General features: G+C 41.3%; 2 protein-coding genes across 5 annotated transcripts; both read left to right on the top strand.

Annotated features, from left to right (window-relative positions):
- The first annotated feature begins 64,348 nt into the window (after positions 1 to 64,348).
- On the top strand, positions 64,349 to 127,564 carry LOC118770519 (carbohydrate sulfotransferase 9-like). The gene is made up of 5 exons (XM_036518248.1): positions 64,349 to 64,370; positions 70,441 to 70,605; positions 123,068 to 123,105; positions 124,885 to 125,945; positions 127,555 to 127,564. The coding sequence occupies exons 2-5, from the start codon at positions 70,512 to 70,514 to the stop codon at positions 127,562 to 127,564; spliced, it is 1,203 nt and encodes a 400-aa protein (XP_036374141.1). The 5' UTR covers positions 64,349 to 64,370; positions 70,441 to 70,511.
- Positions 127,565 to 128,349: 785 nt separating this feature from the next.
- Positions 128,350 to 137,954, top strand: aqp4 (aquaporin 4). 4 transcript variants are annotated; one of them, XM_036521066.1, is made up of 6 exons: positions 128,350 to 128,369; positions 129,975 to 130,042; positions 130,983 to 131,400; positions 132,495 to 132,659; positions 133,610 to 133,690; positions 135,193 to 137,954. In XM_036521066.1, the coding sequence occupies exons 2-6, from the start codon at positions 129,984 to 129,986 to the stop codon at positions 135,463 to 135,465; spliced, it is 996 nt and encodes a 331-aa protein (XP_036376959.1). In that variant the 5' UTR covers positions 128,350 to 128,369; positions 129,975 to 129,983; the 3' UTR covers positions 135,466 to 137,954. The 4 variants fall into 4 exon arrangements, with proteins under 4 accessions (XP_036376959.1, XP_036376961.1, XP_036376962.1 ...); XM_036521067.1 differs by lacking the exon at positions 128,350 to 128,369 and adding an exon at positions 129,679 to 129,751; XM_036521068.1 differs by lacking the exon at positions 129,975 to 130,042.
- The last annotated feature ends 6,225 nt before the right edge of the window (positions 137,955 to 144,179 follow it).

Genomic DNA, 144,179 nt, shown 5'->3' with positions numbered 1-144,179 from the left:
AGTGGTATAAAGAACAAATTATGGGCTGCAATCTGGGAGAAAGGCCAACAGATCCATCAGATGCAATTATACAGAACGGAGAAAATAACTTTCCCATTTGCACCAACACAGGCCTCATCCACTCATCCTTCTGTCTTCAGTTTAACGCTGCCATTGTGGAAAAAAGATCTGGATTGATGGTGCTTAAAACTGAACCACTGCCCAGCGCCACAGACGAGGCAAAGCCGTGCTTCTGTACTTAATTGCTCCCCAAACCTGCCGTCGCCGGGGCCCGTGAGTTATGATTCCCGGGAGGAAATATTGCCAGACCACTCTGCTCCTAATCTGGCCATTGATCTCATTTCATAGAGTGCATATATTTCATGGAGAGCGGCTCGAACATTTCCAGTTGTGGTCTCGTTGTAACCACTCCCATCTGCTGTCTTGAACCCAGGCCCCTGGCCCCTGGCTCAAGAGGTGACTCATTAAACACCCATTGGGTTTGCAGGAGTCATCTTACATTCACTGCGGTGCTGTCTTGATTTTTTCACCTCAGTTTTGAACACAATGATGTACCGTTTTGTCATGAATGGGTGGATTGTCTGTTCGGGGCACTCTAATGCTCTAACGATCTAATACTTTAACTGGTGAGCAGCTAAGAAGAGAAGTCCACAAATCTTCTCAGTCAGATATCCAGAAGGCATGTTCAGTGTTCATTTAGTGTCATAAGACATGCTGGGCTATTCAGCACCGTGGAAAGGGTGATTGCTGAGCAGACGTCTCAGGCTGCTGGTCATCTTACTCCCAATATAAGCTACATGGAAGCTCAGTGAAAACAATTTTGTCACACCGTGAAATGTGCAGACAGCTCATTCAGACAGTTCTGCATTCGCGTTAGCAGTTTATTTAGAAAAATGTCTTTCATTTTTGATCTGATTGTTGACCACTGGATGTTACTGAAACGCCCGTGTTTTCAAACGAGAAAGTGATAAATGACAGTTTGTTTCATTAAAAGCAGACAGCAAATCACAGAGTCTGATGTTTATACAACAGACAGTTTTCCCTCATCTGCAGACCTGCTGTTTTCTTTTTTTCTGTAGCATGTCTGCTTGCATCTGTGATGTCTCATGTAATGTGACACCCTCGGCAGTGAGTGGGCTCAAATGGGTTGAGCACTGACAAGATTCGTCTCTTTGTTGTGTGTGTAAACCCTGCTGTGAGCATGATCATTTACTCTATAGCTTGTTCTTTGCATGGCATGTGTTACTGTACCATCATACCCTTGAGAGAGAGAAGCACAGTTATGTAAAAATCCTATGTACTGTGCAAAAGAGGGGGGAGTCTGAACTTTATCTGACGCGCTCAGCAACCACACACACTCCTGTTTCCACCATTTGCATAGGTTACAAACAGTCTGACATTGCAATCTCAGCATTGTACCGTTGTTTCGATTTTATGGAAAATCCCTAATACATCCCGTTTTAAAGATGTATCATTACCAGCGGAGACAAGATGGATAGCCACTGACGCCCGAGCTGCTGTGTAATGTGATCTGTAGCCTCTCACCGGGAAGGCTCCAGGACCACACCTCTCCCCTGTCTGTATCCTGCGGCAAAAACCCATGCCGGAGAGCACATTATGCATGCCTCCAGGTCTGGAGTAACAGAACCTGAAAAAAAAAAACTAAATCAGCCATCACTTTCACAGGCACAGGACTAAGTTTTGCATTTTCTGAAACGAGCGATACAACGAGTCAGCGAGGGAACTCAACCGTTACTTTACACAACAGAGGTGGGCGGGGGGGGGGGGGGGGGGGGGGCGGTGGGGTAGAGGGGGTGCATCTGGATATTATTTTGCGGGCGCAATGTGCAGAACAACGTAACGCCATCGCCTGTCTGTCAGGGGATTATTGGCATTTGCCATCCACACTGAGCCATGGAGGACTCCTGTTGCCAGCAACAGCCACTTATCTCCAGCGCGCAGGTGTGAAGCTCGCCTCGCTTCCTTGTGGCAGAGCCTGGAAGACGAGGCCAGGGGAGGAGGGAGAAAGTTTCCCCTCTCTGCAGTCAAGCGGTCAGTCCTCCTTTCTTCCTTTCAGAGCTTAACTGCAGATTTACATTTTAAATAAGTCCAACCTCATCTGGAGAGTGAATCTAAACCCACTTTCTTCTTCTTTTTTTTTTAATCTCAGAGCATCCTCGGAACACCAGTAACCATAACGTTCTATTGTCCATGTCCCCTTTGTCCCCCCGTATGTGTGTGTGTGTGTGTGTGGTTGTGTATGTGTGTGTGTGTGTGTGTGTGTGTGTGTGTGTGTGTGTGAGGGAGAGAGAGGGGACAGAGCAACAAAACGGCTTCTCTGAGGTCAAGTCCACATACGCTGTGACTCACGTGCCTGATACAAAGCTATCCATTTCAACATCCATTCCAGCACAGTCCATGTGAGTCACTTGGTCGCCCCATATCCTTGTGTTAGAAAGCGCTGGAAAAGTGTGTGTGGATGTGTCAATAATGGGGAGCTCCCATGTGCTCTGTTCCTCTGACTTATCCTATCTCTCTCTCTCTCTCTCTCTCTGCCTTTCTACTACATCCTCAGGGTCCCTGTGGCCTTTCGTTTCCTTTTATCGAAATTAAGCTTTAATATGAAGATAAGGCTTCAACCATAGGGAAATGTATTCCTATATTTTACAGGAGCTGTCTAGAGGCAGGCAGAGTTCAGGCCATGGGGAAAGCTATGCTCATTAGCATTGGTTCTTAACACTTTGCTTACTCAACAATGCCTGCGATGTCAGCACCTCTTGAGTGATGAAGCGATGTAGCCTTAGGTAATATTTTGCCCCGTGAAGCAATGGACACATGGATCTTAATGCCCACATCCTTATCCAGCATGTGTGGAGACCAGTAATGTCACATCTATTACTGGATGTTACACATGTATTGTGCTTTATGTCTGCAGAGTTAGTGTTTGAGTCAGTCATGAATGACTATGAGGAATCAAAAAGATTTTTCAACATCTCTTGTGTTAATAAAAAAAAAACATATCAAGGTGGGAAATTATGAAGGCATTCAGTTCCTATCTCAATCAGAATGCAAGCGCAACCTTTCAATCACAGACATTCACTTTAAAATTCTCAAGCTGCGTGTGTCATACTTTCCTGATGTTGTAAATGCAATTCAGATTAAAACAGCCTTTGTACTCCTAAACATTTTTTTCAAGATCAAAACTGACTATGCATGCCTTTAAGCAGTGCAACAGTCAAATAGAATTTAATTTTTTTTTGTTTTCCTCCAACAAGATCCCCTTAGACAAATAACAAACACTCATAAAAATTAAAAACTTTTCAACTCAACCAGTAATGGATTGTGTCCTTGTTTTTAAAGTCATCATTTTTCCAAGGAAAAACAGAAAAAGGTGTTTGCTTGCAAAACTAAGGGCATGTCAAATTCAATTTTCACACAACAACCTGGAGATTTTATATTGAGTGAAGCGTCAGTTGATCTGCTTAAGGGATGACAAATATACTCCTTATGTGACACCATCTGACACTCAGTGTAGCGTGGCTGGCATATCTGTGAAATCAATGCCCATTTCCACAGCATGCCCTAGTGCGGCAGAATTGACACAGTGTAAATCCACTGGGGTTGCAGGGACACAAGCCGTTCGCAAATGGCAGGGTTCACTGCAAGCGTCTGAGTTGTTCTCTGTTCGCAGTTTTCTCCTTGTCAGATGACTTCTCGCACAAAACGCTGATCACCATGTGGCTGGTGCTGCACAACACAGGCAGACTCTCCGGGGGGTAAAGATTCTGCAGGGAGAGATGCTGTGAACAACACCTCTGAGAGTAGGATTGATCTCTGGTATCTGCAAGGGCCAGGTATGGCAGCTTCTCTCTGATTGCGGCGCTAATTTTCATGCGCCTTTGATTAAAACGGACGGTGATGCTTCAGGAGGCCCTCTGGTAAAATCTTGTTAACCACCGTGATTGAGAAGGACAGAAGCATTTTCTGTGATTTCGGAGACATTTTTTGGATGAGCATGGTATGCCTATGCAGGCAGATGTGCATGAGAGTAACAGGTACCTAAAAGAATTATACATGCCATCTCCTTTTTTTCCTGGATACATGAAGCATTATGAACATGTGTTCACAGCATAGGGGTGTTTAAAGCAGTGCCAATGCCAAAACTCTCTAATACAGCCCTCAAACGGTGGGCAAACAGGTGATGCACCAGACATGCTGGATGTCTGGCAATGATAGCACTAAAAGTATGGAAATCTGACACATGGCATTACTGTGTACTGGAACTGAACATGGAATTTAACATTAAATCTAACTATTTTTATAATCTATTTTCTATTGATTTAACAGTCTCAGAAACAGCCACAGTAATTCCTGGAAGGATGGACTGGTGTCACAAAAGCGCTATAGAATTCTGTGTGAGGTGTTTGTGGAATGACGTTCCAGGCCACTTCATCCTGTGACGAAAAAAGGAACTGGCTTGATGGGGAACTGATGCAATGAGCACAGGGTGGCATAGGGTACAAATGACCTCATCCGCTGTCACATAAAGAGTGCTATTTAAGTCCCTGCCAATCTCGATCTGTCAAGCCGGGACGGATTCATCTTAGCCCACAGCCTTGCCTGGCTCTGACCCGCATTACAGTAACGTGCAGATGAAAATCCCTGAAAGTACAGCTTTGTCCTTATGAATAAAAAAAGGGGTGGTGGACTATAATCAGCCGAGCCCTTAACTGACAGCTCTGTTCAGACCCAGCCGGAGCTGCAGATGAGGTCACGGGGTCATTCTCAGAATGGACTGTTCGCTAATTAAAACTTGGAACTGCCCCTCCAGAGTTTCTAATTAGCTCAGAAAGCCTCACAAAACCAAATACCTGAACAACATTAATCATCACGGGTGACTTGCCACTCTTTTGATGTAGAGCATTTTCCATTACCGTGTCACCATAATTAAGTTTCGTATGATCAAACTCACTGGTACTTTAATGTCATCCGAATGCGGGAAAAGGTCGGCAGTCACAATGGTTTAGGAGCCCCCGGTTCATCGTGCCGTCCAGATTGGGCTCTGCATGCTGTGGCGAGTGTCACCATGGGTGACCACTTCTTCTCCACATGAAATACTGTTTACTGTTTGCAAACAGTCACATGGCGCTGATTCACGGCACATTGATAAGACGCAGCATGGGGCCGGGACACAGCACACATCACTTAAAAGTCGTACTAACCAGAATGCCAGTGCCTTATAGCGAAAGGGATACTCTACTCCTGTATAGTCTGTAGTTTAAACAAAGCCAGGGCCTAATTCCCACAACGTATATAAAGTTTATTTTATATTATTTTTATTATTTGATACCATTTCAACCTCAAGCAAACACTGTGTGCATGCTATGAATCCATGTTGTATAGTTACAAGCAGGGATATGGCTGTGATCATTTTTAGGTATTGTGTTTGGGTTGAGTTGAAGTTATGGTTCAGAGGGAGAACAGAAAGTCTGGGAGACTGGGGCTAGCAATAGGGCAAGGGTTATTCAGATACTATGTACAATTACATAACCAAACATTTGTTTTACATTAATTGCTTTGCAACAAGAAGCTGTTAATTATTTTTAATAATGATATTAATTGCACAGTAGTAACAAAGTAATTACATATATAATTGCCTACTGAACGTGACATATTGTTGATGATGTGGCTTTCCCTGTATATAAAAGCAGCTGGCGTCACTTCCACGGATGTTCGATAATCCTTCGATCGATACCTGCTGAGTTAGCACCCCGGCTGTAGACATCCCTCTTCCACATCAAATCCCCAACCTGGCAAACCAAGAAGAATTGTTTCGACACCCTGTTTGAGCTTGGATGGCCCTCGCAGGGCTGGAATCGTCCAGATCTCTCCGGGTGTGAGGCGGTGTACAATAAAGTCCGTCACAGGGCAATTTCCCTGTCCTTCTCTGTGTCGCTGTGTAGCAAGCAGAGTGGTAATGGCTCCCAATTTTCAATGCCTTTGTATGACATGGTTGGATATGACCCTCTGGTGTCTGGGCAGGCACTCAAATCACATGGTCACGGAGCTCTTTGTTGCAAATGTCCACTTCTCGCTTGAAATATCTGCCAGGCAGACAAAGAAAGGGAGCTTACCACAAACTGCTCGCAGCTTGGTGTCACTCACAACATGTATGTAACAATTTTGGTAGCACCTCATATTAATTACGGAATTATTATTAGTGAAATTATTGATTTATTGATATCCCGTTAAAAAACAACCCCCCAAAATCATCAAATATTACTGTTTATTGTTAATTGACTAATTCTTTAAAATTTTACATCACAGTTTGTTAAATGTATGTCACAATGCAACAAGAGTGGTGTGACATTTTGAAGTTGACAGTTACATTAGCTCCTTGTATTTCAAGTGCAATTTAATGGTCAAAGGATTCTCCAGACTCTCTGTGGCTAAACCGTAAGTAACCGTCCAATAAAATTGTGCGTTAAATAGGCAAGGTTGTGGGCCATCTGAAGGTGATTTCCCAAGGGATTGCCCATTTCCATTTTAAACTGGAAGAGCCTTCAAACGCCTTCTTCAGTGCCTCAGTTGACTTCCGTAGCATTTCACACATCTCTTCTTTTTCACGGGCCAGCAATTGCTCCGGGATAGAGGGGGGCAAATGATCTGAAATCTGTCACTGGTAAACCAGAGCAAGACTTTTTGAATGGTATAAATGCAGTTATTTCTGTCCAGCGGAGGTTTTCACAATTTGCTCTTCGTTTGACTTGAAGGTTGTCTGGATCAAACCGGTCGTCAGAATTTTGTCGGCTCATGACAGATCTCATTTGGGGTGTGTTGTGTCGACTGTTGACTGTATCCTGGTCAACCAGCTTGTTTCAGTTAACCTTTTCAGCAGTATTGTTTAAGATACGCTTCAACATACTTGCCTCCCTCTGTCTGTAAAGTCATATTTAATGGCAGAGATTATCATATTTAAGAAAGGCATTCTCACCTTATTTGAATATAGAACTTTGCAGCTAGAAAAGTGTTCTCCACAATCCTAAATGTTTCATATCATTTCAAATTCATATCTTGAATTATTGCCAGAATCTACAGCTGTGCACAGAAACATAAATGCCATGTAATGCCACGGTAGTTATGAAGCAATGCTTTCGACTTGCTGTGCTGCATATTGTAAGAGGCCTGCATGATATGTTATCTTGTTTATTAAATTAGCAGCTTGCCTGGCTAGAAGCGTGGGATGACCCATTAATGACTTCCGTGCAACAGCCTTGCATCTGCTCCAGAGTATAGGTTGTTTTTAAAAGGCAAAAGGTACTTAGAACTAGTAGGGTTGCATGAATGGCATTGATTAGAACCCGAAGAGACATGAATGCATTTGCATTCAAAAACATACACATATGACACATTCTCTTGCATGATTTTTACAAGGGACAATGCGTGGCTACTTACAGAGAATGTCGAAGACACATTGCACCAGGATTTCAGATGAAGATTGCATGATGCATTCAAATTAGATTGAATTGTAGATCGTATGTTCTCCACCCACATTGGTGCATAGTGTCGATAAAAGTGACCGAAAAAATTACAATTTCCAAAACAAGCCGTCATTGTCATGGAAACGTGGCTTCCCTAGAGGGAGGGTGATTCAAGCACTTGGGTCAGGAAGGAGGAGTAGGGTGTTGAGTCACGGGGGTGGGGGGTGGGGGGCACATCCAAGGAAGCATGTTTATGGCTTATGGATAATTAAGCTATTAACGAGCGGTTGAGCAATGTGGACGGAGAGATGGCCTCTCTCTCGCCTGGAGTCTCTCCTGATCTTACAAGGGAGCAGGGAATTGTAAAAGATGATGGAAATGGGTTGGCCTGATCAATACCATTCTATTAACCCTCAGGGATGGAGGTATTGCGCCACCATAAAGTAATTAACTGTTTGTTGTGCTGTACATGCAGCACCTGGGTGCAACTAAGATTTGAGTTTCTCAAAAGAATATTGAATGTGGGTGAGGCCATTTTAATGTGCTTTTTTACAGTTCAGTACTGTACACTGCAGGTTTTCTATAAAAATACTGAATCCAATTAAGTTAGAAAATACCACAATGGGTTTTCTGGCAAAATGCTGCATCTGCAAGACCAACACCATTCATAAAACCGAAAAATATCAAAGTTGCATATGTGTACTCTTCTGTTTTTAGATTCAGCTTCTGAAGAACATAAACTACTGAGCTATGGATCTCTAAAACATGCGACTTATGAGTCACAGATTCAATGATACCCCCCCCCCACAAAAAAAACAACCCTGATATTCCACATGTCTGTTTTAAGGTTTATTCATTCCCTTGCCAGATTTGATCACATGCCCACGTGTCAAAGCCGTATGAAGTATGCATGCATCTCAGATCCCTGCTGCTGAGCAGATGCTGAAATGTGCCTTCTGTTTCCTGGCCAAGCAGCCTCCCTGCTACAGTGGCTCAGGAGCCGGGGGAGACGAGGATGAGCACGCTGAGAGAATGCCGGCGGGACTGTCGTAAAGATCGCAGTGTATTGACCTGTATTGGGCTTCACCGCATTGTGTTTGCAGACCATGAGCACATGGGGGGAAAAAACGCAAAATAGAATTAATCAATATCATTGATAAGCACTGCCGTGTAGAAGCCATTTTTTTTTTTATGAAAGGTTAAACAATATGTTTTATTATGCTGCATTCTCCACCTACAGTAAATATGCAAGAATAGATCAGAACAGTAGAATAGAAGAACAGTTTCAAGTCACTTTTAGAAGTCAGTTAAAAGACACAAATAAATGCAATGGTCAATAATTTCATTTTAAAAATTAACAGTTTTTTTCACTTGTCTTCTCCCTCACACACAGGCATAAGCACATGCAAGCACATGGTATGCACACAGATACTCAGACAAATACACTCACACACACACATGCAGTCACACAAAATCTCTGCAACACAAGTATGGTTAATATGTTCATCACTCAGTGCAAGGTTTGCCTGGCACACGCTATTTGATGTGGGTATGAGAATGCTTAATATTCCCCTCATCGTGTGGAGCATTTACGAGGCAGGCAATGTCAAAACATTAAGTGGGAGGGGAAGATGAAACAGCTCTGCCAACTGATCAAAAGCACTGACTATTCAATTGAGCGTTGCTCGGTAATTGTGCATTCTCCCATGTAGTACTCCTCTGCTTCCCTAGAGGGCAGCACAATACAAACAATAATACAATTAAGGACCAATTTGTACATAGTCAAAATGGCATTGTATTTTTTTGTGTTTCTTTGGCTGAAACCTCACATGCACATTTTAATTAAATTGTACTGATATATGATGTATAGAATAAATAAACAGCTTCAGCTTTGTTTTTCCTAAACATTTCCTTTTTTGAGTCTGAGTTGAACACATCCTGGTAAAAAAACAAGATCTGAAAACCATGCTTTCGTTTTATAGACTAACATTGCAATTAGCAGACAAGGTGCAATTAACGTGCAAGCCAGCTCATTAAATGCATACGCCGAGCTGTGTAAACAAGTTGAACAATCGGAAATAAAACTGTACAGAGTAATATTGTGTAGTAATATTGTAATAAAATGGTGTCAGTCATCTAAAAGGATTCCACTGTGACTCTGCAACACAGGAATCTGCTAAAATGAAATCCCACGTAACATAGAGCTTTTGAGCTTAATGTGGATGCAACACTTTCCAAGTAGAGTTAAAATGGCTGCATTTTTCAAACTGGCTTTTCTCAACATTTTGTTGGTGTTATTTTATGTGTTGACTCATCCTTGCACAGTTAAATTTACAAGTCATCTGATTTTGACAACATAATCTTCAGAGGGGCATAATAAAATCTCTCAATATAGCAATCAGGATGGGAGGTTTATTTCTACAGGCATATTCTGTTTTTTATTAAATTTATATTATAAATATATAAAATGTATTTGTGCTCATTATGGAAAGGCTGACATTTTACCATAACTAGGCACTCTCTGACCCATTGAATTCAGGTAAAAGGCAATGACACAGTGGCTTTCAAGTGGCTCATTCAGCAAGGCTCTTGTTTTGAGAGCAGAGTGAGCAGCACAGCCTGGTTTCAATCGCAGCCATGTCATCAGCCAGCACTACAATCCCACAGTAGTGGAACATACTGGCTTGTGTCCATCATGACAGGGTTAGGTTTGCCGGCAGGGTCTCCTAGTCTCATTATTCTCAGGCACCCTGTGAGTCATCAGGCACCTGCAGGTTGCTTAGCTCCAGTTGCTCTGAGAAATTGCACTGCAAAATGATATGATGAGGCAATGGTATTTAATTAATTAATTGGTTGATTATTCCATTAGTGGTTTCTTCCACAGAACAGTCTTGACTGTCTTCAGTCATTGTAATATATGTTGTGTCCTGGACAGAACAGTCACTGTTGTAATTTAGCTACTTTGCTATATTCTGCAGGGTGAAAGAAACATCCTCCTCCTTGCTATAATTTGTATTCATTCCTGCTATCCTGATATCTGTATGTCTGTATGTAAAATGGTCGAATGAGAGAAGACAGGTAACTAACTACGATAAACGTATGATGTGTGTGTGTGTGTGTGTGTGTGTGTGTGTGTGTGTGTGTGTGTAAAACTAGAGAAACAACTCGATTTTCAAGGGTGGGGGGTGCAAATTATATTTTTCTTAGAGAGTGAAATGGCTAGGTCAGGCCCTAAGGATATTAAAGTGATCTCTGTTCTCTCTGTTGGTGAAGACAGAGTTGAACCACTTAGACGTGGATTATCGTATATTTTATAGACACCAGACCTTTCTCATCACGGGTTAAGCCCCCCCATAAATCTGTAAAATGCAGACCCTCAGGTGTTAAGTGTTTTTAATTTTCTCTGACCTGGGAACCCTCCCTGTTTCTTAACAAACCGACAGCACTCTAAGAACGCTGCACTCCTGCAATCTGACAGGAAGGTGACATGCTGCTATGTGATGCCCATACAAAAAGAAGCTCGGCCAGGGGAGAGGCTTTCGCAATAGACCTGTACACCCAAAGATTTTATCCATGGGCCCCAGTCTTCCCCCCAACACCACAGCACCCAGTGCCTACCCCAACTTTCAGCGGTGTTGTCTACTCACAGCAGCATTGAAAAAGGTGCCAGTGGTGCACCCAGGAGGTATCCAAAACAATTTTGAATCAGCACATTTATACACAGATTCAAATTAGTTCTACTGTCTTCAGCATAATTTTCAACATCTTACAACATACCACATTCTTCCAACACTTGCTGTCTACTTCCTCACTCTGAAATGTAGGAGGAGAGAGTACAATAAACTACTGATTGCATCCAGTGGATTGTTACATGTACTTCTCATGGAGCTGAATTGCAGCCCCACGGCAGCGGTGTGATGGAGTAGGTAGGAACCTGTGTTGATGTCCACAATGTTGCAGGTTCCAGCACAAAGGTAGGAGTTGTAGGGGTGGGGGGCACTGGTGTTATACCCCTAAGCAAGCTCTCCAATAAGAGAGCAGCTGTATCAATATATACTATGCAAAATTATGAGCCTTGGCCTGGATAAAGGTGTCTTGCTGAGCTGAAGTAAATAAGGAGTGCCCATGCTGCAGTTGTGAATGGAAAAAAATGAACTCTGCCTCTGAAAAATGACTTGTGAATTTACATGAACTATATCATCACAGCAAGGTTTTTCTCTATATGCACTAGTCAGCAATATCTTGTTTGTGTATTAGTTGTCTTGAAGCCTGTTATCTTGCATATTCAGTCAGGCCAGACAAGTTTCCATGGATACTAACGGGTTTGTTTCAGCAGCAGTGAGAAGGAGTGAAGTGTTTGGAACAGCAACACTGCTGAGGATGAAACAGAACCAATTCTCACATGCTGTGGAAATCATCAGGTGTTAGAGTCAATCTGATAAAGAGGCAGAGAGAGTGACACAAACAAAGAATGCACGCACACATGCACATGCCCACAAACGGGCACACACGTGAACACACACACATGTGCATGCCCCGCCCAAAGCGATCACAAACTGTGCACGTGTGCACACACACACACACATACACACATACACACACCACACACAAGTATCTGCTTGCTCACTCGTGCACATATGCACATCACACACATACACACACCACACAAGCACACATACACACCACACACAAACATGCGCACACTCACACATACACATATGCACACCAGACAAGCATGCACGCACGCCATACATGCACAGGCAAACACACAAGTACATACAAACACATACGCATAAACACAGTACACGTCACACAAGCATGCATGCATACACACAAAGCACAAAAATACACACACACATTCATCCAGATCCACCTGCAGAGCAATTTCAGATATAGATTGGATGCAGTGCAAAATGCAGAATACAAGAATGCATGCAGCTCATAAAAGCATATTTTAATATTACTGTCATACTAAAACTAAATATGCTAAACTGCTGGTGTACGTCCCACCAAACAGTGCCTATCCTCCATGAAACTGTTCATTATAGGTGATACAGTTTGTAGGTCTAAGTCCAGTGCTTTAGCCTCAGGATAGAAATAATATATGGGGCCCAGGTTGCACTGGACAAGGTGAGCTTGCTGGAATGTGATGGTGAGCGGTGAGGGATATCGCAGGCAGTGTGCCAGGACCAGAGTTCTGAAACAGATGCGGATGGCAGGCTACAGCCAGTGGACAGAGGTGTGGAGAGAGGCAGAAGTAGGAGGACAGCATGAAAAACCAGCCAGGAAGAAGAGCTCTGAATTACTGCAGGTGGAGGGTCACATAGTGCTGGCCTGGTGGAAACTCAGGAAACGTTGTTGTGCTCTGAGCATGAGAGGCCTTGACGGATGTAGGAGTGAGGTGTGAAGCTGTGTGTGTGTGTGTGTGTGTGTGTGTGTGTGTGTGCGTATATGAGAGTGTGCATCCACACGTGTTTGTGTTTCTGTGTATGTCTGTGTTCTTGTACACATTAATTAAAGCATATTTTACACAGAACATACACAACTTTGTTATGACTAACAAATATATACAGTATGTTATAATATTTTCACATGGGTCTACAGGGAGGATAAACCTCTTGAGATTATCATTTGAATTATATAAGGGAACACTCGTACAGTCATCATCGCACTGCTGTGATATCAGTAGCCTCTGGAAAGGCCATGATAAGAAGCAAGAAGTAAAACACTGCTGATCACATATGTGTGATAAATTTGAAAAAATATCAAAATATGAATGATGCCAAAAAGACTCAAGCCCGTAATCAGCTCCTTTCAAAAAGTGAATACGTATTTTCGGTGGATCAGGCAGCACCCGGCTGGTCGTTTTTCTAGCACGGGGCCTGTATTGACTCGAGTGTTTGTTGCCCAGAGTCTCTTATTGAGTAATAAGAAATTCAGCCTTCTGATCATTTGTCAGTACAGTGGCTGAAAATTACTTCATGAAAAATATAAGAAATTGATCTACAGAGTGTAGCGCAATTTGTCAAGGGCTCCTCTCAAATTACGGGGCTCAGGGCCAGCCTGAATGCCTGGGAGAGGCCAGGGATGTGCAGCCAGTGGCCCACACGTACATCACCTGGCTGAGAGGTCAAGGCCACTGCTGATATTTGTCTTCCATGCAGCTGAAGATTTGTGACAGTTTTATGTTTTTCCACTGCAGACGTAAACAAGGGGCCAGGAGAGAATCATTGTATAAAAAAAATGTCATGCTTTATGTAAAAAAAAAATACAGAGGCTTAAAAAACCAACGGTTTATTTGAAATCTAGATAAGCATGGCTGACGAGGCTTACAAATGGCAGATCTGCGCCTTCTGAACACCTAACGACAGACTTCATCAGCCTCTTTATTCATACGGCGGTTAATAGTCTGGGCCCTGACATTTAAGCAAAAATATTTGGTCATTTCTTTAAAGGGCACCTCAATTCGGAATAGATTAAAGGCTATGAGATAAGACAAACAGTGCAAAACGCGGCCAGAGAATGGAAACAAGTCTCATGGTTCTCAGTTTAGTCATGCGTTTGCATCGTAATATACCCTTTACGGGAGACAGGAGAAAAGAGGCAGAAATCATTGGGTGATCTGATTTCATCATTCCCTGTCACTCCAGATATGGTCAATTCCCTTCACGCGCCGAATACAAAATATGTGAATACACTGGGAAAAAAAATAAATAAATCTCATATAATACAGTATATTGTGCGCACATTGGTCTTAAGTCAGTTGAGATTAGTGTTTATAACAGACGGAGAGAGGCTCAAACGGCAGGCATAAATCAGAATGCTTCGATCAGGTTTTGGCGTTTTAATACGCGGGTTTCGAGAGCAATCAGCACAAGGCCCGCTCATCATCTCTTCTTCTAATTTCTGAGAACGAGTCAATAAAGAGCCGTGATGACAATTCAGCAATCAGAAATTGCAATCAATTATGCATTGACGAGAAACACAAGGGGAAGTGGATCTCTTGGTACCGCTAATTGCAGGGGTAATGTGATGAAGGCAGCTTCACAAATTAAGGGGGGTATGGCCCTCTCCCCTTGACACAGAGATCATTGTAGCATTATAATAAAAAAAAAACATTAACATAAAGAGGTCAAAATGATCCTCTCAGTCATGTAGAATTAAGATGAATTGCTGGGCATTGGGCGGGTGTGGGGAGGGGGTTTGGGTCACTCAGTGGGGTCAAATTGTGCATCAGAATGAGAACAGTGTCCAGCCTTTTCAAGACGTGGATTATATACAGAAGCAACACCTGCATCTAAACCTTTTCCCAATGTCAGACATTACCCCACCTTAAACACCTAAATCCCACATGACAGTATCTACCCATTAGCCCGTGCTAATGCTTTTCCATTTGAACTGAACATAGTTTAATCACCAGGGCTATGCTAATTAAAGTTTAATGCCCTTCACTTGAAAAAGGAAACAGAAAAAGGAAAGTTTTGAATAAGAAGTGGGTGGATGATAAGATTGCTATGTGACTCTGACACACAACACACACACACACACACACACACACACACAACACACACATATGTAATATGATGTCTGTATATGTGCATCATCCTTCTTTTGATGTTCAAACTGCTGCTCACAACTTGCTGTTAATCCATGCAGAATAAAGAAGGCAGTGGTGTTTTGCCCCCCACCCCCATATTCCATTAGCTCTTTTCATCACGTCTGCTGTTAAAATAGCAATAAAGCAACATTCTGGCAGGCACGTCAATTAGCAGGTACTAAACAAGGCACTTATCAGGTAATTTCTACTTCTGTACACAATATTTTTTCATATTTTAAGGAGGTATGCATAAGTGTGAAATAACACAGACCACATACATACATTTTCAGTTCATCAGCATGCCGTTCTGCCTCCACAAAGTAAAAATGGATCACATGTGATGAGTCCAATGAAATGCATGCCACATTTGGTCCCGGTGCTGAGGCATAGAGATTGGAAAGGATAGCACATGATAGCACTCTAATGAAGTTACAACTCAATACACTATTAGAGGGAACATGTCACTGATAGACGTTGCCGAAGAGCGGTAATCTGTAGCCATTGATCCTAAACAGGGATGATAAATTCTGGAAGAGCTCCAAGAAGCATCTCTGATATACCCAGATGTTCTCCGGTACCGAATTTAATGTTTGATTAATGAATCAATTAATCACCCATTTTTATTTGACATAACACTATATTTTCTAGGGGGATTTTTTTTTAATATCAGCAAAAAATATTAATCTGTATTGAAATTTAGGTTTAGGGTCTTAGAGTCAGACTCAATATTGCAGGATACTACAATGGCAAAGTAATTAACACATCAACACACAAAACACAAGAATATTCTATACAATAAACAGTAAACGTAGTTCCAAGCTGGATGGCTTTGGTAGAGAACATGCACAAAACATCACAACTGCACGGTGAGCATAGATAGAGTGAAAATTACAAGAAAACCACACTGAAAAGTTCTCACTTTTTACCCTGCGGCAATAGGTTGATTTCTGTACCTCTATTTAGAAAAAAAACTGATAGTTCTAATCACAAGGCTTGTGAGGGTAACTTTTGCCAATTAGTGAAATGACTCCCTGGCAAATGTAATGTAAACTTTCAGTTTAATTCAGTAAGGCTAGTGCTGTAAAATTGATCAGTTCTCTCTTTTATTTAAGGTTAAGGGCAGATTTGCAAAAGCTACCATTTGACTGGATTTCAGTCATACTAGTGGTTTGTTCTGAAAAAATATGTTGAAGCTCAGCTTCTCAAAGACTAAAGATAATTCATAATTAAATGTTTGTCCTACATTACCAGTGCACATAGAGGCTGATCAGTAGTGTAGTTGTAGCTTTGGTCAACCTCTTTATACTTTTTTCACACAAAAATACAACAAATATATTGCTAATGCTGGGGATTATAACATAACTACAGTAAAGTAATCTTACTTTATTGTACAGGATTCAGGGTTAGTCTGTGTCTGTTTGTGTGTGTGTGTGTGTGTGTTTTCGATCTCTATTTAATACTAGGATAGGAAAGCATATAACAGTATCAGAGTAACAGAGTATTACAATCAAGTAAAGAGCTCTTTGTTTGGCTAGTTGATTTGTGCATTCACACTCCCAATGTAGGTTCCTGTCAGTAGATTCAATCAAGACAAATGATAATCCCATGATACATTTTAAGATAGATTCTCCAGTCTCCCTCTTCCTGTGTTACCTGCACCACTGCAGATACTATCTACCATTTCAGGAAGGGAGTCCTTGGTACAATACCAACATATGGTTACCTACCACTTGCTGTTGCCCCACTACACTGACATCACTGGGAATATCTTTCGCGGCAGCCAAGTTCTGAATTGAAAGATTCAATGCACCCAAATGGGTGCCGGTTTGTAACATGTGATATTTTTCATGAGTTCAATAATTCAGTTTTTCTTTATATCATTTAAATGGCACGATGAAAACACCAGGGAGATGGAGCATGGTGCAGTAAAAAAGATGTATTAACTGAAATGACATTCCAGTGCTTGCTTTTTTGGAGCTGAAAACACTGAATAGTTTCACCAAAAAATAGCATTCAGTAATACAGGGAAGCAGTACAGTAGTATAGGAAAAGTAGAAGTAGAAGTAGCTTTATTTGTCACATGCATGTCGTACAGAGTACCTCAGCAGTGAAATGTAATTGCAACACTCCAACTGTGCAAATACGTGACACACAACACACCAGTTGACAGATAAATAAAAATAGATGAAATATAAAAATATAAAATAGAAGAAAGTATGAAAGAATAAGGAATATACACTATTTACACAACAGATACTGATACTATGTACAGAGCTGATGAAGTGTCCTGAGGACATAATGTGACATTCATGTTTTCTGCAATATTATATGATATTGTACATGTCCAAACAATAGCACTTCAGTAAAACAGGAACCCGCTCTGCTGCTGGACGCTCTGGTGACAGAGCTCAGTCTTGCAGTCATATCTCCTTGCAGGAGTCTGTCTGAATCCTCGCGTGCTGCTGTACAGTGAACAGTTCTGTGCAGCTGCCTCTTGCGGGTGAAAAGATCTCCGCTGTAACAGCCCATTTCTTCAGCTTCACTGGACAAAGACTCACTTCATGGATGGGAGTTCCTCTCCCCTGACCCTCTGACCTGCCCATGGTCTGACATCCAACACGCTCCAATTCAGAGTTCAGACTTTTACACTGGGTACACAACAGGAGGCACTCTGCTTCTCTGGTATTTCCTAACTGTTTAATTATGCTGACTCAATCTTAGTCTTCATGTACTATTATCAGAAACATCAATTTTTTCCATGCAATTAAGCATTAAAAGCTGTTTATTATCAGCAATTCATATACTATGATATAGATTATATATAACATCTATTATGTCGCTATAGCATCTATTGTGTCCATATAACATCTACATCATAGACATGAATGGCTGATGTGTGTATGTCCAATGTTGTACCTGTCACTACAGCTTCTCTTATCTGCTTTTACAGACTGTATGCCAATTTCATAGTCATACCACAGCACAATGACAAGTAAGATTAAACAACAAGAGGAAGCTTAGAGTAAGCTGAATACAAAGAGCACGCCCAATTGCAGAGAAGCCACAGAAAATTCAATATGAGGAATATTCTGGAGTTAATAACCACTGAACATTTTCTGCATTGTTTTTCATGAGCAAAGTAACCTTGTGATGATGTCCCTTGCTCCAACAGTTTGATGGAGTTAACAGTTTTTATTAACAGACAAAAGGGGAGGAGGACAACCTGACACAATGACTATCTGCTTCAAAGAAAAAAAATGTGCAGTATGCTTTGTCTTACTCCAGAGGGAATCTGTTCTTGTTTTTCAGTATTTCAATGTAGCACTACTTTATACAGTTTAAAAGAGCTCTGGCTGTTACCTTCCTACAATAGATCATTTTGAATAGCTGTCTGAGAGTAAACATTTCATAGACCATATATAATACCTGCTAGTATTTTATCTTGTGATGTATTTGTTAGTGTATTTGTCTCAGTGAGATTATTTACAGTATGTGTAAATGACACAAAACCTGTTGGCTCCTCAAGGTCAATAATCAACTAGCTGAACTATAATTAATAACATTTCTTATAAATTTGCTGGGGTAATCTGGGGATTCCAGTGCCCTTCATTTTCATCAATATAAATCAGAGAAAGGTCATAGAAGAAGAATAAAAAAAATTGTGGTAAATCAATGCAGTGACCTTTCATTTTGGTTACGTTGAGTCTGGCTGTAGGCCTCAGTCAAACAGACTCTTTATGATCCGAGGAGTACAGAGTTACACTGTAAATACTGCTGCAGAGGGGTCAGATAATTTATTGGAAACTGTGACATTTAAGGGGCCACAAGTATAATTTCAAGCAGACTTTCACAGATGAAGGTGAAGTTTTCCAAAACCCAGAATTAAATCCAGAATAAATACAGAATTTCCAAAAAAAAAAAAATCACACACACTAATACCACATACATAAATACATGGAGCTTTCTGAGCAATAAACGTAGGAAGGAACTTCACATTCTCATCAAGTAACCATTAATATTTTAACCTAATGCAGTCTGCAGTTACAGTATGAAACCCCTACAGCACTGCATGATCATGCAGGCCAGAACCTCTGTAGCTGCATACTCTTCAGAGCTGATCTAATGGACACAGCACATTAAAGTTGTGTCCAGATTCTCATTTTTTAATGTTGTTATTATGTTGCACATTAGTGTATGGACTCTTCGATCAGTGTATGGTCTCAGTTCTTTTTGAGGGATAAAGCACATTACAGCAGTGTGCGAATTTTACACTTTTGATGGGATATGGCACATTATAGCATGTGGACTATCAGCAGTGCGTACAGACTTCTCCTAAGGGATATGTCACATTGGGGTAAAGCACAGGCCGTAACTCCTCAGAGATATGGCATCGCTCTCAGGTCCGCTCGGAAGCGACTGCCATCACTGACAACAAAACCAGTGGGGATACAGCTCTGAGCTGGGGGGCGGGGGAGGTCCAGATCCCGAGGCGGGGGCAAGGCATGTTTGAGAGCGCCCATGCGGCAGCTGGCGTGGCTGGCGAAAAGGCTCCAAGGGCTTTGCAGAGCCGGGAGCAACTGAGGTCTGGGAGTGCTTCGAGAGATAGAGAACTTACACTTACGGGCTGAAGTGCTTGCTATGACTTGACTTGGCAGAGCACAATAAGAGCGACGTAATTCCCCCTTTTCCACTGTGCTCACATCACAGTCATTAGAGTGAAGAATCAACAGTGGCACCACGTCTTCTGCTGTGCCGCTGCAGTGTGTGTGGAGGGAGCCTGGACGGAGAGAAAGAGAGGAGAGAGAAGGGGAGAGAGAGGATAGAAACATCAGACGGATCTCCAACGGCCAAGTGGATCGATTATGCCTAACAAACAAATACGCCTGAGCTCTGCTTGTTTATTCATCTTGGCCGGCACCATGTTTAACATGTTTCAGTGCTGGAGGACCGGGGTGTTGTTGTCAAGGTTACGGGCTGACACAGTGAGCAGGGCAGTTTGACACCAGGCAGAATCATTCAATATTCATTCCTGGTGTCAATGCGCCATCCAGATAACGCTCCAGGTGAGTGTACGTGGTGTCATGCAGAAATGTCAAAATGCACAAGCTCACGGTTCTGGTCGCAGCCCATAATGCTCTCCTTCCTAAGGTTACGAAGGCCAGTTTAGTGGCCTTGTGGGTAGAGTTCTGACCAGTCGCTGAGAGGTTGTGGGTGCCAATTCCTGGTGGAATCATTACGACAGAAGACTTCACAGGTCTTACTCAGTGCCTCGTATTTGGTGTTCTGCATGGCAGGGATAAAATGGGATAAAAGCTTTGGTCTAATGCTCTGTCAGAGGTATATATACCGATCTCAGGACACTCCATGCCAGGAGGAATGGCGACCCCTTTGTGCAATGTTGGGTAAATGAGCGCAGATGAGCATGACTTAAATAGAGTAGTACAATACATGTGACGCAAGGGCGCATCCCTCCTTATGTACAGGAACTTGAAGCCAATAATGGCAGCCCCTACCAGGAGGGGTGAAGCCTGACTGACACCTCAGATATCTTCCTGATGGACGTCTCTACCGCATCCCCTGCTTACCTTACCCTTAGAAGAGCTGCATTGAACCACATGAAACGGACAGCATGCTAAGTATTGATTCTGGTAGTAATGAATTCTAAGGGGATATGTGATTTTGTGTGTGTGTGTGTGTGTGTATGTATAGATCTGTAGGCTGAATATACTTGATTAATGATGAAATCAAAAGGTTTTGCAAAGGCAGAAGCAATCAAATGTTCTTACAGTTGAATAAATATTGATTACATCTGTACTTTTGTATAAACAACTCTTATGTTCAGGCAATTATTATTATTTCTGCAGATGCCTATCCTGGGCAACATTCAAGACCTTCATGACAAGATGCGTAGAGAGCATGATATGGTCAAGAATACTAAGCAAGACATTGGATATAAAGTGTCTAGCTGAAAAGCAGTGCTAAGGTACAAGCATATAATGTAAACATTTTGTTGTACGCAGAGCTCAAAAATAAGTGTCATTACTTTATCTCATTGCATAGACATGGTGCGTCAGAAGATCAACATGGCCTAACATTAGAGCGATGTGTACATATAATGTTTTTAGGTGGCGAGCCTGACTCCAAGACCCAATGTAATCTGAACAGATGGGTTTTGAGTCCACGCTGGAGGATGGTGAGTGATGCTCTGATGATTGCAGGTAGCTTGTTCTGCCACTAGGGGGGCAAGGATGAAAAGAGGCAATTTTATGTGGCCACAGTGGAGAGAAATTGCCAGGTGACCCAAGATTGCAGAGCAAAAAGCTCATACGGGGGTTGGTGGTGGGGGTTGGGAAGGGGGGGGGGTTGTATTGTCTGATCATGAATGGTAGAGAGGAACTATGCCCAGTAGGCTAGCACCAGGAGCTGGCTTTGATGTGAATTGCAATCGATACCTATACACGTTTATTAATAATAAATCTATTTGTTGACACTGCATTATTGCATTCAAAATCAAAACTGGAATTTAATACTTTAATAAAAGCTTCATCCATAATACAATATAAGTATGTACAAGACCAGGTGCAGCCAGAAACTGAAGTTTGACATTGGTTACTTAACATACAGACATAACTGGATAGGAAGATAATTTCAGAAATACATGTTATTTGTCATAATTGTGTACCTTATTCAGTGCAATTAAAGTCCCAACTGAATATGCATCTGATAGAGCTCTGTATTCACATGTTACGGTGAGTAGGACTCATGGTCTAATTATTCTTCTTCAGATCTAATGTGCATCCTAATTTATGAATTCTATGGTGCTGCACATGCTAATGTAGAGCCCGCTAATGGATAATGGTAATGATGTGTCTCGATAGCTTTCAGGTGCTCCAAGCAAGACAGTAGTATTTTCAAAGATGGACCTTACAGCTCAAAGGTTACAGTCATTAGCAAATTTGGTTAAATCTTCGCCTAATTAATAAAAAATACATTAATGCTGAATATCAATTTAATGTACTGTACATTACAATTCAGTGTGCAATACAATTCAGTATGCACATTTAACGACAAAATTACTCGTTGGTTACATTTAATGTTCTTTCGCAGAGTTTATGGGATCAAGATATTGTTTACAGTACATAGCCTGTCAGCATACTTGGATCAACTGACTGACAAAATCATAAGGCACAATACATATGTTTGTCAAATCTAGGAGATTCCGGTCGGTAACAGGAGGTTCCAGCGTTGTCTGTGTCACGCTGTCTGAGTCAGGTACGCTTGTGTTTTAGACTGCGCCCTTCAAATGTGTCTGCTTACACCTTCAGTAATGGGAGAAATTGAATTTTCAATGTGAGGCATGAAGAGTTGGTTATACAATATCTGTGGTGATACAGCAATAAAGAAGAAGACCAACTCTGCTCCAAGGTTCTTAAAAACCAGGGAGGGAGTTTCAGTAAACAAAGATAAACAACCTTTAAGGGGAGCAAATTGCCTGCATTTATTTGATGAGGATTGTGTGCCATGGTCACACAGAATGCTGCTTTAAGTAAACCTCGATTGCACACTCATTGTAATCTCAAAAAAAAAAAAACAAAGACAGTGACAGACTCGTGTACAACGCTCTGATATTTTATTTCAATTCTGATCATCAGGAGGGTTTTTTTTATTATGGGCGGCAGTGTAGCATAGTGGTAAACGAGCAGGGCTAAGCGAAAGGTTGCCGGTTCAATTCCCCACTGGGGCACTGCCATTGTACCCTTGGGCAAGGCATGTAACCCAAACTTGCCTCAGTAAATATCCAGCTGTATAAATGGATAAACACGTGAAACTGTAAGTTGCTCTGGATAAGAGTGTCTGGTAAATGACAATTACAATGGTCTTTACTGTCATTATACTCAGGTACAATGAAACAAATAAATACAACAAATAAATAAATAAAAGCAGTGCCAGAAAGACAGCAGTAGGAGCAGCAAGACAGCAGTAATAGCAGCAGAATTTACACATACACAGAGTTGCAGAGAATTGTGTCTGTGTGGTAGCAGTTCTGGGGGTGGGGATGGGTGTGTGTGCATGCGTGTGTGTAATAATGTAACATTAATGTAAACAACAATGTAATGGAATGTAGACGTGGATATCTGACATGAAAACGCAAGCTGAATTCTCCTCCTCTTGCTTTACAGTTTGCTCTTTATACAGGAAGCCGACCTTACGCCACGAGCACCTGCGGAGGCGAGGATCCGGTGCGCATGGTGTTAAAACCCCGGAGCCTTCTGGGAGATGGGTTAAAATGAGGGCTGCTCTCCTAGTCCCTGCCTGCGGAGCAAGCTCTTTACAAGGGCATCGTACAGTCTCTCTATTCAATTATTCAATTAGCGCAGCGGCAGAAGCAGAAATTATCCCATCTAATCTGAATATTAATAGGGAAATAGAGTGGTTAGTGTTCCTATTTAAAATGTATATTTCATGAAATACTACTCAAGGAACCTTCAGAAGGAAAGTTCCTTTGAATTCACTTGAATAAGGCTTGTCAAAAGTTTTGACTGAAAATATTAATGCACATCTTTTGTGAACTCATATCACCGATGATGGCAGCATCAGTGTGATTATGTGTGGCACACTGCGGTGATCTTTTTTTATTATTCAACTAAGAGTTCTAATCAGAAGGTAAATAATAAGTGACATTAAGGCTTTTTAATGGAGTTGTTCACATAATGTCATCTGGAAAGAGGTGCTGGTGATGTCTCTCTATGCTAAAGAAGATGTACACAGGACTATTCTTCAAACAAGTATAGGCACTATCACCTTGGTGTTAGCTGCTGAAATTAATTTCTTGTTCATATCATACAGAGTGCCAGGGGAACAACTGCTTATGAAAAATAAGCATGGAAATAAACATGTAATTTTTTTGTTTGTAACTTTCAGTAACTAGACACTGAGTGTGTCTGTGTTTGTGTGTGTGCACACATGTACTAGTGTGTGTATGTTTGTGTATGCATATGTGTGTGTGCATGTGTGTGTTTCAGTTTGTGTGTGTGTATGTATGTGTGTGTGTGTGTGTGCGTGCATACATGTGTGAACATATGTGTTTGTGACTGTGCAGACATGCAAACAGGTCATGGATTGTCACACAGCGAGAGGATGAAATGTAGGAAACAGTATCCTCCAGTCTGTGGAGTAGGGTCCCATGAATGCTCAGTTTCTATCATTGATCAGAATCTGCAGATAGCATTATCATAATAATATTTTCTCAGTGGATCAGCAGGCAAATTGCTGCAATAACATTTGTTCAAAGAGCAGGGAACAATCTGGTCCCCGCCATGAGTGGGTGGTATCATAGCTTGATTTACCTAACTAGTTGCTCATCTCCTCTTTGCAGCATTCTAATGTATGATATGATAATTTCATTAATGAATTTTTAATGTTTTTTTTCAAGACTAACTGTGTCTTTCAAAATGGAGTATGACAAAAGTAACCACAGGGAAAATACATTTTATTACCATTGATAGACAACGTGTGAAAACAGAAGGAATAAATAACCACAGGAAATGAAGATGCTTTGAATGCAAGCTGAGCTCTTAGGCGCAGGTTCGATCCCAGCCGTGTCATTTCCTGACAATGACCAGGAGCCCACAACGGCAGAACAAATTGGTCTCATTCCGCCAGGGATAGGGGTGGGTAGGTCAGCCAGGGTTCCCTCATATCACAGCACTCAGCCACCCTGTGATTTGTCAGGGCTCTGCAGGTTACTCAGATGATGTCATTTGAGTAGCAACCTGTAGCGGAGCGAGCGGTAGGGCAGAGGGTGCGGCTGCCCCGGGCCCACAGTTCTTCCAGTTACAAAGGGGCCCACCTTGGGCCCAATCTGCCTGACTAAACATGATTTTTTGTTGTTTAGTTGAATATTTTGATTAAAGATTGTTTGTGTGTCTTGATCGCAGCAAAAAAAAATAAAAAGTCAGACTGAGAGCGTAATGCTTTCTACCGACCACCTAGCTAAGTTTCTCACCGCGATATTTATTTTGAATGAACAGAGACACAACAGAGTTACAGAAAACTTTATTCGCTGTCTAGTATCCTTGTGTAAGTGTACAAACAGAAAGATTACACCCTCTGTCCGAGTCCCAAAGTATAGGAACTAGGCAATCGTCGGCTTGTCACTGCTGATGGAGCTGCGGTATTTAAAAATGGTCTCATTACACCTCATTATAATCTGCATTTCTCTGCATTCCGCCCTTCCGTCTCCGTAAGTTTCCCCTTGGATCTGTCTTGCATCTCCACACAGCCTATAATAGGCTATACAAGGGCCCGCTACAGGTCCTCGCCCCCTCTGCAATGAGCCATCGGCTCCACCCCTGGTAGCACCTGTCCTCCAAAGAGCACTCACTCTACTGTAGTGGACTGTGTGCCATTGGCTCCACGAGAATGTATCAGAGGACTTCATTCATGTCACTACGGTACTCCTGAATAAATACAATGGTTGTCACTGCGAGATGAACCTAATGTACAATTGGCAACCGAATAAAGTGTCAAAGGCAAAAAAAAATGGGGATATTGAAAGGAAGTGAAGAAGATTCATAATGGCGAATGTGCAGGTCAGCCTGCTGCACTGCTCTTTGTTTTCATTGGTGTGTTTTCAGCACATTGTGTCAGTTTGACCCTAACAGCTGCAAGAAGTATTTTCAGTAAAACAGGATGATGAAGTCAGTTACCTGCAAATCAATGCAATATTCTGACTTGCCTTTTTTCCATCACACAACAAAAGGTTGCCTACATTCAAGCCCTTCATTAGGCTGTTTAAACTCATATAAAAAATAAATTACTGGCCAGCACTGCCCCATTCATGCAAAAAACTAGACTCCATCTTGACCAACTGACCCTTGCTCTACAGCCTCAGTCCACACAAAATAACCAAGACGTGTCACTTTATCTCCCAGTCAGTAAACAGCATATATTCAGGACATTTTCACAATACACAATAGACTATAAGTCTGAACCCTTGATTGCTGTATGTTTTTATCTCCGGAGCCACAATGCAGTAAACTTCGTGGCATTCATGAATCCACATTCAATCACAAAATAGCCTGTTAACCATATTGCTACTCTATGAAATCATATTATCTTTGGGAAAAATCTTAAATTTTTGCAGTCAATATTGATTTTTGTTTCCATTGTAATTCTTTCTGAGGGAATTCTCAAACATTCTAGAATGAGCACCAACACCTGATGTAGTATATCAAACACACATAAAATTACTAGATGAAAAGTGACAGAAAGTTTTATTTGTGGAAATACGTCATGAATAAGTATTAGTAGTATTAGTAGTATTTCCATACTACCTTCTACTGTAGATGGAGAATGGGATCAGAATTTCATCAGTTTCTAAAACGTCTGCATAAAATGCGGTAGTTCTTACCTCTGTTGCTATTAAGTACAATTTTGCATTTTATTTGTTCCCCTGTGGCATAGCAGTTTAAGCTTAATGTTTTATGGAGGCACCAACAAGTTATGTCTCCTGAGCAGCCCAGTGGTTATGTGTTCACTTTGAGCACAAGATCGGATCTATAGCCTGAGTTTGATGAACCACAGAGATGAAACAAACTGACTTTGTTCTGGCAGAGATAGGGATGAGTATGGCTGTAGGGGCTGCTCGTCTTACTGGTCTTGGGCACCCTGCGATTTGTCAGGCACCTGCGAGTTACTCAGATGACATCAGCGGAGAAGCACCTCTCCTCCAATGAGTGCCCACTCCAGTGTAGTGCATCGTGTGATTCGCTGGGTAAAAAATAGCCGCTGGCCATTCGCGAGTGTATTGGGGGGATTCAGTGCTCCTGCATGACAGCACAGGTATTAGCAGTGAGACGAGCCTACAACTGCATGCAACTGCCGATTGCTGATTGGGTTGCGTAAAAGGGGAGAAAAGCACAAAGTAGGAAACAGTTTCCTCAGTACGGGGTTTTACACATTTTATATTTCAGTATACACTCTCGCACACACACACGAAAGCACAGATATATGCATGTACACAGGCACATAAACTACTCTATGTCCACTCAATGTATAAACATGCTAGGTTCGGGTCAGGGCAGAAAAAATTACTGCATGCATACATATATATCCAGTAAGGAATCTTTTTCTCTGTTCAATAAATCAATATACTTGGCCTGAATCATCATGTTTGCCTGAGCAACCAGCCTATTGCTCAGAGAACACATACATTCAGTTCCCCTGGACAAGCCCCCTTCACCAGCCTCCTTTCAGAAAACACAGCCTTTCCCTAATGTCCCAATGAATCATAGAGAAAGAAGAGGTCTTTCTGCTTTAATGAAACAATTTTTCTTCTCGAACATCACTCTTCCTCTCTAAAACTTTTATTGCAGCAGTTTTCTGTCTTCTTCTTTTTCCTCCAAAGGAGTAAACAGGGACAAGATGCTGAGAAATGGCACCGAAAACATGAAAAGAATTTAATACTTTATTCTCATGTGGAGTCTTTTCTCTGCATGGAGACATTAATAGTAGATAAATGCTCACATATTACATTTGAATAGCATCCTAACAACATTTCTATCTATTGTTAGCAGTCAGAAGTTGAAGGCAAGGCATGGGAATTTCACAGCGGTATGCTGTAGCAGAAATGATCACTTCTCTGAAGGAATCGGCACGTTTTTTGCCCCTTCCTGCTTCACTGTTGAACACGTCTCCTTTGAAGTAATTATCAAAGACATCTCCATTCTTCTGACATGCTCTGTAAAGATATGTATAGAAATTGGAAGCTTGTTTGGAGTTACAAGAGACCGTTTATCATGAACCACACCAACAGATCTTCTGAATGTCACAACAGGATGGATCCCACCAGGTTTTCTTGTTAAATGAGTTTCATTCCTCTCTCTCTCTCTCTCTGAGCATCTGTTGCCACATTGGAGATTCAACCCAATTTCTGTGGTGTGAAGCCACTTCATGTGCTAGTAGCCCCCCCTCTCGCCACCCACCCTAGGAAGGCATGTCATTTTGGTCCCAATTATTCAGATCAATATCTGGTATTCAAAGTATCAAGCTAAAAAGGTAATTGATGCCACTTTAAAAGTCAATGACTCAGCTGGTGATTGAACTTACAACCTTCCTGAGTCTTTACAACACAGCCCACAGGGCCGATGACCTTATTGGTGAACGCAAAATGTGTGTAATTGTAAAGCCTCAAGCAGGGTTAATTTGGGGTCTGACTGTGTGTCACAATGCTGTGCATTGTGTGCCAAAATTCGACCTGTGGGTAGGCTGACCTTCGTTAATGACTCTGGAGGGGAAAGCCAAAGTTAGGTTAGGGCTTTCACTCTGGTTCCCTAAACTGCCATCCCCCAGCTTCCACCGAGGGTGACTTTTGGCAGCTTTACAACATCTTGTGTGCAAATCAGGCTGGGTGTGCCTTGCTGGCTTTAATGATGCTCAGAATGATGTGGTAGTTTCATAACTTCATAACTAACTGGTAAAGTGAAAGTGACTGGTACATCTGAGAAAATCTGTAAATGCTTTGCACATTCTTTACATTCTTACAGACAATGGGGTGCTAGTTTCTGTCACAGTGTCCCATATGAGACTTGAAATCTCAATACTAAACTTACACTTCAATAGCCCTAGTCATTATCTTTTTTATCCTGAGGCCACCAAATGGCAATAATGGAGAATAAAGAATAGATTCAGATTTCAGATTTTCCTTTATTGTCACTTTGTCATGCACTTGCGTACAATCAAGAGTGAAATGCCGTTTCTCCTATACCAACAATTCACATAAATTAAGAAAGAGAATTAAAACAACATACATCTATATACAATGCATAAACATTTGGAGGGGAATAGCAGCATGTCTCCATGGTATATTTTGAGGGGAATAGCAGCATTTACTGTCAATAAATTATGTTTTTTTTTCTGTGCAAAAAGTACCAGGTACAGCGTGAAAAGGATTGTACTAGTGGAGAGAAGTGTCTGTCTGGTCTTATGGGGGGGCTAATGGTTCAGTGAGGGGTGGGAGCAAGAGTGTTTATGATCCTCACAGCCTGGGGTATAAAGCTGTTTAGAAGCCTGGTGGTCCTGGTAAGGATACTTCTGTACCACTCCCCCAGTGGCAGGAGGGAAAACAGGTTGTGGGAGGGGTGGTTCAGGGTCCAAAATGATGCTAGAGTCTCTGCGGGCGCAGCACTGGTTGAAGATCTCCAGCAGGGATGGGAGAGGGGCACCAATGACCTTTAAGGCGGGCCTAAATGTGTTGCAAGACCAGTTTCTCAAAACACTTCATCGCTATCAGAGTGAGAGCCATGGGACGGAAGTCGTTTATGTAGACTGGGTTGGGTTTCTTGGGCACAGGTATGACGGTTGCACTCTTGAGGCAGGTGGGCACTACTGCTTGGCTATGGGAGATATTAAAGATGTCTGTGAAGACATCCTTCAGCTGTTCTGCACAGTCCTTGAGAACACATCCAGGTATGTTATCTAGACCAGCAGCCTTTGGGGGATTAACATTAGAGAAGGCTCTCTTCACCCTGGCTGGAGACGGTTGTAATACCTGTTCACTGGTTGCTGGTGTCAATTTCTGCGCTGCGGTGTTATTGTGTCTGTCAGGAAAGGAGGGGTCACTGTGGCATGTTTGAGGGGCAGGCTTGTAGTCTGTTATGATCCGGAAACCTTGCCACAAGCAGTGTGGGTGTCCTTATTGTCTCTGAAGTGACTGTTGAGGTTCTGCCCATACTTCCTCTTTGCCTCTCTGATACCCCGGGACAGATTATTTTGGCCAGTCTGTACGCTGTAGTGTCTCCGGATCTGAAAGCAACATTTTGGATCTTCAGTAGCGAGTGGACTTCCCCAGTCAGCCAGGGTTTCTGGTTGGCATGCGTCTTGATGGTTTTCACAGCAGTCACATCCTCGATACACTTGTTATTGTAACCAATGACATACTCTGTGTCTTTTCTCCAAGTCAGTGCTGTTGTCGTGTGTGGCAGCCTCTGTGAACACGTCCCACTGTGTGGTTTCAAAACAGTCCTGCAGTGCGGGGATGGCACTCTGTGGCCACACTCTTACTTCCCTAAGAACCGGTTTTGCCTGTTTCACCCGTGGTTTGTATGCAGGACTTAACATAACAGTTAGGTGGTGAGAATTGCCTATGTGGGGGAGGGGTGTTGCCTTGTAGGAGTTCTTTATGTTAGTGTAAATTAAATCCAGTGCGTTATTTTCCCTTGTTGCAAAATTCACGTGCTGATAGAACATCAGTAAGACAGACTTGAGACTTGCCTGGTTAAAATATCCAGCAATGATGAAGAATGCATCGGGGTGGGCCGTCTGTTGCTCGCTGATTGCATTGTAGAGGTCGCACATAGCCTCCTTCATGTCGCCACTACATAGACTGCTGTTATAACAATCGCTGTCAATTCCCGTGGCAAGTAGAAGGGTCGGCATTTCACAGTCATGAGCTCAACATGTGGTGAACAAAGCTGGGAAACTACCTGAGTGTCCTGGCACCACGATTTGTTTACATACACAGCCAGACCGCCTCCCCGTAGCTTACCAGATAGGGTGGTTACTCTGTCCGCTCTCGGTAGTGTTAGCCCGTCCAGCTGGATCGCGGTATCCGTGATGTTTCCATTCAGGTATGTCTCGGTGAACACATAAACACAGCAATCTACTTGCAAGACCGTGGTGTTCGCTGAGTAGACTCAGTTCTCCCAGCCAGCATTTCTCGTAGTAGTGGTTCTTGTTGCTGATGTCCAGGAGGAACTGATGGTCGTATACGTATTTCCCCTGCATATGGGGATTAATTCCACACGAAAGCGAAGAAGTAGACGTAGACACAGCCGAGTAAAACAAAGCACTGTTGTTTCGGTACTAGGAGAGGCCTCCGCAAGCATTGATCACGCTGCCATCTTGCTTATATATCATTAAATAATGCTCATAATATGCACTAAAAATGAGTGTGATACATATGGATGTGCTTTGCATACTTTATGTCCTTAACCAGATAAACCAAATAGTCACCAAAGCAATAGACTAGCAACAGCTAAGCCTTGCCCCCTGAATAACGATTGTCCAATCCTATGTTAACAATGATTTCTACCCACCATTTTTAGAACAAACAGTATAAGAATTTACTGGTGTAATACTCATCACTATCTAGCAAGCAGATAAAGTAAATTAAACATTATAGTTCAATGGTGGTCCTTAGGCACCTGTAACAGTGACTCCAGGTACCAGAGAGGTTGCAAGGACCAGTATTGTTCCATATCCAAAATCCAGAGCTAACATGGAGAAACATATGCTTTGGACTAGCTACTTAATGTCTTGATGCCACCATTTCATGTGGCCCTATATACATAGCATATAATACTAAAATATGTACATAACTATAGTGGTTGGGGTTTAAGATTGTCTGTTTTGGGGAGAGCTTTTTAACATAGCTACACTCTCCATCATTTTGTTGCAGCGCAGGGTTTGTATAGTTTGTCCTGTTTAGCAACAGTAACTAAGGAGGGGGCAGGGCTTAGCAAAGGGTCTGTTCGGATAATGCATGTTGATCATATGGCATAGTAATAGCAGTCCATTGACTAATACTAGTCCACACAGAACTGGAATGCACAACCTTCTCTAACAAATACACCACAGAGTTACCAAACCAGACCATGCAACAGTGCCCTTCCCAAAAAAAGAAAACATACCCATTACAGTCCTGTGTCACTGTCTGGTGTACCATTTAAATATTTCTGCCAGATCTACATAAATTCATATTTAATGCATGTAAAGTTAGAGACATTTACGGTTTCATCATCTTTAGGATTATCTGATGAAATAAGTGAACGACATCCATTCCTCATTGTGGACAGTCAGTTTTCAAAGTTAAAAATAGCGGAATGGTGCAGTTGTGAATAATGCATTTTTTTGGTAGCAGATCAAAATGCATTTAGCTTCAAGGGTTCCAAAACACAATAAAAAATGCCATAGGGAGTTAGAGATAATGGATGTTTATATATTGAGGGAGATAAGGACGAATAATGATTCATGGAATATGATTAAAAGCAATATGACATAAAAGCATTGCAGTCTGACATGTGTCCTCTTTGATAAAGAGATATTGCTGGCTGCTCTAATTCGTCCCGTGAAGGTGACTCCAGAGCCGTGTGCATTAAGCAGCGGGCTATTTTTGTACATTTAATGACGGAAATGCTATTCGATATTCATATGCTGCGTCTGTGCCTCCCTGTTCCAAACCTATATTTGTGTTGTGATATATCATTATGGAGATTGCAAGTCTCACCAATTGTTTTGAAATTGATTAATCACGGAGGCTCTCTGTCAACAGAAGTAGGGCAGAGACCTAATTGAGCAAACTCTTTCTTTGTCTATCCACGCCGAACGTCGCCTCATTCATTTTTCGAGCTTTTATTCACACTTCTCCGTGCGCGATGAATGTGGCAATGATTATAGGGAGGCTTTCAGGATGACCTTCATAGGCCTTGTTCTGGTCAGGCAGGCACCAAAGGGACCTAATGAAAAGGCTGATCTTTCTCATTTCCTTCAACGGGGAGGGGGTGGTGGGGGGAACGACGGCTCTGATGTCAAGATTGCAAAGCATTTTTCATCTTTTCTCATTTATGCGTTGACCCATCCATTCTTCGAGCAATATAAAACAATATTAGTCTGTCCAGTTCATTTTTAATCCCCTAGAGAAAACGTGCATATTTATCTTGGCATACATAAACTCGCAAAAACTTTGCCTTCGGAAAGAAAAAACAGAAAAGATAACAATGATTTCAAGGAGGAAATAAAGGTATTTCAAGCTTCAAAAGCACAACAGGATTCTTTTCCCACCAGTAATTAAGATGGATGCTCTAAGTGTAATTTATTATCATCTGCTTATTTCATTTATCTTTTAAAATTAATTTGCTAAAAGCTTGTCTTTCATCCCTAATTCCACAGTGTAACTTGTCACATTAAGATGCACTCCAAACAGCGTTTCATGTAAATCCTGACATGCTTGTCTGTTGCTTGTTTTCAGTATTTCAACAGCTTGGAGGCAAAGAGTGGTTTGTGTGTAGTGCCAGCAATACAAACCCATACAGCATTAAGTCATCGCCAAAGAAGCCTCCGTATTTCACTCCACTGAACAGAATAACCAGCTGGCAAGCATGTTTTTTTCTTTAGCAACTGGTATCTGAAAGTTTTGGGAGTTGGGTGATCAATTGTCAAAATACTAGTTGCAATTGGGTTTAGACACCCTAATTATCTCAAAATTGGTCATTAAGAGGTGGGTGGAAATACAGACTTATTTCCAACCCAGGATTGATTTTGATACTGAAACATTTAAAGCGCCTCAAGAGTGCTGGAGTTAGATTCAAATGTGAATCCACTGGTGGTGGTTATTTTTCTCTTCATTACAGATTCTATTTTTTCTGTAAGGTGCCTTACTTATTCTTTGTGAAGTCTTTGGAAGTTGTGGCTTCAGTTTTTTTGCCAAGCCTGCAGCCTACCCACTGACTAAAGCCAATGCACCTAACTAACTAAACACTTAATGTCAGTTTTTTGCTTTTGAATAGCGCATTTGCAACCGCTGAGAAAGAGTGATAACTACCTATTAGGGCATATGTCTTTAGAATTATTGTGACTAATGTGTAGCAAATGTGATTGGTGTTTTATTCTTGTGGAGGTCGGTTTGCCATTTGTTAAGGTGTTCCCTTGGGTTGTGGGGGCCCACGGGCAGTAACTATACATAAGATCTCTCACTTTCCAGCCCTGGGAATTGCAAAGGATGGAAAGCAATCCCACCGGGATATTGATAAAATCCTTGCGCTCATTAATTTCTTATAGACTCTGCCTGCATTACCCTAAGAAGCACCATGCTGGCAGAATGTTACTGACATATGTGGAAGTGGCTTCTCCTCGCCCGTGGGAATTACAGCCCATACTTCATGCAACAAATTAAAGGAGATGTGTGTAGCTGTGGGCTTATTTCCTGTGAGCTTGCAGGATGCTATTTCAATATCACAGGGGAAATCTTCAGCGCTGAAACTTTTGTTCTTACAAGAATAACTGTCATCAAAGCCTTAGGTATTGACATACCACATGAAGGCATGCATGTGTATGAAGCCAGCATCTTAGATTCCTTGTATATTGAAGTTGGACTTGCGTGCATAAATCACTGAGTGGGTGTTAAGGTTGTGTGTGTGTGTGTGTGTGTGTGTGTGTGTGTGTGTGTGTGTGTGTGTGTGTGCGCGTGTGTATGTGTGTGCATGTGTGCACGGGCACAATGCCTCATACAGTGCCCGCGATTCTCCTCTCATGTACATCTGTTTTCTTTTTTAAAACGGTTTTCTATGAATAAATAACAGCAGGACGGCAGCAAACTTCCGTGAATGCCAATGAGCCAAATCACACAGAAGGCAGGTCCTTTTTTTCTATCAGTAAAATGAGTGATGAATGAAGGGACCTATTGATGTGCCGTACACCTGTGCGGTCTCGGCTTTCGCCTGAAAAGCGCAGAGAGACGGGGAGCTATGCTCGTTGGACCGTGACATGTATCTGACTTGTCACACAATAAGGGCTTTCTTTAACTGAACTACACCCTAATTAAATTCCAGCACCATCTCCTTGTGTCCTGAGATATACACGAATGAGCTGTGTGTTCCTTCTCTTTAGATGGCGCACTAAGAGGCTTGTGGTGGGGTGACACCAAACAAATCAATGTGTGAATGACTTGCAATTACTCTAATAACAAATTGAATTGTGATCAGTTTGTATTATGACCGAGAGAAATTATGCGCTCTCTGTGTGTTTGTGTCTATGTACACAAGCGCATCTGCATGTTCTGCAGTATTAAAAAGAAGCATCTAGACATGTTTTACTGAAACACAGAGAAGAGTTTTTTGGGGGAGCTGAATGTATTTTTTAGTCAGTCTTTTAAGTATTTGCTTGACTGGGTTGTAATCGCACAAGTGAGTAATCCTGTAAAGCAATGTAGAATATAGCGGAATTTATATTTGGCCCTTTTACCACCTCACTACCTAGCAACTGCTAGCAAATGATCTTAGTAAATGAGGTTAGCTAGCCGACTCAAAATAATCAAATGCAGTTTGTTCTTTAGATGCACCTGTGTGTGGTGGCACCACAGACCCACAGGTTAACATGACTTATGGAAATGAGCTATCTGACCACAACTGATTTTGCCAACTGAGTACAAATCTTTACATGTAACAAACTAAACTATTTGACAGCAAAATGCCCTAGGAATTCAGACAATTGTCCTGTTTGCCTGAGCCGATGGGCCAGCCCCATCAACAAGGAAAGAACCTGCTCAAACCTGTTTTTTTCTTTACAAAGTTAAAGATAGTATGTTTGCTAACAATCAACATGTACTTTACCAATGTGTAAAGGATCAAACATGTAAAAAGGGGACTAATAACCCTTCCAGAATATACAGGACATTTTTCAGGAACCAGAGCAATAATTATACACAATCAGTCATGTGCAATCATAATTTGCTTACCTAGAGCAAAATGAAAACTCAAGACCTTGAATAACTTTGCTGAAATGCAAGTGCCTCAAAAAATTTATGATTATACTCAAGGTAGGAGAACATGTAATGAATTTCACATTTTTTGGCAAAGTATCACCTCAGGGTTTATGGACCAGTCATACAGTAATGGTAAACCATCCGGAAGTAAAGTACTTCTTCAAATAATAAGCCATAGCTCATATTACAGCATGTGAAGATTGATTGACTTAGATACTATTTAAGTCAGTCAATATGCATACAAATCATATAAATGTGGCATTGAGCAGAGTAAGATAACTTTATCTGGTTTTATTCAGAGAACGGCTTTGCTGCAGTCGTATTCACAACTCCCACCCTGATGCCAGTCTGCAAGTGAAAAGGGGACCATCTTTGACACAAATACTAGAGTAATGAAACAAGATCAAACTGTCAATTACAGTGACTGTTAGTATGTTTTAATGAACCGCACGCACTATTCCAATATTTTTTCTTTGTCAGGTGCATGTGTTGTGAAAAGTTTCCTGAAGCCCAGAGAGCCACTTTTCGGTGATCCGGCAGCTGTTATGTTTGTATGGAGGCTTTCTTTTCGGATCTCATGACAAATGGGAGGGCAATCTGCATAGCTTTATTGTGCTGCTGTTCTTTTTACCCAAAGAAAACCTGGTGACAAAAGTGATGAGAAACTAAAAAACAAGCAAGAGGTTCTGGTCTGGGTACTCTTGAAATCCATACAACCATGAAATGTATTTTTAGCTGTCTTGCTTGACTCTGTACACCTGCAGTGCACTGTCCAGTGCTATCCATTATAGAGGAAATGGTAAAGTGTTTGTTTCATCCTGTAACTATAGTATACTCAGTGTTTGTTCCTTATCAGTTTATTAGAAACATGCTCCTTTATTACCTCAAAGCAGTGTTCATTATACTTGTTATATGTAAGTACTATAAATGTGTCACCATTTTTCTCGAGTAATGTTGTTATTTTCGTACTTGCTTTTATATGCCAACCTCAAAGTCAAAATTTTACATCAAGTACTTTCTTGGTGTCATTCTCATGCACATCATGCCTGTGACATATTTAGGGGAATCAAAAAATATTTGAGGGAAATATTTGTTGCATGTTGATCTTGGCTTTCATTACAATAATAGCATAGGTCGTACTACTATACTGGCCAAGCGTACAGTACTTTATGTGAAAGAATTTCAGAATGTTTAGTGTGAATGGCTGAGGTTGCAATAAGATGAATATAAAAATGTGACAGAAACATAATATGTGAGTGATTGCAGTTGTTCTTGGTGCATTAATGCCAATCCATTTAGGCTGTCATTAGATGCTAACAGTCAGACCACAAAGGGTGGTCTACGGTAAGTATTTAGAACTATGGATTACTTCTCTCTTTGTCCTGACAAAGGTCCTTCAGGATAGAAAAGGCATGCAAATAAAGAACTCCGTTGGTAGATCAACAAAACTATGCAAGTTATATTCTCATATTTTAATATCAAGATACAAATCACAGGATATTGCATACAAACAAGACAGAAAGTGCTGGGTAGTACTGCTTAAGATTTGTGTGTGAGTGACTCTGGTCTCTTCGTTAGTCATGTGATGACATCCAAGATGTCCGTGTAGTCTCTACCAGCCATGATTAGATCACTCCACACTTCTCCATGAGAATTTCAACATATTCATCAGAACATATTCTTTGTTATTGGTCTTCAATTTTTTTCTGTTCTGCTGGCTTTAATTTCTCAGCGTTAAGTATGACCTATTTTCTTCTGCCTTTATGCATATATAAAGTATCATTATTTTCCCACCGTGACTGTCATTTTGTTTATTTTTAAATAGCCAATTTACACTACTAGGATACAACTGGCTGTCCCATGAGAACATTCAGAGAGTGACAGCAAGCAGAAGCAAACTACAAGGGCAACTTGGAAACACTTTCATCCCGAGTTTTAATTTAGAATTCAATCCTAGCTTTTGCAGAAGAGTTGTTTTTTTCTTACAGTTGATAATCTTGTTTTTTTCATGACTTTCTCTCAGTGCTGTGGAAATTAGAATTTTATTTGTGGTGTTCATAAGGCTGGTAATGAAAAAAGTAAATAAGGGTTTTGGTTTTGAATAACCCACATCATCATGTATGTCTTGGAAAACTAACATTCTTTAGAAGTAGTTCATAGCACTGGAAAACAGTTGATATGGCATTACACAAGTCAATACTTGCTTTTTAACCTAAGATTGTTTTCTTTCTTTGCAATATGTTTAGAAACTAAATGCATAAAATGGAATTAATTTCTTAGTAGTTCAGCCAATTAAACTGGTTTTCCTTGTCACATAAATGTGGCTCGAATCAATAGTCACACTGATCTAAAGTATTGAGGGCCTGTAGTTACAGCTGGACTGTATATTGTATATTGGGCTGTATATTGTATATTGGGCTGTATATTGTTTATTGTCTTTTTCATTTGTACATAGAGTACAGAGTACAGAGTTCATTTGTACATAGAGTATAGAGTACATACAGTAAGTTTGATTTTTATGCTATTTCTCAAAAGTGACATATGCACAAGACACAAAACATAAAGCAGTACAACACGGCTCAGGTGGGTTTCAGGCACTAAACCTGTGATCCTGTGATTTTTGCATCCATTTCATGTAAAACAGATCTACAGTATTCTACCAACAAGGAACATTACACTGAAATATGTCAGAACAATGACAAATGGTTTACCACAGTGGGATGAGTACCCAAAGGGATATGGGGACTCATACCAATATGTGAAGGGTTTGCTTGATGACCACATTGAGAAAAATATGGAATATAATATGGAATATGTGGATATGGAATAAGGAAATAAAACTATAACACTACCCATACTCTGAGTGATAAGTGCTCCTTGTATACAAACTGAAAGCCACAACCTTGGTTTAACATCACATCCAAAATGAGGTCAATTGAGCGAATGTTCTGTAATTGAACCAATAAAGTCAATCAACTAATCTGCGTGTTGTGTGTTGCAAAGAGCAGTTATCACACACCTCAAGGCCTCACTCTCTACTCTCAGAATGTGCAACAGTGTTATTGTCATAAATCATCATGGATTATTTGCTTCAGAGCAATCATATGCACCTCATTTCCAATGCACTGATTGTGCAGTATTGAGCATCTCATAAAGCACGTGAATGCTAATAAATGAATCATGCTAATCATATATTCCCCCAAACAATCCACGTTCACTCAATCAGAATCTTTTTAGTATGGATTTTCTCATGAATCTTGAGGAATGCTTCTCAAATTACTTTATTAACAGTGAGAAAAATGAATTGTATGCAACTGCAATTAAATGCTTATTGCTGTTTCTTTGTGGAAAATATGAATATGTATATTTTGGACTAACGTAACAAGAAACCAAATACACAAGCCATTCCAAACATGGAAGAATAGTGTAAATAAAGCATATTACTTGAACTTTACAGTGTATCCAAGGAGTACTATCCAGGAGAATTATAAATCAATAAAAATTTTATATAACACATTAAAAATGGCCAGAGTAGAGAAAAAAGTTGACTGTTACCATGAAGTTATTTATTGTATTCCTTATAAGCCATTTGTTTTCATTCTATGCATTATTCATGTTTTACGTAGGTCACCCATTGGAGGTCAGGCTGAAATCTAATCAGTCTATGGGTGGAATGTTTTTGGTGTTGTCAAAGGTCTTGGCAGTGCTGTGAGGTAGCCCACAGATGCCATTACAATGCAATCCTTCAATGTGCTCCATATATAACAACCCATATTAAAACCACCCACATGTTCAAAGGTGAGTATTTGATTGATCAGACTTCTTAAAAACTTCACAAGTTATGCACAAATCCAACATTAATTTTCAGAACAAATAGCTGAGCGCTAAGATATATGTGTCCATTTCTTTAATACACTGACCTCTATAAAATCCCAAATCCAATACAACCTGAGTAGTCGTACAATGTGCTTAACATTGCTGGTTCTGCTTACTATAAAAAGCATTCACAGGCAGCATGTTTCAGTACAGAAATTTTAAGTCTAGCCAGTCATCAATAAAATTTTACATGCTGTTCTCAGTTCATCTGCAGAAGGACCTAACAAGAAACATTAACATCCTGTTGCTTGGCAGATGCTGTCAGACAGACGGAGTCTTCCAAAGCAGTGGTACAGAAGTTCATATAATGAGGATCCATATGAATAAATGTACAAACAGGAAATGACAGAACACATCTGAACATGTCAATCCAACATACAGTGTATTAGTAACAAGTGTCTGAGCACAGGATAAGAGTTACAATAGAATGTTTCCACAACTAGTGCAAAAATACCCTGCAGGAATATGCGAGAAAAGATGTAAGCTTTATAAGCTGTGTAATGTGAAAGATACAGTCTGCAGAGTTGCACCTTCTGTCGGCTGTGGAACATAGCTATGGACAGTGACTGAAGATGCAACTGCTTTGGGAAGCTTCTGAAAAAACAAACAATAAATAGCTATGATTAACTATCCCTAGTATATCCACACACATACCCCTTACATCAAGTATCCACCAATAATAATTCAGATCCCTGAGGATTCAAGCCACATCTTTCAGGCAGTTTTCAGGCTGCAGACCACATTCTGCATTTGGGGTTCTGCACATTTAAATTGCAGGCCTGAGAGGAAATCATGCACAGACTAATTTCCTCACGTCTGCAACATTTCTTCATAATAGACAGCAACAGAACCAGTCTAATGCCGATAGAGTCATCGCAGTTCATGTGTTCCAGAGCCCTTTCATCCTACCTGTGCTGTTCTTGTGGTCCAGTAACGGTCTCCTTAGCTTCCCAGAGGCAGATAGTACCTTGATAATGAATCTTATTTGGGAAAAAAGAAAGAAAGAAAGAGTTTAGATCTGTAACAGAAATGAAATGGATAGCTGGTTGAAAATTCTGTCTTGGAGGCATAATATCAGAAACGTTTTTTGACTTACTTACACAAACGGCAGGAGTCTTTAAGTCAGTGCAGTAGGAGTCTGTTGTTGTGTCTGATAACAGCTGACCATCTTACTGGGAATCACAGACAATTGGGGAGGAGAAAAGTATTTGAGTTTGTTGCATTTCCTTGGGAGACGAAGAAGTGGACGTGTTGCTTATTTTGTGAATTGTTTCAATGCAATGAGAGTTACAGATTACACACACACATTTTTCTCCATATTTTCGCATTATTCTGGAGGTGCTAAAGTTAACATAAAAGGTTGAGTAAAAATGATTAAAAACAAAAACACCAGCTTGCGTTTGACCAGAATGAAGGCATTGCTGTTACCGTTGCTGTCCCACGCTTCATTAGGAGACCTGATATGGGTGAAAGTTTTTCCATTCATGTCCATCTCATATGTATGTACATTGCTGTGCAACATCCATGTAAAGAACATCTCCAGATCTTGTCTCAGATACTGTAGCCATTTATTGTCTCTTCCTGTGCTCAGAATTTCACATTTTACTGTTTCAGGGCCAGGTTTAAAATAGAAAAATATTCTTCCATTTCAGCATGGTGGATGAAAGTATGTCAGTGGGGCCGAAAGAGTTAAATTATCCAAGTTTGCTGTGCCAGTCAGTTGGCTAATCTTAACAAGCAAAGAGAGACAGCTGAAGTCAGTGACAGTTAGCTCCATACACAACTTTTTTTGTTTATCCCAGGCCTGCAGCTGTTTCAATTTGCCTGGCAAGGCAAGTTCAAATAGCTCAGGGTATATGCTTTTCGAGTTGTTCCAGTAAGTGCCCAGATCAATTCCCCCAAGTTTTATGGTTTTGAATAAATTGATTCAATTTGAATAACAGATGTACATAACTTTTTTTTTTGTTTTGTTTTACTGCATCATATTGAGAGGACAGTAGGGCCAAACTAAATTTTAAAATTTAAAAAATCTAAATCAGCAATGTAAATTTCCCTTGCAGAAATTAAAATGTTGAGGACAAACCACAGAGTGGGTAGAGATTCATATGAAAACAAATGCCACTCCTTCCTTGCACGTTGTCTATCTTTAACATGTAAATTGAAACATTTGCCACAAAAATGAGATGGTTCATCTGGTATGATGTCTATTGTATATCAAATGTTATTTAAAATGAAGGTGGATGTGTTGTGGTTTTTTCCCCCACGTCAGTCAGTATTTTTAACTGACTTGTAGTGTCATACATTTCCCTTCTTCTTTCCCCTTTTCTGTGGAAAAAACATAGGTACATACCTGGACCTTCATTTTTCAAAGGAATGCAAGGCGGTGGTATACGGTCTATTGATTTTCTTTTGCACACATACCTCTACCTCAAATCAATTCTTTGGAATTGCCTTTCCACCAGAAAATGTCAGTTGCTAACTAGCAGCGCATGAAAAAGGATTCTGACCACTTTCAAGAGTTTTGTTCTGTCAAGTGGGCATGTGCGAAGCGTTTACTGCAGACTTGAGGCGCCCTGTATTGACAACTCCAAATTCCCCCCCCCCCCCCCCCCCCAAGCATCAAGAACAAAGAACTCTCACCTAATTCTGAGTTGTTGAAAGTCAAAATGTCACAAGGGCCCGTGTTGTTTGATGAAGAGGGCAAATAAGAGAACCCATTCATCTCAAGGAAAAGTATGAGATAAAAGCATCTGTGGATTAACCTCTCAGGACTACAGAAGGTCACAGTATCTCTATGATACATTTTTTTTTCCTTTTTAAGACTAAGCGAAGCCATTTTTATTTTGAGCATTTTTTCCCCCCTTGGAACACTCTGAGTCATGTGATAACAGAACCATCATAGATGATGGTGTGAGAGTGCCTTCAAGACACTTGAGTGCTTTTCTCCCTCATTCTAACACATGGATGTTTTCCTCTCATGGAAGCAAGGAAGTGCTGATATCGCATTCCTATTGAAAGCTGCAGGTGTTTACAGTGTATAACGCCAAAATGAGTCTCACCCTCAAAAAACACAATGCGCTGGTTTATACAGTCAAGTTTATAAAGTTCATTTTGACATATTATTATTAGTAGTATCAGTAGTGGTAGGTACTGTAGTAGTAGTAGCAGTGTTTGTGTTGTCGTTGTTGTTGTTATAGTGCTGGCAGTAGCAGTATAATTTTCCGAAGGCACAGATTTATGCAAATTTATGTAGTTGTAGCTCTCACATTATGAAGGATTTACCATCTGTAGCGGAGTGCTGGAGTCAGAAAGAACACAAATGGCGCTTCAGAATTCTCCTTCTCTTGACCGATTAGCATTCAGAAACCAGGAGCCGAGCTGGCTGACAATACAGCTTGATAGTGATGAGATTTGGCTGTTGTGTTGTCATTGTGAGTGCTGTCAGAGGATCTGTGTATGTGTGTGTGTGTGTGTGTGTGTGCGTGGAACATGACGCAGGACAGATTGTCCTTTACCCGTCGCTCTTGAAAAACAAAGGCACGCAAACAATCCCGCTAAATAATCCCAATAACGATTTCATTTTTTTCTGCCCAGTGATGAATAGAGAAAGACAGCGGATTCACCAGCAGTATAGAAGCAGGGGGAGAAAAGACAAGAGAGGAAAAAGAGAGGAAGAGAGGGAAAGGGAGAGCGAGAGAATAATTTGCCCTTGGTAAGAAGCAGGGCATTTCTCCTTACAACCCGTACCGCTGATTAAACATGACAATCTGAGAGGGTTGAATGGAGCTGTTATAAATTATGGCTAAAACTGCAGAGGGGGTGCAGCCTGTGGACTTTAATTGTTTTCAAAGCTTGCATTCTGATTGCAGTTTCTAATAGGTTTAATTAAGAATGGAATTTCTGGGCAAATGCCTATCTGGTCTCTGTAGAGTTTTAGAGCAGGGGATTAAAAAACCGATTCTGACCAAACAATCAAGGGCAGTCAAATGATGAATAACAAAAGCACTCTGAAATCATTGCAACCATTTCAAGTGCTAGTGGTACACTGAGCATCAAAGTGCACTTATTTCCGTTTATAGAGGTGCATGCTGTTTCACCTACTGTGGAGAAAACAAGGGCCTGAACTGGAAGCCAGTCAAATTGCTGCATGCCAACAGGCTGTATTCTGTGCTTCAAGTTCCTGTAAATCACAATGCATTGTGTTATTGGCACACATGTGATGGGGTGACATGTTGTTTATAAACGACATACCTCTTCATCTGGAGAGAGTGCTTATGGCCTTGGGGGTGGTGCAGCCATAAAAATACTTTTTGCCTTATTTTGAAAGTGTTAAATTTACCAAGAATTCCACAAAGCAGTGTGAACTAAAAGGCATAATTAAGAGGTGTCCGTGCAGCCAAATCATGTTTCTGGCTAAAATGGTAATAAAATTTGTGAAAAGAAACTGAAGGTGGAGTTTTGCTGGGTACCTCCTGTTTGGCTGTTTGCTGGCCTCATTTTGAAAGTGGCAGTAAAAAGTATGTTTCATCTCAAGGTTCCAGTTTCTTGTGAAAACAGATTATGCTTCTGTTAAATCATGTACTTATGTAGAGCATGTATCCCGGGGCATGTCTTGGCTGAATTCAAGGTATGCATTGCATGTCTGACATGTTTCTTTTTTTTTTTTTTTTTTAAAAAGAGTAATATGAAGTACACTGTCATACACTGTACAAGCTTCGGATCACTGCACTTCAGTAATCAATATGCAATAAAAGTGCAGCATTTTAAAATGTAAATGGTAAATTTAAATCTGCTTTTTTACAGTAAAAGAATGCTGCCGCTATCGCACGAGTTGTACAGTCTCAGTACAATAAAACAAACCAATGTAGTTATAGAACAGACAATAGAACAGTCACAAGATCACTTGTACGAGTAGCAAGTAGCATCGCTTTCATGAATTAAAGATTACTAACAATGGTCCCCACAGCATGTCCTGATGATGTAATGTCTTCTGGTGTGCACAGCCTGCGAAGTGTGGATGCGGACAGTCCAGCACTGCCCAGGGGGCGTGCCCACAGTCGATGACACTCATAAGCTGTTTTTGCCTCTCCCCGGGGCCGACTCAGAGCGTGCAAAGAAGGAGGCTTTGTCTTGTATCTCTCTCTCCACTGTACCACGCATCTTGGAAGTATGGGCGCAGGACCAGTTGAACTGCCCCACAGGCTGTTTGAGATTCCCCACACAGTCATTTACTGCTGGAGCAATCAGGCCTGCTTGTTCAGAGGCTGTCCACAAAGAGAGGCTTTCACTGGGAGTCGTAATGAAATCTACCCTTTTGTGTGGAGTTTTAGAAGTGGGCAAGCCTCGAAGGGAGGCTGTGAAAGGTTGACAGACGCGGACCCCACTGTGGAGGGTCGGGGAGCTCTGAGAGAGAATAAGCCAAATGAAACAACTGCAATTTTGGTGTGGGAAGAGCAGGGCCTGGCTTGCATACAAGGAGCAAACAGCACCCTGTCTGTCTGATGCTGCGTTGAGTGTAGTTATTGTTCTCTACTGTATCAATTTATGTCTTCTAAGGCTACTCTTTGTGCCCATATGAAAGAAAAACCTGTCTTAAAGTACGTTTGCACAATGAAACCCCTACATAATCTCTCCACAGTCAATCAGCTCTACTTCATGTTGTGTATCTGGTAAATTGCTGTGTATGTCCTTTGTATTATTGTTTATGCTATTTTTAACAACACATGGAAATTAGAAGCATAAGCCTTTTCGATAGGATTTATTAATTTGTCAAAAGCCTGAATTACCTAGATCAAGACACAGAAACCTTGTTAGTTTTATTGTCGTTTTGTTGTTCTGGTTTGCTTTGTTCTTTTGTATTTTGTGCCTGTGATTTGTTTAGCAGTTGTATTTGATTTGTCCACATTGGCTGATGAAATACCGCATCATATCTAGGAGCTCTTAAAGCTTTTAAGATGACAAAGAGTTTTAATAATGAAGAAGGAGAAAGGAGAAGCATTATGCTCCTTCATTAATAAAACATCTGGAGATGTTTTAACAGTATATGCATGTGTACATGTGTCCATTATCACCTGCAATTTTAAAAGTAAGAACAGCTAGCTATATTTAGCTGATTTTATTAAGACAAGATACAAGGAGGTACCTTGGGAAGTGTGTTTAAATTGATTCAGTAGATATAAATGTCCATATAATTATGTGTGAAGGTTGTGTTTTATATGGATATGCTGATATTTTTATTTGGCTTGGAGTCTGACAAAGAGAATGCACCTGGCAGTAGGCTGAGGTTGTTAGCCTCCATGTGGAAATCATAAATAGGTTATAGAAATGGGAGAGATGAGGAAGGGGGGAAAACAGCTAATGTGACAAGAGAGTGGTAAGTTTAATAATAATACTTATATTCTAAGTTTAGTTACTTGCGTAGGGATTTTCTGGATTGTAAATTCTCCTGTTGAGTTTGTTCAGAACTCAAATTAAATGTCTATTTCGACATATTGTAAAGACATGATTGGATGTAGCACAATGCCCACCATGATCTTTGTTGGTAAGCGATTACAGTCATGACTCTCTTCATTAAAATACAGTTTGTAAAACTTAAAAGAAAATAATAGTTTGCATAAATATTATGCACACTTCTGGGATTTGTTATGTTCAGTGCCACTTTAATTAAAGCATTTTCCTGTGTCATTGAAGATGAAAGCAAATGTCTCATAACACCTGTTGTTTCAAGTCAAACTGGAACAAAATATTCATGTTTATCCTTGCTCCTGATTCTGGCATCTGCTTCCACTGAGCTCTTTTGCCCTAAATTGATCTCTCCATCTCTACCGGCCATTTTATGCTCACTGCTTCAGCAACTCCTGCTAACATTTAACAAGGGCATTGCATGTTCATTTGACACTGTTGCTGATGTTCAGATGAACTTCATGCAGTTTGCTGATAATACAAAGCAAACTTTTCAGCCCAAAGTAATCACCAAAACACATTTTCTGTCTACACTGTCTCTGGTGAAAAAGGTACACTTTATGTATTCAGACCATGAAGTGTGACTGTATGAATTCTAATGTACCGTATGATATATGATATCTTAGGGTAGTGTGTCTGACCATACATCTGTTCCATCATGTGTAATTCATAAGTTCTGATGAAGACACTTTTTTATCTTGTTTAATGGTGAGAGAATCCCCTTTGTTAGCTCTTTGTCATAAATACACTGTATACACTAAAAATATAGATTATGTCTATACTATACTACTATCTATACTACTGTATATACACTATATTTTAGTAAATATTATATATTTATGAGATATGGGGTAACTTACTTTTAATAACCCGTGTAGACAATAACAGTGTGTGAGGCATATGGACAGTATGTTCTAAGCACTCAAGTGGTCTTTGGTGAGGTCTTCCCCCTTGCCCTGAGCTCACTGGGGTGGAATGGTCTTGCCCTGAGCATGTGGTCCTCACTGCAAAGGTGGCCCACAGGATGACCTCCAGCTGCATTTAACCTGTTTTTGTAGAGCTGCCAGCAATGTTATATCTGTGTGTTTAGCCAGGTCCATTGAAGAATGCAGTTCCATTCACAGAGGTCATTGTCATGATAGCCATGTCCACAAATCAATGAGTCCATATGTTGTTCTTAAGCAGTATAATCATTAACCAATCAGGGATTTAATGAAAGGGAGCAGCAGCTACCCACCTGACAATTAACTTGTTTATCCAACATACTCTCCGCCTGAGTCAGAGTCAGGTTCCCACACCCTTCACAGCTCACATTGTCCATGTCAGAAATGTAACCAATAACTCATCCTAAGACAATATGAAATATGAAACCGATGTATGCATCTTGAACATATTTTCTATGTTGAACGGCAGTGTAGTGTAGTAGTAAGGCACAAGACTTCCGCTGGGCACTGCTGCTGTATTATCCCAGCATTGCCTCAGTAAATATCCAGCTGTATAAATGGGTAACATGTAGAAAAATTGTAACCTATGTAAGATGGTCTGGATCAGAGCATCTGCTAAATGCCAATAACGTAATGTATTTGAGATCCCCCCTTCTTTGCGTGGCTGTCTGGTCATGGTCTGTGTAAACCCTCTTTAAAGAAATTTCCCTTTTAAAAATTGAAAATATAATATATTTCAGTACTGCATTAGTGTGTGTTGAGAATCAAGCAACAGTGGTTCAAGGAAAGACCCTAAGCTGCTTGAAACCAATCTCACTTTCATTTTAACCCTCGTGTGAGCTCCATGACACAACTGCATAAAACCCAGCACAATCTACCTGCCGCAACAATGACAGCATTATGAAATCAACATCTGAGGGGCAGCAGTACAATATTACAGTTAATAAATGAGATTCATAGGTCAAAGAGTTAATAGAGTAATTACCGTATACGTGTAATGTTGTGAACAGCTTTCCTCCTGATACAACAAGTCAGAGCTTGACTGGGTGGTAGAAAGTAAAATATTGAGATGCTATTCAGTCTACATCTGCATTATTCAGAACTGAAATATGAAGCAGCCAGTGCAGTACATTACAGAAGCTTAAGAATGAATAGTAGTGGAATCAGAAAATTACCATGTCAGTTATTCTGTCTATTTCAATAGCTCTCAGGTAAGTGTGTGTATTTGTCTGGTTAGAGTGTAAGCTCCTACAGTTCACTTTAATTCTAGTCAGTGAAATGTTATTTTATTTGTTGCAACCCCGATCAGCTGAACGAAGCTGATGATCTTTGAGTAATCCGCATTACTTCTTGAGCATTGAGCCTCAATGAAGCTTATTATGTATGTTTATGCATGTAGAAAATCCTGCCCGCCCTCTACAAATGTTATGGGGGGGAGAGGAGAGACCATGGAGGTCACACAAACATCCATTTAAACACCACTGTTGTTAATTTTATTTTACTTGACAGATTTCAAGCAATTAAAACACTTTTAAACCAAGATTTAAACCACCTGTAACTGCGAAAGGCGAGCAGAATGAGGGAACAGCTCACCACTGTTCTCATTAAGGCCAATTTGCTGCCTCATTTACAATTTGATTCATTAATGGTAATACTTGCTGTGTTAACAGCAATTTTGAGATGTATGATTTCTGTGTGGTCTTTGGATCCAATCAGATGAAATTGTGTATGTCTCTTCTATGGGTCATGGTCAGTTTCTCAAACTTGATTAAAATATTTTCAACAGGTTTCAAGTTGTACAGAGTTACCAAAAACTGGAAAAAAATTGACATAAAACATATCATATAACTCATTTTTGACTTCGTCATTTTATAACTTCCAAAAGTCCAAAGTTAAATTGAAGTTGAAAGTCATTACTTCCAAAACTTTACAGGCTCTTGTGTGTGTGTGTATATATATATGGACAAAATTATTTGGCCACACCTGTTTTTCAGGGTTTGGGCTAGGCCCCTTATCTCCAGTGAAGGGCAATCTTAATGCTTCAGCATACCAAGAAATTTCGGACAATGCTATGCTTCCAACTTTGTGGCAACAGTTTGGGGAAGGCCCTTTTCTATTCCAACATGACTGTGCCCCAGTGCACAAAGCAAGGACTACAAAGACATGGTTTGATGAGTTCGGTGTGGAAGAACTTGACTGGCCCGCACAGAGCCCTGACCTCAACCCCATCGAGCACCTTTGGGATGAACTGGAATGGAGATTGCGAGCCAGGCCTTCTCGTCCAACATCAGTGCCTGACCTCATAAATGCTCTACAGAATGAATGGGCACAAATTCCCACAGAAACACTCCGCAATCTTGTGGAAAGCCTTCCAAGAAGAGTGGAAGCTGTTATAGCTGCAAAAGGGGGACCAACTCCATATTAAAGTATATGTATTTGAATACAATGTCATTACAATGTAATGGTCAGGTGTCCGAATACTTTCGTCCATATATATGCCCCTTATGTCTCCCATTTTTTATGATTTTTTTTCTCTCTTTCATTATGCAACCCTGTTTTGGAATCACCAGTTATGCATTAGCCTTATCTCACGCCACGACTGCTACAGTTGTGCAGGACCGCTGAAGTGAGATAAATACAATCCTCCAATACACTCACACACAGCCAACAGCTATTCTTAGACAGAGTGCACCAACGTTAAGTGGGCACCAAGTGAAGGACAGGCACCATTGTCTGCCAACAGTGCAGTACTTACACTGATCTGTATAACAGTTTGCAAAAAACTCACAGTAAGCATAAAAAGTAATTCAGCCTCAATATGGTCTAAAGATACATAGATACTGATGGTATTTCACCTGTATACAGTAAATAGCAAATTCCTTCTTCTTCTGACTCAGCAGAAGGTGATATGATATAAGCTAAAACCACAGCCGGTCTTTGAACTTGCCTCACATTTGGTAGTATAATGACTGGTTTCCATATGGCACACAGTAATAGTCTTTTTGAGCATACACGTGGATGTACACTACTGTATATGTCCAGTAGACCACACTCAAACAAATCCTTCAAGGTCTCCATTATGGTGTCTGAATCATTGGTTGCAAAATAGATACAGAAAAAGTCACAGTGAATGAGAATTATACACCTTCATACATCTTTTCAGGCAATCCTAACTATCAATTAAGAAAAAACACTTGAATTCTGGAGTCCCCCTCCATGCAATGATTTGGCTAATACAGCCACAGACATTATTTTTTAACAATTCATCAGATCTCCCATACCATTAATTATACAGACTGTTGGTGGGGTAAGTCACCAGACTTGCAGTTAAAGATGCATGCCTGGTGAGCAAGGCTATCTAACACAAAACCCCTTACTAACTTAAATGAGGTCCATACAGTAATTTGTGGCAAGTCAGGCCAGATATGTTAAAGTAAAGTTGTTTAACACACATTAGTTGAATGCACATTGTTAAGAATAAGTAATGTGATATTCTCAATTACAAACTATGTATCTTATAGCCATGATAGAGTCTACAGATTTGGCTACAGGCATATGCTACAGCTAGGGCCCCTGAGTCAAATACAGGGAGTCAAGAATGTAATACCTGTCTATGTGCAGCAAGCTAAACTATCTACATTCCTGATCTTTTACCTTTCCTGCTGTGCATGTATGTTCTGGGTTTTCTGCACATTATGCACATTGTTGATATGAATGCCATGTCATACAAATACACAAAAACAAATCAATAATTATCTTTTTCAAAGGATTAAACCTAGATGGGAACATTCAGATACATGTGTTTCTATGGCGACACACAGCTGGAAAATGTGTCATTCATTCAGCAAAATTAACAGACAATTAGATGAAGAAGTCACCAGGCGTGACATACGATGACAAATTATTAGATTCTTTAGCTCACCATTGGCAGAGAGGAAATGTGAAACTGTAAAAGTTTGCAGGTTTATCAGTATCTGCATACCAATAAGATGTATCATATGTTTAAAAAAAGAGGATCTCATATTTTTCAAGGCATATATGCAGCACAGTCAACTTTGCGGACTACTGTTGGCATTTGCAACTAAATTGGAACGGAGAGAGATTAAATCAGAATGAATAATATAAAAATCTGCAGTAGTTAATGCAGGCAGAAATAAGTTTTATCTTTGGGAGTTGTTTAAACATAGCTGATGTATATATAGCATGCTGTTTTTTACAGCATGATAAACAGCACATTCAAGTTATCAACATAAACAGTGTTTGCTCTGTGGAAGTAAATTTAAAAGACTTTATGGCATTGTGCAGCTTGATTACTACACCGACAATGTCTACATTGCACGTATGCTATATAATGCATGTGCCGTGGTCTCACTTTGCTTTGCATTCACAGTGAGATCCATATTAGTTTTGCATCATCATTTTTTCAGAACGTAGCGAAGTAGGGCAGTGGGTGGCTGAAGCATTGGATATTCTGCACTTCCTACAGCTTTCTCCATTGTGTATGTTGACATTTTTTGTGACAGCGCCGCACACACACACTGCATATGTTGTTCCGGAATTTCCCAATGACGTTTTCTGTCATCAAAGTGTAAAGAAAATTCTTCTTCACTGTGGCTTAACAGCTGTTGAATTAAAGTCAACTTATCGCACAGAGGCTTCATTTTAAGGAGACTGTGGCATGACTGCCTGAATCTGACCATGGAAGACATGGACAGCGAAACGTTGTTTAATTCTTACTGTCATTTTCACCTCAGCTTCCTTCAAATGTATCTGTATGGTTTGGATAGTTTTTCACCCGTACCAAGCTCAGACAGTACACACGTGCAAGAGGAAATGAGTCTTTTGTGACATTGTCAGCATGAGTTTTTCCATTAGTATTCCAGTGCACTCATGCGAATGTCATATAAGTCCATAGACTTGATAACACATTTGTGATGATAACTTTCCATTTTGATAATGTCCTCTAAAAATGGGGACAATTTAATTCATGTTTGTTTGTATTTTAGGCAAATCAAAATATAGTTAATTAAAAATGAACAAGTTTGAAAATTATATATAACACCTTGTCTCCAATTAAATTTTCTCATTCAAAAAATTACATATTATGGATAGCATTTCAATTAACTTGTGACCTGACTTGCTTCTTTAAATCCTATAACCAAATGAGGAGCCATTTTGCTACAACTAATCCAATTTTTTGTAACTTCACTTTTTCTAGCACGCCTAAAAAATAAGCAACTTGTCAGTAGTTTTACAGGATTAGCACAGGAAGGTCCGTCCCCTAACCTTGACGTATTTTTCATTGCAAACAAAGTGGAGTGGGTACACAGCTGAGGTTCATCCCCTGGAAGTAAAAAAAAAAAACACAACTCTCAGAGCCCCATCTTAGCCTGTATCTGCACAACTACAGTAGAGTCTATACCTGAGGCAAGTTACTTGTTCACAGGGACCAATTACCACCTGCAGACTTTTATGTGATGAAAGACACTTTCTCCTTTTGGCCTTATATATTAGATAAAGGCAGCACTGCACCAAATCCAAACTGAATATATAATCATAATTGTTAAGTTATTTATAGCCAAAATACTTCCATCAACCAGTATGGCTGGACAGGAAGATGTAAAAAAATAAATGACTTTCAGTCAATACTTGTCAGGCACAAAGAAATCAACAACAGTACATGCATAGCTGTCTAAGGAGAAACTGAATTTATAAATATTCTTTAACTAGATTCTATTGTTGGAAAATGTATCCCGCAATGTGATCATTTTTAAATGATGCATCCAGCAACACACTTCTAGGCATTAACATAGACACACGCACACACTTTTTGCGCAGTTAATACTGCTTGTTGGAAGTTGGCTATGTCAGAGAGGGATTTTCTTGGCAGATCACTTGACAGAGAGAGGGAGGGAAAAAATACAAATGATGTTGGCACTGGAAGCCATCAGGAAGTTGCCCGGCATCTTATGAAAATTTGAGTAATGCAGATTACACTTGTCACCGAGTCATTTTTATGCAGGGCAATGATGATCAGTAGCCGGAAAGCGCCCCGTAGCTTTTCACCCTCATTCTTTAATTGCCAACTGCCACTTACCAGAATCAAAGAGTCCCCTACTGAGAAAGGATGTAAAAAGGACCTCCCATCTCTTCACTTCAAGGTCTGCTCTGCTCCCTCAGATTTTACTTTAATTAAATTGGGATTCATTTCGACTCCAGAGATGGCAAAGGAGGCCAATTAATTTTAAGAATACATGTGTGCTGTCATTACTGAAAAAAATAATAAATAAAACAAAGACAGTCTGTTTTATATATATATGCACACTGTTTTTACAGGTCCAGCATCAAAGTGTTCCCAAAGGTAACACAAATTCACCATTACAGCTGTTAGTGTCAAAAGTCATGTTTTAAAGTTCCCTTATAACAAGAGGTTATGCGTGTTTCAGAATTAGAAAGAGGCTTGTCTATACCGCCCAAGAACAGAAAGGTCAGGTCCTGCTCTGCCCCTCTTTGGTTGGTTTTGGCCACGGTTTGTATTTGCTTCAGTGCAAATAGTCAATGAGTATGCACAAACACCCATACTTAGGCTGCATGAGGCCAAAGTGAACCTGTGTCACTCCATGGGTTATATGAATTCGTGGGACAATCCACTTCATGGAGGCTGGCTTTTATACCTTAGGAATGCTGGAGCCACTCCCAGGCAAAACCATCCTTACCCCTGAAATAAAGTATTTAATGGTTTTATTACAGCAAACTGCTTCCCTGTTATATTATAACAGTCACACATATCAGCAGCTACCATGAACACAATAAGCAAGCACTGTATCAATGGTACAATACAATAAGCAAGCACCAATATGAAATACATATTTTTGCCGGAGAAACACATTCCCCACCTCGAGGTATTTTCAGTGCGTGCGCTCTCTGTGCTTAAAGCAGCTCGGGAGTCGGGTGCGTGCTCCCTTTGAAGACTCCACGCTGCTAAATGCACCAGAGGTAAGAAGCCAGTTCCTCCTTGGCTATGAGTTGTAATGCCCGAAAAGCTGAAATGGGGAAACCAAGGTTACATGAGGAAAACAAGGTTACTGGTCATAGTTAATGGTTGCGTTCTCACTGACAAGATTGCATAACTTGCGGTGGCTAATTAAGAAGCGGTTCCGCGATTCGCAGCCGATGCGTTCGCTCATCGACTCCAAATTGGAAACAACTCATCAACATTTTACAGCACAACAGAATGCTGTAACAGCTAAAGGACAAGTTGGGGAAACGGGTTTGTTTATTTTTTTGTGAATCCCGCACATCTGCAAAAGGCAATTAAATATATTTGTCCCAATTTGCCGCCGCCATCGGAATATATCGTAACTGCTAGAATTACCGCAGTTATAAAGTGCCTTTGTCTTGCTCCGATTTTCGCTGATGCGTCTGCTTAGGACTCTACACACTCTACATGCCTAAGAGAGACCACATGGCCATTTGTTGAAATAAACCACATGTGCACTGGTGCAGGAAATGACTGCTCATATGTTCAATTCTCTACCAGTGTGTGGGTTATTGCATTTCCCACACTTATACGCGAAGGAGCATTGAGTACATGAAGAGCATGCCATCCGTTAAAATCGAATGCCCCGTCGGGAAGGTACCTTTCTAGTCTGGAGGCACTGGAGTCGGGAGCGTTAATGCTGTTCAGAAAATAACTCGCCCTTACCAGGGAGGAGAGCTCATGATCGCCGCGAATGAAGAAGGTAGGCCTCTGCGAGGCGAGCGCGGCGTCCTCAACAGTTTGCGTCAACGCCATCTGTCTCCCCAAACTCACCTGTCTACTTTAATAACCCACACTGCGCTCTCACCTGTGTGTGGACTCACCATGATCATATGTGGTGGGACTACCCCCGCGGTCCGCAGCTGATTCGCTTTCACACCACCACGCAGCGGTAATTAGGAGGGGGGAAAGTGTTGTGTGCATGCTGATAAATGATAAATGATGTTGGAGCAGCAGAGAGAAATCTGCCTTCGCTGCCATCTCTGGATGGCTGTTCCAGGGAGACCAGGCCAATGAAATGTACCAACCAATTTAATAAAAAATTGGTCGGTCTCAACGGAAAAAAAGGTTAAATCGATTTTAAACATAAAATTCTAGATGCTGAAGGGTTGTGATCTTCAGTAAACGTGGAAATGGGCTCAGACGTTTGGGTTTGAGTGTTCTTTTTCTCTCTCCAAACAAAGACATCATTTCTAAATGTCATTTGTTACATTTGGATTCAGATTTGTAAATTATTCTGCCTTATCTGTAGTCCTTGATTATCATGTCGGTTCATTTCTGTAAAAAAAAAAAAAAAAAACTGAGATATACTGTACAGTGCATTGAATTCAAAGTAACAGTGTTCATGGAGAATCATTCAGTCTTGTTACTGAAACCTTCCTTTTATGTAATATGATCACACATGTAAGTTAGTTGCAGTACTGATGTTGCAGTAAATAGACTTTCTGTAAAAAGGAAACAAATAATGCTAGAACACATGCGCGCACACACACACACACCCATGTACTCTGAATCAGAATTGATATGCCAGTGAGGGCATTATCCATTTTTCATTTTGAGGAGAAAAGTACTTTGTGTTATATCCTACAGTAGATCAGCCATTACACTCCAGCCCGGCACTGTAATTGAGCCACGAGTCTTTTAAATCTATTTTTCAAAAGTCCCCTGGATGAAACGCAGTGTGTTGCTCTCAAGTTCAGCACACATTTACTTCAGTTTTCCTTTGTGATTTTTCTCCCCCCTCCCCCTTCCCCCACCCCATAATAAGTCAGGGGAAAATCAGATCGTAGGGGAATGTACAAAAGCACATCCATGTTATCCGTTAGAGAGCCCAGAGGGAGCCCTAGGGCATAACAGGCATTCCTCAAATCTGCAGGGAGAGGGTGCATACTGTATTAAAGGGTTTAAAGAGGAAAAACTTCTCTTAACTTTACTTTGCTTGAAGAGTTACGCAGTCGCCAACCTGACTTGAGCTGCACTACTAGCCTGGATAAGGCAAGTTTAAGAATTCATCATTGAGCAATCACTGGCACACCCCGTGCATTGCCTTCCCATGCGCGTTACACGCTATCACTGTGAGCAACTAACGACAGAACCAAAGAAAGAGTGGAGGAAAAGGTGTTCATTGGTGTTCATGGTTCATCAATAAACAACAGGGTCTGTGCCAGAGTATAGAAGTTTCAGGCTTCACCCCTGGCTTTGGCAGAGAACAGATAAATAAATCCTGACCTGAAAGTAAAGTGAAGTCTCATTAATCTTGAACTTACATTCAGTAAATGCTTTTTCTGCAGAATTAAATACAATTATTACATTACATTATTGTCATTCAGTTGAAGCTCTTATCCAGAGCATCTTACACGGGTTACAGTTTTTACATGTTATCCATTCATGCAGCTGGAGGTTACAGCAGCACTACCCCGGTGGAGAATTGAGTCAGTAACCTTTCGGTTATGCAACCTTTCAGTAACCTTACTTTACATAGGTCAACGGTATTAGCATCAATAACAACCACTATCTTGCACATAAAATAGGTAGTCTACATTGTGTATGCTGGTATTATAAGCTGTTGATATTGTTTAGCAGCACCCTGTACTTCATTAACATGACATCACAATTTGACAATTAAGAGATGTTTATGGGTTTGACTCTATGTATATTGTTCTCCCAAACCTATCTTGCTCTCACAAGTCTTTAATATCCTCACCAGTTTTGTTGGCTAAATCATGTAAGTGCTCAGCTCCCAATTTGCAGCTGTGCTTGTATTCCTGCTGTCTGTGCCAAATGGGGAACTTAATAAGCTGCAGTGTTACAATTAGGGGGCGATACCTAGGTCCTCTTATTGGCAGTAATTGGTCTATCATATCCACGCTCAGGCAGTTTTGCCTCGATCTCGTCCAATGGAGACTTCCTCTGAACTCCAGCTCCCTCAGCATTAAACATTAGTCATGGATGAAAGGAGAAGCTACACCAAGAAAAGGCATGGGATAATGGTTTGATTGTGCAATCCTGAGCTCTCAATAAATGCCGTAGCGCTCTGTTTAATGCGAAATTCAGAGGGATTAGGCAGCACTGTTAGCAATATCACAACATATTAATGAATGTGAGTGTGTTGCGTGTTGTTTCCAGAGGTGTGTGAGGAAAAGGAGGCCAGAGAATGGCAGATTCTGAACCACTCTAAATACCCTATTTGTTCTCTACAACAAAACAACAGCGGGCTCCACACTCTTTATGTCTTAGTAGCAACACGCCCTCTTGCACTCCTGGGCTCCCAGGGTTTTCCTGTGCTGAATGAGCGGCATCCATTTTACAGCGTGTCCGGGGGTGGGGGCAGGGTCGTATGGGGCTCTCTGAATGTCACTGCGCCTAAACCCCCTTCTCTTTGATGTGTCAGCACCGCTCTTATTTACAGCGGGAAGGACGCCAGAGCGGCCCACTCATGTTTCCTTTGCAGGTTCTGCTTTCATAATGAATTAAAAGTCTTTAGTAATGAGGCTATTATAAACTCCAGGCTCCCAGGTGACGCGCAGATTAGCTACCGTAGCAGCTGAATGTCTCAGCAGCTATAAAAAAGTATTCCTGGCAAGTAAGACAGAAATACATTCCCACATGTAACCTGTGATGCTCACGCAATAGGGCTATGTTACAGTATCCTTGCTATGTTTACTTGAAACAGGAAATGTTTCCTGGATGTATGAATTTAAGACTTCAGGCTTTGTAAATGGAGAGAAGAGACATAACTTTCCTCTCACTGTGTTCACCAGTTTTTGGTTTTTTTGTTTTTCACAAACTGCTCAGTGAGCTGACAAGTAAAGAGCTCAGAGTTGCATTGTCATAGATTAGAACAACTTGAAATCAAATGATTGAATCACTAAAAAGACATTATATAAGAAGTAAGCTGCCTCCAGATGAAAATTTGAAACCAAACCATCCCCTTTATATATATATATATGCAGATATGCATGCATTTAATACAACATTACCTTATATATTAGGCTACATAAATGACTTTTCTGTAATAATATGAAAATATCACTGTGACATTTCAATCACAGGCCAGAAATACCTTTTGATGGACAACATACTGTTAACAGTGAGAAAAGGACAAACTGTGACATGAGTTATTTTTTAAAAGAAGGAAAATGCAATTTTCTCCCTGAAGCATTTACTTTAAGGTCACATTTTAAGATTCTCTTTAATCAAAATAGCTTTTCTCGATAGAAGTATAAATTCTGTCTAGGGGATTCTTATTTTTTAAATACCTTTACAGTGTATTTTGAAATATTCATGAACACATCTAAAACAATTGACATCAGTATCTGGGCCCCTGGCTGAGTTACAGTTAATCCAATATCTTAAACCTCTTTTAAACTCAGCGATAGCTAAAGGCACAGTACTGCTGAGGTAGAGCCGAGAGGCATTTGTGTGGGGAAAAAAAGTGAAACAAAAGTGAGACAAAACGTTACTTGAAGTCATGTGGATGGCAGATAGCAAAATTCTTACTCAAATTCATATTTTATTTCTTTCCCCTGAAGTGCGGACAGCACGCCTGTCACCGCAAGGGTAAAGGTCCATTCATAGTGTTTGACCACAGTGGCAGGACAAGAAAAGCATTGACAAATGTCATGCTTTTATGCAGTTTATAGCTTGTAGCTACCAACAGCTGCCCTGCTCCCACTCAGAACAGCAATTGTTTCTGTAAAGCCCTCAGCCAAATGAACTTTCACCTGGTCACTGACACCATTGCCAGAGAACAGAACAGGAGAAAATAGACTGGGCAGGTGTACCTGATGTCATCCTGGGTATGCCACAACAATGCTGAGGTACAATAATACATGAAAATTGTGTATATGAACTGTCAAAACTTAATTGAGAATTGATACAAGATCTGAGACTGATCTGTGTGGAATCTACAGTTTTCTCAATAGACGATTATGGAAACATCACATTATTATCATTTAGCAGACACTCTTAGCCAGAGTGACTTACATAGGTTACACGTTTTACATGTTACCCATTAATACAGCTGTATATTTACTGAGGAAATTGTGGGTTAAGTACCTTGCCCAAGGGTACTGTCCCAGTGCCCCAGCAGGGAATTGAACCAGCAACCTTTTGGTTTTGAGCCCTACTCCTTACCACTATTCTATACTGCTGCCCCAACCAGAACACCAAAACAGACAAACAGCTAAAGATTAAAATGAAAATATATCATAACACACATTAGACAGACAATATAGATTAGACTGTTAAAGCAACAAGGCAGGAAATTTACATTTGGTTTACTCTACTTTCTTCTGATATCCCCAGTGTAAGATGTGGATATATATTGTGATTATTATGCCTGTTTTCAGCAACATTGGTACTTACTGCTAGACTGATGAATGAAAACATCGATCATGGATTTGGTGAGCTACTACTCAACATCCCTGTCACTGGGATTTCAATTGAATGATAAATCGAAACGGCCCTTAAATGGTTACAGACTGGGAATAACCATAACAAGGATGGAGGCTAGGAATACTGCTTACACATATATCTGCTCATTTGTTCTTCAGTGAACCTTGGGGTGTGCTGTATGTGTATTGTTCCTTGACTTTCAGTACTTCAGTGGCACAGGTCACATGATACAGATTCATCATGTGACCATCTGATTCTGTTGAGGATCCACGGGCAGGAACATCTCGCCTCAAACTCTAAGATGAACTGACACATAATGGGTTTGATTTGGTTGCACTATCACCTACACACAGCAGCTGGCATAATCCCAGGTGAGCATAACTCACCCCAAAGCAGTAGAAGCCCTGATTACTGTACTCACCTGCCAGATCTTGCCCCGCCCTGAGTCACTCTCTGTCTTTCTGTCTTCCTGTGTTTTTCTCTCTCTATCTCTCCACTCTCTATTTATGTCAATCTCTTCCCTCTCTGTCCCCACCCTCTCTATCTCTCTCTCTCTCTGTTGCAACCTGTGTATTCCATGCTGTCCTGTCAGATCAGTGTTGTGCGGTGAGTGAATAAAGTGAATTATTGATAGAAATTTGTTTGTTTTGCAAAACTACCCATCTACTAGTTTTGTGCCGCAACTTCAGTCAGCCAAACACACTGAAATACATACATAGAATGTTCGATCATGTGCTTTCTAAAGCACACACCGCTTGCAATACATTTTCAGAGGATTGTGCTACAGTGCCAATGTTCAAATATACAGCTGACAACAGTTGCACTCAAAGCACTGAAATAACTCAAGGCTACACAAGCTCTCCTTCACCCTTGACAACATGACTGTGGTTTTACCCTAGAGTGCCAGGAACCTGGGGGTAGTTCTAGATACAAGCCTGTTTTTCACAGACAGTATAACAGCAGTGACAAGGAGCTGCAGACTCCTGCACTACAACATCCAAACAAATCCACCGATTTCCTACTAGCAACTCAGTATGGCTCTTGGTTCAAGCATCGGTGCCCTCCACACTATACCACTGGAACTCTCTTCTGTCCAGTCTCCTGACAAGTGCCATCAGATCTCTCCAGATTAATCAGAATATAGCTACCCGACTGAGCTACAACCAACCAAAAAATACTGCCATGTTATAACTCTCCTCATCTCTCTACGCCAGCCGTCTGTTATGGTGTGCAGAAAATTCAGACCGGTTTTAGCCTACCAAGCAGTAACAAAATCCAATACTTACAATCTATTGTAATATTTGTTGTTGTGGGTTGGTTTTGTTGGTGAGATGGTGCTACACCAAATAAACCTTCGGGGAGACTGTATTTGTTTCAGTAGTTTACTTGCCTCAAGCACACAGGACATACAGAACCACCATTACAGATCTCCCCCCCCCCCTCCCCGACTACTCTCTAGACAGATTTCAACTATTGCCAAATATCAACATCAAGGCAAAACTAATCAACAGCTTCCCTTCAGGATAACAGCTCTTCGCAGGTTTAACAAGAGAATGCGTGATAGTGTTTACTCTTACACTATCATCACACCGTACCCTCCTGTCTGACCACTTCACTCCACTACCTCTGCTTGCCGAGTGTTCTCTTACTGTTGCTCATCTCATTCATGGCCCTTTTGTGGCCTTGGCCCAAGTGGTGGAATCACCCCACAACTGCCATTTTCCAGCAGAGACTCAAACGCCACATATTCAGACACCATCTTGGCTCTCTGAACTCCCCATCCAAACACTGTGATAAAATTAAGTAATCGTAAAACATATCACCATTTAAGTCTAGGAGATAAAAGCCTGGTGGCACTTCAAGCTATCGCAGTGCAAAAGCTCAGTGGTAAATGCTTTGGGGGCAATATAAACCTGTGGGGTAAAAACCCAATGGCTGAAAATACGCAGTGATGGTTTAAAGTTGTGCGTCCTATGACAGCACTTATTTCCCTTCCCACAATGGCACTACATTTCAAGGATAGCACTAATGATTCGGTATCTCTGTGGCTAATTGTCTAACACTAATTGAATGCCCTCCTTTACGTCTCACTCAGCGTCTGTCAAATGAACAAATGTGAATGTAGTTTCATCACGCATAATGCATGAACCAACCGCGACATTCAAGGTTCTGCTCTACCCTCAGACTGCTGTGAATTCAGTTTCTCACTATACCTTACGCAGACCTCAGCACTTAGAAACAGAGCATGAAAAATCTGCATGTTGCTCCTGCGGTGCACACATATGTATTCATTTAGAGTACACAGGTCTGACTTATGCATGCATGTCGTTATGCATGTGCTGCACACGTACAGACACCTCACGCTTTTAATCCCTTTGATAGATCTTCACCGGCTGAGCTCAAGCATCAATTAACACTAAAACTGGGAGCTGAAAAGCCCAAGATGAAAGTATATAAACCTATGTTTGGCGGCCCCCATAATTTTTTTTTTCCTTAGCTGTAATGGTCATGTCAAGAGCAGCAATTAGGAAGCGGCAGGTTGGTGAGGAGATGAAGATGATCACTAGGACTGGGTGACAGATATCTCCCCAGAGAGTGGTGAAGAGGGACAATTATGAGCTAAGGGTTTGCCTTGGCATGGCTGAGGTTCAATAAAACCAACACCAAAGGTATCAGGGCAAATATTAACACAAAATAGCCAATGACTAAAGGTACTGTACTGTGCTTTTCTTTTGATTTACCCTCTATATATTTTCTTGGTGGGTTCTTGGGTACTTGTGATTCTCGGTTGTAACATTGCTGCCAACACCCACTGAAAGAAATTACTAAAGAAGCAATTATTAAATGGGTTACAAAAATATCCACTGATTATATCCAGTGCAATAGTCTTTAAAATGATAACGAGTGACCCATTTTTATAAAGCATCTAAAGTCATAGAATGAGGTAATTAAACCCAGGGAAAGTGTTTGGTTGGACGTTGGATGTATAAAGCATTAAAGAATCTGAACTGCGATACCCTCCTGACTTCTTGTGAGCTTAAAAATTCTTCCTAAAGTTCCTTTCAAATGAGTATTGACTTTTACCAAAAAAAAAAAAAAAAACTGTATGAATTACATTAAGAAATAATTACATAAATCTTATTAATGGATGACTCACCCAAAGATGAAACATTTTCAAAAATGTGATATTGATATTATTTGTGACTAATCTGAGTTACAACACCTAAGAGACAGGACCAGTGTGGCTTTATGGTCACATTTGCATTTCTCCACATTACAGGGCACTAGTTCATGCGATTCATAAGCACTGAAAAAATGGTAAAAATGATAATTTATTTTTCCTTCTTACAGCAAATCACAGCCATTAACAACAATCAAGAAACTGAAAGCAAATGGGCACATTTTCCGGACTAGAAATTATCAAGTGGCAACATGCTGCTAATGCTAGCAATCGGTTATTTCTTTATGTTCATAAGCTGTTTGGGGACTGCCAGCAATTGATAAATAATGGCTGTTTTATGCTGAAATGTTCAGACACAAACTGTAATTATGTCTGTGTAATTACGTTAACCATGTGGTGGCATGCTGTGTATAAAGTGGCATATAAAACCTCTTATTTGTGTTTAAGAGATTGTTTTGGACTGGTTGATATTTGCATTTTTATTTTCTGAGCTCAAAGTCTGCGTCACTAAGGGTTAAATGGGTCATTTTGATTTTCTTAAACTGCTTTCAGTCCTTGTGTGAAATGTCTTCTGTGTACCACGTGCAGGGACATTGTGCTTGTGTACACTTACAAGTGCCTTTTAGACAATGAGCCTAATAAAATATTCAGCCTGGGGGTCACAGTTTCATCACAAGCACAGACTCAGTTTGGAATATGGATTTATGCACCACATTGTTTGATGTGCTGAAAGATATATAGACGTTATAATCTCGCTGGCCGCTGTCTGCCCAGGTTGCGGAAGGAGGACGTCAAATGGTATGAATTCTGACTGAGCGCAAACCAGAGGGTCAGACTAAAGACGCTAGTGATCACAATTGTTTCTCTTCCGCCGGCTCACATGCGGAACAGCTGTCGTGGAAGTTAGGTGTCTTAAACAAAGAAGGAGAGTTTCTGAAAATAAAATGAAACTGCATATCCACAGTATGCAACTAATATGCAACACATAGACAATAGAAAAGTACAGAGGTTGAATGTCTAACTCCTGCCGAATGATGACATCGATGAAAACGCGATCAAGCGGAGATGCGTGCTACTTGACATGGACGTTTGTGGCAGCTGTCCGCTAGCGAGGCATTTGGGTTCACAGTCAGGTCACGATCCAAGTTAAGCTGCGCAGTCCACTTAAGAGTAACAGGGCTGCCAACTTTGGTTACCGTCCCAGCGGAGTCATATAAATAACCTTAAGTGTGTTCGCGCACAGAATTCAGAATGTATCTGTTCGCGTTCATTCTGCGCCTCTAATGATTTCTGAACAAACCAAAGTGTGAGAGCTAACAGCTCATTAATTTATGTCTGACAAAATATTACGACAACATATTATGTGTACCAAAATATTTGATTAAATATAAAGGACGTAATGGCAATGTCCCATTCAGGACGAAAAATAAATTGTTGTCTAATTAGTTCAGGAGTAAATTAATAACCTGGGAAACAAATTTAGGTGTTTCGACTTTTACTTTTTATGTAACCACAAAGTCTGCTAACTTAGGGGGTATCTACCCATGTCGTGTGTTTATTTTACTTAAGTGAAAATACCTATTTAACGCACTTTATAAAACCGCGATTGATCTATGTGCTGGCCTGCGAATAAACCGCAAACAAAACAAAACAGCATTTAACTTCATTGTTTTGCTTGTAAATCGCTTCCCTACCGCAGCGCCTGTCAGGTTAGCGCACGGGAGGGAGAATCCTTTATATAAAAGCTTGCCATTTGGTGTGGTGGGAGTGTCCTCCGGCAGGGCCATATAGTTTTCCCCCTAGAAGAGAGGCCACTGCACTAGGAAGTAACACTGGATTGTCGTTAACCGATAGGTAACGTATCACCGATTGGTTGATTGTTATTATGTATTATCTTATCAGTTTGAATGCCTTACTTGTTGTTCACTAGGATGTCACATACGAGCAACTCTGAACTTTATTAATGGTCGAAACCGAGAGGAACAAACTTTCTGTCATAGCAGTGTGTGTAGTTCGAAAACACATGCACCTTACGTCTCCTGCAGTCTTGCTTTAGTTCCTTCACTGTTTTGTGCTGTGGTAGCCTACACGTTTTTGGGGCGATCGTAACAGTTAAGTTTTCACAGTATTTCTGTCTGATTCTGAAATATTTGAAGGAGTTCACTCGCTGGGAAATGTAGGCGCTTACTTTAGTGGTAGTACACTTTTCGCGTTTTTCTGTAACTGCAGTGTGTAATATTCAGTACAGCTAATAGCTCCTTTAGCTGCATTGGTCACACTTTGGAGAGCTAGTTTGGACTTAAAAAAAATAAATGCCCTTTCTCTACTTATACGTAGTTTAGGAGCATGTGATGACATTACTGGTTATAGCTTTCTTCTCCAGTCACTATAAAAACAACTGCGCCTTTTCTTCACATTTTATTTTAGGATATGTTTTGGCAATGCAAGATCAGTAATATCATTACGACTGTATCATTATGCCGGTACATTGTACCCACATGACATAACGATATTGCCAGCTATAGACAATGCTTTATTCTGTCTTTAATTGTGTTACATTATAATGATCATTGCCAGCCGTGTGCTATGCCAAGTGTAGAATATGTAGCATTATTGGTCTATAAACTTGAAGTGTTTGGGGGGACCACTGTGCATTTGTTAGGAAACCCATTTCACAGAATGTCACTCCACCTGCCTGCAGCCAACAGCCAAAGCATGCCGAGGAGTCCCTCTTGGCTGGGGTTAATTTAAACGTGTTTAGTTCTTTGGCTACGATACTGTTCTTTCCAGCGGCATTTTTATTAATTCCTTCAAGGCTTGCAGAATAATTGGCCAAGGAACAATATTCTAGCAAGATAATGAGGCTGCCTACACTATACATTTCAGCAACAGAACACCCTAGTGGATTAGGGCAATATATTATCCGTCTCATGCCACACAAGAATTATAAGGAAACACAGACAATAATTTCTTATTGCATTTTTCTTTTTTGTATCATTATATTGTTTTCTCTTCCAAATAATCAAGTGAGGTTGGAGCTTGTGAAGTTTTTCCAGAGTATTGTTTAAAAGATACTGAGACATATGAGATGGGATGGGAATCAAATAATACTTTGATTGTCCTTGCTAAGTTTTGCTCTTATTATTTGATTGCCCTTAGTGCAGATGTGTGGATTGTCGAGGCCTTCACTCAAAGTATTTCCAAAGGGATACAACTTAGGGAAAGTGAGAAGAACTAGAAGAGATGTTTTAATGAATGCTTCAGACAGAGATGTAGATGGAAGAGTGTTGTACATACATGCTTAAGAAAGTATGAAGCTGAAAATTAGACAGGCCACAGAGCCTCTTGTGTCTAGAAATATATGTTTGTATTATTTACAAAGAGAGTCAGAATGTAACAGATAATACATACCCCAGTTAGAATGGAGAGGCAAAGCTCTGGGACTTATGAGAACCAAAAATAGCTGCCAAAAATAAAAAAGACGCCTGAAAATCATTTGGATATGAATTGCAATAAGTCTCTATTTATTTATTCATGACTATTTTTGACCAGTTGATGTCATTTTAAGAATCCTCAGTGCTCATGAATAGGCTTCCATGTTTTCATGATCATATTTATTTATTCGTTTGACTGTGAATAACATTTCTGGTAGTGTGGGCATCTCGTAGTAATTGCACTGCACTATAAAGTTGAACAGTTAATAAATATTGGGAATAGAGATTGTTGTTAGCAACATTATGGGAGTAAAGAAAACATAGGCTCGTGTGGCCGGCAAACACCACCGTATGCTCCTGAGAACAACTGACAGAGTAGCTCCAGAACCCTCCACTTTTGTCAAGGGTTAGGATGAATCTCAAGCAAACATGAATATATCCCCACACAGCTTATCAAACAGAAATACACAGAAATGTTAGGTATCTGCTATGGCTATATAATATTATCTGATATTATGGTCTACTGAAAGAAATGCCAAGGTACGATGCAGGAAACAAACAGACGCAACATTTACAGTATGTTATGGGTAATAGAAATGATTTAGGACCATATACTGACTGAAGACTTGAGCCCAAACATTAAGGAAAAAGTCAAACTTCTTGCTTGTTTGTGTTCTGCCAAATAACTCATGTCTTTTTAACAGATGTCACAAAGCCTTTTTGCATAGTAGCTTGAAAGAGGCAAATCCCTTCATTCTAAGAAGTGGTTGTCCTCATTGCTAGGTACCTATCTAGCCAACTAGGTTTCATGCGACACTGATTTCTGGACTCAAGGAGCTGTGGATTGTCACAAGGATCATAAAATAAAAGTGGGAAGTCACAAACTCTCTTTTTCTGCTTTTGCTGTCCTTTTCCTTTCTCCATTACAAAGGCATGTTTGATGCCTAAACATTGGTCTTAATGAAAACAGGCAGAGAAAAGTGTGTGAAACCACATTTTATTGTTTTGTTGCTTTGAATTGTGTCCCACTGGTCAGCACTTAAAATTCTCATACTCATTATCTGCAGGGGTGATGGCCGGCAAGCTGGAGAGCATAAAACACTGACACTGTGCCCCGACCATAATAGCCTCCATGCACCGGCTAGTCCTCATGGCATAGTCTACAATAAGAAAAGTGTGCAAAATGCTGACTAGAACATGCAGCCCACATCAGATCAGTGTAGAAACTGCATCGAGGCACTGTGCTGATTTTTATTAAATTAGGGCTCACAGGAGATGGATTTTACCCCGTGAAGAATTTTAATGTAGTGCCAGAAGACAGTATGTACAAGCTAATGTCTGATGAGCTGTAATTGCACATCTGTGTATACTGGCCGATAAAGAAAAAATTGAAGTTAATTAGGAGTTAACAAATGAATTCTGAGCTCTGTCTAAGTGACCTGCTTGTGCTTGAAGGTTGTGCAGTGTAATAATTTGTTTATAATTTTGATGCTTCCCAGAACTCAATAACTAAAAGGCAGTGTCTCATGCTCAATCAGTCCAGTGTCAATATATACAGCTCATTGAAATTTTTTTGGACTTTTAAACAGCTTTTGTTTTCTATTAGTCTATCACATCTAAACTCTCCTGCTGAACACAGGCAATGCTGCATTTAACTCAAAAACCATACAACCTCAGTTTATGGAGAAATATGATAGCTATTTATGTAATATAATTAGTCTTAATGGAAACACAATTTCATTGAAGTCACACAGGGAAGCACCCTTGTCATATTTGTGTGAAAATTTGATGTTTGGAAATGTGATGAACATTGATGTTACCCTGCACTCTCTCTTTATGTACACCATTTAAAACATTGCTTTGACTGAACCTTCAGTCAATGAATTATTGGTCTGTTTAGACAACATGCTGTGGCATTGTGACAATGTCATTTGTACTTGCCTCCTCATACAGTAGCCTTATAATGTTAGTGATGAGAAGTAATTGATTTCATTTGGGAATTTCAACGTGCAACTTCACTTAATAACCGCACAAGACTAATCTACTTGCCATCTCATGTTCCCACAATCTTTTTTCATTGTTGTTGTTGCTTCCTTGGCGTTGATTTCAGGACATTGTTGCCCAATGGAATTAGGATCTAATGTGGCGCTAAAGACGCTGAACCAAAAATGTCAGCGGTCAAAGGCAACTGATTACATTTCCTATCACTGATCTCTAATCCTCACGTCCTCCACACACCTGGAAAATCCACTCTCCACCAGCCGCACTTTCAAAGGCCACTCTCAGCAGCTTAGCCCAGATCATATCTTTTTGTCCAACTTCACTCCCTAATACTTTTCAAACTCATCCGTCTCTCAGAAACTCAAGGGCTGCTGCAGTCATTTCTTTTACCCCAGAATATATATAAGCTATATTACTTTTATGCGGCGGGAATCAAAGGATTCCATCTAGTCAAAAGAAGCAGGCGTACATGCACATTCTATCAGTCAGCTGAAAAAGGCACATTACATGTAAATGTCCTTTTGTTTCCAGCATCGGTTGAGGACTTTGCTGGTTTGATGTTTTTTTTTTTTTTCCCCCTTCAGTTTTCAAGAGGCAGTCTCATGTAGCTGCCTATTGATCATGGCATTCAGATGAATAGAGCATATTTTGTTGAGTGTAGTTAGCAGCATGAATGAATACAAAATGTATTCATGTCTTTTTTGTTGTTGTTGTTTAGATAATTTTGACAACGCAGTAGTTACTTGTACTTGTTTTGGTCAGTATTGTCCTTTCCAGGGATGGTTTAGTGATGAGCTAAATTGCAGCAGCCATTCCATCTCCGTGTCAGTTTTCCACTGACAGCTTGTGTATTTTCTTCCTGGTAACAATTTTTTGAACAGAAATTGAGTATGTGTTATGCAAACAGAAATGTGTCAAAAATCAACATTATTCAATTTAATTCTGTAATTGTTGATATTTATGCAGACATTCACCTGTGAAGATTGGTATGCTCAGGTCACCAAATTTGATAACTGTAATTATTTAATGCCTTATGAATGTTGTAGTCTTCCATTAAGGCTTACATTTTGCTCAGCTGAATCAAGGGAAAGATTTTTCCTTTGGGCATCATGAGGCAAAAGGCAAATAAAAACATGTATGGAACTATATCCTGAAACCAACATTTGCCTCAACTTTGAGTCGAAAATAAATGCTAAAAAAAAAGTGTTACTGTTTTTCTTCACAAACAGTTTTGTAAGTTCAGAAATCACCAGTATTAACAACACACGTGTTTACATTGAAAAAATAACACTTATTATGATTATTATAATTGTCAGTCAATGTTATGGCCAGTATTGGTATAAATAAACATATGTGTCAGTCTATGTAAAATGCAATTTAAATGCAAATTAAAACAGGCCATTTGGATTTTGTTTAAAGTTGCCATATTTTGTTTTGTTGAAGGTTCCTTGAGACAAAATTTCACTGTAGTATTTTATATCATTTATATATCACGTATTGTACATAACATATATCATACATAATCATATCATATGTAATCATCATAAAACATATATAGAAACAATATGTTGACATTGCAGTATGTGACCGCTTTTGCCTTCATTTAAGGAAGTAAAGAAACTATTCAGCTACATATAATGCGCTGTGTTAGTATCCCTGGATAAGAGCTATTATAGTGGTTACCTTCAAATTTTAAGATTGTTTTTGTTTGTTTTCTGTTATAAGAACACAGCAAAATGTGATCTCTTGCAATTTTTCAAGAATGACTCATTGTTTCATTTACTTTTCTTTTCTCTTGGATTTTCTTTTTGGTAATACCTGCATGTAGCCCATTTACTGGATCAGTCTATTAGTGCTACAAGAGAGACAAGCATAAATTAGACTGGAAAGATGTGTCTGTATCATGTGAAAATAAAAACATTTTTATGTCTCTAAAGGAGATCTTTCTCTCTGAATCCATTAGTTAAGCAGTTAAGCACATCTCAGTCTTCTTATAATGATGAAATGACTTTGATGACCTTGATGTGGGGAACATGCTCTATGTGCTGAGAAAATCTGAGCTGGGAGTGAGAGAAAGCGTGTTCCTTTCCCCTGGAATGGCCATCATGTATTGGCTAAATACTGATGCAGAGCCATGAGGAACCAGCCTCTAGCTCTACAGCGATTTATGCTGCTGATTTAGTTAATTAAATATTCATATTCAAACAGCAATGGCCACAGTTTGACCTGGTGGCTGTGCCACCATCATCATAACCCACCACCGCCACCGTGTGAAGATGAAGAGTGCGCTGAAATTTTTGTTGTACCTGTCACTCAGTCAGTGCATTTATCTGCCGTCTTCAGCATTGCTGCAATTTGTGCACAAAAAATGCAAGTGCAACAGGTAGACACAGATAGGCAGTACAGGAAATCTGAGGAATTTATTTCAAGTTTGATATTTCCAATCTACGCCACGTCAATAACTTCATATCTCCGTCTTTGAATTCCAGCTTCTGGAGATTCGAGAAGTGGAAAATGTGAAAGATCGGATATCAGGTTTCTGCGCCACCGTGTCACCATCATGAAAGCGAAGCCGGTGTTTCTCCTCATACTGACGTTCGGAGTGCTCGCACTTCTGTTTTTCATGCAGGCCATTGTTGAAGAAAATTCTGACGGTAAGAACCGCTGTAAGCAGGCTGGGTCAGCTGCAGGTTTCCAACCATGAAGGTCGCTTTTTGCCATCTGCAGGGCCTATAGTAAGAAATATGATTCACTCCTTGAGTTTGCTTGCAGAATATAATAGTCTTTAACCTTCCCTTGCCCCTTTGACTAGAAACGACTCCGCTGTTATGAGAGACTCTACTGTCTATCAGCTTAGACTTTCACAAAGACATGACAGAGTAGCTCCCTTGTGTATTATGTGTCATTGTGCAAGTCAAGGAAGAAAAAAATCTCATCCTGCATAGTACAAGGGTATGCTAAAACAGAAAATGATTTAATCAGCAATAGGATGGGCTTTGAGAATTGTCTGTAATACCACAGGGAATTAGACAATGGTGATCTGTCCTTAAAAGTCCAGAACTAGAACATTTTACTTGTTACCGATGGAAACACGATGTTATTTTAGACTTTTTTTTTAAAAAAATGTTTTCAACACAGTTTCTGTGCCTTTAGAATTTCTCCACTAATGAAGCTGTGACAGTGACCTTGATTTACCTAGAGCTTCAGTTCAATTTGAATACTATCTGGTATTCAAATAAAATCTGAAAGCTTATCTGGACTGCACATGGTACGTCATGGATAGCAAAGTCATGGATAGATCAGGTGTGGCCAGTCCCACTCTGTCCAGTCATTCTCCCACTCTGTCGCAAAACTACTACACACTTCTTCTTCTTCCTATTATTATTATCATTATTATTTTACAATCAAATTTTGCTGAGCCTTTGCAGTCTGTTGATTCCATATCAGTTATGTTGATATTCAAGATAGCATTTCAACATATACCCAACTGTAGCGAAGGGCAAGAGCAGTCAACCCATCCGGCCTCAAACCCAGGTCTATGGGGTACCAAACTGCAGCTTTGACCGCAACACCAAAGAGCCAGGCTCATTGGTATGGCAGTCAGAGCACACACTCAACCGTAGTGACGGCACTCTGTCACACTGCCCTCCCCTTCGGGAAGCGCTCCCATGCGCTTCACGCACAGAGGCGTCCCTCACGCATTCCCCCACCATACCTTTCCTAACCCAGGGTGCCCCTCTCTCTAGTGCTTCACCCATCTCTGGGGTCCCTCACACCGGGGTCAACCTAACCTGGGGGTCCCTCATACAGCTCACACACTGTGCTTTCCTCCAATGGCCTCAAGGCAAGCCGTCCCACTGCTAACACCATATGTAGCAAAGGGCGAGAGCAGTCACTCCACCCAGCCTCGAACCCGGATCTACAGGGTGCCAAACTGCAGCTTTGACCATAACGCCAAAGAGCCAGGCTCATTGGTATGGCAGTCAGAGCGCATACTCAACCATAGTGACAGCACTCTGTCACACCAATATACTGCAATGCATATGTGGCTTTCATTAAGTGCACGTCTCATAATCCTAATGACATTTGAGCAAAGGTAGTGTGGATTTCTTATTACTTTTTTAGATTTTCTTAGCTGACACCCTTATCTGTGTGTAAGTCAAGTTGAAAGCCCAGTTCCTTCACCGCTTTGTCAGATTTCAGTTAATCAGATAGTTTCATTGGCATCATAACCACTCACAATTTTGAGCCTTCACCTTCCTTCTTGTAGACCCCTACATGTTTCCTACTCCTGCTACCTATAGATTCTACATGTTTTATTTTCAAGCAGATTCATATGCAGGAATAGCTTTTGAAGTACCATATGTAAACTGCTGACAATTTTTTTAGGAACAGTTTGCTTGGGGAGGAAAATTTACCTTTCTTTGGGTTCACAAGTTCACAATAATACATGCAGTTAAGTTATTGGTTTGAGTGTATTTGGAAAAGAAAAGAAAAAAACAACCAACGACCTTAATAAAAGTAAAGGGCATTTCACATAAACAAAAGTAATAGAGTATTGAACTATGATACAATGCTGGCGCCGTAATCTAAATTATACTGAATGCTATTATGAAATGGAGAATGTGTGAATCTTGTGTGGAAATAAACAACTGCAAGGGCATCTATATTAATTCCCTATCCTCCATCTCAGAGGCTGTTGGCAATTTAATCAAAATCCATCATGAGAAAATTATTTTTCTTTTCCTTTGTTTTTACTTTGCAGGTCCTCAAGTAAAAGTATGACAGGGTAATCAGTTTTCTGGTAATCACAGCCATTGTATTTCTACATATTAAGTAATAACAGTATATTATCGTTAGTGATAGTTTTTTTGTGAAACAGGTCTCTATGGACAATGCTGGCACAAAAGTGATTTTGTGCCCTAACTAAATGAAAACTCTTGATGATGTCTTTGGAAATATCCATTTTTACGTTCAGTATATAATTAATACAGTTTCAGATGACTGTTCTAAAAAAATCCTGAATGGTCATGTAGAGAAACTTGTCTATAGAACAAGGAACAAACAGGTTTGCAAAGAAAAATAATGGCAACTTGAGTCTGAATTCTAAGACTAATGTGTGAGGTTTTCTTTTTTTCTTCTTCTTTTCAAGTGGGCGCGACAGGAAGATTAAAAGTTTCAGGACTCCACGTGATTTGATTGGCACATAAATTAGCATCACTGCACTCTTAGGTGTTTACAAGAAGGGTAATTTTTTAAATTGTTGTTAATGTGCTTTGATCTTGTCTTAGTGATTGGGGCTTTTTTACATGCTCTCAATTACTGTTTGAACACTAGAAAGCATATTCTGACCCAAGGCAAGACAAGATCGAACCCCTTACAAAACACAAACTCTGCTACTGTAATTACAGTTATGGTGTTATGGCAATACCCATGTTGTGCCACAGTCTGTGAAGTGTCAGTGTTTTTAATTGCGATTACCACATGGATATGAATTCATTTAATCCACACTTAATTTCGCTCAGCTGCTGGTTGTCAAATTTCTTTCTTTCCCAACTACAACTCAAAATAGACCACTGTCACAGGCTGATAAAATTAAAACAATTGTTGTCGTGCTGAATAACTGACAGAGGCTCCCTCTGAAAGTGGCTTATTTATGGACTGAGCAGTTCGGTTGACGTACTGTACAGATGCCAGCGGTGATAGGGAGTGTGCCTACAGCCGTGTTGCTCCACAGATTAGCGCCTACTTCCCTTTCCCTTTTTGTTCCGCTCTGCCCATGGTCCTCGCCACCGCCGCGTTGCCGTGTTACCGGTTGATCGCAGCAGCGCCTGGTCCCCGATAAGGTCTTAAAATGAGCCGTTCTTACTCTGACAGCCGTGATAAAGCCTCGCTTCCCCCTCGCCGCTGCCGAATTCTGCGACTGGCATTATCGTAAAGCAGAAATCAGTGACGGGCTGTCCGTCTCTCTGAAAAAACCAAACACCACTCCTCTGCATTTCAGTCCCCGAGAAAGATAACTCATTAGTCGGAGGGAATTTGCCGTGCTTTGTCGGTTCAGGAGATGTATTATTGTAATGCGCGGAGCGGTGCATCGAAGCCCAGCAAACCGATGTAGGTGAATGGGGAAAGATCACTGCAGCGTGACTTCTTTCCCGGACCCTTGACACGCGCCATCAGTAAAATGGGATGTTACAGCGTTTAAATTGTCCTAATAATGGAGGCGGTTCGTGCACAGCAATGCAGCAGGAAATAACAATTACTTGAAGATATCAATGTTCCAAGTCAGTAGCACCATGAATCCATTATGGGCCAGTGTTCCCTTCTTATAAATTTTATAAACCTGGACAAAAAAAAACATTGTGGGCAGTGAGCATGTCCAAGCCACTAAATTAAGGATAAACTATAGAAAAAGAAAAAGGTGGACCGAATTACATTAATGCTACATGTTCAACATGGGATTCTGTGATAATAATCAAATGATAAATAGGTTTTGCTGCATATTTGGTTTTAATTTCATGGTTTTGCATTTTTCCTTGACATTTACCGTATGATGATTCCCATCCTCAATGACAGCAGCACGGATTCATTCAGACGCAAATTTCTCTCAAGGAAGCAGGATATGTGTGCAGATGAAAGATTTTTTTTTAATGTAGCATTACGGTAACCAATTATGCTAAATCTCCCTAAAGAGTGATGCCTCTCTGATGATATGTAAATGAAATTATACTGATTGAAATCTGTATGCCCTACCACAGACAGGCAGTGTAACACACCAAGTAGGTGTCTTTATAGCTCATGGACACCTTGCTCAGGCCATCCAAAGGAAAAAAATATACAAAATATCCATTCAAAAGCATTGTAATTGATTTCCTTGTCTACTATTTGGAGAGTGAGTGGTTTTAAGGGGCTTTTGCTGTCACTGGTTTGTCATCCTTTTCAATGTTTGCACTGAACAGCAGACAGGACGCATGAGATGCTCCAGAGTTCCATTTATAAGGATCTGTCCAGTTAGTTCCTCCAAGTGGCACAATTTTTTTTGTCGGGGGGGGGGGGGGGGGGTGTCATGTTTCATCAGCCCTTGTTATTCATTTGGTTCGCCAGAGCTGTTCTCCACGGCGCATTACGTGTGTTCCATTTTACACATCAACCAGTTATGCAGCTGTTCAACCATTTGTGCAAGTGTAGGTGCCCTTCTCAAGGGTACAGCACCAACGCCACATCCAAGCCGGGCTCTCCTAACGCCAGCAAGCTGTTGTGCGGTTGAAACAGCTGGCTTGTCATCATTGTCGTTGCCAGAAGGTTTGGTAATTTCATTTGCAGATACTGGGATTATTTTTACGGGGCGGCAGTGTAGCATAGTGGTTAAGGAGCAGGACTCGTAACCGAAAGGTTGCCAGTTCAATCCCCGCTGGGACACTGCTGCTGTACCCTTGGGCAAGGTACTTAACCCTCAATTGCCTCAGTAAATATCCAGCTGTATAAATGGATAACATTGTAAAGAACTGTAACCTATGTAAGTCGCTTTGGATAAAAGCGTCTGCTAAATGAATAAATGTAAATGTAAACTGTATTTCACGTGTGCAGGGGTCGATTCAGTCTCGAGGTGTGAGCGTGTAAACCCCACTTCAATGCTTTCCAGAAGAGATCTGTGGCTCTGTTACCACTACACAAATTGTGACATTTTAGCAGCCTATTTCAGAAACGGGCATTTGTGGCGGTTGGGGTTTGCCTGAAATTACAGTGGTCTCATCTGTTACCAACGTATACGCATTCTGACCACACACTCAAGTTGATTTTTTTATCCATAACCCATGCACTCACAAAAAGGTTGAATTAAAGCTTGCACCATGATAATGATCAGATTTTTGGTAATAAGACATACTGCTTGGAGGTAAACATGACATAATATTCTCTCTGATGTCTGAGACATGGAGGTACAGATAGGAGATGCATTCATAAGACATTGTTACACATAATTAATGGAAGGTACACCCCATTGCTTAATGCACATTTTATAATTAACCCAGTCAGGGTATTCAGTTAATTTGGCTAGCACAACGTTGATTATAATTGTAAATAGTACAAACGCTTAATGTACAATCACATTGTTTGTGAGTGATTGCGGAAACTTGTGCTTGTACATAGGTTTGTTTCATGACACTGCATGCAAAATCTTTTCATTGCAGTTGTTTTAGAAGCTTATGGTTAGGAGGTAAAGTCTGTGATTTTCTGTGATTCCCCTTTGTTTTATCATTGTTCTTGCATTTAATCCAGGCAGCTGTCCAGTACATACAGTATGTCTGTATTGAGCAATACTTATACCCCCATGGGACACTGTGAAGCAGCCTGTCTGTCTCCTATAGGGATTATGATTAAAATCTTTATTTGTGAGTAGTAAATGAATGAGGTGTTACAGCCCACAAACAATGAGCCGTTCTGTGGGTGGCTGCGGTGACAGACTGTGTAAATAGGCATTTGTTTTGGAATGGAAGCTCCCAAAGGTAAGCTGTGTGGAAGTGCAGGCAGCACCTGTCTATCTGTGACAAACACGCCACAGTTCAAAAATGGAAGTGTGAAGTGTGGTGTTGATGACTGGGGCGTGGAAATATTGTGACTTTGAACACTTTAGACTTGATCAACACCTCTTCCAAGAGCAACTTGAGGAAACAAACATTTTTTTTTTTTTTTGAGTGGGTCAGGCATCTGTGGCATTTTTACTGCTAAGTACTCGCAGTTGATAGAGGTACGGCTTGAAACAGGTAATCACAGCAGGCGGACTACATTTTCTAAAGTGAGTTCACAGCTATTTGAAGTACATGAATGCCTTGGGTGCTAAGAGATGTTGAACTGACACACATTTTCAGGCATATATAAAAGTCAAATAAATGGCAGTGGCACCTGCTTTCTGACGTAAGAAATTCAGAATGCTGCCTGTGCAAGTAATGTAAAATACTTCTGGAAAGTCTTGCACAAGGACAATCATGAAAGAATAAAATCTTTAAAAGAATTACAGCTTGCCAGGTTTCAGTGCTGTGCTTCATTTTGAAAATTCCTTTCAGGAGAATCTGAAACCCTGAATCTCATCTGGCTCTCCACTCTCCTGTCACACCTAGTCTTCAGATTTTCCCTTCTCCTTTCCTCCACCCGCGCCATCAAAGCGAAATAGATTTCGGAGGAATTCGTTCAGAGTTTACGAATATAAACCAATTGCCTTTTTTTTTCTTAGGGAGCGCAGGTGAGTGATTCACCTTGATTTGGTCTGATATCACCCCTGGTCTTTGGGGACTCAGGAGACTAAGTGCTGCACTTGCACTCATGTTCCACCTTGTCAGTTTGTGCTGCTTGCGCAAAAAATAATAGCCCTGCCGTTTTCGTATGTTTCCTGGGCCTAGTGCTTGTTCCTGGACATGGCCAGGAGTGCTGAGGACCGGGGAGGAGCAGACAGCTCTGATTAATGTCCCCTTCATTTGTTTATTCATAAGGTTGAGGTGAGGTTTGAGGGGAGGGACAGCTTTCCGGGGCCTGAATCGGCACACCTGACAGCTTCCCCAGTTGCCTCTCACAGAATTCTCACTTTGCTGGATGGCAGCGGGTGTACTTGCAGCCAGCCGGTCTGCTGCAGGGAGAGACATCCCGTTACTCAACTGTGGCACGCCTCTGTGTGTTTCTGTTATTGTCGGGGGAAAAAAAAAACGTGGATGTCCTTCAGGCAGCTGCGCTTCGTTTCACTGCATCAATTGTAAGAATTTTGCATTGACGTTTCCTGTGTTTCGAAGCAGAGCCTGAGTTCAGACAAATGTAGCTGCCACAGTGTTTGACTAGCCTGCAGTAGGGGCTCAAACTCTGGATTGCATACCTGGCTGTATTCTAGAGGTGATGTTCTACATGGCTAACTTTCAGCAGCACCTCAAACACTTATTCAGAAAAAAAGTTTTAATGTGACATAGCCTTGCCACACGATTGACACTTCCTATTTCAAATGAGCTTTTTTTTTCATAAAATCATAACAAATGATAACAGCCTACTTTATTTTCAGTTAGCGCAGTAAAAAAGAAGTTTACAGGAACTCTCACAGGTTTAAATCAGTTGCATTTGTACATTCTTTAATGTAATGTCAGCACAAGTCAAGCCTAAGCTTGCAGGCCCGAGAATGCTTACAAGTGCATGCATAGCAGACAGCCTTCCTATGCTCCAATCTTTTCACTAATCAATACTGCATTTAGATACTGAATTCCCTCTACCGTCTATAAGATATGATGCCATGACCCGAGAGTATAAATTATGCATTTACATTCAGCAGTTAGCTTTGCATAACATTTGGACACATTCTAAACATTCGACTGGCAATTGCAATGCAATTGCTCTCAGGGCACATGATTACCATTTTCCATATGGCCTGTGTTAATTTAGCCTGGTTGAGTGTCACTGGTGTACAGTGCTCACTCACTTGAAAATGGCTTCTCCTCCACATTGATTTTTTTTTTTTTTTTTGGTGCGAACATACTGTAAATAGATTTGGGTTCATTGTTGTGGAATCACTTTCCATCCACTTGCCAGCATTATACCAGCCTGAAATAAATGTTGATCTCTGCTGATAATGTCAGGTTTTTTTTATTCTTTTGCCCAAAACAGTAGCAATGCTTTCATTTTCCAGACAGGAGTCCCCTCTGCCTTGTGTTACAGGTCACAGTGAGCACTGAACTACTGCTTAAATTAACAAAAACCTTAAAAGGAAAAGGTGTTTTCAATGTTTAAAAACCGTTGGCGATGGGGATAATATGAAAAATATCAAATGGGTGGATAAAAACCAAAACAATGTTATTCAGTCTAAAGGTGAATGAGGAAGCACAATAAATAAATACCTTAAGCTGTGTGCATCAAATCATTACTTTCATTTGTTTATTTATTTACTTTTATAAATATGGTTTGAAAAAGAGTGCCTTGGACAAATGTACTCCCTGACGTGCCTTATTTTGTGTTTTATTTGGGCCCGGCTGCAGCATTAAAAATGTAAACACAATAGCTGACATTATTTTCTGCTGACAGTAATTCATACATCTTAAATTCTAAAATGGTGCCATGTGTATAGTGCTGTTTTTTATGTCATGGTAGCTCGCTAGATTCCTGATGTGCTCCTGATTGTTGGGAAAATGGAGTGTGCTCTGAGCTCCTGCAGTGATTTAAAAAAAAGCACTATAATGCAGCCAACATGTGCTGTTGAAACCAGGGGAAAGAAAAACATGACACGGTGTAACTCTTTATGACAGAATGTGGAGTGGATCCACGAAAATATAAACACTGTTCAACTTCAGAGGTGACCATGGTTAGGTACAGGGCAGTAGGGGGTCAGTGATGTCGCTGAAGAAATTAAGAAGTCACTGAATAGCTTTCTGTACAATTGTTTTCTCCCTAGTAACCATCAGGAACTCAGACCGACAAAACCACCCCTTTGCTTTCTTCTTTTGATTGGGAATTATTTGTTATGCATAATTATACCTTTCATTTTTGTCTTGGCAAGAGGGGTTCAATGAACTGGACTTACTGTTACTGTGATAACTTATTTTGGGTTTCATTTCAAATGAAGTTGAACATCACTTCTACTTTGTGGAATTATGTGTGTTGTTCTCTGGCTGTAGCACACGCTGCTGTCAAGTACCTACTTTTGTTTCAAAGGTCATCCAATTACTGTTTCCAGCTCTTCCAGCTCAACTGCTTTTAAAGGTCCTCAAGTAATATACTAAATTATCTAAATATACCGAACACAGATTTCATGTGCAGTCTTTTTTTATATATAAAGTACTTAAATTGAGTCAATGTGTACTGTCCTACCAAAAGTCATGGGACATGGGTAGGGGTGAATAAAATATGTCTTTATTCCAAAAAAAAAAACTTAATGGAAAGTTGGGCTGAAAAGGGATATCTTAGCATTGCCCTTATTCCACGTTCCAGTTCATCCCAAAGATGTCCGATCGAGTTGAGTTCAGGGCCAGTTTAAAGGAGCCATTTAGTGGCTTTTCTTGCAATTTGAAGTCATTACTTGGTTTCTAAGAAACACATCTATGAAGTGTTTCTCTCTGTTATAGAAATGGACAGGACATATTCAGTGGGAGTAGCACATTTGGTCATTCATATTGATGAGTTAATACCCTTACTGACTAACAGTACTAGTAACAGCCCAGCCCCCACAGGCCTACTCTAAAAATAACAGATTGGGATATATCAGGAAAAATAGTCTATGATTGATCTACTGTCAATCAGATGTCCTTTCAGTGCTGTCATGCTCATTCCCAGGATATTGTTATGAACACTAGCTAGCTGGTAACTAGTTATCAAGGCACACAAAAAACTACCACTGTAGTGTTAGCTATAGCAAACGTCTGGTAGGGTAGCTACTGAAAAGGAAATAAAAACAATATTGGCATTTAAACAGTCTGGCCAGCGCGAACCATAACATAACACAAGTTTAGCTGTAATCTGCTAGCGCTGCTACCCAGATTTGTTTGATGCCTGACACCCAACTACAGCACATTTACAAGGCCTGCTTTGCTGCTCATTGTTAGCTAAGGTTAGCTCCAACACATAGCTCCAACTGAACTGAGGAGTGAGTGTATACTCCCCAAAACCCCTGCACAAGTGCAGAGATTGAGACGAGTCAAGTATGCTATTGATGATTCCAACAAGTGGGTTTAAAAAGGGGGTTAAATCATAACAAGAAAGAAAAATCATATGATTTATATGATACAGAATGTGAATGCAAATGCACATGTCCCACTTTCTATTGAACATTTAGTTCCAGCTTAGTTGTGTATCTAAATTTCCTTGCATTTTAATGTGGTCATGAATACTTGGTTGAAGTGCTATGTACTATGGAGACCAATTTTGATGATTCCACAGTCTTTGCTGAGGGAAGCCGGGGATACGGGGGGGGGGTTAGTGGCCTTTGTGTTCCCACTGACCAAAAATAGAAGTTCTCCGGGGGGGAAATTGTCATCTCTACCACAGCGACCCATTTTCAGGCAAGGTTCTTCCAACCTTAAACATGTGCCTCAGTATACAGTACGCAGAAAGAGACCTTATAGGATACACATATTCATGGAAAACAGCGTTACCCGCTAATCTGAATAGACAGTGGTTTGATGTTATTTTTAAATGGTTTAGAACATAAATAATTAAATATCGCTTCTGTCATAAAATGTCCCCCAGAAATGTGCTTCAATTAAGATGTCCCTCCTGGCAAGACACCTCACTCACACATGAACAAATCACATTAGAATGCCACCCCCAGGAAAGAAATATGACAGAAGAACTGGAAAATATGTTTGTTGTTGAACTCTTAAGAGATACATTACCATAATTATCACTACTGTAAAGGAAATGTGCTTCCCATCACCATAATAGACATAGAAATGCTGAAAATAGAAATAGAAATGATCATTTCTGTTTTTGTAAAACAGAAAAAGGAGTTGGGACGTCCTCTTAGACATTTCAATTGGTTTGGTTGAGTTTCAATTGGTTGTTTGTAACTGAATTTGGAAGAGAATTTTCACCTAAATTATAGGGTATTTAAGCCAGGATTGATATCGGCTGGCAGAAATATCCTCCTTGTTGGGTTTATTTAAATTGATAGAAATAAACTGTCGCTATACTTGCTGTATGCACCTCTGTAAGTCGCTTTGGATAAAAGCGTCTGCTAAATGAATAAATGTAAATGTAAATGTAAACTTTTTTCTCTTAATGAATTGATATTAAGTCAGTGAATTAACATCAATGTGGTTTTAATGAGTGGGAAAAAGTAAAGATGTAGGTGTAGATTAAATGGATTTACTGAGATCATTCTAAAGTTATACATTCATAATTATATGCATACAGTTATACTCAGATGTTAACATTTGTATTAAATTTATTTAAAACACATTGTCTGAATGTTATAGCACTTTCAAAGTATTCATGTAGCTAAAATAGTTGCCCTTGGAGTGTAATGGTTGTTGCAGTATACTTGAACAATGCTGTCTAAGAATTTCCTATTTTCAGCATCACCGTCGCTGCAGTATGTAACTTAACTTCAAGGGACCACGAAATATGCCCCAGTAGTATAGCCACTTACCCACCAGTTCAATTCAAGACATTCCATCTTGTTTCTTTTTAGTATTTTAATATTACACACCACCACATTTCAACATAACTGGTGTATGTCTTGACACTCCAGTGATAGGAAATATTGTCCAAGATAACTAGTTAGCAACTCTAGTAATTCAGTAGAAAAGACTACAGTGCAAGATAGCAATACTCCTATGTAGCATCAAGTTGATTTAGGCACCTATTCCATGAAGATAAAAAAAAACTGATGTAACACAACATTAAGGTTACATCAGTTAGCATGAATTAATGTGTTCATAATGATGAATAAATTATTAATTTAGACATTTACTAAACATAAAGCGAGCTTACAGAAATAGACTTAACCAACCAGCAAAAATAAATAAACATGAATACTTTGCACCTGATGCCAAATGTTCCAAAACAAGGTTGATGCTTTTCACAATGATAATGCATTATAAGCTGTGACAGTGCATTAATTAGACATTGGTGTGAATTGTACATTAATTAGACATAAAGGTGTGAATGGTTGCTGCTTCACTGTAGGTGTACAGAAGATGACTTCATGATGAAGTACTATGAGTAATTGCTTAACAAACTGCCATCACGCATCAGTCACTCGGTAAAGGTGTTATTGATAACTAATACTTTACTTCATGTTAGCTAAGTGTTACCAATGGTCCTAATTTCTATTTTTTAAGATCTTGTTAATCACAAACTGCAGTGTTTTTCAACAAACTGATGCAAAGGAATCTTAACCAGATGTAGTACTGTCGCAAAGTTCATTTGGTGTGTATTTGGCTTCAGAACCATAGGACAAATTACGGAATATTTTTTTCTATAGGACATTTAAACATAAGGAGAATGACCTTGACAAACTTCAGTACTCTTGACAAGCATCACATGACAACCGATCAAAACTAAAACTTAATATATAACAAATCAATTGCTTCATATCAAGTGATGTCTGGACAGGTGTTTTTGGCAGTTACCAAATAAATGTGTTGGTCCACAGTGAACTGGGTTCCCATGAGCCAAGTCACAAGAAGAGGGAAGAGCCATTGTGGTGGAGGAAAGGATGGAGAAGAGCATTTATCTACTTCCTCTCCGAACAAAAAGATTTGACTTTGTCAGGCTGACGGTAATGCAGGTATTTTCAATGATAGCCAATGACTCTGGGCGCCATTCCAGTTCAAAAAACGGCTAAAACAGAGCTTCTGCTGCCAGCTCTGTGAAGAGATAGCCCAGGCTCTGCAAGCCAGCGGGCAAATCATTAATACAAATGAGTTAACAACATGGTTTTCACGCCATCTGACTTGAGAAAGTGTAGAGGCATTTTTAGATGTGATAATTTCACACTGGTTTGAAATATTAAATCTGTGGCTCGTTTTTCATATGTTGCACATCTAAAGAACACTGAAGGAGAAAATAAATCTGCCTTTTGAAAAAACAGATTGGGCCAGACTGGATATAGACATTTCACATATGATGGAAGGCTTTCCAAAAGAGGCTTTAAGTCTTCTTCCCCCAGGAATGCAATCAGTGTCGATGGTGTCCTTCATTCCTGGATTTTAAAAAGATGTGTTTTGATCACCAACTTGAGAACCAGACACAAAGTATGCTTTCCGCACTCTGATACCGAAACATCAAATATGCATGATGAACAAAAAAAAATATTTTGGTCACCTTGGCATAAGACTGTATACATTCTCTGTCAAGTCCTCTGAATGTGATTTCTGGGACATTTTTTTGTACTTGAAGAGGAGTCAGTGATTTTCTGGCGTTGCTGTTTCTCTTGTGAGCGTCCATCTCATTTCACTGCTCACTGTGCTCAGTGTCTTTGGGGACCTTCTGTTTCTGCTGTCTTTGTGAAAATCCTGATCTTTATCATGGGTCATCAGTGAGCAGCATATTTCCATCCCATCTCCCTGGAGTGGGGCTACACCATCCAAGGGAGTTATCTTATACCACACGCACTAACTTTGCAGAGGGATATATGGGTGGGGCAGATGATCAGAAGGTGTGCTTGGTACTATACATTCTTTGAGTGGTGATCAATCAGACTGTAGATCAGGATGTTTAAAGTACAAGGCAAGCACTTAATGTGTTAGATTTTAGATTTTAGATTTTAGCAGTCGGTAGCTTTTTTTTATTCTCCTTCTTTTCTCCTATATTGTTTTTAATCAATCCTGTCAATTGAATTTGTTTGTAAGGTACAATATTGATCACATACACTCTGCCTCAGACATGTGTTTGATGTTTCTTGTTGTGAATCCTGTCCTGTAGACATTTACACGATTGGTGTGAGAAGAAGCACACGCATTCCGACAGTGCTTAGTTTAGACTTCAAAGTGATTAAAGGATTTAAAGCTGTTCTCCACAATGATACAGATGTGTATTATTTCTTACTTATAGGCGGTAGTTAGTGTTCCTTCTCTCATGTTTTGTACTCACAGTGCAAGCGAGAAAATGCCTGTGTCACGTTGTCATCTAGCATTTTTAGTAATTTTAATGAGGAAGGAATCCATGCCTTATGTGACAGAGGGCTGGTGGGCATGCAGTGTCCAACCATCATTTATGTGTTCACACCACAGTTTGATTGGGATGCTGGAGTCAATATCCTTTGTAAGAGAAAAGGTGCTTGCTAATTTAGATGTGAGGAACATAACCAATTGTACCTTTCATTTTCAGTTCTCCATTAAGTCATCAGGGTAACTTCATGGTTCACTTCTCTGATCAGTGGAGGTTTATGGTTCAGTTCTCTGTTAACTGATCAGTGTTTTCCCCTTGCAGTGGAGATGGACTATGTGGATAGAGTGGATAAGGCTGCAGTCACACTAAGCTCAAGTGTTCAATGGATCATAAAGTGAATCTGGGGTATTTTAGCCTGCTCCTCCTTACCCAACAAGGAGCAATTTTTCGACTTAAGAAATTTAATTGTCACTTTTCATTAAAGTTAACAGTGTCTTCCACATCTCCCCTGCTGTCACCACATGACTGTGTCCCTCTCCTGGTTTTTCTGGTTGTGTATAATTTTTGCGACGTCATATGTTTGGCATTGCTAGGTGATTTCTACGGACTCTCCCCAACTTTCTCTCACGCACTAGACCAGCGGTTCTCAAACCTCACCTTTGAATCAGCTGTGCTGGAGCAGGGAGAGATCTAAAACATGCAGGACAAGTGGTACTCCAGGAGAGGTTTGAGAAACGCTGCACTAGACCGTTTCCAAACACACAGCAACTTTGTGTGTGTGCGTGTGCGCGTGTGTGCGCGTGTGTGCGCGTGTGTTTGCGTGTGTGCGCGTGTGTGCGCGTGTGTGCGCGCGTGTGTGTGTGTGTGTGTGTGTGTGCGTGTGTGTGTGTGTGTTTATGAGCTGGATTTTTTTTAACACAGGGACGGAACTGGATGTCCCTAACATGGACCAATTAGAGGGCAATTTATCAAAATTGATTGACATATGTTCACATGTTTGGATGTGGTCTGTTGTGTTCTATGTGCACCTTAGTTCCTGACTTTTTTAGATTTACTTTTTGATGAACAATGAACAGTTTCCCTAGATTTGATTTCTCAAATAAGAAGTCTCTGTGGTTTGTGAACCTGAGTAGATTTGGAGGCATAACTTTGCACAAGATCATATTTAGCTCATCTATATAATACACCATGTCAGGGGACCCTCCCATTGATCTATGAGGTTTGTTCCCATAGCCATTGTCAGAGGTACTGCTTTATAATAGGATTTCTCTTTATGTATCTTTGTGTCGATTTCCTTCATAATAAGCCCAAACCAAGAGAAGCAAAGTCTTTGAAATAATTTCAAAGCCTTTGAAAATGGCCTTGGCCTTTGCTATTATTTGCAGTACAATTTCCTTTTGCCTTCGGAATGACTCATCTTGACAGTCAGTTATCCACCGCGATGCTTTAACATGACGCTGGTAGCTTTTATCCCTGGACAAGCACTAATAAATCACAGCATTGAAGCCTTTCACAGCCTGTGACAGCTGGGCTGCGTAAGGGGGTCATGGGGTGAGGCTGGTAACAGGCAGGTGTGGGAGCCCTTCTCCTGCGAAAGGGTCCAGGGCATCACGCCTTTACAAGCAGTTCGCTGATGGCATTCTGCAGGGCGACAACAGTGTGTTCAGGAAATTGGCACAGACCACCTTTCATCATAAAGGGAGCTTTGAGCACTGTGTGTTCTGTATAATGTCTGAAGAGCCACGCTTTATAATAGGGGTCCCTCGTATGAAAGTAAATAGCTATAAAAGCCATTCTGAAAGGCTCCAGCTCTGGTTCTGCACATCTCAGGCTGTTATGATACTATTGTGTGGGAGGTTGTTATTTCCGTTGCTCCATAATCACACTCTCATCCACCTCCACCATTGGAATTCCTTATCAGGTTTTAATGTAAGTTAGTTCTGGAAAGGGGAAAAGCTATTGTATTGGGTTGGGCACATGATCCTTTGGATTTCTAGTGAACCATGACTGCTGAACTACCTTGGCTGTCAATTGGGTGAAGAACAGGGGAGTGTCTTCCGAGCATCCCTGAATATTTGCTGAAAAGGATAAGTAGCCTATATCATGGCTCATTGAGAGAATATATCTCTGAGGCCTGTGAAATCACATCACTTATTCTAAACTGAGGAGGGCTGCATAGGTCTCCCAAGAGCTGTGTGCATTTTCACTCATCAGAAGTGTGAGTGTGAGCATGTGTGTACAGGGGAGCGCAGTATGGGCAAAATAAAGTAAGACAAGACACGTGAGTTTGATTATTTTACATGGCACACTTTGAGCACATTAATTTAGCTCTCTAATTGCTTTACAGACAGCCACAGTATTACAGTTTCAATTGAGGACCTAAACCAAAAATGAGGAAAAATACATAACAGCAGCAAATTACACGGTATATGTTTACGTGCTGATGTAAACAGACTCGACCAGCGACAAGTGGCACTTCGTATCGCTCTCTGCATCTGAAGAGCACTTTGAAAAGGATGTGCAGCCTTGCCACGTGCTTCCTTACTTTAAGGGCTGTTTCGGTAATTGCTCTTTCTAAGATGGTTTTGAGCAGCCAAGGACGCGCTCGCAAGAAGGCTCTCTTTTCCTCGATCACGCTGAGATAATAAATTAAGTGCAAACGGGAAGAAGCTCATTACATGGAAAAAGAACTTTCTCCGGAGGTCGAAAGAAATGATCGCATAATTGGACGGCTAATGTAGTCTTTTTTTTTTTCAAACAGCCTGACGGCACAATGGAGTTCCACGTACTCTCTCTCTCCAGTGTACCGAGAGCCAAGAGTGTGGAATCTTCTTCTAGCCGGCTTTAAAGGTTTCCCATCGACCATACAGTAATTACGTGCGTGACTGATGTCTCCAAGACTCATGTCTTTGGCTCATGTGTTGCCCATAGCTTCGTTTGATATTGAATCCGTTAATTGCCCAACCTGTCACGTGGATGAGAATATCTGTGTAAAGCCGAAAGAATAAGTTCATAGTCCTGTCGGGAGGAATTATTGGATATTTTCTAGGCAGTTCTGAATTTCTTTGCTCTCAATGAACAGGAGTGAGGCCGCTCTGTGGTGTTGTGAACTGAGAGGTATAGGGCTCATTACCCAAAGGGTGTTGGTTTGATTCCCCGGTGGGACACTGCTGTCGTACATTTGGGCAAGGTACTTAACCTTGATGGCGCAAGTAACAATCCAGCTATATGAATGTGGTGCATGTGAAGTGTAAGCCATGTAAGTCACTCTGGATAAGAGTGTCTGCAGAGCAAATGATACAACGGACAAACCTCTCCTCAGTGTTTGTCTTACCCAATTCACACTCATAGATTTAACGTGGATCAGTGCATTTGATTCATTTCATATTACAGAGCAATGCACCAAATAATAGCAAGCATGAAAGTTCCATCACTGTCTGTCCCCATAAATATCAGAGTCAGCTATCCTTTGCTAATGCAACTATTTAGCTGCCAGAAAAACCACTGCAAAATCTGTTTTATGACATAGAATAAATGATTGCCAGTTAGTTGATATTACAGATAAAAAGGCTATGTAAACCGTCAGCAAAACCTAATTAGCTAGTGAATAAAAAGTTAGTAGCTTGCTGGGTAGCAAACTATTGATTGTGACACCTGCGTCATAACCCAATAAGAGAAAAACATTGTTGAGTACATGGAGCCTGTGTTGTAAGTTAGTGTACACTTTTTTAGACAATTTTACTCCTGCGTGTATGTTATCAGTATACTGTGACATTACAGTCCGGAACAGAGGCACTGGGGCTACTCATCTCTTACTGACCTGAACTCATGGAGGAGCAACCCCGCTTACCCAGAGCTCAGACACTATCTTTAATTTACTGTTTGCAGCACTCTCAGATTCCTGAAGGAAAGACAATTTCTCTATGACGGCCGGTGTTGGATTTTTTATTTGACCCCCCCCCGCATACACACACATCTCCAGCGTCCACTCTGTGGTGGAATATTGTAGGAGAAATAGGAGTAATTACTTTAGTTTGGTGAAGTTTCACAATTAGGCTCCCATGAAGCTCATTCCCGGGGGCCTCCCACATGCGTGTGTGTGGCTTTCCAGTGACCGTGTTATTTATGACACCCCCCCCCCCCCCCCTTGCCCAGATGGACGTGCATGCCTCCATGTGGAGGAAGGTCTTGTCATAAGTCTCCGATATTGCAATAGATGTGGCGAGAATGGTGGAAATGAGCTTCGCGTGAGCCAGGTCCCACGTCGCCACGGTAAAGCTCTGTGATGTGCTGCCTCTGGAATGAGAATCAGAAGGTGTCTGCGGGTCTCTGGAGGCCTGGCAATAGAGTACAGTCTATTTCAGAAGCACCGAGTTGTCCCCTTTTATTTCTGTCCTCTAATGGCGTTCATCCACCGTACGGCGAATGTGTTCTCTTGTACGGTAGATGTCCCTCCTCGGGGTAAGATACCGCTTTTAAGCATTTGCATTATCCATTTCTCTGTTTTTTCTTCTTTCATTTGTGCCAAATCCATCATCACAGTTAACCGAATAAAGACAGCATACTGTTTTTTTTATTATTATTATTATTATTTGTTCGCTCTCGCCTGTGTGAACCCAGTTTGTTCAGATCATTATGGATTGCGTGTGTATATATGTACTGATAATGAAGCGAGCTGGTGGGTTTTTTTTTTTTAGTGGAAATGAAATCCTTTATCTGGCTTTGTTCCTCGTGAGATTATCTCTCTCCTGCCAGCTGCACTGTATACTGTTGAGATCACCTTCATGCTTCAAGGACACTGAAATTCAGACTTTCCCTGTTGCCTGAGAGGCCTATTAATCTTTAGAATCAACATCTATGTTTTTTACCGAAGATGAAACAATTTTATGTTCAGAACCACCAGGAAAAAAATTGAGATTAGTGCCAGAAGAAGGTTTCATTTCATTACATTTTTTTCCTTTGGATTTAGTGCCTGGATTTGTTTTTGAAGAAATGTATTTGAAACATTTTCGGTGTTGGACCTTAGTACTGTGCATGCTCCCTCTACCTTTGGCCATTGTTCTGTAAAATGAATATATCATGGATAGGAAGTCTGGCAACATTAAGCACGCTATTGTGTGGCTGTTAATTGCTAATAACAATGAAGCTAATTAGCTTGTCCATTTACTATTGTCGTCTTTTTTTTTTTTCTCCTTACCAAGGGTCGGGCTGTAGGAGAGCATGTCTTGAGGAGAAACGAATACGTTTAACAAGGAATAAATAATGTTGTGAATATCACTTTTGGCAAGATAGAGTGTAAAGTTGTCAAGAGCTCAGAGCAGAGATGGAAAACCCCTGCTTCGGAAAGTTAAAGTCCTGCCACGTATTTGTTCCACCCATGCACTACACCAGCTGAATTTAATTAGCAAAACTCTTCAGCCAGGTAGAGGAGCTAATTAGTGAAATCACCTTGTTTAGTGAACTTGTTTAGTGAATGGCTAGAACAAATACACGGTAGGACTTTTATTTCTGAAGCCGGGGTTTTCCACCTCTGGTTCAGAGTTGTTTTCTTTTTCTTAGGGAGTTTGTTTCCAGTTCAAACAATGCCGATATGAAAGCGTCTCACCAAGCAAGCATGCAAATGAGATGCTGTCCACACCACTGTTCCCAGCTATAGGGTGTGAAGGAACCAATTAACTCAGTGCATCTGTTAGGGTATATCAGTCTCTTGACTTGTTTTCCATGGAGAAAAACCCATAAAAAATGCATAATGAAAATGCATCCAAAAGACGACACTCCATCCCCCACCCCCTTAGATGAAAGCACTGTGGTAGCTATTGGTGTCACCCCTCCTTAAACTGAAATAGATTCATTTTCACGCTTAGCATGTTTGGGCATTTTTATATCCATCCCAAAATTATCTCAGTGTTGTCCAGCAACAAAGCTCGGGGTTTTTTTAAAATAAATTAGTGAACGCTGTGACATCAGCATAGCATGTGGTCCACATGTCATACATCAGTTATTTTCTAATTTATTGTGAAGCTGAAATATGCTAGCTTTCCATGGTAACACCTGTTGAATGAGGAGCCCATTAATCTCTCACACTTTAACATACAGATGCACTGGGGACCTATTGCATCTCAATGTAAAAACTGTCAGAAACTTGTGTCTACAGAGTACTTTTTCGAGACCTCAAGAAAGCAAGTGCCGTTTTTTTTCCCAAATTTTAAGTAGCAATTTTTAGAAAGCATGATGTAATTACATTAATAATGTATCTAAATGTTACACACATGCACTGGCCTAAACAATCCATTAAAATGATCTAATATTTAATTAATAATCAAGCATGTAATGATCTGTATGCTGAGTAGGCAGGTAATGATATGGCCTGGAAGGCAGGTAATGATATAAGCACTGGAAGTAATACATAAGCATGTTCTCTTGTGAGTTCAGACTGTTTGTCTAATGTTAACCAACTTTGCCTGGAAATTTGCCAAAGGTCTGTGTGGTGAGGAGCAGAATAGGTCAGGTTGTTTGATATTGTTTGTTTTTTTTTCCTTATATAGTCTGAATGTTTGTTCTTTTGTTGTTGTTTTTTCTTCTTCAGACTTGCTGGTATCACCATACGGACTAAGAAACTCGAGATAACCAGTCCGTAATGTATACAGACATTGACACTGCAGCATACTCAAAGGGAAGCCTCCGGTCAAAAAAGCTTTATTGCTGTAATAATTTCATAGGTGACATAATGCATCATAACCTGTGCAGGGGAAGAGAACAGACTGCATCTTTTTGATATTTGGAGTCTTTATCACTACTACCCAAACCATAATTAACAAGCTTGGAATGATTAAGTAAACAAGGATGAAATGTATTGTACTGTATTTAAATGTACTGTAAAAATGTATAACAAGTACTTAACAAAAAGAAAAATCTGACTTCAGTTCACATAAAATAACACAATAGTTTGCTATTGCTGCTTCAGTAAGACAAAAGTAGGACTAGGCACTAGTGAAATTTCTGCAGTTTTTATTAATGTGTGGAATCACACCTTAGATCCTTTTTTATCATAGACCAGCAGTGTATATTTCAGTCAGCACAGCACACCCAAAAAAAAACACATTTCGTAAGACAGCATTTGATTGATGCCTCATCGAGAGGAATCTCTACAGGATTAATGTTAACCCTAATTGAGTGTGCATTTCCACAGCAGCCAGATTTTTATGGCGTGTTAAAACATGCCACGTCAACTGAAATTGCCCTAAACTGGCCGCGCCGGCACCTCGGCGCACACGGCTCGGCGTTTGGCTCCCGTGCAGCCCGGGCCATGACAGCACGCCGACAGCTGGCGCAAACAGAAGCCTCCCTCTCCTGAAGTCTAATTTTGATAGACGTAAATTCCTCCAGCTTTTCATCCCGCCGTGGGAGCCTGCCTCGGTCTCCCTCCCGAGCACTACCCCACAAATCCCTAAGCTGTGTGACATTCTGATTTTTGGCTCAGTCGCGTGTCATCTGGAAACACAGGATGAGTTGATGGCGAGAGAGGGCGGGGGGGAAAGGTGAGGGATTACGCTTAAAGAAACAACATCTGATGAGCAAGCCATAAAAAAGCTTGCACGCAGTTCGGGAGTGCCAACGAGTGCTCCTTTTTTATCTGTGTGTTTCCTTCCGTTAGCATCCTTGATTTTTTTTTGTTTTATTAGTTTATTTCTCTTTTTAACACAGCCTGAATAAACAGGCTTTGACAAGCTGGGGGATTACTCCGTCGTGAACTATGGCATGTCTGATGAGAATGAAATGCTTTATTTTGCTGGTTGTTACAAATTGTGTTCACTTTATATTTGAGTAGAACAAATACACTGAGCATTGTGTCAGCTGAATGTGTGAAAGGAGAGATGCTTCCCAGCGAGCACTTCTTGTTGCAGAGTGCCCGGGTCCTTGATAGCCGTATGAATGGAAGATTGTGGGCATTAGCGCTTTCTCTAATCCACTAAAAAACTGTTCTTGAAACACCTTCTGCTGGATGCTTATAGAGATGTCGTTGTGTTTTGTGTCTGTATGTATAGCAAGCTCAAAGTAGGGCTTTCAGGTCCCACTGTACAGCCTTTTTAAAGTGAAGTCTGAGTTGGTTGGTTTGCCGCTGGTAGTGTGGTGCCGGTGAGGATATATTATGAGAGAGAGGAGATTAGGGACCTCTTAAGTGGGGATGTTTTACCAGGGGGCAGCTCATTAGCAGTACTCCTGTTTCACCACACCTTGACTGTCCTCCAACAGTGCTGAAAGCATACGGTGGATTGCTGCTGAAAATACGGCATTCTAATGCATCCAAAGTTGCATTTAATGTCATTCAAATTTGTGTGTGTATGTGTTTGGGTGTTAATGTGTGTATGTGGAGATGAGTGTACATCTGTATTTCTATGTTTATACACGTGTGCATGTGTATTCACATGAATGTGTGTTTGTGTATGCCTGTGTGTGTGTGTGTGCATGTGTGTATGCGTACTTGTGTGTGTGTTTGTGTGCATGTTTGTGCACTTGTGTGTGTGTGTGTGTGGAGTGTGTGTGTACTCGTGTGTGTGTGCACCCTTGTGTGTGTGTGTGTGTGAAGGGGATTATTGTTTTCCTGCTGATCATCACCCTCTCCACTGCATTAGCTTCCTGATCGTCGCTGCAGTGAGACTATTTGTTACTCACATCTTGACGGGTTATTTTCTATGTGCGATCGAGAGTGAAAAAAGGCAAAGAGCTGATATTCCCAGTTGGTCGTCGGACTCGCCAACACATCTCTGTCAGTTGTTAAAAAGCTAGTGGCACAAAAGTCCTTGAGTGTGTGAAGGACAGGCGCTGGGGAGTTTGGTCATGTTATGTTTGCTAAGAATCCCATCACTTGCCCAGTCTATTTATAAGGACGCTCTCTGTGTGGAGAAACATTGTCTCTGTGCTGGTCGCAGTGTCACTGAAGAGATTGGTACTTCCCCGTCTCCTGTCATACTGGTGCAAGTAGCAATCAGGCGTCCCTGACGTTGTCCATCACAAAGTATGAAAGACCTGCACATAAGAGGCAGTGTAGAGTGTGCTAATTCTGCTTCTCTGTTAACTCTTTCTCAGGGGGCCTCAGACATTTTTATGTTTTCTCTTTGTACACGGGCAGATTCACACAGATTCGTTTAGTGGCTGACAACTTTAAGTACTGCACAAGTGCAGTATGAGTGAATGGATTTTTAGATATTTCATTTTAAAAAAATACCTGGTATATAATTTTACAGGATGAATGTTGTAGGCAGAAGTCAATTCCATAATGCATTTTGGACAGTTTTGTTTACTAATTAGTGTGCTAAGATGAGAGATGAGTTAAGATGTACTTCATTGTTAACTTGAGTTAACATGAGTTAACTTCATACAAAATGTCCACTGGCTGATGACAATGTATACTATTGTATTTCCAGTTGCTTCTTTACATCAACAGGTGTTTAGGTCATCAAAAGGTCTTTAGTTCCAAGAACATTTCTTAAATCTTACCACCAAAGCCTGCCAAAGCTGTGTTCTAAGACCTTTCTCCACACTGTTTTCTGCCTCCTAAGCTGTTTTTTTCAACCCCTTTTAGGAGTCTCATATCTGGAAAATCGCAAGCCTCATTTCCTCCAAAGCCACTGCAAGCCCCCTGGCCATTTACCATGTGTCCCCCCTCTCTGACAATGTGGTTGCCTGACTCAGATTAGCGTTCCCGGCGTAACCAAGCAACCGACAGGTTCGGTAATGAACACATAGATGCAGAGATGATAAACCGTTTGAATGAGCCCTGTGAGTGTGTGCGGAGTGATGCAGAAGATCAGAGATAAGAAGAGAGTGCCTAAATCCGGTACTTATTGACGAAGAGAAAGGCCCATTTGAAACAATGTCAGTGGGACCATATTGCCAAATAGAGGTGCTGGGGATAGTCAGGTTGGAACACAGACAGTCTGGGAGGGTACATCAGAAAGCATCATGCCAGTCCCTACAGAGGTATAACAGGAGTGGTACTTGTTACTGCACGTGCCTCCAGAACCATTTTCCACTGTCATATCAGTCCTCAAATCAAATCATTTCCTCCTTGTTCCACAGGAAATCATATCACCCAAGTTTCCTCCAAATCCGCCCATAACTGTTACTGTTATCGAGTTCACAGAGGAACAGAGTTTATCACGTGGTCTTCTTTCTGCTCTACCTGCAGATAATGATAAAATAGGATTTTGGATTTATATAAATTCCCCCAACATCCTCAGTATTTTACTAGTCAGATATTGAAAAGATGTTGTGCATTGCATAGGGATGTATGGTGAAGAACAAAATAAAACTAGTCTTATCCGTTGTCTTTATTGAAAACCAAAGGAATATGCAGCATCGTGCAGGGATTTATAGTTTAAGCTATTTAATTTAGTTTGTAAGTTTTTTATTCGTTCATGAAAGAAAATGTGATTAAATTATGCTAACAGAAATGTAATTAGACTTTACTGAATTATATTTTATAAAGCCATTTCAACAAATATGTGTAGGTGTTTTTTTTTTTTTTTTTTTTTTTTAGTGCAAAGGGATTTGAAATATCTTGGCTGTTTAAATTTGCATTTGTATTAGAATTCTTAATCCACACTCTTGAAAGAACAAGGCTCAAACCCTGAGAATCATATGTGACCATCATGACACTGGATGGAGTGTCCATATGCTGTGCATGACACTGTGAGGTGTGTATGGGGTGTACATGCCATTTAAATCCACTAGTGTGCCATTCCATTCACATTGAAACCACTTACTTTACCCAGTGGCGCAGAATCTGAAACATATTACATATTATTAGGTCAGACGTCATGAATGGTTTCTCTCTCAAAAGAAATGTCAAAACAATCATGAATGTTTAATATATGCTACAGAAGAAGAGAGGGGGGAAAAAAGCTTCCTGATGGATTTGATGTGAAATTTCAAGGTTGTGGCTAATCACTTTTAAAGAAGGCTCTTAAAAGACATCGAAACAAATTCCTCGGTGTGAAGAAGGAGCACTTTGAAAAACAGGCAGTCGTCCCACCACGAGGGTGCTACAGTGGGGCAGGTTATCGACGATTGCACCATCGAAATGTCAGAATCAATAGACTCGGGTGAATGGACTATCCCTCTGAAGCCTATTTGTAAATGAGAGACCTGTGGCGGGGGGGGGGGGGGGGGGGGGGGGGATGAGCGGCCGGGGGGGTGGAGAAAGAAAAAAGGTCAAACTTGCAAGGGAAATCAGTCTGCACACTGTCAGTGGAAGAACAAAGGACAGCAGATACCTCTCATGTTGGAATGCCAATGGAGGATGTCAGGCCGGCCGTAGACAGAGAGAAAACTTTAGAGAAAAAACTTCTTGATCAGCCTCAAAGGCCCCGCCGCTTATAAGATCAGCCCAGAGAAGTCCAGGATCTGAGAAGAAGATGATCTGGAGGCCTTGTTTCTCTGTCCACTTTGGGGCCTTGAGTTTTCACTTGATGAGCACGGGGGAAAAGCAAAGCTTCTGTCTCTGCTGTGAAATTTGAAAAAAAGAAAAAAAAGAAACTTGCTTTGCGTTGCCAAATAATGTTGCACATCAGGTGGCAAAAGTAGCGTCTTTCATAACCAATCACCTATGGAGTTGCAAAAGAAATTTTAAAGCGTATAAGCTGAAGCTTCCGGTTAGTAAATGTCAAATTTAAGAGTCACTGTCAAAGCCAACAGATGCATCAGTCAGAGCTTATTCCTGTGGATATCTTCACTTTGTTTCTCACAGACTTTGTACTGTTCAGAACTGAACAGCTGGAAATGGCTAAATGGCTCATATTTTTCCCCCAAAAAAAAAACCAATTAACCAAGTTTTCTCTCAGACATACATTATTATCACACATTCTTAAAGGAACGCGGGGTCAGAAGCCGTGGAAGGGCTAAGACACCCCAGCGTGCAGCCAACGTACTTCAGAGAAAATTGCTTTGATTCCAGCATGTACAAAAACGAGTAATGGGCAAACTGAATAGCAGCACAGACTGAAAACACAAAACCAAGACTTTTTGATCAGGGTGCTCTGACAAGAAGCTGAGGCAGGAGAAGGGGAAAAAAAAAAAGATTGAATGGTACAGTCAGAAAGGAACAGGGAAATACTGTGATGTGATTGCTCGCAATGTGGCTCACAATTTGCCCTTCCTCTAGAACAACTGGTCTGCAGTTTTGTAGAGGAAATTAATGGAGGTTTTAGAGTTCTCTGACTGCATTAAATGGGACAATTTTAAAAGCAACTAGGACAACAGCCACAATACTCAAGCAAGACTTGTACGACATGTAATGTATATAATAAAATGTAATTGTACTGTTGGTATGATAAGGTTGATTTGACTCTTAGATCTCACCTCAGCAGGACGAGAAGCGCTGGCCTGGGCACTCCCTTTTTGTCTTCTTCCTGTCAGGAAACAACCCTCCTGATTTTCCTCCTTGTCCAGACATGAGTCCGCCAGCATGTACTCTCGGTTGCCACCAGCCTCACTTAGATTAGACTGAATCTCTTCTCATTTTAGAAGAAAGTGTTGGGGTCCATGTTCTTTTTTTCTGCATTTAATTCATAGAATTACCTCCAATGGCAAGTGGCCTTTCACTATTCACAGTTAAAATGCACTGAGTGGGAGACGCTCTGATAATGTTTATAATGTTACAGCAACATTGTGAGAACGTGCAGCTAAGGCAAGGTTGGAAACGGAGGCTGAACGATAAATCACCAGGGTACGCAATGGAAAGCAGCCTCACTGATTGAGGGGCCTGGACAAGCCTCTTTAATTGAACTGTTTGTGGTTTATGGGTGCATTATGCTCCCTCTGTGAGCGCAGCTGCGAACAAGCAAACCCCCCCCACAACCGCCTCTTTCCCATCGCCGCTGATGTGATTTTCATCTCGTGTTGCGGGGAGCGAATTTTTTTTTTCCTCGGTGCAATTTCTAAGCGCACAATAAACATTCGTACCATGAACTAGATTTAACCTCAATTATTTGCGTTCTTTCCCACTAGGTGAAAGAAACGCACGGTAAACAGTCTGCCGGGCTCCGAAGAAAAAGGCCTTTATCATTTAATTGAAGTACGAGTGCATCTCATTAAACGCTGTGTGATTTGTCTCTCTAGCAGGACCGGCGGCAGCAGGGTCGGCATTGTATTTTACCTTGGGGATGCATATAGCTGCATGCGATCCCTGAGGGTAGGGCTGGAAGGGAAGCATGGCTCCCCTAAGGCCTACTTCCTTGTGTTAAGTGCAGCAGAGTAGTCTTCTGGGGAGGGGCGGGGGTGGATCCATGTAAAAAAAAAAGCACTTTCTCTCTGAACCCTGACACTCCCGTTGCTGGCATGTGGTTCTTTAGTCGCAGCATGTCAGAATTCCTGCCAGATGGCTGACATATTTGCACCCCAGGACGCTTGTACCGCAGGTTTCTACAAGAGGAGGACGCTGTCAGGAGACAGAGCGCCTCTTCCCAAGGTCAATCCAGGCTTCCTCCCAGGAAGACTCCAGCACGCCTAGGCGGAAGCGCTCCCAGAGAGTATCACTTTTTTATTTATGTTTCTTTCTTTTACGATGGCTAAGCGGTCTGGTGGTGAGGGGAGACGGTGAACAGAATCGTGCTGCAGTCGAACGGAGTTTATTTTTAATGGAGGCGCGGGCCGAGAGTCACGTTGCCTCCAGAGCGCTCTGCCGCCCCGTGAAACAGCATCTGCCGCTGAGGCATGTGCAGGGTGTGGGGAGATAAGGCCCGGGGGCCAGCCCGCGTGAAGTGGCAGAAAGCACAGGGCGTAGCTCTGGAACTGCGCACCAGGTCTGCCTCATATCCCTCTCAAGTGGGCTCTTAAACCGAGGTCGTGATTCCTGCCCGTTCAAGAGTGCGCTTTCTGTAAAATGCCCCGTTCCTCTAGGATACTTTACTCATTTATTTTGTGCCGTGATGGCTTTGCAGCAGGTTTTCCTCTGTTTGATTTAGATATTGCACAGCTCAAGGGAAAACCCGCATGCGGAAAGTGGTATTTTAATTCAACAAATGTGTATTTTTTTCTACAGGGATAGAAAATAATCAAGTGGAAGCCCTTAATATGTTTGTCGTATGTGTCAAATAAGTGTCATAGCCCAATATTTGCGTATTTTATGTTTCCTTTTTTGTTTCCTGGAATGGAGATTTATTCTAGGATCTGGCTTCTGCCCAGAATACAGGTCACATAGTCCTGCAGTTTTGATCCTGGTTAAAGAGTCTGTCCATACTGGGGTTTGTAAAGTCAATGTGCAATATTAATGCTTCTACCATTAAAGTTGCACAAGGACTGTATAAACACGGGGCATAATTGATCCACTTAAAGTGACATATCATCTTCTGAGAGATGAGGTAACAGTGTCCATCCTTCATAATTCAGGGGAAGGGTTTAAACTTTCATGGGAGGAGAGCGGAACGAACAAGACTCATTGAAATTCGAGACCATTGTGCTTCGCAGCTCACCTCGAACCGTATGCCTCTCACACACAGCTTCACAACAGAATAAAAACAGCCAAAGCCAGGAATACCCACAAAGCACTCAGCACTCCGCTGAGGATGTGCAGAGAGAGGGAAAAAAGTTTACGGAGATCTGTTGAGTTGGCAGAGGCCAAAGTGCGGTGTTTAACACGGAGGAAAATGTGGTCCGAAGAAAAGGAGCAGAGAGCCGAGTTGCCAGTTGCGCGAGTTATGGTAATGCAGGAGCGCGCCCGGCGAGTGTTTTCATCGGATAGCACTTAGTGTTTTCCTTTATGACAGGCCCTACTGCGAATGAGTCAGAGCAGCAAAAAAAAAAAGCAAGACAAGAAGAGAAAACTGCTAGTGTAAATAACCTGAGAGCCTTGTTAGCGCGTGGGAGTCATCTGTCTGGGATCTGAGATGAATTCTTTTTTCGCGGGGAGCTTTGTATGTAGGTCGGGTATGTCATGCGAAATTTGGCGTCAGGCGTGCGATCAAGTGATGGGCCCTGGAAGTGTCTGTGTGGGTTTGTGAGTTTGCATCGCGAAAAACAGTTGTGGTGTTGTTGCGGTTCCCTTAAGGTGACTGTTTTAGTGATGCCACAAATCAAATAAACACAGTTGGGAGAAAATTAATGTTTAAATAATGTGTTTTGTTTCACAATGCAGACAGTTCCAATTAATTTAGATAACAGAATGAAGGCACTTTGATGCTGATTTATTGATGTATGTATTACTTGGTGTTACAGGATGTTTGTCCCTTATACCAGTTGTGGCTGTTAAGCGTCCTGTTTGCAGTGCAGCATTACAGGAAACATTTTCACCGACTTTTAATCCAAGGGAGATCTCAGTTGAAGTTTGCTGAATTTATTCTGCCGCCAGTGTGGTTATGTTGAAAATGACAGGAGCCCATACCATACTATACAAATACTAGTGCTCATTTCAGCCATTTGAAAGACAAAACTCTCCAGTCTGGTTTTCATGATCACAGTAGAAAATGCACTGAAAATGTAACACTGAAATAATAATCAGGAATGGAGTAGTGCAGAAATAAAGATGATCCTTAAATGCATGTCTGTTAACCTGCACGCCGTTTCAGCCTTGCCTTGATGATTGTTAGCGTGACTATTAGATAAGTCACATCCTCAAAGTGGATACGCCTTGTAATGGATTTGTTTGCATTGTGGAGGTAATTTCTCATTATGTTTTCGACTCGAATTAGAATCCATGCAGCTCTGTAAACAAAGTATTAAAAGCTCTGGAAATGATTTGAGAGGCAGCTTCATTTGCTGTGTTAGCAGTCCCGTGTGGGCGGGCCCGTGTCAGACTAATCAATCCATTTTTAATGATTAAATGCAGCGCAGATATTACTGTCAAAATAACTTAGCTCCTTTGCTGACATGTGCCGTACTGGCATTCTAAGTCATATTCTGCGCAGTTGGTGTAACAGCCCTGCAGTTCCTGGCGCGTAGTGAAGCACCCACCGTTGAGCGATGCTGCAGCGGCGGTATAAAAAGACGTGCACAGCCACGCAGCAGATGACTCTCAGTACGCAGCGGGCACCGTGCGCTCGTAGTGTTGGAATGTGCGACGGCGATCCACGCGCCGTTTCCCTCGCTGAAGCGCCGTCCAGCTTTGGCGGGAGCCGTGTTTGTGCACTCCGCTGCGACGTGTCTGTGATGTTAGCAGAGGCTTTAGGGGTGGGTCTGTGAGAACAGCGTGTCAGAGGAGGACAGAGTGGCATGGAGACACTGTGTATGTGTATGTGTATGTGTATGTGTGTGTGTGTGTGTGTGTGTGTGTGTGTGTGTGTGTGTGGACGGGGGAGGGGCGCTGCATGCCAGCTCCTTTTTCTCTACTGGAGGGATATGGATATGAGGGGCTCAGGCTAATGCTCGCTAATTGAGATCTCTTTTCCACCTAAGCGTACCATACAAACCAGCCCCGTCCCCTGGAGCAGCGTCTTAAACACTCCAGTCAGGGCAATTTCCTCTTGCTCAAACTGAATTGCAGGCCCCCCTCCATTGGGGCCCACAAGCATTATTTTCATAAATAATTATAATTTGTGCTTGAGCCATCTGGGAGAGGGGGGAAAAAACATGGCAGTTTCAGCGTTTTTTTTTCTGCGGAGGCCCTTGGCTGGCCACACGTGGAATGACTGTTGTTTTCTCAGCTTTTGTTGCTGGCAAGAGGGGAGACACCAGAAAGAAAAAAATAAATAAGTAAACAGAACATGCTGGCAGGGCGAGAAGATGGTGGACTCTGAAATTCAATCAGTAGTCAAGAGGAGGGGGCCATTCCCATGTTCTGCGGCCACAATTGCGGACGCATTGAAGTTTCGGCGCCAGCCATTGCCTGGTGGCAGAGGCCATCCCTCGTACTGCCGTGTGCCATTATTCCCTATTCTCTGCTCACTTCAAGATGCACGCGGGGCTGAGATCTGTTCACCGAGAGAGAAAACAGGCCTTTAATCGTGTGGGTGGGGAGAGGACATGGGGGGGGGGGGGGGGGGGGGGTAGTCACGTCTCCATCCTTCGCATACTTACAGCGGTACGAGTGTTGTTGTCATCTTTATCCACTCCTGCACACACACACACACACACACACACACAACCACCGCACTTCCATAACAAACACAAATGCTCAGTGATTTTACTTCCCAGGCCACAAGGGACTGGCAGCACTTATATTCTCTGCCATGTAGTGTGTAGCTTAAGGTTATACAGATGAGGGGTGGCGGGGGGGCAGCAATAGCCCACCTGCAGTAGTTAGTGTGCGAGAGGCGGCTGTGCGTGTTGTCTGAGTAGTGATAGGCCAAGGTCAGCAGGAGGCCAATCACACTAATTGAACCGTTGCCAGAAAAAAGCGTAAGCTTGTGGTGGAATTGGGAAAAAAAATGCATGCGTGTGAAAAAGGCAGCCGTCTCTATGGGGCTGAGGCAGACTTCCCTTTGAACCACACCGCTGCCTGACTAACGTAATGCACTAGTTTCCACATGCCCTGCCTGGTCATTTTTTTTGTGATTGTAATGCAATTGCAGCTGTCTAATTTGACTGAGATTAAGAAAGCAATCAATTATTTGGCTTTCCTTTAACCCTTGTGAATATAGCGGCCATGGCAAAGCCTCTGTGAAGTAGGTTGAAAGAGTGTTATTTTAGGTCTCAGCTCCACAGATGGCTATGAAAGAGGAGGAAATGACAAAAGTACAGGGTCTGGCTTTCACTCAACAGCTCCCGTCATTATTACTGTTATTAGGCCAGTAGCCTGTCAAAGAGACATGGTCCTTGCTCATTAGCGGTGATTATTACTGTGGTGATTTCTGGTTTTGTGGTTCAACACCCCCCCCCCCCCCAACCACCACCAATTCCCAGGCTCCATCGCAGCTGTGTAATAAGTGCAATTACATTCTGAAAGATTACATAACTGAGGTTTTCAAATGAAATCAATACAGCACTGTGTGGCCTATTCATAAATTGGTAAAAAAAAAAAAAAAAAAAAAAAAACAGATTGACTCGACATGCACGGTCCTTGTGCTTTGGTTGTTTTTGTTAATTCATCAGCACTTTATTGTGGGAGAGAAGTGTCTTGATCGCGGTGATTGCCATGACTCATAAAACAATCTAATGAGGGGAAAGGCTTCAGAAAAGGACTCTGGCACCGGGCACTGTGCCTTGCTGGGAAAACGGTCTGGCACTAACAATGGAGAATGGAGCCTCTGGCTTCAAAGGGGGACCAAATTGCTTCCGAGGGACTACAGTGGATGTGTGAGGTATCTGTGTTCATTGGGCAATTTTGCTGCGAGGGACATTATCATTCACAGTCAGTGTTTTCAATTTTTGATGCAATGAATTTGGCATAAGCCCATATCTGATGTGTGCGTTTTCACGGGTTGAAACGTTGGGCAGAATTTACTGGATGGGAGAGCGTATTTGTTGAGGCAATGATGTTTTTTCAGCTGTACATTTGGATGGGTGCTTCATCTGTGTGTGCCCACCAAATAATTACACACAACAGCTTGAAACTAAGAGAATAGCACAAAACTGCTGGAGAGGATGTAGCTGTTGTTGATGTTGCCTGTTTGTTTCAGCTGAAGCCTAGCGTGGTGTATACTGCATCACAAGGAATTGGATGAGGATGCATTGGACTTGGATATTTGTTCCCATTTGAATGAAACCGAAATATCTTGGCACTGAACCTTCATTTTTGACAATCATGGAAGTGAGTTGATTCTTTCATCCAAATGTAAATGCTATAATCCCTTTATTCAGTATGAGTGACTGTCGTAGAATTGGTGCGACACGTTATTAAATTTATTGTTTAGCACAATGTTAAAGTTTGTATATCCTCTCCTGGTCATCTGAGTGAGTGCTTTCCTGCCTTGTGCTTTCCTGTTGTATCATAATAATATAATAATAGTATCTGAAATAATAAGAAGGGTGACCAGTATGGTTTGGTTTAATGAAGTACTGACTTGAAAATCCCATCACCCTAACTTCAGCAAAGAAAGTTTAGCTTTCTTAGGAAACATGCTAAATTAAAACTTTTGTAGCTTTTAAAAGATCATTATAGTATAAGATATTGAAAAATAAAACAAAATCCTCTACTACTTGTGTTCTCCTCTGTGATATTAAAAAAAATCGCTCATGGGGAATCACTGATCAAAAAGCCATTTTATTGTTTTGAACCACATATTGAAAATTTAATTCCAAGAAGCTCTTGTTGTTGATTGGTTTAAGAATCCCATGATGAGTTCTATAAGAAAATCAAAGTGCTTGCTGGATACTTGCGTCCCGTTTAAAGTTAGGTTTATTAAAGAAGTAATTTGCTCAGAAAAAGAAAAGGCCTAAACATTCCGGCAGCAGCTGGTATTTTACCCGTGAAAAAGCATTGTGCGTTCGGTTTTTCCAGAGCAGATGTTCTTCACGGAGGGATAAATATGTGTCTCGTCATTTCCAGGGGCTTTATGATGCCTATACATACTTTGCTGGTTTATGAAAAGACAATGTGCTCTTGAGAACATAAATTTTGCCGCCGTATTAGTGCGGTGTGGCACCGCTCCTCCGCCCATAAAAAAATGTAACTTCCGTTTTATGGCGCTCACATTACAGGGTTATTTCTCTTTGGGGACTGCCATTGGCAGATGCGCTAATGGACATGGTCTGTGGCTCTTCCTGTTGAGCAGTCCCTTCCAGATACCAAATCCATGCCCCGCCACAAAAATGCACACGGTGCTAGATTTTTTTTTTTCTTGAGGGGGAAGGGTGGCAGACGCACTTTTGAAAACCACAATTATTATTTTGCCATCCATACAAAAGCTGACCGCTTCCGCCCGGTAATGTGACAAAGACCTCAGTGAGATGCTTTCCTTTAGCCTGACAGGCCGGCTTGTTCTCATTTTCTGAGGAGATGGCCGTGTCAGGCGATATTCTCCCACAGCCACTGCAGAGTGACGGGGTGGAAAATTCCCCCTCTGCATTTGGTCCCAAAAAAAAAGGTATTTCAGTGATTCGGGGTGCCCGTATTTTGTCTAAACAGCATTTGACAGGCAATTATTTTAAGCAAGTGAAATAAGAGAGAGGAGGCAGGGTCAAAGCATTGTAATTCATCCAGGATAAGACACACTGACTGCCTGGGAGTTCTCTGGCTACGAGATGGGCCACTGTTTACAGTGCCTCATTACCGATCAGATCGTCATAGCGTTCTCAGTGTCTCCGTTCGAACCCGGGACCCATTTCCCCTGTGTGTCCCCAGTTTAGAGAGCAGATATTCACGAGTGATGTATTGCTTAAAGGAGGCAGGAGTGCATAACAAGGATGTTTAAAACAGGTCGCTGTCACACACCTCCACAGGAAGATTCACATTACACACGTCCCTCAAGTTTTTTTTTTTTTTTTCACAGGCACAGTGCGATCTGTCTGAAGGCCCCCCGTTTCCCGTGGTGACGGCTTGTTAACCGTGAGCGACACGGTCACTGGTAGTGTCACGGGCGGCCCTCGGCAGGTCCCGGCATTCTCGGCAGGTGTTGATTCTCAGGTGAAGGCTGTCACGGCAGCTCACGCGGAGCACCGACCTCAGCCTGCGTGCGCGCGTGCGGCGATGAAGGACGGATCGCGCGCGATGTCGCTCCCCAAGACCTCGCAGCTGCCAAGGAAATGCAAATCCTCTTTTCGCTGCACATTAAAGCGAACATCGGGCGTGTTGTCTGATGAACGCAATCGATCCGAAGACATCCGCTGCTTTTAAACATGCAGGGGACCAAAGCAGCCTAGAAGGACTTTCCCTGTCCAACACCGACACGATGGTCACAAAGGCAAAGCCTCTCCATCTAAGGGATTATCATTAAACGGCCATGATTTCTGTTTTTTTCCAAGGGCCTTTTTATCCTTTCCTGTCCCTCTTGGAACAATTAGGGTTGTTTGAAAGAAATACACATCAAACATTGAGTCATGTTATATGCCAAGAAATAGAAACCATTCTGAAAAAGACTGAGTGTTCTTGAGATATTCTGGATCAACAATTAAAAGCTCACTAATGCCCCTCCCCCAATACTGTGAGGTTTATACCCACCCCCTTCACCCCCACCCCACCCCCAGCCCCGCCACAAGTGCAGCCCCAGTACTGTTTCATCTCTCTCCTCAATGAGATAATTACAGTTACTCACGTCTGTTCTGCATAATTAAAGCATGCATGTATGTGAGGGACGATAGCAGATGAGGCTGTTCTCACAATTTTCATTAACGCACTCAGCTAAATGGTGGTATTCTTAAAAAAAAATAGCAGTTTGTGCTTTGGCAGAGACGTGTTCAATTTAGCTGTACTCCACCACTGGAGGCCCTGTGCTGAGCCACCCACACGCAAGCTCCATGCCTCCGTCCCCAGCTTTGTCATGTCCGATAGTCATTAGCGTGCGTGCGATGCGAGTGCTCCCGCTCTAGATATTTGTGTCATGTGCATCCCTGATTTTTTCCCTTTACTGAAACTATGGTAACCCATTTTGTGCTTCATACCACTTGAGTGAGTTCAAGGGAGAAAAATATCTGCAGTGCCGCTTTCCTGTTTGGGACCGCATTCCTTTTTGGGTTGTTGAAAGAATGCGGTCTGGCTGCAGAGATTACGAAGCCCCAACAGCAGCTGAGATATTCTGCAAAAAGCCTAGAACTTCAGCCAAAACTAATTACCCCCAAACTAAAAGGAGGGCATTTATCCGTGTTTCTTGTGCATACATTGCCTCATATCTGTGCAAACACGCTCATGTATACAAACTAAGCATTTAAAAATATTTTATTTGTATTATTTTTTGTATTTCTCTGTAATGTGTTGGATTCAGTTTTTGATTTTAGAACACAACAAAAAAATACCCTCTTGCTTTTAAGGCCTTAGATTTAAACTCTCACAGCTTTTCAAAGAGGAATTCCCACTGCACTTCTGTTATGAGGAATGTCAGTGTCCTTTTGGTATGATGCTAATGGATTTTTGTTTGTTTGCTGCAAAAAAAATTGGGCCCATCATTTCCACATTAGTCGATTCATTTGGGTCCTGGGTAATCTGTGAAGTGTTTATGAGCGGCAATCGTTACATTGCACCTGTTTTCAAAGCACGTTGGCTCCCTCTAGAGGCCAAAAAATGCATAACCTCTCCATTTTTGTGTTAATAAGGTGAACAGCACCCACCGTTGGCAAATCAGACTACACAGCAGCTCCACACGAGAGATCTTTTCTCAGACCCACCGTGCCACAAGAGGAGGAATAAGAACAGCAAGGAGAACAAAAGTATTTTATCACGACTTACACTAAAAACCAGTGGAGACAAAAGGGGATACATGCACTATGTATTGCTGGTAGGCCATATGGGCAGTGTTTTTTATTTGTTTTTGATTTAAGATTGGATGGTGCTGTGCGTATTTGTTCAGATAAGTGCTGGCACACCACAATCACAGAGGGGGAAAGAGAGAGTGTGGAGAGAGTGGTCTCCTGTCTCCTCCCCGTCAACCACCCCTCCTCTGAGATACATGGGCCGCGGCGTGCATTCGATTCAGACCTCGGGTCCCAGCATAGCGATCCATTAACCCCCATGACCCCCACCTACCTCCGAATGCTCTCCGCAGTGCTTCACTCCTTCACCCCGCGCCCCCTTCGCTGTCACCCCCCGACACTGAACGATACTGATATTCTCTTTGCCCTCGTATTTAATCTGTGCACTTTCCACTCTTCCCCCCCGAACTTCTATTGACTTCAAGCACTGTAATTTGCCCAGGACAAGGGCAGCCGCTAAATGAATAGATATTTTTTTCTCGACTGACTGCGTCTTATTGCACTGTTTGTGCGGCGCCTTTAGATTCTACGGTTTAGTGGGCACCAACAAACAGTATGGCAGCTGCTGAGTGAGAGAGCCCAGTCCGATAAACGTATTTCTTTTTATGAAATGATGACAGTTAGCTGTTAATAAAAAGTGTTCTGGGGTGGATAATGTATTTTTTATATTGATACGTGAAGTTTCAGTTTTGCATACGACAGCGCCTCTTGCTGTATTTTGTGATGCCGGACTCTTAGGAGATGGAGTAAAAATGGAGGTGAAAGTCATAGACAGGCTGGTGGTTGAAGGAGGAAGAGTGAAAGGAGCAGAAGTGATAGGCAGAGGAGCTGGAGTACTTTTAGTGGTAGAGAAGGGGAGGAAGAGTGCAGGTGAGAGCACCAACATGTGAAGGACCCTGCCCTCTGACCTGCCGTCCAGTGCTTCTCCTGAGTATTGATTCACAGCCAGAAGGACACAGAGTCCCGGCATCCTGCTCACCACTCTACGGATGACTGACTGTCACTTAATGACTCATATATTGTGCATGGAACATATTCCTGTTTTCACATGCAAACTAATAAGAGGAAGTCCTGACAAAGAGCAGTGCTTTGCATTCTGTCACATGGAGACAATACTCTTCAAACAGGATGTAAATTAGGAACAGACATCCAAGTGGAGTGAAGATTCCAATCCCAAATCGTCCATTTTGGGAAATAGCTGTAGACTGGTTGTTCTGCACCATAAAATTTTGCATCAGCAAGTTGTGAGTCTCTGAAGCGGTGTTAATTATTATGTAAATGACAAGTGACAAAGCGGCACCAGATTGGTGAGGTCGCTTGTGTCACCTCAGCCACGGTTTTGTTTTCACCAATTAGCTCTGATGTAACGTAAACTTTGGGTGAAAGCCATGTCTGACTGATTCTCTGAAGGATGCAGAGTCCTCTTGAAGTCTTGAAGCTACACTGCCGGAAAACCATTTTGATTCCTAAGCCAGTCTACTGAAACATCGGTTTGGCTTTTTATGCATGTGTGTGTATGTGTGTGTGTGTGTGAGAGAGAGAGAGAGAGAGACAGAGAGAGAGAGAGAGAGAGAGACAGAGAGACAGAGAGAGAGAAAGGGTCAGGGTGGTGCAGGTTTGGGGAGGACTGGGGTGTGAGGGGAGCAGTGTGGGGAGATGGGCGTTTGTCAATGTTTATTTAAATTAGACCAAGCTTTATTTAAATCAAAGCAGAATTCATTTTACACTTCAAGGCTATTGATATTTGTCTTTTTTAGTGACTGTAAAGGGGGCTTTTGTCTTCATTTAGATGCAAAGCATTTCACATAAACAACCTTTCCCTCTCTGCTCGCCGAGACCCTATTTCACAAACATTTGCACTTTTTTTTTCCAGAGATGCAGACGCTGTCTGAGTGGTCTAATCGGTGACTTATTCCCTGTGTTTTTTTGTTATAGTTTAGCCACGAATACTTATGCAATGTTGCATAAATGTTTCGTTTTTAAGTTCTGATGTGGGGCAAGTGGAACGATGGGAGAATTTTTTTTTTTGCAAATTAAGATGTATGGACCTGCACTGAACTGTCTGTGAATGCCTCATCACTGACGGATGTTTGAGGAGTTATGAAAGCCAGGTTTAAAAATATCGCCATCATCAGTTATACATTAAAAGAGTGCCATCTGCTATTCCACTTGAATAGCAGAATCGCCACATATCTCCACTGCTGTGTCTCCTCTGTCTGACCCACTAAATCTTATCTACTGAAAAGCAAGTAAGTATGGTAGCAGCACTGTGAGTAGTAAATGAAAAGAAGAGGTATGTCAGATTATTGAGCCATACTGTAATTTGAAAAATTAGACAACAAACAGAAGAAAAATATTTAGCTGCATATTTGAATCCTGGCTTCATGTCATAAATGTTTACTCTCTTTCAGAGGAATATTTCACTAATTAAAATGTTAAACCTTGAATAGATAGCAGTCACTATTAAATGACAGATCTTCTCCTGGATATTGTAACAGACAATACAAACTTTTTAGTCCACAATCTCATATACAGTTAAATCATGAATGCCTTATCCATACCAAATACTGACTTGGGAAAAAAATCAACAGCTCTAATCTATACAACCTCAGACTTCATCATGCAGAATAAATTCCTTTTGTTACTAATAATGTGGACATACTTTAGTACCCTCCTTTATGTGAGAACTATGGCCCTGAATAAAATATCAAGGTACAATCTTTCTTTTCTTGACATTTTTTTTACATCAGTGTAGATGTTTTCATATAGAAAGCTAACAATGTCCAAAGTTATTTTTCAGATGAAAATTGTGCTAACACAGAGAACGGGAGTAGCTTGTGCCAGCTTAGTTGCTTAACCAGAGGAGGGAGAAAGGCCACCCTTGACAAAGTGGGATGTAGGTGTGGTCTGAGCTTTTTGGTGTAAGCTATGGTTTGGGTGGATTATTATAGTTCTGGGTAAGGGTGCCTACTATATGAATGCACATAGGACTAACTGCTTTGATCTATGTGCTTTGTTATAAAGCCTTTATAACAGTCAAAACTATTATTATCTATCAAATATGGACATCCTGATTAACATAACTATCCTTTCATAAGTGCATGGATGCGAGAATTGTCGTGCAGGCCATCAATCATAAACCCATTATTGCAGATAGTTGGTGTAGTTAATGCGCCCAAAAGAATGTTGCATGATTTGGGGGATTTTTATGCCTGCACCATGTGGTACAGTGTAGTGATAAATCCAATTATCTGGCAATGTTGACACTGGAAGGAGAAGGAAGAATTCCGTCAGAGCCCCGTTGACAAGTTTGATTCATCCTCGGAGCCATGCTCTCAGAAGGCGAGAATTAAAATGCTCCCAGTAGTTGATACCCTGCCATACATTTGGATGGGGCTGGAAGGCCCCCGCCGTGTTTCGAAATTAAATTTTGTGGCCAGCCACCAGAGAGCTCTGCAGACTCACTTATGATTAGTGGGACTTTGCGAGGTGAGTGTGCTCCTACGGCGCGGATTCCGAGAGCGCAGACAGGCGGGAGAAGCAGACTGCGCACAGGAGAGTGTCTGTCGTGCAGTTGCAGGCCAGTAAATCTGGTGTTTTTTGCTTTTGTATTTTGTTTTTTTGCATTTTTTTTTTGCTTTTTTTCAATCTAAGTGTTGATTTTTTTCCTTTTGAAACTCAACAGAGGAAGGCACGTGAATGTCAATGGCCGTGCCTCATTCTCAGGTTTCTCTGGCCTCAGCTCTGGAGTTCAGCAGCATATTCTCCATGACATTTATGAATGGGGAAGGGGGGATGTGCCCGGACCCTCCACATTTACCTTTTTTTTTTTTTTTGCGGGCTGTCCCCAGGTGACAGAGTCTGGGGTGACACCGGGGGACCGGCATGCTCTGCGGGCGGCCACTGCCACACGCCGTCCCGGTGGCACTGAAACGTGAGACGCACACCTTCAAAGGGGCCGGCACATGCTTCAGCCTGTTTTAGCTGAGCCTGGCACCCTGCAGTTTCGGGCTGTTTATAGGAAACACCCTGACCGTTACAGCCCTTCGTTCATACAGTACCAGTCAAAAGTTTGGACACACCTGATTAAGGTTATGGGAAACATATACTCAATGACATTTTGATTTAAATACTCATGCTTATATGCTTGGAATTTGTTTCTTAGACAAATATAAATAGTGAAGTTGATGCCTATGTATGAATATTTCTTTCCAAAAAGTATAAGATAGTTTTGATTTGTTTAACACTTTTTTGGTCAGTACATAATTCCAGTTGTGTTATTTCATAGTTTTGATGTCTGTGAACATAACTATGAATAAAAACTATGAATAAAAGTTGTGTGCAAACTTTTGACTGGTACTGTATGTCCAGAAAACACTCCAAGTATATGTAATTCCAGTAGAAATTTGTTCCGGGGGGGGGGCTTGACTGTGATAAGGGGCCTGTGGGCCCATTGTGGGTCCCCTGCAGTAGAGATCATCATGTATGCCCTATACACTCAGAGTGGTGGACCTTCATAAGAGACCAGCTCAGGACATTCTGACCCCAGAGGCCAACGGAGGGAAACGTGTTTCACATGGGTTAGTGTGCAAGCACCCAAGAGTAACGCTGATATTAAAAACAATGGGAGAAAACACACACGTGCCCACCGGACCCAAACCCATGACAGGGGCAGACAGAGCTCGGCCATGCGGAAACGCCGGCCTTGGAGCTCCGCTCACGCAGTATCTTCCTGTTGGGTCCAGAGGGGAGCATAGTGTGGTACTGCTTGTGTCTCTGCTGTGTTGTAACTGGAGCAGAGAGGACCAGAAATCCACAGTGCTGGAGCTGATGAAAGGATCCATCTCCCTCATGGGAATCAGCATTAGCAATAACGCTGTGACCGGATTTTAGTGATAGACTTGGGTGTCTCTCCATCTTATGTCTGTGGTTATTTGGATTCAGCCTATTTTGAATGCATATATGTTTCAATATTTTGTTCTTTGTTAATTATCTCATGGACTGGTGCTTCAGTCATTCTTTAACTCAATTCATGTAAATTGAATTTTCCTAATATAAACCAAATTTTTTTAATTAATGTTGATAATCACTGAGCCCACTAAATTGTAATTGTGAAGACAAAAGTTGCATTTGCATTTAAGTCTGAGTTGACATTAAGTAAAAATGTGGCTTGAATCCAGTATTAGGTCTTGATGAGTAATCTTTTCATTTGTGTCAATATTTCCTTCTACCGCAGTACAGAATGAGGGTGGTAATGGAGACAGGAAGTGAAGTTCAAAAGAGCTTTGGAATTTCTAAAAGAGCTTGATGTTGAATGAAGCTGGTGGTGTCAGAAATCTAATTGCTGCCAGCTTTCTGAAGGCGCTTTTCAGACATTTCGGATGAATTGAAAAGAAAGACTTGCCAGAGAACAGCATTCCTTACACTATTGCCAATGTGTCTAGCGTTGCAGCCAACATGGCGACTGCCTCATACGATGTTCAGTGCTAGATCTTTTTCAGCACACCAGTTTGATGTCTCCAAGAGAAATGTTTAAGTTTTAATTTTGTAAAGTTTTGAATGACATGGGTTTGCTGTTACCATTCAGAAGGTGTGAGATCTCATTTTTTTGTGTGTGTGTTCACCACGATGTGGTTGTGGAATCAACCCCAACCGACAGTTAGCTCTCAGTATGAGTATTCCTGGTATTTCTTTTGTAATGAAACATACAAGGACATCGTTATTAGTAATAAACACATCACCATGTTATATTTCATGTGTCTGCAGTGTTAGTGAGGTCCAGTCTTGCATTGGACATAGCTCTGGCCCATGGAATACTCAGCAGCAATATTAAAATCTTGATGGAGGCTCCTGCATATGGCTGGGAGCAATTACCACCGTCATTCAGCAATCCCCCTCTGTGGAACATTTTACTCATGTCACTGGTGTCACTGTTTTAAATTTGCACCTCACATGCATTTGACCACGGGCCTCCTGCTTTCTGTCCGGTGCCAAATATGCACCAGTTGGCATTGCAAGCAGGCAAAATGCACGCCGACCGAAATTGATTATGCCTATTGAAAAATGATCTATAAAACACTGTGGTTTAAATATATTCCAGAACAGGCAGATCTGCTTAATGTCGTATATGTTAGAGGGCAAAGCCTTGCTACCTTGCGTGTGGCCTCGCCTCTCTGTGTTTGCAGAAGCTCCTGAAAGATGCCGTGGGTTTAGGTGGGCCCTCATTGGCCTTTTGGCAATGCTTCCTGCATAGGTGAACGGGGCATGAGGTTGCCGTGTAGCGGGCAGAGTCAGAATCCGGCTCTGGTCTGAATTGTGTTTCGAAGTGCTGTCTCTATGAGGGTGATATCAGGGTCCCCTCATCTCCCAGGGAGACGGGCTCGCGTGCGCCGCACCAGACCCACAGGTGCCTTGACAGCTTGTCTTGGGGCAGGAAGGGTAACAAGACACTGCCTGCTCTAAAGAAAGACACACTCCCCATAAGGCTGCAGGCAGGCGGTCTCCTCTTATTTTTAGCCTTCGTTCGCTCGGTGGTTGTATTTTCATTTGCAGACGCCCAAAGAGCTGCTTTTCCCAGAGAAAGCTTTTGTTCAGCCCACACCCAGGCAAGGGTGTCTGGCATCATAAGTGAACAATCCAGAACACCACTCCGATACTTGTTCGTCCGCTCTCGCCTTCCCTGTGGTTCCTGTGAAAGTTGTTTTTTTTTTGTATCTTATCCATTTATTTTTCGGATGAAACGTAAGTGATGTGCGAGGGGCCCGAAGCCACTCCTGTTAAATGACTTAATTTCATTTCACTCAACAGCGTGTTTCTCTTCAGAAACAGCTATCCTTTCATGTCACCCACCTTTTGTTGTCTCTAATCTAGTTTACTTGATGGGGAGCACCTTGGGAGGCTAATCCCCATGCCGCCCGATGGGTGCAGCTCCAGATGAGATGAACGGAGCCTGCTTGTGTGAGTGCTCCTGGTTCTCCATTCATCCGAAATCCTCCAATGGGGTCCTCTCTTCAGAAGTGGAGGCTTCCAACCCCCCGCTTGCATTTCAGATGGCACTGGGAGATTAATTCAGTCGATTTGTATGTGCAACACAGCTAACCACCTGATTGTGTGTCTCATCTTGTCGAGCTCTCACGCTGGTCACCCTCTGCGAGTAAAATACAGTAACAGTCTATGGTGGTCTGAATCAATGGAGAACAGACAGACACGGAACAAAATGGACTGTGAAGTAGTGGCTGGGAAGTCCATTATTTGAGAAAATTAAAAAGTCATATGACCTTTTTGTGCCTCTAAAGCTAGTGGGAGGTTATCCTTCATTTTTTGTATTGTAGCTACAGTATAGAAATACATTTTCATGTTTTAAGGAGCATTTGGCCTTAGTGACACAGCTAAGACCAGGCTGCACCCAAGCCAATAACCTGAGGTGGCACAAATCTGGTGTTCCCCAGGGAATATGAAGGGGAAGGAGAAGATTGTCTGTTCATCCCCAGAGCAGCATTTCACTGGTCATGCTCGCACAGGGGACTGCAGAAGGAAATCAAACGTAAACTGCATTATTTGCCTCTTGCTTGCGCCGCGGCCCCCGGTGCAAGTCGTCGCATGCGGCATGAAATTCACATTTGGTACCGGCCTGGAAAGAGCAGCCTTGCTCTGCAGCCTCCGTTCCTCCTTCCTTGAAGGAGGGCAAAGTGTGCCGAGCTCGGCGCCACGCTTTCTCCCACCGGCACTGCTCTCAGATCAGCTCAGACTCAAAAGGGCTGACAGCAGCCTTAATTACTCCGCCTCGCTCGGTACATCCGCAGAGCCTGAGAGTAGGGGGGGGGGCTGTTTATCAGTTTCACCCACAACTCCCGGGAGAGGAAGTCACTCTGAGACAAGAGACTGAAAAATCGCCTGCTGTTTGTATCCTCGTCCCACACCGAAAGAGGCAGCATACTGTCACCCCATCCACTGTGGGGTGCGGTGTTTGGGGGGGCAGTACTGAGGACTGGTCCTCTGATTTACAGAAAGCTTAAATAAATAGCTCAGTTGGCATGAGCAATAATTTCAAAAGTACTGCAGTTAAATGTCCCTGTCATTCCTAACATTGTCAGTGTATGTAGAGGTCATTGAGAACCCAATGAAATGTTCTACAAAGAATTTATCGACATCTTTTATAAACTACTGTGTATGTTACAGCTTTTTCAATAATATTACGGTTTGTAAGACTAGTTCATAAACTGAGAATTTATGTATAATTTTTGTCTGAAGCATTCATCATAACTCGAGGAAACATTCTGTCACAGAGGATCCTGTGAATTTAGGAGGTGACTTGCATATGTTGAAATTTCTTAGAACAACTGTAGCAGGAAAAACAAAACAGAAATCACTTGGTTTATTTCTACTGGGCAGCGAAAATTGGAGGAAAACATTCTTTCACTCACTGCACTGGAGCGTTCAGTCATTAAAATATTCTGTGATTGTTGGAGTCTAGCATAAGGAAAGTATCTCAGCTTTTCTCATTTGAATGAGTAAAAAAAAATTCTACACTATAGCAATTAATACCAGTGGTTGTATTCAAGATAAGGACTATAATCAATTTTAAAAGATTACCATATTGTTGCCATGTGAATTACATGAAGTGTGTATATGAAAGTGATTTTTTTCCCACCGCTAAAAATACATGTGTTAAAATTACAACCTGAACCGTAATGAGCTGTATCTAATTAGGAGCATGGGAACATTGGTGATATTCCTCTGGGGGCGACGGTTTTCAGCGCCGAGTACATATTACACCAGATCAGAGAGGCAAAACACAGTTATTGGGAAGAGAGATCTTTCAGGGCCACGGGTTAGAATGCAGAGCTCTCATGTTGACAGCAGAACACGGGAGGACCAAAGTGTTGTAGATTTGTACGGCTTTCAAATTAAGGATCATTGCCAAGGCTCATGTGCACAGTAGAGACAACGTCTTAATGGTCATTAGGAAATGGTGCTCTCTCTCTCTCTCTCTCTCTCTCTCTCTCTCTCTGTCATGGAAACTGGAAACTGATACTGTATTGACTTTGTGCATCCAATCGTCTTCTTAACAGAGTCCATTCACCTGTTTGGAAAAGACAATCCTTCCATGTGCATTAGTTGCTGTAATCAAGGGACTTTATTGGATTCTGTCTGTGTTTCACTCAGTGGGCAATCACTGTGTTCTCTTTGCAGTAATTCTTGTTTAGCAACAATGACATTGGAGAAGGTCTTAAGTAACTAATAAATGCCTTTGGCTCATAAACGTACCATAAAAACATGAGTAAATGGGAACATTGCATTTCATGCAAAGAAATAAAAAATGGCCTCATTGTATAATGGGCATTACAGTTTGACAAACATCTTTTAATGCAGTCATCAGTGCAGTAATTGCATTTGTAGATACTAAAGGGGAGCTACTGGAACATAAATACCTTTCCAGATACTTATAAAATGGATCCACCTATCCACCTTATACATAATGAAATTACATTACAGTTTCCTTCTATGCTCACACCTTTACATCAATGTTTAAGTGAAGCTCCCTATAGCATCACAAAAATGTGTTCCTACAGTGTCTACTCTGAGTAGATATGGATCCATCAAGTCCCAAAGATTGGAGACAGTCCTTATCTTTCTAATCAGTGATGGACAGCGATGTAATGGTGCAGTCGTGTGCTCTTACACTGGAAATAATATTATGTGTCCTCCCAAAGAACCCCATCAGTATTGTGTATCAACAACCTGGATATCACCAAATCAGACCTCTGTAATTAACCTATGTCCTCTCCATTGAAATAATACTCCAGCTGTTTTTGAAGGACTGAAAAGAAAGCTGCGAAAGGTGCTATACCTGTTTACAGGTGACCTACGTAAACTCACAGGATGGAGTAAGCATCCGTAAGACCGTCATTGTTAACCGGTGCAGGCGCTCTGGGGGGTCACCCAATCTCCTCAGTTACTCGCGACCTCTCACAACGGCGTCTCGCTGTCGGGCCATTTTGTGAGATGATGGGATTTGCTCTGTCACATGAGCATTCAAAGGTTACGTTGTCCGATGCGATTTGGATCAAGGCCCCACAGTGTGCGTCAGGCAGAGCTGGGATGGCAGGTGAACTCGCAGATAGAGGGCACTACAGTGGACGGGCCTGCAAGGGTGGCTCCCTGCTCCAGCCACATGCACGGAGGAACCTCAATATTTACAGCTTACCTATTAACAGCTTACGTATTACAAAATTCCTTCAAGTAACAACTGGGAGTGTGTAATAAAGTGGCATAATCAATGTTCTGTCAGCGCCGTCGTTATCTCTGCTGAGTTCTTCCTCTGTTCCAGTTTATCACATCTACCTATATCAAACAGGCTGACAGAGAGGCAACTTGACATAAGCAGTGCCCTCTCCTGCTGATGTCAGCATTTAAGATGATATGAGAGCTTGTTTGCTGAAGTCCAAAAACTTGATATCATGTATATTTTTTTTTTATTAAAATGTTATGACACAAAAACACATGGCATATCATGGATGGCATATCATATCATTTTGGTGCATCCTGCGGGCAACCCCCCAGCCATGCAGATATTCATGATGTACCACAGGTTTCTGTTCCATAATGCTTTTATAAAATAGATCCATAGCTGGCTGAACTGTAAGCTATTTAGCTGTGTAAGGTAGCTCGTAACAGATACCAAATTTAACAAGTTGTATTAATTTTATTGACTACTTTGGCCTCTCCGCTCACTTTATGTTGCTAATTAAGTAGCTAGATAATGTTAGCCTTAAGTTCATCCAACAACAATTCCGTTTTAGAAAACCAATAGGCACTCAATATGCAATGCAAAGAAATTCAATTTACCCATGGAATAACATGGAATATTGTCAGGGCTGGAATGTAAATGGGCCAGTAGAAGCAATGGGTTAGAACTAACCATGCTATAAAATAAATTTAATAACCATGATCTGATCTCCCCTGAATCTGTTAAACATAGCTTGTATTGATTACTTGTAGTTATTGATTTGTTATATTTTCCCACCACTGGCTATTGGTCATTGGTCATTGGTCCACAAAGCCCTTGGCTGTAGCAAGTAGCGGGTGCCAGCTCACACAGGGAGGGGGCGAGGAGGAATATGAACATTTGCAGGAAATCCTGCCCCTCTCAACTCTGTTTCTCTGAGGGGGCATGGGGGGAGGGGGTATCATTGGCAGTGCCTTCACCAGGTGAATTTCCAAAAACAGGGCTGGAGGGGTAATGGACGTGCCAGGGCAGTAGTCTCACGCTGTGGTACAGGCAAGGGTGCTGGGGGGATGGGGGGGGGGGGGGGGGGGGGGAGGCACTCATCATCCCAAGCAAAACAACTCCCAATTCCCAGGATCCTTTGAACCACGCAGGAAATGGGCGCGCATCACAATTACCCGATCTGACAGTCAAAGGTCTGTTTTTCTTCTCAGGGGTAATTATTGGGCCTGAACTCAAGAGGGGCGCTTCGGCTCCTTCACAATCAAAACATATTGGGATGGCCAAATTTCCTTCGTTCTGTTCAATCAGAATCAACCGGGGGCTCTCTTTCATGTCCCGCCTGCAGAGGGAAGCCAATGATTTGGCCCCGTCTCAAACCAAGAGATTATGTAACTCGGTAGGGGTGCTGCCTTTAGTGAAATGTGGGAAACTTAACCGTGTGCAGTTTAATAATTAGGATAGCTCTGGCCCAACAAAGCGTGGCAAATCGAAGGATTGCAAAACAGTATTTCTAATAATAGTCATAAGTGGACATTGTCTAACTTATGTGAAAAGCCAGCATGGCCATGCCGATTAACAGGTGCCATGTTTGAAATGATAGTAATGGTAGCGTTTTTTTCTTGAGTTTATTGTAATCTCTGGGGGTGTTGTTGCCTGTATTCTGGTTGCCAACATGTGAAACATTGAACATAATCATGTATTATAATCATATATTATACCCCTCATTGAAACTGAGCACATTTTTAATGCGAGTGAAAAAGGTGCTCTTTGGCAGGTGATGAGTGTGCTCTCTGAACTGCAGTGAATTACCTTGGCTTGCCTCACCATGTAAATACCTTCAATGAGAGGCACTAGTTGACGCCAGTTTCAAGTGTTCAGTCATTCCCTGCCAAAAGAGGGATGGGGTCCTCGGTGACCATGGCAGCGAGGAGATGATGCTTTTGAAAACCTGGACAGCCTCCAGCAAATTAGCCTAAGAGTAGCCTTAATCTGAATGCATTACACTGAGGGAGTTTTTCTGGAGTGCAGTTTGGGTACCGATGACTGGGACTGGCAAACAGTATCTTAAAGAAACATACTCCGTCAGTGATGTGGGTAGTAGGTTGATACGGCTTTGTTTGAGTGTGTGTGTGTGTGTGTGTGTGTGTGTGTGTGTGTGTGTGTGTGTGTGTGCGAATGTGTGTTTGTTAGAGCAACTACAAAACAACATGAGTGTAAACAGGGGTTTATTGCTGGAGTAGTGATTTGGCTATCATCGTGTGACACACTGTACACACTGTAAATGCATAGTACAACAGCACAAACACTGACGTTGTTTTCAGCTTTCTTTAAAACTTACGAAGTATTTTAAATGAACTTTGTGGATTAGAGCATTCTTTGGCAGGTCATTGCAATGGGTGCTACATAATTTGATTTTGTTGGTAGATTTATTTGTAATTTAAAACAGATTACAAAAGAGTAGACTTCAGCTCATATTTTGACAAGATAACAACACCCATATGAGCTGCATGCATTCACAGTTATGTTTAGCAGAAGATCTTATCCAAAGGGGCTTACAAGCTAAGGTATTTTAAGTGCATGGAATAAGGCCAGATGTACAGCACTGCATATAGACAAACATGATATTTCGCTAGTACCTTAATTATTTACAGGACGCGATGCGTGAGTGGTATGGACTTTTCCAGTGCGCCCCTCCTTTGACCTTTTGCGAGTGCATTCACTGCCTTAATAAACCACTGTGACATCTCACTGTTTAAAGAATCTCTCGATGCTTTCTTCAGGAGAGGACCAGGTGTTAAGACCATTTTCCCTCGCAATTACCGCTGGTTAAATTCTGATTTAGCTCCGATCCCCCTGTCAAAGAGGGTTAACCTCAAGCTCCTTTGTGTCCCTTGTCCGTGTCAGGTGGGGTCTGGCTAAAACGCTGGCCAGCACGTTCAACGATAAATCTTGGATGCCTGGAATTTTATCCCCGTAATATATTAGCGTCCGAGAAGAAAAAACATGTCACCCTTTATAAACGTTCAAGAATAGGTTTTAATCCAGTTGGATCAAGTCATTAGGAGCTGCCTGACTGCAGGTGCTACATGTTCACTGCAGTTACGCTGGCTGCAGACAGACGGAGCCTCTCCTGGCAGAGTTCTCTTCTTGTCCCATTAACCATTTATCATTAACCATTGCAGCACTATGCAGCTTTATATTATATTATATTATATTATATTAAATTAGTGCTGGTGCTCTTGCTACAAGTACCTGAATCTGGACAGAACTGACTTAAAGAAAAGTAAATATTTTACCATCAGAATACATTTAGGTCCTTTATTGCACAGTTCAGCATAAGGAAAATTTGGTCACTGATGGAGAAATCTATTAAATTCAAATTAGATTATGGATAGAACCCAGCCCAGAAAATGTAAATGAAAACGAACAGTTTTTGAATGCAAATGACAGTTTTTAAAGCAAATAACTTAAAACTAGGAGAGACAGTCTTGAGGGTGCCTTTAAGTGTCCTCCTTTCTCTAGCAACAGAGGCTGAGTTGATTCCAGGATAAATTGTATAAATGCAAATTAGAATTTGGGGAATTAGTATAGGCTTTTAATTAAGAGGATGTAACATATATCTGATCTTTACTTATAGCTTGAGGATATAAACAATGTTTAACCCAGGAAGACATTCATAATGTTAATGAGTTATTGTAATTATAGTATGTTTTAAGACCAGTTTAATTATGCAACATGGGATTCATTTTTTTCTTCTCAATCAGCTACAACTTAAATAACAGTAAAAATGAAGCAGTACTGATCATTTAACCTCATTAAAAAAAAAAGATTTTAAGTAACTCATATTCAATATGAATTCCAGTTTGAAATCTGTGTGGTACATTGTAGAAATGCTGTTTAACCAGTCAATTGGTATTGCAACTGGTTAAATAGCTTTTTGCACGGCTGTTAGCATGACAGCTCACTGGTACAATTGAGCATGTTGCTTTCTACATGGACAAATTTGCATAATAATGAAGAGATATGCCTTGAAAGCTACCTTCTACTTTAAAGCAGGTGTCTACAGAAAACCGTTTCCCTTCACATAAATAAATATCAGCTCAGACCATTGTGGGCTGGCTTCAGATATTCAAAGGCTCATTTCTGTTGTTTCAGTCAAATACCCATCAGAAAACCCTTCATTTCAGCCTCTTTATTACTGTGGCCTCAGCCCCATTTCCAAAAATCACATTCACATGTAAATCTCCCTAACAGGAGGGAAAATGGCTAATGCTACACTTAACTTTGCAGCAAAATTACGGAAAGTGCATTTCTCTACAGATGTGGGTGATGGCTTTATTTGCAGGACAATCAGATCGCAGTCACACGCAATTGAAGCCGATACTCAAAAACCCCTGCTGTTTTGTTGCCATTCTCACCATCTGGATCTGCATGGCTCTAACATTCGCTTGTCTTGATAATGCTCATTGTGCAGTGTTGACTTCACAGGGAAGTGTGGGTTTTTTGTTGCTTTACCATGGCCCACAGTTCTGTTGGAAGGTTCGTTTGTAGTCTAAAGGCAGTGTAAGATATCTATCTGATACAATCTGACACAGGGAGGACAATCGTTGCCCTGATGGCTGGGCACAGATACTGTGACGACTCTCTGTTGTAGCGGGGCAATCCACAACAGCAGTTGTTTGATTCCATTATGGTAGTTCTCCCAGCTTCTTCAAATCTGACTGTGTGCTGAGGTACAAGTGACTGGGTAATGGATGTACAGAGCTGCTAGCACTCCAGCTCTAAGGAGCTTTTAGGAGCCTTTCCTGCATTTTCATAGGATTGCGCTCTCAGCCTTTGTTATTTGCAGAGCCTCCATCTTTTTTTTTTTTTGCTCATTGGCTTCATTATCAACTCTGCCACACTGTCTAATGTTTTAATTCACTTTAGATTAATGTGATGCAAGTAAAATAATCACACATTTGGAGAAGCACTCAAAAGCTGATCATTTTCTCCATAAGGACTTTGTAATGGGGAAGTCATATCCACATATTAATGATGCACTACTCCAACCAGTGCTACACACATCTGACAGTTGATACAGTGTTTACTGGTGTATGTTCCAATATCCTATTGGTAATTGAGATGAATGATTCCAAAATAAGTTAGCTGTCTTAAAAACCTAAGTGTGTTCAGTGCTGTGTATGAACTCAATGAGCGCCAGTAATCTCAATAGTCTAATTTTAATATTTGCTGCAGATTTATAGACATGCAAGGGGGGATACAGCCACATCCTAAGCTTGTTTACATTCTCATGCCAGTAGTGCATAATAGTGATTTACACCCACAGACAAACAGTGGTTTACGTCCTGCGCTTTCTGTGAGGGCAGCTGCATGCGCTGAAGGAGAGACCTTATTACAGAGCTCAGTAAATCAGGATAGAAGAAGACAGAGCACATTTGGTGCGGAGAGATAGAGTTCGTCTTCAAAAGTAAAAATAACCACACACAGTGTTGTCTGTGGTACGTGTGTCTTATCACACAGGCCTTCGTGATTTACTGGCATTGGCTTATGTTTAGCATTACAGTGGAATGTTTTATAAGTCTGTCACAGCTCTAAGTATTGTAACATGCAAAGAAGAAACTGTACTGTTTACTACACTGATATCATTCTTAGGGCCTTGTCACAAAAAATGTAATGGTCCTGTCAGTTGGCAGTTCTGTGTTTTTACCACTGACTACAATGTATATCCATCATTTACCTTCTCCAAAAAAACAAGCATGTGGCCCAAGACTGAAGTAATGGAGTCTTACACGCTGTTTTCTACAGTCATCTGTCCTCGTACATAATAAAGCATGATCAAAAAATGTGTGATCTCTCATTTAAATTTCATCCGCTTAAACTCAGCTCAGCAAGCAGCAGTGACAAACCATCCAGCCGTAATACATTAAATAGCCGGTAAATGATGAGAAACGTATTCCTGAAGATTATATGTACTGTTATCTTATTTATGACTGAACGTGTAAGATACAAGTCATGTTCTCTTTATCTCTTTTCAGCCTTCAACCCCAGGACTGCCCTAGATCACAGCCCCAAGGTATGTTACCTCTTTGTTCAGGGCAGAAAGGGAATTTGCTAAATGTTGTTTGTACCTTAACAAGTTTTTCATAGGTAACAAATTCTAAATTGAACTACATTTTCAGATTGATCTGGCTCCTCCATTGGTACCGTGCAAGTATGTTGCCTCATTTAAACAGGGCAGTCAGATGGTACAGGAAAACCTGAATAGTGGTCCATAATGTCACTTAAGCCATCAGAAGTGTCATAAAGTCATAGGTCATAAGTCATAAATCTGTCATGTTTTTGGAATATACATTACTATAAGAGATGTGGAGCTGCATAGTACACTTAAAGCTTTACAGTGTGCTTCCTGTCCATTGCAACTCTAATAAGTGAATGATATTTGCTATGTAATAGGGGATGTATTTTCCACATTCTCTTTCCAGCTCTCCCTCTCTCACACACACATACACACACACACACACACACACACACACATACATATGCATGCATGCATGCACAAACACAGAGACACACACACAGTATGTTTCCCTCTCTCACTTACACATACTCACTTGTTCTTTCTCTAACACTTTCTGTGTCTTTCCATTTCTGTCTTTCTCATATACAAGTTTATTCTTTCAATCTGTCGTACTTTCCCTTTCTCTCCCACACTTCATATCCCCTCCTTTCTCTCTCTCTCTCTGTCTCTCGCACACACACACACACACACGTGCGTGAACACAGACATGCACACATGCAGGCGCACACATTTACACACGATATATTTCCCTGTCACAGACACATACACCCACCCACTCACTCTCTCTCTCTCTCTCTCTCTCTCTCTCTCTCACCCCCCACCCCGTCTCTCCACTTCACTGGTCTGACAAGCAGAGTAGTAGCTGTTGATCTGTCCACTGTTGTTCAACAGTGGCCTTGGGACACAAGCATGAATTTACATAATGATTACATAAGAGGAGACATTTCTTTGTAAATGAAGTTATAATAGAAAGTTGTGATTGTCTCTGTCTTGGTGGAAAACAAACATAAACATTTGTCAGTCCAGGCTCACCCTTTCAGCTACAAGACTAGATGAACACAGAATGTTCTTTTTGTGCAACCAGCCAGGATCACTAGTGAGAACAAGCTGGTCTATTAGTTAAGTTTGCATGAAAACATGCAATTGTGCTCACTTCAGGGGGCCTTGTGCGGACTTCAAGGGGGCATACAGACCTAGCCTTATTCTTGTTCTCAGCTCTGCTTAAGAAAATGATTGCAGTCAGTTATAAGCTGTAGACCCTGGTCATGAATTGACTCCTGCAGTCATTTTCAGTACTAAAAGGTCTTAAATCCTAGTATTTGTGATTGCTTGACCAATGGTCTGGTGCATTCTGGTTTGAAATTAAAAAAATATATAAATGTAAAAAAACTACAGAAGGTGCTGCTTGTAAGAAATGCACACCCCTGTGCTAAGTTAATATACTCAAAGGAACATGTCCCATTTTGAGTGCTTTACACATGCAAATGTTTCATGTTTTGATAATAGGAAAAAAACTCAGATGCAGATAACACCTCCCTCCCTGATAGAGATATGTGTAAATTGAGTGGACATTAGATTGGATATATTGGTTGTTATTGGGTATGTTTGATACTGATAGTGAAAATGAAGGTGTTGACCCTGACAAACCAGTCAGGCCCTCCTTCGACAGGCCATCTTGACCCCCGCTGCCCATGTTGGATATGTACATTCACAACGAGCCCAGTACCCACACTGCACTGTGTCTAATGGTTTTGTGTTTGTATTCATTTCCAGCAGGGAATTCCAGCTCTGTTTGTAGAAAATAATTCCAGTGGGTCAAATCCCCCAGCTTCTAACCGCCATAAAGGAAACCCTGTCCTTACTGATGGAAATCTTAAAGAAGCAAAAGAGCTACAGCAGCTGCAGCAGCGCTTTCCACTGAAGCAGCTCGTTAACCAGGTTCAACCACAAATGACACCAAGAATGCTCGGCCCCCGTTTCCATCATGCCTCCCCTTGGGCAGGTATTCACGAGGAGCAAGAGCGGAGGAAATTGTTTCTCCACAACTTCTGTGAAAAGTACAATAGCAACCACCACTCCAAATTAGACCTCACAGAGATAGTGTCCCGAATCTATGTGGAGGACAAACACAAAATCCTCTACTGCGAGGTGCCTAAGGCAGGCTGCTCGAACTGGAAGCGAACTCTGATGGTGTTAAACGGCCTTGCACTGTCAACAGATGAAATCTCCCACAATGCTGTGCATTATGGGAGGCACCTGAAGAAACTGGACAGCTTCGACTCAGAAAGGATTCGTGAGTACCTCGACAACTTCACGAAGGTTGTTGTGGTCAGAGACCCCATTGAGAGGCTGGTGTCAGCCTTCCGGGACAAGTTCGAGCAGCCAAACCCCTACTACCACCCAGTGTTCGGGCGAGCAATTATCCGGAAATACAGGGAGAACGCCACGCTGGAGGCTCTGAGGTCCGGCTCGGGGGTGACTTTCAGAGAGTTTGTGCGGTACCTGCTGGACGCCGAGCGCCCGGTGGGAATGGACATTCACTGGGAGCCAGTGAACAACCTCTGCTTCCCCTGCCTTATAACTTACGATTTTATCGGCAAATTTGAAACGCTGGAACAGGATGCAAATTATTTCCTCAGACTGGTCGGTGCCCCCAAAGATCTAAAGTTTCCTGCTTTTAAAGACAGACATTCAACCGAAGAAAGAACTACATCCTTAGTTGTTGACCATTACCTTCTGCAGCTGTCCCCCTTAGAAAGACAAAGGGTGTACGACTTCTTTTATCTAGATTATTTCATGTTTAACTATAAAAAGCCATACAGCAATGAAAAAATGCATGATCACAGACAAAACCAAACAGAGACAGAGTGGTTTTATGGTTAAAATTAGCACTGTGTGAAAAAAGAAATGGTTGCATCACCAAAGGTTTATATTTTTTTAGTTTTTTAATGTCTGTAGGATTTATGTTTTCTTTTTTATGAATGTTTTTACTAAGATGATTTCTACTGAAAACTTTTAGAGGTCAGTGGTTTTTTAACTTGAATATGTATGATTGTATGTCAAGTTGTCATAAATCAAAACTCAGACTGAAATGTTATCAAATCACCCTTTACTGCATAGTTCTGCCGTCAGGCAACAAAGACTGTTTTGTCCTCTGCATCCACCCATATATGGAAACAAATTCTGCCGCATGATTATGCTGAATGACAATATGTTTAACGAACCAATGAAATAGCACAGTGACTGTGATGTTATTTGAATCCTCATATCAGAAAGCAAGAAGATGTTGAAAATGCTTGGTTTTCATATGAGATGTACAAGTTGTAATTATTATCTTAGTCAAACAACTCTGGAAAAAAAATATATATTTTCAGCATAGTGAATGTTTTAAACACATTTTAAATTTTATTTCTTGGCCACAGAGTTGATCCAACATGGCAACACGTTGCAATAAGAGTGGATTTCAAATGTGTATGAAACATTGTTTACAGTATTTTACAGCAAAAAGCTATCTGCTGTTAGCAGAATCTCATCTAACATTGAGGACTAGAAGGTAAAGACTATGACACAGGAAACAGGTCTGAGAAACAGTGCTGACAGAGAACATGTAGTACTTGTTTTATTTACTCACCTAGTGGAAATGATATTTGCTTGCTTTTTCTGTCACACTATTTTTTTACAATTTTTTTTTTTTTTTTGAGCTACATTTATGTCATGCAATATTTTTAAATGGAACATATCATCACCTATGTTCATATTTTTTTTGTGTGTGTGGGTGTAAATGTATCATTATTTTTGTCACTTATGATTATCTGTATTTTCTACAGATATTGAGCAGAAAGTTAAATGATAATGTGATGGTGAAACTGAGGATGTACATATGTACAGGAACACTGTGTACAGAAGTTGAGTTGCATGTGATACTCTTGAAATGGATCCATATTTTCTGAAAGCAACTTTTAATTGCATTACAAAATAGTCATAATTGAATATGACTGATACCTGCAATAAATGTTTTATAAGTCTCTGTTTTTCACCAGCACTATAGCAAACAGTTGCCCTGAAGCGATGAACTAGACTTCGAATTTTATGAGTGAAACTGACAAACATTTTCATTCCTTTACTATCAGTAAGCCCTAAATGAGAAGTAAGGAATCGTTTTGGGGATGAAAAGCTAAAAACTTGTACTACGCAATACTGCCAGACTATTCAATATGATGTAAATAAGATGTGTAACACCTGACCAGATGATTTAGAAACTCAAATACAAACAGAATAACAAAAACAATGTATATGTCAGCTGTGACAAGAGACTGAAATCACTTCAAAAATTGTAAGCAAAGATGAAACTGGACACAAACAGATCTCCCCCTGTGGTGCCTCCCTTGATCAGTTTACATCATTAAAATGTGTTTCTGTTTGAATCGTGTTGTTTGTCTCCAGGGTCTTTTGATAATAATTATCTCCCACTTCCACTAAATTACACACAACAGATAATTGTGCCAAAATCTGCTCGACAAAAAATATGTTATGCATATCAGGATAAGGATTGTATCACAGTTTGTCTCAAATTAACTGAATTGAAACTTAAGATATTGAAAATGCATATTTTCAGTATTTTAATGAACAACATTTCATATGAGGAAGGTTAGTGTACAGTGATAATTCCGCATTTTAAGTTTTCGTTCATTTTGACGGTCAAACTCAAGTGGGCTGCGTTCTGGTCAGTGAATCGCATATGATATATTTTAGGAACATAACTATGTGTCTCTTCTTTCCTTTGGAGAACAGTATCTAAAAGTGAGTAAAATCATGGCACTATGGAATTCACTAAGTTTCAGAACAACCTTTGCTGTTATCATGAGATCATCCTTTTGCATTGGCGTTTGGCCTCAGTCGTGAAATTACAAAAGCATCCGCCATATATAGCAATAGTATAGCAATTACCTTTATGTTCCACCTAAATCCTGTCCTACGTTGGCAAGAGAGAGAGAGGCAATCTCAACACCGGTCGTTCCTACTGTGTTAATGCATTCGTTTTGCACTAATTCAGCGCAGAATGAGCCACAAGGCAGACTGACCTGCCGCACGGTCTTCATTCATTGTTCTCCGACATCACGGCCTCACAAGTCTCAGCCATGGACGTTTCAGTAACACGACTCTCAGAGAAGTACCTAGGGTCCACACGGGACTATAAAAGCCCACAGTCGTCCGTGCCTGTGAGGCATGACTGAGCGAGCGGCGTTGGGAAGACTGAGGTGAGCGGGGAAAGGGCCGTGCTGCGCTAGGCAAATTTGTGTACTTTGCTATCGAGCGAATATATGACGTATTCTTTAATCCGTTCAGATCATCTTTCGATGTAGTTTCTAGCGCACGTTTTCACTTCTGCATATCTCTACATGCTTATGCTTATTGACACACCCACTGGGTTGGCAATGGGTAAACGCAAGTAGCCTTATTTATGTTTGCAGGTTTGGTCAATATATTAAATGAAATCTGCAAGTCACGTTTACTGGTACTACAGCTGTGAAATGTATTAGCATTCATGTCATGGAATTTCTCGGCGTTTGAGAGAAATTTAAAAAATGAAACAGCTTTTTGTTTTGTTTTTTTCGAAACCGCTTTTATCAACAAAAAAAATTCTGAAATTGAATGGCATTCAGAGAGTGAAAGCATGACATCACATTATAGCATACTGTTGAAAACATTTTGTTCAAAGCACGGAGGAGTTTCTTTGATTCAGCATTGTTCTCATCTAATCTTGCTCTAATAACCATCCATTGCTTGCAACTTTTTTTTTTTTTTTTTTGCAAAGTGCGGGCAGAGCTGAACAACAGCCTACGATAATGACCGCCTCGGTGCTTCGGTGCCCGGTGCATCGTTTCCTCTGTAACCTTTTTCCCCTTTTGCTGCAGCAGCATAAAGCATAATCGTATAAAAACTTGGCAAACCTACTCCTTACTTTTTAAATTCTGACATCAATCACTGGATTGACTGTTTATTTAAAACCTCGGATTTCCATTCTCATTTTAGTCGAACATATTTCACAGTAAAGTTGTCCTATCAAAATCGACAGCAACTGATATGCCGTGAGTATATTTGGCAATATTTTAAAACATGCCTTGGAGCTTATTGGAATGAGCAGTGAACAGTATATCTTGCGTAAAAGAATCCTAAATAAAGTCATTTCTAATACCAGCGCTACACCTACTCGGTGTAACAGTTGTTCCACATTTCTGCTGGAAAAGAATCGCGCGAAAGTGGCCGATAATTAAGTACACGAAAAAGCCTGAGAGAAGTTTGTCCTTGTTCTGGTTGCCGGTGTTCGATACTTTCTGATATTTCATACTGTCTCCTAGTGTGTTTACGTTCGTTATCTTAGCTTTGCTTGCCACCAATGTTCTAACAAGTGCTGTCTCTGTGTATGTGGTCAAGTGTTCATTGAGCGGAAACCGCACTTGCGGACCCCTCCCTTAGATTTCCCTCTTCATGCGCTCCCGCGGGGAAGATGCGCCTTTACTTGCCTATTAAAGCCCCCTAGGGTCAGTTCAAAACACACTGGTTCATCTTCAGCACAGAGAGCATCGGCTTTCTGTACCTCTCTAGAGCTCTGTAAGACCCTGCCTTCAGCGGCCTCCCCGTAAGTAAAGATGAAACGATGAGCCACTTTAATTAACCATTTCATCCTACTGACTACCCTTTGTCACGAGCTCTGAATGCGTGCATCTGTTATACAGTGCTTGGTAGAAATAGATAGATTCAGATATAGATGGTTAGCTTAGATTGATTTAGCTTCTGATTTAGCTGGATTTAGTTATTTCTGCCAGTTGACTGACAGTTCACAAATTATTCAACCATCACAGATATACGATATGAAGGGAGAGTATGCGCAAGTAATATTGGGGAAAAGCAAACCGTGTGATTGTTTTTGGTAAGTCTGACAATACTTCCAAAAGTACTTTAAAACCAAAATGTATTACTAAAATGTTGTAGTGTCTTACATATGTAGACTCTTTCTAATTGTAGCCTATCCCACGTTTGCTTGTAAAACATGTTAACTTTTTTTTTCAAAATGTGTGTATTGTGATCTTATGTTGCTAAGTATAAACACACAGAGAATATGTAACTGTGCAATGATTTAGTATGCTTGAGGAATAGATGCTCAGTCATTTCAGATGAATAAGATTTATACAAACTTCTAGTTTACAGCCTCTATGAAATACTGTTGAATTAACTTTTAAAGGTCATGCCCTCTCTCCTGTGCAGAATACACCAGAAATAACAGCATGCACATACTTAATCTGAACGTGAGCCTGAGGCAAAAATCATTTGTCATCAGTAGTTCAATAAATGTCTTCAGAGAGACATGCTTTAGTCTGTTGTCTCTGCAAACATAGACAAAACTTTCGATAAAACCGTCGATCCTGTACCTGCTGTGAACAATCTCCTTTCACTTGGAATCATCCACCCATCCCTCTCACAAAGACCTTTGTTCACCAGTTTTTAAAGTCTCCTTTGTTTCTAGTCTGACCCTAATCCCCTCACATTGGTCCACTGTAGTGGCTGAGTACCATGAAATTCCATATGCCAAGTGCCAGCTGCTCAAATGGAAACAATTACCATAAGAATTGGTGATAGGTTGAGCCTTGGCTAAAAAGCAAAATACCAACACTAGAAGACATGTTAACACTAGTGGAGTAATGCATCTGGTCAGAATGTTTTTTACATACTGCGCAGTACATCTTCCTGGCAGATTAAGTGAGAGTAAACAAAACTTAATGTCATGAGTACATACAGTACATCAAGCCCACAGGTGCCGAGGGTACGTGCTGAGCTGAATCCTCCCCTTGTATCTGTTGTGCCTTCACCAGGAGGTGTCTTTCCTCGTGTAACCGTGAATACGTAATGGTGGCATTTAAGGGGATTTGGACGCAGGAGTTCTGGAGGGCGGTCTCCGGGGAGTTCCTGGCGACCCTGATCTTCGTCCTGCTGAGCCTGGGCTCGACGATAAACTGGGCGGCGGGCGAGGAGAAGCCGCCCCCTGCCGACCTGGTGCTGATCTCGCTCTGCTTCGGCCTGAGCATCGCCACCATGGTGCAGTGCTTCGGCCACATCAGCGGCGGCCACATCAACCCCGCTGTGACTGCGGCTATGGTCTGCACCCGCAAGCTCAGCCTGGCCAAAGCCGTCTTCTACCTGGCCGCCCAGTGCATCGGAGCCATCGTCGGAGCTGGAATCCTCTACATGGTTACACCCAGTTCTGTGAGAGGTGGCCTGGGGGTTACCTCGGTAAGCTTCTCGGGGGGGTCTTTAAACAATGGTGTGACGTGACTGCACTAACGTCCAAAAGGTTTCATAGGATCCTTTAAAACTTGGTGTCTCTGGAGCAAATACAAGAGTTGGACTGACCCGAGAAAAGAAATGCTTGGGTCTGATTGGTCGATTCAGGGCTCAGATGGAACAGAATGCCACCCTGCCAACATGATGCCAAGCTTGACTTGTGATCACGTTCTGATGGGGCTCAGATATCAAATTAAAGTAAAGCCTGTTCAAATATTTGGGAGCGTTAGAAAGCAACACAGAAGTATATGAAGTGGTAGTCAGCAGTTGCTGGATTATCTGCGTATTTATTTATTATTTTTTAAAATCATTTATTTGTTTGTTTGCATGTTCATTTGGCAGACGTTCTCACAAGGCTGTCAGGTTGCTGCAGTGATTATGTCTGCATCTCCTTCAGAAGTGCTGTTCCCTCTGGGCTGTGCTAAGATAGGGACTCTGGGTGGGATTCTGTCAGTTTAGTTAGAAGCAGGTGACCAGTGTTCTCCAAGCTGGATATCAAAGCCTCTGCTACTTCTGTACGTTCTGTGAATTGGTGTTGGTGTTGTGATTCACAGCAATATGATCATTGCATTGCTGTTAGATTATTCATTATGTCCTATTATGTCAGTTATATCTCTGCAGTCTGTGGCAGATATATATGTGTGCGTGTGTGCATGATACTCGTGTATTTTAAAAGGATAAAGAAAGACTAATTAAAAAGAATTCTTTTTCCTACGTATGATACAAGCAGTCACACCATGTACGCTGGCCTTCTCATGTTTACCACTGGGGCTGGGCTTGGACAGTAACAGTTCAGCAAATCTTCTGCACATACATCCTTGGTCACTGTAAAAGAGAGATGACTTCTCTTAGTTTTATTGGTTAACTTCCAAGTTAGATTAAGTGTCGTTTGTGCTATATTTTCCGTGTGTATGCATCTCTGTGAATGTGTACCGAAGCTTAATATAGAGGTACAATACAAACAGGACTGTGGAAAGTGGCTTAGGTTTGATTGTTTATATATGCTAATATGTGCGAATATTGTCACTGCCATTTTTCAACAGATCAACTCCAACATCTCCGTCGGCCACAGCCTCGTGGTGGAGCTGTTCATCACCTTCGAGCTGGTCTTCACCGTATTCGCGACCTGTGACCCCAAACGCAGTGATCTCAAGGGTTCAGCTGCCCTGGCCATCGGCTTTGCCGTCTCCATCGGCCACTTGTTCGCTGTAAGTTCTGCAATCATGACATCACTGCTTAAAAACTTGCATCATCACTCATATCAGCTTTCACATCGTGCACCAGCCATGCTGTCTTTTTTTCTACAGTGGAAAAAAAAAACTTATTATCACATGTTATGATTTAAATACCGGGTGCACAGAGTTACTTAAATGTCTCTGCCAGGAAGTCCTATCATGAGTCCATTCATTTTCCATCAGCGGCGCCCTAACTTCCCTTTCCCATGCACTGCCTCAGTTCACCGCCGTGCCAATGATGATGTCATATCCATAGCAACAGCCCCAGTGGAGCGCAGTCCGTTACCCCTGTGATGAGTGGCAGAAAGCTGCAACAGAGAGCGCTGATCTCAGCCACTGCAAGCCAGTGCTGCTCTGGCACTGCGGGTCCCCCCGGCTTTTTCAGTCAGTCTCCACAAACCACTGTAAGATGCATTTGATTTATGGGCGCCCAGTGCTTTTGTGCATTGTCCTTTTTTTTTTTTTTTGCCCGTCTTTCCTGTCTCTCAGCTGACGGGTAAATGATGAGGTGATTCGGCAAAGCCTGGGCAGTGGGGATATGAGGTATAGTTCTGGAGTTCTGTGAGGCTCATGCTTGCTGTCACTCGCCTCTCACACAGATGTGCGGAGAGTAGACGTGCCGAACGTTTCCTAGCAACGGTGAAATAATATGCTTAATGGTACAAATCAGCCTAATTCGGTCGAGGAGGGGTTTTTAAAACCCGGAGTCAGAGCCAGTCATGTGTTACTGTAATTTTCAGCTGAGGTGTCAGGCTACTGCATTACATTAAAGCTTCTTCTCCCTCCTCCACAGAGAAGTTACGATTAAAAGGGGCAGTAGTCTTACTTGGTCAAGTGTCCATTCTCTTGTCTAATATCATTTAAAAAACAGCAAATTCTGCTCTCAATCCATCAACAAAGTCAATCGCCCTTTGTTCCCTTAGATCCCCTATACTGGAGCCAGCATGAACCCAGCTCGCTCTTTCGGACCTGCGGTGGTGACCTGGAACTGGACAAACCACTGGGTAAGACAGAGGCACACACCCACCATCCTTACAATCGAGCTGAAGGGAGATCTGTCTCTGCCTGGCTGGAGGGCAGCATCTGGATTACATATATGTGCCGCAGTGTATACACCGGAGATTCAGTGTGTGTAAAGGGAAACACGGGTGTTGGGGATTGTGTGTTAAAGCCCTGCCCCTGCCGAACTTATGCTGTCATCGGTAGCACTAATGGGGTTTCCATGCCAAGTGAAACTCAAGAAGGTCAGGCCCATATGTCATCTTGGCAGGCCTCAGGGGAGGGCTTGAGGGCCCGCGGGTGTCCAAGTGCACATTCGCTGCACCTCAGCTGCCCCGGCTGTCAAAAATAACTACGTTTTACATTAGCCCCTGATTGGGGATCAGGATGCCCTTGGATTACTTCTGCCAGATCCCTTGAAAATATTAACCTTATTTAAGCTATTGCAGCCCTTCAATACATTTTTGAAGCACTCTTCTTTGCTCACCAACTTTATAAGGAAATAGTTGAGTTAGTGTAACCAGTTTGTGATGAAAAATCCTTCCTATAGATCTGAACGGGACACACTGACCACCTCGTTGTGGAGCTTCCCAGTTATAGATTCCAGTCATATCTTTCTGATGTCACAGCCAGGGCACGGGGGCATTTCCATCCGGGCTGGAATTTGAACACTCCAAGCAACACGTTTTTTGTTGCATAATAATTTAGGCAGGTATTTGACACAAGAATCATAAATATCACTTTGAAAATTGAGGAGCCCAGCATCTTTATAGCTGTCATTTGCCTAAAAAGCTCGTTAGGCCCAGCTAGAACTAGGATTATGTGAACTGATTTGTCTGCCTATCAAAGCTCTGTTCACTGGATGAATATCTTATTAATAATGAATCAGTGTCTGTACTCGTGAGAATCTGCTCACTTCTTGCCAGGGAATCACTGGTACAGTTGAGAGGACAGCATGCACAAATGTCGGCGCACAGCGTTACCTAACGAGTATATTTTGTGTGACAGGTGTTTCATCTTGGCAGCATTAATGGTGTCAGTGTTTGTTCGGTGTCTGTGAGGAGCAGTGTTTGCACAGGAAAAACTGTCTGAGGGCCCTTTGGAGATGTTCGCTGTAGAAAATCCCAGCCTTCTCCGCAGCAGCAACAACAAAAACCTACCACCGATCCCTCCCTGTGGGTCCATCACAAGGCTTTTGCTATTGGAAATGCCTTTGTAGCGAGTGCTCCACATAATTTTACAAAAATATCTCCGAGCTGCTTTTGATGCGCACTTCTCTAGCAAGCCGACATCAAAGTTTCATAAACCGGATTTCATATGTACAAATGTTTTATACATCTGAGAATAAAAAAACAAAAATGAAGAATGGAGCTGGCTAGACAGAGGTGAGAGCTCAAGCTGAGAAAAACAGGGAGGTTACGCGTCAACTCAGGACTCAACAAATGAGGTCAGGTTAGCTCAGGCCTGTAAGGGAATGATTTGGTTTGTGTCTTCCCCCCTCCCCCAGGTGTATTGGGTGGGTCCCATCATGGGTGGGGTCATTGCTGGTGCCCTGTACGAGTACCTCTACTGCCCCGACCCAGATCTGAAGAAGCGATTTGCGGGAGTCTTCGCCAAGGACTCGTACCCCTCAGCCAAGTACAAGGAAGTGGAGGACAACAGGTTTCAGAGGGACGTGGATGAGCTGGTCATCAAGCCGGGCCCCTTCCATGTGCTGGACGTGGAGAGGGCTGAGAAGAAGGACAGGGACCCGTCCAGCGAGGTGCTGTCCTCGGTATGACTAGCAAGAACCACTGGGAAAGGAGACCATCCCGTAACAATCTACCGCTGCTCCGTGTCTGCCCTCAAAGAGACAGACCTCCTGTAGAAGACAAAGCCTTTTCCGCTTTCCCTCCAAAAAGCCAAGATGACCCTGCCTGGCGAAAGACGAAAGAGCCCCATGATTTCAGTTTTGCCACACACAAGCCACTCCAGTAAAAATCATAATCTGTGTATTATCTTTTAGCTACGGTAGCCCTTATCCAGGGCAGCTTGCATGGCTAACATGTTTACTTGTTATCCGTATGTATAGCTATACATTTACAGAAGCAATTCAGGAGAACTACTTTTCCCCAGAGCACCCTACCTGAGAATCGTCCCTTTTGATTAATTGCCCAGTTCTTTAACTGCTGAACCACACTGTCAGCTATAGTAGTTTCAATTATTTTGCAGGGAAGTTGCAGCCACTTTGGGGGTCAGCTATTGTCCATCAGTGAGGCACAGAGTGGTACCATAAGCGTTGACATGATGTCATGTACAGAGGACATGCTGTTAAAATCAGGGTGGTAATATTGTGAGGTCACTCACAGATTTCACATCTGGACAATATGGTAGGAACACACACTGCTTCTTTGGGTCTCTCCTTTCTCAGTGCACTTTTCTCCACTAATTCTTAGAGTGCCCATTTTAGCATGCAATAATATCGATAACCCCTGTTAATTAACCAACTTCAATTTTGCAGTAGAGGTAAAGATATAGTTTCTTATAGTCTATGTTATTTTTTAAGTTATTGATGCTGAACTGTAAACATTGATTGTATTTTTATACCGTGTATTTTCTCATACTTGGAAGGAGTTCGATACCGATTTCTGGTTTAGTTAGGTCTATCAGCCTCACGTTTGCTGGACTGGAGCGTGGAGGCTTGTAAACCCAGATTTTAGCCACACCAATGAGATGTTAAATGGTAATTCCACACCATTAATAACGACCCATATTTGTTCATGTTTCCCTCAGTCTAGAGTGTCTGTAGCTTTGTGACAGCACAACTTATCAGACGACTGTCAGAAACCCTGAGCTAAGACAAACTGATCACAAGGAATGTTGGCCCTAAACTCTGTAACAACCACATAAGAAAGAGCTTCAATCTATTTTTGTTAAAAATGTAAAATAGTTATAATTTTAAATATTATGAAGATTTATCTCTATATTTCATGATGTGTAGTGTTCACAAAGTGTAGTGTTTACCATATGTCTTAACTTTCATTTTATTCTTTTCCAAAGATTTATTTAAACAGAATTACTTGTAAAAACAGATCCACAGGTAAAACAAAAAAGAGAAATTTGCAGTCTGTACAGCGTATGTATGCTGACGTGACACTCATGCTTTAAAAACAATTACAATGACAGTAATCACATTACAGCACCAAATTGCCTGCCACTTTAGCTCCAAATCACTAGGTAACCCTTATTTTAAAAAAGCACATAGTCTTAAAAAATACTCACATTTTCTCATGAATAAAAATGGCTTTGACAAACAGGCCCAAACCTTTTGAAAGTCACATTGGCATTTCCTGTGTTTGGCATTTATTGGCATCTTTGGTTTGGTGTCATGTTTTGTCTTCTTGATTCCATGTATAGTTCAGTTGGATAGTCTGAAACACCAGGTTATGGGTGAGACAGGCAGCGCATCACATCACCCAATATAGTTTGATGTTTGACTGAACTCCTCACATAATTTCATAAGTCCCCCCCCCAAAAAAAAGAATAAGCTATTACATTGCTTCTGGAAAAGAGGAAAACCCTAAAAGACTTTCAGCTGCACTGGCTACTGTTCAGCGGTCACAAGGGGGTTTTTTGACGTTTGTCTTAAAATTCCATTATCACATCTCTTCTTGAGTACAAGGTAATAGACTTTTTTATGTCTCGTTGATCTTGTAATGTAAACTCTCATCGGCTGGACAAACAGTTCATGAATAATAATGGGTGATTTGATGCCTGCTAAATAGATCTTATATTCGAGGCACAACACATTTGTCCATTTTTGAAATTAGGATAATAGTATTGTGCGATTGATTGTAACCACAAAGGATAGAGGTGTTTATTGGCTATTTGTTAGCTGTTTTCATTGTGTAGTGAAGATATTTCCTGCATGATATTCATTAAAATGTCTAAGCTGGATGGAATTCTGAGGCCTTTGCTTACACACTGAAGTGGAAAGTACAAACTTCAAATGCATAGTCATATGACTCTATAAGCACTCAAGTGCAAAATGATGACATACTGTATATAAAGACATTTGCGTTAATGTTTATGAACTATTTTGACAGTTCCCATAGTGGTTGTTTGTGTTAATTATTTATTACATTTCGTGTTGGGGAATTATCCAGGGGAATGGTCCTTTTTGAGGTAACCTTGTTGGAACCATAGTTTAGCACACTGTAATTAGTTCAGTTTTTTTCCCCTGCAAAACCTTGTAATTCCTCCTCAGAAATATTGCAGTGTGTTGAGTTCAGTCCCTCTTGTCAGTGTGTTCTTAATGTCAATAAATGCATTGATTTCATTGACCTAGGAAATGTAGACTCTGCCTGTAGTTCCTTGCAATCATGGGAGTGTGACTTGGGAGTTCTGAACTGCCTAACTGCCTGAGCTTAGGGGCATGATGAAGGCTCGCGCTGACGATGATGATGAATGGTCTTCCCTAACAGTAGATCCTGCGCCTCTGATGCCAGAGAGCAGAAATTACTTTTTTCCCCCTCTCAGGAAGCAGTTTTATGTAATCCCATTCCATCACTGTGAACACAGAAAAGGGTATTTTACTCTGTCATGAAGTTGTGTGATTCTTCAAAATGATGAGTTATTTCCTTTACAAAAAAAAAAAAGAAAATCCGGGTAATTTCATGTCCTCTGCATCAATGGTGACTCAAGATGGAGGCAGTTATAAATTGAAAAATAAGCATGACGTTGCAGATAGATCATTTATTATAATATCAGACATAACCAAGACTGCTGTATCCATCATAAATGAGACGCTTAGGGAGAGCTGTTACTTTATACATAGTAACATGAGGTCATATTACAGTTTGTGAAGACTGGCGTTTATAGTGTAGATCTGTCAGGATGATATACAGTATCATCGCATTAATTTATATATTCTGGCAACATAAATCTACCAAGTGCATGCTTTCTACAGGCATAATACCAAGATGACATGTCAAGCTGTAACTTGTCAAGACAAGGCTCCTATCTGAGGTAGGGCTCTGACGTGTTCAAAAACAGAAAATAACGGTTCTGCTTTGCAGAGGTCTTTGTAATAACCATCATGACCCCCTGTAGTGGGAGAGGCTTTCAATTTCCTCCTCCTTTCACTCCAGTGGAGTGTCAGACAGTGAGCAGATCGATTTCTGTATTTACACATGTGCCGTAAACAGAGCTCTAGCAAAGCAGGTTTAAATCATTCACTGAATAAACAAGAGGTTGCGGGTCACTGAACGTCATGAAGTCGTGTTCACATGTGAAAATTCAGTCTCAGATTCTGTATTTAACACCAATGTGTGAATTTACACCTTGTACATACCTTACTGTACTTTTGCACTTATGGCCATCGCACTTTTTAATTGCATGGTGTTTCCCCAATTTAGATCGCATAAACCGTATTCGTGTGTGTAGTATCACATGAGTGACACTCTTGTATGGCGATAAATGTAGAAATTCCGCTCTCAAATGCGTGAGGTTATCAGGTCTAAGACATGAGGACATCCCAATGACTTGAGATTTGAGGTGTCTGTTCCTTGCTTTTATTTTCTGAGAGAAAGAGAAAGAGTTATTCCTATGTACACTTTACATTAACTTACCCACCTAATATGAGGACCAGTGGATTTGCAGGTTTTGAATCAAAAGTTTACATCTGAATTTCCATTCACATCGAACCAGGGCTTGATATGTGTGAAAAGAATGTACAAAATAATTTGAAGACAGAAAGGAATTCATTGTCCCATTCAAATTTTAGGTCCAAAGATATATCAAGTTTGCTGCTAGGTGTCTTTTCACAGGGCAATAGCACCACCAACTGGTGTTATGAAAAAGGTGAAAATGTGCCAGCTTCCCTCATAGCATCTGAATGAAAATTTTCTCAAACAGGCTTTTTTCCATCTAAACAAAATGTTATATTTACTTTCAAAACAGATAGCGCTCATGTTTTCATGGGTGCCCCTCTCCTGCCTCCGTGGTGATTGGTGCACATTACAGATCGTGTTGCTCCTCGGAATCCCAGCGCCGGGCGCTGTGACTGTTTGTGAGTCCCTGCATGGGAACGCTGCAGAGAAGCTGCTATCAGCAGTGCTAATGTAAACCGTGAGAGATTTGCACCGGTTATGGAATACATGAATATTTTAACGCTGTGCGCATTTGAATTTCTTTTGTGCATGATGAAGCACTAAATTACAAGCAAACAAATTAGCCGCACAGTTCTGCCCACCCCTTGGATGCTGCGGGAGTCATCTCCAGTTTTGGTTTGATCCCCTCTCAGAGGCCTGAGATCCTTGGAGTTACACACAACATTGTAATAGTCTTCTTGCGAGCATTGTGAGGTTTTCCTGCAACTGCAGGCAGACTTGTCTTATCTGTCCCCACCTACTCCCAGACCGCATCTCTCCTCATCTTCCTCCACTGGCCGCCAATAACAACTCGTATCAATCTCAGAAGTATGGCACTGTTATACCGGAAAATCAGTCACACTGCCCCCACTAACAATAATCACAATGCAGTTGTGCCATAAATATTCAACATGACAGCTCTATAACAGATGTTTTTTTTATGGCTGTAATTCATACAGATTTGAATGTCTATAAACATGCTGATCAATTCATAAATATGCTATGAACAGACAAATACAATGGCCTATTTGTTAACAGTTTATTCCAACCATCAATCCATACCTGATGAGACCAGAGGAAACATGGCATTTTAATAACCTTGCCTGTTAGTGTTGCATAGTATGTGTACCATGTCATTGCAAGCTGCTAAGAGCTGAATATATGAAAAAAGGTTCTGAAGAGGGCACCCATTGGGAATATCCTCTCTAAGCACAAGTGTATTTAGACTGGCCGAGTGTATTTAGACTGCCTGCTTCATGGGAGCAGAGCTCTCTACAACAGCAGGGAAAGGCCACAGTATTACCATGTGTGTGCAGCTCTCTATCCTGGGACGCTAGGTTGGGTCTCTAACTTGGGTCTCAGGTTGTACTCCCCAGTATCAAGCATAATCACAGCTTCACAATTTACTTGACTTGGATATGGTTTATACCCAGAATCTGGCTGTTTCTATTCCATCAAACTCTTGGATGTTGTTTTTCAAGACATTCTTTACATTTAGTGGGTGAGGCTCACACCTGAGAGGGATTTTGGGAATGAAAATGGAATGTTGGGAAGAAGAGGAATGAGCTGGCCTTTTCTTCCACAAAGCTGCAATGTCTGAGCGAGAGTCTTGCAGAGCATGCTGCATGCTATGCGTGGGGGGTTTCCATGGGCCTGATTAGATAATGTTTGTGTCAAAAATCTATCTTTTACCTTGTATTGGTAGCACGGTTTTTGCCAAGGTAGTATAGCGGTACTTTATTGTCCCAGTGATTGTATTCAATATATGTACCCTTAGATCAGATTAGTTCTGTCTCGCTACACTGACCTTGTGCTCAGCTTCAGCACTATCTGCTTTGTATGGCATGTACACATCTTGCCCTTGTGCCTGTGCCTGTTTGTCCACTATATGCACTTTTGTACGTCACTTTGGATAAAAGCGTCTGCTAAATGAATAAATGTAAATGTAAATGTAAAAATGACACTATGTGCCCGTCAGAAGAGAAAGAAACTATCCAATTAGTACTGTTGACCAGGAGAGGGCAGCAATGAGCCTGGGAAAAGCTGGTACTTATAGCACAAATGTGCTCCACAGCAAAAAAATCTAATCTGAACAACATGAGATTGACTCTGTTTATATATATATAGCTTCTAACAATACTGCCAAATAAGGAAAAAGCAAGATCTGATGTACTTATCAACAGTATGCTCCATATGTTTGGTTATACAGTAACAATGTATGATGCTATGCTGAAAAAGACAGTATTATGTATGAATGCATTCTATAGTCTACCGCAAACCATCCAGCAATTCCAAATGCCAGCATGTATGACATGGAATGATTGTTGTCTCATAGCAACACAGCCTCGGCCACTGTATGTGTTCTATTACATATGAATCTTTGATAATCACTGGGCACCAAAATATCTGGTTATAAATATGTGTTTAGCATCACACGATAACTTCAGTAATTCCATGCAATATTTGTGACACACTCTTAATCTTATTATCTGACAGGAAAGGGTCATGTGTTTAAAACAGGGGAGGCTAAAAACATTTCCTTTTAAGTGCTAATTGTCCAGAACCTGTTTGTGTTTGCTAAGTGATTATAAACTCACACCAGCATTTGATTCCCTTATTAAATTTACTGCAATCAAACTGTAATGTTTCTAGCATTACCAATGTGTAGTTTACATTAGATGGTGCTAATTAGAAAGAAAAAAACAGATTGAGTGACATTCCAAGAGTTTGACTTCCAAGAATTGAAGAAAAGGCTTACTTTCCACCAATCTTCATGATGAAGGTTTTTCTTCAAAGGGCTGCCTTCAAATAGAAAGGCAATGCCACCACATTAGACACAAATTAAGTAAAAAGCAATCAGTCACATATGGGTGATCCTTATTTATATTGGCGAACTTGCTAAATCACATGGAACAAATTTGCAATTGAAAACAGACTAGCTGTTCGAAGGAAAGTGTATAGCCTTCCTCATCCCATATTAGCCAGCCTCCTCTGCCCGTCTGCAGCTAAAAATGGCCGAGCTGCCCCTTACATGGCTCTGATAAACAATGTCACAAACCCCGATGCTGTAGACTGCGCTACATTCCAGGAAGTCTGCACCGTCCTTGTCACCGCCTCCCGTCTGTCTCTGGGCATCCTCCCCGACAGCCCCGAGCCACCGAGACCATCCCCTTACGCTCTGTCAGCTTTACAGCCCCAGTAAACAAGGACATCAATCAGACATCGACTGCATTTCCACATCAGATAGATTTCATTACATTATTGGCATTTAGCAGACACTCTTATCCAGGGCGACTTACATATGTTACAATTTTTTACATGTTACCCATTTATACAGCTGGATATTTACTGAGGCAATTCTGGGTCAAAGTATCTTTCCCAAGGGTACAACAGCAGTGTCCCAGCAGGAAATCAAACCGGGAACCTTTTGGATACGTGTCCTGCTCCGTACCACTATGCTACAGTGCCACCCCATAAAGATATAGCACGCAGCAACGTTCCTCTCCTGCCTCCGTGGTGATTGGTGCACATTACAGATCGTGTTGCTCCTCGGAATCCCAGCGCCGGGCGCTGTGACTGTTTGTGAGTCCCTGCATGGGAACGCTGCAGAGAAGCTGCTATCAGCAGCGCTAATGTAAACCGTGAGTGTGAGGCATTTGCACCGGTTATGGAATACATGAATATTCTAACGCAGTGCGCATTTGAATTTCTTTTGTGCATGATGAAGCACTAAATTACAAGAAGCATAATAATTAGGGGCACAGTTCTGCCCATCCGTGTATGCTGGGGGAGTCATCTCCAGTTTTGAACCTTACTGTCCCTCCAGACCACTTTGATCTCAAATTTGATCTGCTTTTAAACCCCTTTTAGGCTACCAAGAACCTTGGAGTTACATTCAGCATCGTAATTGGCTCCTCTCAAAGCACTGCAATGCCCACCTGCATCCGCTACCCCTTTTCCATACCCACGTATTCACATGCCTCTCCTCATCTTGCTCTGGCACCACAACCACAACTTGTGTCTCAAAGCCCTGCTGTTATACTGCTCACTCAACCACATTGTCCCCACTAAGAGAATTCACAGTACATTCTCTCCTCTCTCTGTACGCCAGCTCAGGCACTGTGCTCCTCCGCCTCTGGTAGTCTGTCCTCTACTATGACACTCCATGACACAGGCCCACTCTCCTTCAGTCTTGGCCCCTTAGTGGTGATGGCCAGCCAACACATAGATACAGTAAGGCTCACAATACACCAAAAGAGACAACAGGACCCTGCTCACACACCAACCCTTATCCCAGCAGAACTTGTTGTCCAGCCGTGGGCTCCTGATCATTGTCAGTCACACAGCTAATCTTGAACCCAGGCCATTGGGCTCAGTCTTTATACAGACCAAGGGACTTAAGGTCACTCAGGTATCCCAAGGAGTGAGTTTTGTAACTTAGGTTCCGGTTCAATTCCCAGGTGGGGCACTTCCTTGCTTGACCCCTTGACACACATCTTGAATTACTTCAGTAAATATTCAGCTGTAAAACCATAAAAACATGTGTTTGTTCTTACAAATGGATATGTGAATTGTGGAAATCTCTGTCTACGGGTAGCTAAGGGTAGCTAAGCAAACATGTGATAATAATAAAATGAGTTTCCTAATTGCATCAGGACAGCATGGTCATTCACCACCTTCAGTCGTGTTCTGAACACTCTGAAAAAAATCAGTTCATACTGCACCTGTGATAATCCCAATTCTGATCTGCTGTTCTACTCACAGAACAAAGCCCTGAAGCATGTCTCCTGTTTTTGTCTATACTGATGGTTAATAACTATGTATGATTATGATTATGGTTATTATACATTGGTACTATATAAGA

This window comes from Megalops cyprinoides, chromosome 2 (genome assembly GCF_013368585.1).
Source record: "Megalops cyprinoides isolate fMegCyp1 chromosome 2, fMegCyp1.pri, whole genome shotgun sequence".
Classification (NCBI taxonomy): Eukaryota; Metazoa; Chordata; class Actinopteri; order Elopiformes; family Megalopidae; genus Megalops; species Megalops cyprinoides.
The sequence above is the reverse complement of the archived record's forward strand: the minus strand, read 5'-3'. Positions and strand labels throughout refer to the sequence as shown.

What these genes read in the sequence shown, in the direction of transcription:
- LOC118770519 (XM_036518248.1), top strand. Translation starts at nt 70,512, where the DNA reads ATGAAAGCGAAGCCGGTGTTTCTCCTCATACTGACGTTCGGAGTGCTC. An exon ending in TGTTGAAGAAAATTCTGACG is followed by an intron (nt 70,606 to 123,067) that starts GTAAGAACCGCT and finishes ATCTCTTTTCAG; the next exon opens with CCTTCAACCCCAGGACTGCC. An exon ending in CCCTAGATCACAGCCCCAAG is followed by an intron (nt 123,106 to 124,884) that starts GTATGTTACCTC and finishes ATTCATTTCCAG; the next exon opens with CAGGGAATTCCAGCTCTGTT.
- aqp4 (XM_036521066.1), top strand. Translation starts at nt 129,984, where the DNA reads ATGAAGGGAGAGTATGCGCAAGTAATATTGGGGAAAAGCAAACCGTGT. An exon ending in GTGGCCTGGGGGTTACCTCG is followed by an intron (nt 131,401 to 132,494) that starts GTAAGCTTCTCG and finishes ATTTTTCAACAG; the next exon opens with ATCAACTCCAACATCTCCGT. An exon ending in GGAACTGGACAAACCACTGG is followed by an intron (nt 133,691 to 135,192) that starts GTAAGACAGAGG and finishes CCCCTCCCCCAG; the next exon opens with GTGTATTGGGTGGGTCCCAT.